This window comes from Pleurodeles waltl, chromosome 2_2 (assembly GCF_031143425.1).
Source record: "Pleurodeles waltl isolate 20211129_DDA chromosome 2_2, aPleWal1.hap1.20221129, whole genome shotgun sequence".
NCBI lineage: Eukaryota > Metazoa > Chordata > Amphibia > Caudata > Salamandridae > Pleurodeles > Pleurodeles waltl.
The window spans coordinates 655,032,922-655,177,100 of NC_090439.1; positions in this window are offsets into that span (position 1 = coordinate 655,032,922).

Sequence of the window (144,179 nt, forward strand, 5' to 3'; positions counted from 1 at the left end):
CCACTACTGGTCAGGGCTGTGTGGGTCGCAGGTGTGCTGGATTTGCCGGTGTGTGCCCCTCCCCATGCCTTTGTGGCTAGCAATATCACAGTTAGTGCAAATAATTTTGCGTAGGGCTGTTCCTTGTGTGTGAGGCTGCTGTGTACGTCAACAGTGGTGATGACCAAGTGTTTCCTTTGTCTCCCCCCCCTTCTTCTTTTGCCACCCTGTCTTTATGTGCATTAGCATCATCTGGCAGAGGAGCAGAGGCACCAGCGACAGAGGGTGCTGCATCCCACAGGACCCAGGAGGCAGAGTCCACCGACACTGAGGGCATCCGTGGGACGGAGGGCGAGGGGAGTTCCATGGCGGAGACTGAAGGGGACAGTTCTAACACAGATACCTACTCCGATGGAAGCTCCCTGGTGGTGGCTGACACCTCTGTGACCAACCCAGCTACAGGTACAGCTGCCACCCCTCGTGCCAGCACCACCCTCCCAGCAGCCCCTCATCAAGTTGCCCGTGCCCGCTCACCCAGGAGGGTGGACATCTCCTTTGCCCCAGGCACCTCAGGCCCTGCCCCAGTCAGCCCAGATGCCCTGAGTGAGGAGGCTATTGACCTCCTGAGATCCATATCTGTAGGGCAGTCAACCATTGTGAATGCCATCCAGGGGCTGGCAACAGACTAATACATTCCTGGAGGGCATTCATACTGGCTTGACGGCCCAACAGAGATCAATCCAGGCTCTGGCCTCCTCTCTGATGGCAGCCATTGTCCCTGTTTCCACCCTCCCCCCTCCAACTTCTTCTTCCCAATCCCATTCTCCTCAACCCCAACCTATCCGAAGCACACAGGCAGACGAGCAAGCACACAAGAAAACACACAAGAGTGGTTCAGGCAAACACAAGCACCACACTTCATCCCACAGGCACAAACACCATCCAGATGCAGACATACCAACATCCACATTTTCCACTGTCTCCCCCTCCTCCTCCACCTCCCTCCCAGTTCCGTCTACACTCACACCTGCATGCACTACACCATAGTCGACTACCAGACTCACCACCACACCTAGCAGAACACACACCTCACTGGCAGACACCTCCACAACAGCCATGCACACATCCCCTGTATCCTCTCCCACTTTGTTTGTCTCCCCCTCACAAGGTACACAAATGCAAGCACTCAGACACCCAACAGCCATCCACCTCACAACAGCATCCAGCCCATGCACCTGCACCCACAATCAGCAGACAGACACCTCCTACAACCACTCCCTCTTCCTCCACTCCCAAACCTTCTCCCACCCCAGTGTCCCTAAAAAACTTTTCCTATCCACCATTGACCTCTTCCCTACCTCTACCCCCAATCCTGCACGTCTGGCCAGGGTGGAAAAAACCCAGCCAAGCACCTCAGCCACCCAGTCCATGGGCCCAGGCGTGACCATACTCACTTGTGGTGGGAAAGGATCCAGGACACTTGCCCTGAGGGTGAAGGAGCCTGCACCAGGCAGCTTCAAGGAAAATAATCCTGCCCCAGCTGCTGCCAGGAAAACAAAGGAGCCTGCCCCAGCTGCTGCAAGGAAGACTAAGGAGCCGGACTCAGCTGCTGCCAGGAAGACAAAGGAGCCTGCCCCAGCTGCTGCCAGGAAGACTAAGGAGCCTGCCCCAGCTGCCAGAAAGAGCAAGGAGCCAGCACCATCAGGCCGGAAGGGCAAGAGGCCTGGGACAGGAACTGTGATGGAGCCCCCACCACCAACCATGGTTGTGCAGCCATCAGAGGCTGCAGGGGATGGGCAGGAGCCTCCCCCTACCAGCAGCAGCAGCAACACCACCTCCAGTGGGCAGCCGTCTGAGGCTGCAGGGGATGGGCAGCAGCCTCCCCCCACCAGGAGCAGCAGCAGCACCACCTACAGTGGGCAGCCGTCCGAGGCTGCAGGGGATGGGCAGGAGCCTCCCCCCACCAGCAGCACTACCATTGAGCAGCAGTCACCGCCGGTGGATGGTATGTAATCCTGCCTCCATGGGCTGCTGTGCGGCCTGCCCCTGCAAATCCAGTGGGTATGACACCCACCTGAGAGACTGTGACCTTGCACTCCCCAGGATCAAAAGCACAGGGCACGATGCCCATCCAGAACCAGTGGGTATGACACCCACCTACCCCAATCTCCCCAGGATCAAGAGCACTGGGCACGATGTCCCCCCCCAGAACCAGTGGGTATGATACCCACCTACCCCAGCCTCCCCAGGATCAAGAGCAGCGGGTTCAATGCCCCCTCAAGAACCAGTGGGATAGACACTCACCTACCCAGCCATCCCAGGATCAAGAGCACCAGGCACAATACCCCCTGTAGAACCAGTGGGTATGACATCCACCAACCTCAGCCTCCCCAGGATCAAGCGCACCGGGCATGAGGCCCCCTCCGGAACTAGTAGGTAAGACACCCACCTACACTAGCCTCCCCAGGATCAAGAGCACCGGACACGATGCCCCCTCCAGAACCAGTGGGTAAGACACCCACTTGAGAGACTGTGGCATTGCACTCCCCAGGATCAAGCACAGGGCGTGTTGCCCCCTCCAGAGCATGTGGGCAAATAACCCACTTGAGAGACTGTGGACTTGCACTCCCCAGGACCAAGCACAGGGCATGTTGCCCCCTCAGAACCAGTGTTGTAGTTCCATCTGCTCTCTGAGGTGCCCCCCGTCTTCCATCCCCCTGGGTTGCCTGCCTATTTGCCAACTGATGCCCCTGCAGTGTTCTCTCCGTGTTGATGCAGGTGACAAGTGGGGTACTTTGGCCTGTGGCCATGTGGCCCATGCGTACTGAGGACAGGACAGTATCCCTTGTTCTGTACATTTGTAAATATCTGTTACATTGGCTAAATTTCTATTTATACTCTGTTGATATTATTACACTCACTTTATTAAATTTGTTTTGTCCTTGCATTATTCAGTCGATGTAGGGGGATTAACTTATTTTCTTGTGCATCTGGTTGTGTCTATGGGGTGTGTGTTGTGCGTGTGTGTGTCATTCTCGTTTTCCTTCCCCCCTCCCTTGTGTGCTAGGTGGCTGTGCTCACCATCGTCGTCTTCGCCGTCGTTGGTGTTCGTGGTGGAGCAGCAGGTAGAAGACCATGGGGAAGACATGCAGCTCGTGCTCCTTAGCAGCATGGTTGTTCCCTGTGTCTCCAAAGGTGAGTCCTTTCACTTCTGAGGTCTGTTTTCGCCAGGCTTTTGATATTGTTTGTACCGCCCCGGAAAAAGTGGTGGATGGGCATGTCAAAATATGGTGGGCGGAACATTGTCTTCCGCCTGGCTGTAGGCGACTTCCGCTGTGGTTCCTGTTGTTTCCGCTCTGCCGATCAGTGTGGTAAAGTGGCTGTCTATCAGAGATCTTTCCGCCATGGTCATAATTTGACGGTAATTACTGCCAGCCTGTTGGCGGTATTACCACCACTTTTACACCAACTGCCAGGGTTGTAATGAGGGCCTGTGTGTACTAGGTAATAATATATGTAAGTTTGCTAGTTTTGCTAGAAAAGAAGCGCTATGTGTAAAGTTTTCACAACAATATGAAGGGTGCAGGTAGTATGTTCTTTAGCACCTTCACAATGTGTTTATTTTTTAGCTGTTTATTTTAACAACTGTTGCATAGAGTGTATACTGGCTATGCTAAATGGCCACTGGCATATGGCAAGCAAGGAAGGAGATTCTGAGAACAATGAATATGATTTTCCTATCATGTCTAGAACACTCCTCCCTCACAAAAAAACTTGTAGCATTGCAAGGAAAGAATTACACACAGATATTTCATTTACCTAAAATATGTCTCGGCCAACACACAAGACTGCTGTTTACCCGCTGCATGTAAAGCAGCAATGTCAGAAAAAAATAAAAATGAATTTCAAAAATTACCCACCCAAAAACATCAATTAAAACTATTTTCAAAACTTTCAGAAAAAAGTAAAAAACAATATCACCCACGTCACACATACACAATTTCACAAAAAATGGTGGGTACGCACACAGGGAAGAAGGTAACTGAGGACACAGGAACATGACTGGCTACATTGACCCAAACTCTAGTAGCCATGATGAACCTATCCACCAACAGGCACATGCAGACAAAAAAATTAGATTAGCATTTAATACAAGGCCATCCACAATTCCATAGAATGATTAAAATACAATTTAGCACAAAAAATGAAAAAAGATTGTGGTGACTGCCCTCCCTCGAGCAATAACCTTTTTGTGAAGTGATGCTTTGAACTTGCTTGATTTTTCCAAAAATTTAAAATTTCAGATGCAGTAGCGATTGCACTAGAGAAGAGAGTGTTGCTTTCCTTCTAAAATCCACATACAAAATGAGCAAAGACTGAACAAAGCAGAGGAGGGAATCTTCAGGAAAGGAAAAGGAAGTTGGTTCTGTATGTACAGTAGCCTCCCAGTCTCTATGCAACTTTCTACCCGTTAAAAAAAAAACATTTATATTTTACTCACAGACTTACTGATACGTTCTGATAGAGTGAAAATTCAAAATCAAAAATGTAATTTCAAGTTGCTTTTCTAGTCACTCATGTAAGAATTGTAGTTTTTTGCTAAAAATATACCTAACTTATTAGCTGTGTTAAATAATGAACCAGAAATATGTGTTCACTGCTTGGGCTAAAGAACTACCGCATGCGTTGGTAAGACGTTGCTCACATTTGTGCTGATGGTTTTGTTTTTCCATGCAACTCACATTATGTTTTCTGCCTGAACTGGAGTCTTGTTACACAATCTGGCATAATGCTGTAATCTTGGTAATTGCACATACATTTCATTATGAGAAACTGGCAAATTAAGTCAATTTCAAGGCACAATTACAATTTCACCCTGACCTAATCAAAACAATGGAAAAATTATCTTAACTTGTGCACACTAGCTTAATCTACAGAAAATTGAATGGAGGGGAACGTGCATTCCCGGACTGAGACTTACATAGCAGGAGCTCAAAACTATTCAACAGACAGTCTAATTAGAATCTTTGGGGCTCATTATGGACCCTGGCGGTTCAGACCGTCATGCCAGCCGAAGCGGCAAAGACCGCCACCGGCACGGCGGTCTGAACCGCCATATAATGTTCACAGGGAGGGCCGCAACCTTCACCGCCAGTCTACCGCCGACAGGCAGCCTAACGGAGGAGGAAATCATTATCTGATAGCTTCCTCCAGAGGCTGGCGGAAGGGGTGTTCCGGGGCACCCCTAAGGGCCCCTTTACTGCCCATGCACTTATCATGGGCAGTGCAGGGGCCCTCGTGCAGTGCCCCATCACGCAGGTCACCGCCCGATTTACGGGCAGTGATCTGCGCGACAGGTGCTGCGGCACCCGCCGCACACCAACGTTGGCGGCTGCTCCATTTGGAGCCGCTGTCAATGCTACGTCCCTTTTCCCTGCTGGGCCGGTAGGCGGAATCACTGTTCTCCACCCGCCGGCCCAGCACGGAAAACATTATGCGGCTGGCGGGGAGGTCATTGCGCTGATCTCGCCAGTAATGAGGGCCTTTCTCTCAACAATATCCCTTAACCTTCATGGGATATGTTTCAGATCATAACAAAGAAAATGAGAATGCTGTGGTTAGACCTATTCCCAAATGAAGGGAACACTCTCACTTCCTTACTGTGTTCAGGGAACAGATGCAAGGGAACAAGGAAGATAGACGCTCAATAATTCCCCTCTCCTCCAGGTCTCCTTTATCCATTTCTCCATACCTCTTCTCACCAATGTACAAAACATACATAGGGGTGTGATGGATGTATCACTGTATCAAGAAGCCAATTGCTTTCTTTCATTCATGATATATTGTAGAGATCAACCTTTCATGTCCCAGTTTCTCCAGCTCACTTCTACGGTCTGAAATTTCACATCATTCTCTTTTACGTCTTCTACTGATGGCATGGCTGTTGAAAGTGTAGACGTACAACATCTGAGGTGGCCTGAGAAGGTAGCTTATGATATACACCAGTGTTGCAAAGCTTCAATCAGAAATTCACATGCCAGACATTGGTTAAATAAAAAAATTGTGTCAAGATAAAAATCTAGATCAAATATAATGTAACCCCTTATAAGCACTGGACATTTTTTAAAGCTGGTGTTCAGAAAAGTCTTTCATAGTCTATCCTAAAGGTCCAGTGTGCTTCTATTGAAGCTATTAGAGAATGGAAAAGCTCAGGATCAGAAGTGAAATCTTTGGCAGGGAGAGTTCCTAAATCTTTTTCTCAATAAAAGACCCATCATTCACTATCCTGTTCCAATATGGGACCTTCCAACAGTCTTTGAACGGTTATAACTTCCTCCATTTGAACCTTTGCAAGCAGCCCAACTGATATTTTTACCTTCTAAGGTGGCTTTTCCTATAGCCAGAACATCACTTAGACTTCTCGGGGAGAAAGGAACTCTAGTAAAGGATTTTCCATATGTAAACATACAACACTACCCCTAAATTCATTCTGAATGTTAATTTAAATTTTCATCTAGAGCAGGAAAACATTCCTATAAGTGTTTATGACAAATTCATCTTCTTGTAAAAAAGAGAAATTACATAACTTTTGATGTAAAAAGTTCTATTCTACTTGATCTAAAAAGAACTGAATCTTTTCATTTGAATTTCGTCCTTATGGAAAAAAATATTAGTAAAATACCAGCCACTCTCACTCTAAATAGAAAGATGATGGGTGCTATTTTGATTATAAACAATGATTCAGGATGTTCCTTCTGATATTCATGCTTCTTCTAAAAGGAGTTTTGCAGCCTCTGGGACTAAAGCAAAACTGATTTAATTACAGCAAATATGTGTAGTTGCTACATGGTCCTCTTCTATTACTTTTATTAATCTTTATCATTTGCTAATTACAAATAAAAAATAAAAAAATGTTTATCAGAATGTGTATCATCATTTATTTGAGTTGACAGAAAGAGAATATGAGCAGTAAGTTAAAAATCTATTCATTTTGTAAAAACAATATTTTTTGAGTCCTTTATTGGAGGAAACTAAAACTTGTAGTCAATGGCGTAACAAATGCACCCGCAACCAACGCGGTGCCGTGTGGGTCCTGAGGTACAGGGATCCCCCTCAGCACTGTACCCTGGCCCAAGAGCTCCTGCGTAGGTTTGAAGGGGGGCCCCTTCATGTATTTTCCAGAGGGGGGGCACTGCTCATAATTAAACATGCAGAGCCCAAAGCTATTAACTTGAGATCACCTGGTAGATCCTCAATGGGTTAGGACTGTTATGAAGAAGACATGACATGGAGGTAATGACCTGATTACTTACTGACAATCTGCATTACTCTGAATTTAAGTCTTTGTTGTCCCACTCCAAATATCCCTCTTCATCCTACTTATTAAAGCTCTATGATGAGTCTTTTGTCTTGGTATTTCCAGACGTGCATGGATGGGAGTAGTACTTTTTTCTCTGCCATCATCGATGTCACCATCGTCAATTCGACCCAGCTACACTGGACCGATCACCACTGCATTCATTTTTTAATCTCCATGCCCTCAACGCACACTCACTGAATGCACTCCGCCTACTGGAAATGGAACCAGATCTCAGAGGAGCAACTCATCAACACCCTCAGCAACTTAGCACCCCCGAAACAACTGATGCCAAGACCTCTGCTCGCAACTTCTACAAATGGATCACCGACTGAGCCAGCACCCTAGCCCCTCTCTGGATGACCAAAAGGACGCACTCCTCCAAGAAAGCCAGTTGGTTTACCCCTGCATTTCAGGAATCAAAGCATTCATGCAGGAGGTTAGAGAAAAAGTGGAGAAACAGAAAATCCCCCCAAGACCTTGCAACTTTCAAATCCTCCACAAGATCCCACCACAGCCTCATCAGGACCACCATAAAATCCGCCCTGCAGCACTGCATCAACTCAACCACCCACAACACAAAAAACTTTTCAACGTCATCAAAGAATTCTCCAAACCACAAGCCGAGACCACAAACATCCTCAATCCCAGGATCTTTGCGACAGGCTGGTGACCTTCTTTCACTGGAAGATCAAATACATCTACAACAGTTTCGAACCCCCTGACGATCTGAGCTCACCAGCAACACCCCTACTGGGATATGACGAACCCCCACTACTCCTGCATGCCTGGACCCACCTCCCAACGGATGAGGCCCTCTCCATCATGAGCAGCATCCACTCTGGAGCCCGGACCAACCCCTGCCCACACTAGGTCTTCAACAAGGCCATCGCCTTGATTGCACCTGAACTCTGCAAGGCCGTCAACTGCTCCCTAGAATCAGCAACCTACCCCGAGGACTGGAAGCACGACGAGGTCCCCTCACTTCTGAAAAAACCCGCAGCCGACCCAACGGACCTAAAGAACTACCACCCCATCTCACTGCTGTCCTTTCCAATCAAGGTCGCAGAAGAAGCAGTCAAAACTCAGCTACGCCAAAACATCGAGGGCAATAACATCCTGGATGTCTCCCAATTAGGATTCAGAAACAACCACAATACCGAAACTGCCCAGCTCGCCGCCATAGATGGCATCCGCTCCCTCCTTGACTGCGGAGAAACAGCAGCCCCCATCCTACTTGATCTATCAGCTGCCTTCGATACAGTGTCTCACCGCACACTATGTGCCAGACTCCACGCAGCAGGCATACGCAGCAAGGCCCCCCGATGGATACATTCCTTCCTGACAGGAAGAACACAGAAAGTCAGGCTTCCCCCACACCTGTCAAAACCCAGTAACATCAGCTGTGGAGTACCCCAAGGATTATCACTGAGCCCCTCACTGTTCAACATCTACATAATCCCACTTGCCACCATCGTCAGGAACCACAGTATGAATATTGTCTCCTACACTGATGACACCCAGCTGATCATCTCCCTGACCGAGAACCAGCAGTTGCCACCTGGATGAGGGAGAGCTGCCTCAAGCTGAACTCCAACAAAACCAAGATCCTCATCCTGGGACCCTCTCCGTCACCCTGGGATGACTCATGGTGGCAGTCAACACTCGGCAGGCCCTCCCACCCCTACTGACCATGCAAGAAACCTCAGCATCATCCCCGACTCAACACTCACCATGACCAGACAGATCAGCTCCATCGCCTCCACCTGCTTCCACCTTACCTCATCACCTCAGACAGTCACCATCGCTGCCTCAATTCAGGAAGGATCTCAAGACCTGGCTCTTCAACTGATCTCTGAGGACAAATCCCTCATCTTCTTGAGACCCTAAGGGTGAGTAGTGCACTTTAAACTACATGATTGATTGATTGATTGATTGATACTTTAATGAAAATAGTAAAAGTCATGTAGTAGCATCCTATTGAAATGTAACTATTGACATAAAATAAACTTGCTCTGGACATGGGAGAAGGCTATATCACACTCATAAGGTGAGTAATGCGATGAGGAAGATTTAGGGGCTGATTAGAAGATTTGGCAGACAGAAACACCTGTCCGCCAAACTCCTGACTGGATGGTCGTGGCCATGCTGGCGACCTGCCCGCCAGCCCCATTACAACTTTCCCTCTGGCCTAGCTGGTGGAAACCAAGGTTTCCAATGGTCAGCCCAGTGGGAGAGGTGCAGCAGCATTTCTGGTGGCTCATACTGCTGTTGCATGCAGGGGGCACAAACACTCTTGAAAGATCCACTGTCTCCACAGCAGACAGTGCGCATTTTGAGGGTGCTGGGCAGGAGGACCCCTGACATGAGCATGAGCAGTGCAAGGGCCCCCCCTGTGGCCCCCTGCACTTGCTCTCCACCAACCTTTTCATAGCGGTTGAGCCACCACAAAAAGGCTGACTGAGAACAAGGTTGTAATCAGAGCTGCCCTGGCTGATTCCAACCTGCACTGCCATCAGCCCATCAGGGTCTGAGATCCTCACAATAGGTTGGTGAGTCTTCCCACCAACATCGTAATGTGGCGGTCTGAAAGCCACCATGAGGCTGGCAGTCTTTGGACTGCCTCCTTCGTAATTAGGCCCTTAGACTAGGAGTACTAAAGATTACTGGTAAGTAACTAGGGGCCTGATTTTGAGTTTGGCAAAAGGGATTTACTCCATCCAGTAAGGTACTGTGTCGCCTTGAGGGAGCATCTGCCTGCCAAATGTAAAGATGTCCATTGGCCCAGGGGTGGTCTCTTTAAATGCATTGAAAGATAGTGTGTGGCTCTGTCACCAAGGCATAGCTGTTTTTGGAAAAAAAAAAAGTATTGACCTCCCCCTGCAATGGGAGTTTTCTTCCATGGCATGGTGATCATTTTAAAGTGGGTGGGAGGACAAATGGTAAAATCTCCAATGGCCCTTACTTTGTCTGGCTGCCAGAGGTGTATGTAGGTGGCAGGGATGATCTAGTCTTCGCTGTCTCCATAATGAAGTTCTGCCCGACTCCAAACGGTACTACCCTTCTGCCAAACTCTAAATCGAGTCCTAGGTAATTGCAGGACATAGGATTGATTTTGCGTGGGAGACATAAATGTTCTTCCTCTTGTGATGTTCTCTTGAAAGTAATTTGGGGAGGGATCAATGCCCACAATTTTATTTGCTTCTGTTTTTAATACAAATCCATCTTTCTTCATGGAATTATCCATATATATCAGCTTTCAATAACAGCATATGTGCAACCGTTTCTTTTAGAAATCGGGCTTCCTTTAGTGAATATGGTATGCAAAATACTGAAACAAGAACTTAGTTTAACAAAGTGTCACATTCAAAACTATGCTAGTGCTCTTTTAGAAAAATGACACTCGTAATGGTGAAAACCACATATCACTTTAAGTAGTATGCAAGCTAAGGGCTAGATGTATCAAACTCACATTTTGCATTACCTAAACAGCGAATTTTAAGAAATCACTATTTAGGGAATATAAAATGCTATGTAACAAAGTAGCGATTCCTTGATAGAGATTTCTTTAAATTTGCAGTTGCTACTTGGGAATCGCTATTAGGGATTGCGACTCCATTTGTTCCGAGGGGCCTAAAGGCCTTTCAGGAATTAGCAAATTAGGAAATGCAAAACTAAGGGCCAGATGTAGCAAAGGGTTTGTGCCTCGCAAACGGCGAAAAACGCCGTTTGCGAGGCGCAAAAGCCTCTCTGCTATGCAGAAAAGCATTTTGCGAGTCGGATCCGACTCGCAAAATGCATTTCCGACTCGCAAATAGGAAGGGGTGTTCCCTTCCTATTTGCGACTAGCAATGCTTTGCAATTTCATTTGCGCCTGCGAAAGCGGTCGCAAATGAAATCGCTGTTACCATCCACTTGAAGTGGATGGTAACCCATTCGCAAACGGGAAGGGGTCCCCATGGGACCCCTTCCCCTTTGTGAATGATCACAAAAACAATTTTTCAGAGCAGGTAGTGGTCCTATGGACCACTGCCTGCTCTGAAAAATACCGAAACAAAAGGTTTCGGTTTTTTTTCTAAGTGCAGCTCGTTTTCCTTTAAGGAAAACGGGCTGCAGATAGAAAAAAAAAAAACTGCTTTATTAAAAAGCAGTCACGGACATGGTGGTCTGCTGTCTCCAGCAGGCCACCATCCCCGTGAGTGCCCATACTCGCAATGGGGTCACAAACTGCGACCCACCTCATAAATATTTATGAGGTGGGTCTTTGCGACCCCATTGCGAGTTGCAGAAGGTGTCTGAGACACCTTTCTGCATAGCAAATTGCGACTTGCAATTTGCGAGTCGCACTGACTCGCAAATTGCAAGTCGCAATTTGCTTTCTTCCTACATCTGGCCCTAAGAGTGCTGAGGGTCTAAGGCCCCTTTTGATGCACCCGCCCAAAAACATTGTGCACGTGTAAAGTGCACACATGCCCCTGGGGCATGTGTGCGCAATATGGCACTTTAAAAGATGCATTTTTAGTCCAATTTAAAAGATGCATTTTTAGTGCATTTTTTGAATGGTGATAGCATTTCCTAAATGCCCAGTTTGCATTTAGGAAGTGCTTGTTATATTTCTACAGGGAATCACAAATAGGAATTCCCTATTTGCGATTTCCTATTTATAGAATTGCAAATTGTGATTTGCTATTTGGAGTCTCAATTTTAGGGAATCGCAAAAAAATGTGATTCCATAAAATGGGACTGCAATTCCTTTCATACTTTGTGAAAGGCTATTTTGCATTCGCAAACGGTGTAATTTACCGATTTGCACGGTTTGCGAACGCAAAATCCTTTGCTGCGTCTGGCCCTAGGATTCTACGAAAGATATATCAGAGTCCCAAGCAAAAGTCGGGTCTTTGTTGTTGCATGAAACAAAGTCCAATACAAAAATACTAAGGCCATGCATGTGTTAAATCCTTGTATTACCTTAAACACATTTAAATTTCAGGAGGCGGTGAAGATAACTCACGAAACACAAAATATCTAAAATTTAACAGGTATACTTTATCGTTTCTATTCGCACGTGTTAGAATTGCAAAAAAAACATGTTTTCTTCTCATTTTATGCTCCTAAATCTCTTGCTGGTTCTGATAAAGCCAATTCCAATTGGGAGTTTGCTCCATAATCTCGTACAAAGAATTGGCGCGACCTGCTGTCAGATGTCAAACAAGAGATTATGATCTCCAGCTGAGACCTTTCTAAAAATAACAAGGTAAACTCTGAGGACTGTATGATACATTTGCTATCAGAATATATACCTTATAGCAAAGTTTATTTTTTGTGTACCGAGTATTAGTATGTAAAATGAATTATTCTCCCAATCCGAGCGCTTGCTTGTTGTTTTCATACCGTAAATACTGTTCAATTGGTGAGGAAAGCCATTTGGCAAAATGTGAAAGCCAATGGTTGCAATGAAAAGTGAAATGTTCAAGTTCTACCCACACCAAAATTCAGCTGGCACAGTTATACTCCTAGATTTCCTTTTCTTAAGAAACTACAACTCGTGCCCTATAGTTACACAGCGGCACAAGTTATAGTTTCTTCAGATACATATAACTAGAAGCACAACTATAACTGCTGAATGTCTATGGTTTTGTGTGGGTAGAATGTGAACCAAACTATAATGTTTCTGTAACCTTTGGGTTTTTCAGTGAATTTCTTTTTTTTATGTAAATTAATTTATAATTACCAAATGTTAAGAAAACCACCGACCTTAAGCCATATGCGATGAGGGTTTGGTATGTGATTGGGTGCATGTTTCTGTTTATTCATTGGCCAACAGATCTGCGGATCCTTTGCCATTTTTTCACTGGGGGCAGGCTGAGTGCTGCAGTAGACCTGCGGATCCGTGGGTCAGACAAAAAAAACTTATTTGGGATTTTTTTTTTACCATGAGGGGTCACTCTAAGGCCCCTTTATGTTTCCTATGGGGTCAGGATACCACTATCATGACCCTTTATGTGATTTTAATTTCATAATTTCTCTCCTCGGCCCAATAGAGAAACAAAATGGCAGCTACAACTTTCCTTTCTGGTTGTGGCCAGTCAATCAGGGCCTTGCTTTTGGGTTTGAATTCGGGGATATCCGTGGATCCCCTAAGGATCTGCATCCCTAGATGTCTATAGATTTTTCTTTAATAACTCTGAAACTACTGAACCGATTTATACCAAGTTACAAAAAGGACTCTTTCTGGACCAAGATCTAAGTTTCTGCTAAATCTGGTGCAATTCTGTTTGGCAGTTTGGATGGTAGCTGTGTCTAAAAATTGCAAAATCCCAATAAGCATTGCATGGGGAAAAAGTGTTTTAGGACCCTCCACCCCTTTTTTTCTGATCTCCACTTGCCAAATCAGCCTGAAGCTTTTCATACAGCACCTAAACTAATTGGCAAACTAGTTTGGAAAATTTTGTGAAGATTCGTCAAACGGCACCAAAGTTATTAGCAAAACAAAAAATGCTTAGGCCCATATTTATACTTTTTTAGCGCCGCATTAGTGTCATTTTTTGACGAAAAATCAGAGTAAGCTTACAAAATACAATTGTATTTTGTAAGTTTCCACTGCTTTTGCATAAAAAAATGAGGCAAATGCGGAGCTAAAAAAGCATAAATATGGGCCTTAGTCTATGGGAAAAGTTGGTCCTAGCTATAACTACCTACTGGACATATATATATATCACAACTACATCTTTGAAAGAAACAAAGATAAGAAATGCACTCCCATCAACAGCATGTGTTTAATTAACTTAGATGCAAATCCAGTGAAAGAAAAGTGTATGAAAAATCCCTGAAGCGTTTTGGTCCATCTGTACCGTGTTCACAGGTAAAGTTATGCAATTACATTTTGGCAGTTCCATTTTGGCAATATGAGATCACAAATTTATATTTTGTAGTTGTGGTATGTGAGAGTCTTGGTCCTGCCCTCGAGGCTGCACCAGGAGACATGCCCCTAACGCCACCTAACAACACCATGGCTAAGCCATATTTACAATACGGTGCACTATGACAGTCGTTAGGCCGATAGCATTAAAAAATGTTATGCTATAGTGGCACTTTGCAGGATTAGCGCCAAAAAGTATGGCTCTAATCCTGCAAAGTAAAGGGAGGCCCACTGAAAACATTGGGAGCGTCACTTTAACACCTGCCTTAAGCAGGCGTTACAAAATGATGCTAAAAATGGTGCAGTGAAAGCTTATAAATTTCACTTCACCATTTTTATGGGGCTCCTAACGGGTGAATGTCCCCCTTGCATACATTATGCCAGGTGCAAGCATAATGTGGTGCAAGGGGTTACAAAGTGGTGCATGCATGCATTGCTCCACTTAGTAAGTATAGCACAATGAAAAGGCCACCTCAACACCACATTAGCGTAAAAAATTATGCTAATGTGACGCAAGGTGGAGCAAGGGTCTTGTAAATATTTCCCCTAAGTTTGGCATTGGCATTTCCTAAATAGTAAACTTTGCTATTTAGGAAATGCAAAATTCTATGTACCAAGATACCAATTTACTAATAGCAATTAATAAAATGTATGAATCGCTATTAGGAAATCACAATAGAAAATCCCTTTTGTGACAATGGGCTGGTTTTGCATTTCCCAAATAGTGGTTTCCTATTTAGGGAAATGCAAAACCAAAGATGGCTAAGGGCAAAAGGTCATCCAAAATGCACTCCAAAAATAGTGGTGCACATGTAGAGCACACATATGCCCAAGGTACATCTGTGTGCTCTATTGCACTTAAAAAAAAACTTTTTGTGGTGCTTTTTTAAAAATTGCACATGGCTACCATTGACTTGAAGTCAATGGTAATTGCATTTCCTAAATGCCCAATTTGCATTTAGGAAATGCTTAGTACATATGAATAGGAATCGCATATAGGTAATTCTTTTTTGCGATTTCCTATTCAGAGGATTGCAAATTGCGATTTCTACTGGGTAGAAATCGCAGTTTGAGATTCCCTAAAGGGCTTGGTACATCTGAACAGCCCATTTTGCATTTCTTAGTGTGCCAAAATAACGATTTGGACCGTGAAGAAATTCAAAATGGCTTTGTACATCTGGCCCATAGTTTCTTAACATAACTAGGGGCTAGATGTATCAAAGGATTTTGCATTCGCAAAAGGTGCGAACCCGTAAAATCCACTGTTTGCAAATGCAAAATCGCCTTTCACAATGTAGGAAAGGCGTTCGCAGAACAATTGTAAGGAATCGCCAAAACAGTGATTCCTTAAAATTGAGAGTTGATTTTGCGAATCGCACACTGGGATTCGCAAATACCGAATAGCAATTCAATGTATCAAGCATTCGCAAATTGTGATTAGTCATAAAATGGGTTTTTGCATGTGCAATTTACCACAAATTGAAATCAGGTGGTAAATAGGTGCAACCTATATAAAGAGGCCCAGAATGCATCAGCTCTTTTCAACAATGGCTGCACTCTACTTCATGGCGAGGAGGGTGAAGATCCTGGCAGGTTTGAGGAGAGGGAGGAGGAGACAGGAGCACATTTGTAGAGTGTGCATTACCCTATTTGAACAGACAGAGGAGGAGATTTTGGACAAGTACAGGTTGAACTCTGCCATAATACTTGACTTGATAGCTGATTTGGAACCCCTACTGCAGTATTATGCTTCCTGCACCTCTTAGCCTCAGGAAGCTATCAAGGGGTCATAGCAGCAGCTTGAGGTGTATCTCAAAGTGTGCTTTCAAGCTTCTTTAATGCATTCCTAAATACCATGTTAACCAAAATCAATCTGCACATAACATTCCCCAGCACCCCACAGGATTTGCAACAAACCAAATATGATTTCTACCAGGTAGCCCAATTTCCACGTCATTGGCTGCATTGACAGGACACATGTAGCAATCTGTCCACCATCTGCCACAGAGTATATTTATCGGAATAGGAAGAGTATACATTCCATGAGCATACAGGTCATATACAATGCCTCCAGCATAATAACTGATCATGTGGCCAGATACCCAAGTAGCACACATGATTCCTGCATCTTCAGGCACAGAGGAATACACACAAGATTTCTTGCTGGGGAGTTTGGTGAAGGATACCTACTTGGTAACAGTGAACAATGTTGCATAACATCCATGTGATGTCACAGATAAAAATAACTCATTCTACTCTCCTCTCATTCTAGGAGACAGTGTATATGCAGTGCAGTCCTTCAACTTACCACTCTATCTCAATCCTGCCACGCCAAGTGAAAGGAAATACAATGTAGCACACAGGAGGACATGTAGCATGACTGAGAGGACCTTCGGCCTGCTTAAGAGTTGTTTCCGATGCCTGCACAAGAGTGGGGGCGCACTGCAATACAGTCCGGAAACCACCTGCAAAATCGTGGCCACATGTGCAATGTTGCACATGAGCGCAACAACAAGAGGCATACCAGTGGAACCCACAGAGCCAGACTCTGATGAGAAGGATGGCCCCTTGCCATCCCTTCACCCACAAGACAGAACCAATACAGCAGAGTGCAGACAAAGACGTGCTGAGATTATGCGCAACTATTTCTGATGTAAGTAATGACAACACCACGTCTTCTTTCATTTATTGCTGTAGAAATCACATTTAATGCCTTGACTTCAGGTAATATATGTGTGAAGAGGACATAGGTATACAGAATACACAATCAGGTCCCAGTTACAGTGTGACACTATTGACATCATAGTATCAATGCATTGCTACATGATATGCAAGTACCCTGTACTTCTCCACATTACTTTTTACGTCCACACACTCCAATTGGATGCTCAGTGTTCTCAGTGGCACCTCTTGCTGCCGGTTCAGAGGCAGTACTGTGTCTGGAACTGCGACGCCTACGATCCATCACAGGGGCTGTGACACTGCTGAGGCTAGAGAGTTCCTCACTATGCCCATCACCCAGTAAGCTGTTTGTAGCACTCCAGACTGTCTGTATTATCTCCAATAGATTGGTAATTTGCACCAATCCTCGTGCAATGTCCCGACTGCAATGTGCCATCTCCACTTGCATGCCCACAGCATGTCATGACACCAAAGCAGTTGTGGTAGTGAGCTGATTGACAGATCTGCTGAACCGATCCAACCTGCCCCTCAATTGGTGATGGCATCTACTGTGGGTGACATGCTCCTTCTGCATTACAATGCATAGCTCCATAATGGCATTTGTCATCTCCCTTACATGTTCTGCTGTAGCTTGCTGTCCCTCAAACAGCTTGCACATGTTGTTATTGAGAGACACCAACTGCCTGTGCATTGATCCCATGTTGTGAATGGTAGACCCCAACTGCCGGTGCATTGATCCCATGTTGTGATTGATAGACACCAACTGCCTGTGCATTGATCTCATGTGTTTACATTGTAGGCATTGCACTTTCAGCATGGATGCCTCAAGGCCACCAAACAGTGATGGGCCCTCACCTTCCTCTGTGCAGTGTCTGCCTTCTTCTCGCTGCCTCCTGAGGAGAGTAGATTGACACTGGAACAGCGGTCCTTCTAATCTCTGGGGTGGTGTGGGTACTTCTTCCTGCAATTCATCAGACTCCAGTGTAAACTCAGGGAGGGGTAGCACTCTTGCCCTGCATCTAGTTGCTGATTGTATGATGGACTCACTGATGTTTGAATCGGACTGTGGCTGACTTTCGTTATTCCCCTCATTTCCACTTTCTGCTGTGTTAGGGCCAGAAACATCTGAAAAAACAATGCGCAGCATGTCATTCATGATGTTCACCTTGAATTTGTAATCTCACAATTACATTAATGATAAATATTTCCCCCAGCATAGTGTCTTTAATTGTCTATTGTGTTATTTATCTGTTTGGTTTTACACTATCTTGCTATTTATGTAGTAGAGGCACTTTTGGGGTATGGACTGCCACTCCCAAAAGGCATTGTTGTGTTGAATTGAATATGTGACATGGACTACTTATCACTGTGCATAGTGCCATTGCAATTTTCTAATGGGCATTTGTACATGCACATATGGTGATTCAAATCATTACTGCTTTACCTTTGCTGGTGTTGGGTGGGCCTGAGATGTCAATGTCAGTGACTCCACTAACAGCTTCAGGCAGCAGTGTTGACTCCATCATGTCTTCCATGGGGGTGGATGGTGTTTAGGTGGGTGGTCCTCCTCCAGTGCTCCTTGCCTCCTTCAGCCTGCTTGCTACCCTCTCTTTGGCACGTGATCACAAGTCATACCAGTGCTTGCGTATCTCCTCGATGGAACGCTGCACGACACCCATTGCGAATATTTTGGCACGGATGTCAGTCCACATTTTCCTCTTCTCACTTTCTTGGACCTGTGGTAAATGTTTGCCAAATAACTGGTCATGGGTTTTGACCACCTCTTCTGTGAGCGCCTCCGATTCCTGCTCACTGAATTTAAGTTTACACTTTCTCTCTCCTTTGTCCTTCCCATTCCCATCAGTGGCCATAGTGTTTTATGGTCCTGGCTGACTCTCCTGGGTGCCTCCCTGGTGCTGTGCTGGGTCTCTCTGCCTGATCCTGTGGTTCAGGCCTCTGGAAACAGCATGCACTGACTCACTTCCTTGTTGTGATGTCATCAAGCTGCTCCAGAATCCAAAAATGCGATTTCCAAATACCGATTCGCTATTTTACCTAATCACTATTTTCTACTCGCTATTTGCGATTGCGAATTCTAAGAAATTGAAATACATTTTGCGATGGTGTTGTTACATCATATTTTGCGAATCCCAGTTAGCGATTCAGCAAAAATCGCTATGTTGTATTCGCAAGTGCGAACCTTGGTACAGCTGGTCCTAGAAGTATATCTGTAACTGCTGAATTTCTATGGTTTTGTACAGGTAAAACGTCCCTGTAACCTTTGGTTGTTTTTTTTCTGTAAATAAAAACAGATGCATATATATATATATACACGCACACACACACACACACATATATATTCCCCAAAAAAAGAAGGTTACAGGCATGTTATAATTAGGTTCTGAATTTACTTGTGCAAAACCATAGAAATTCAGCAGTTAGAGTTAGAGGTCTTTCAAGTTACTTAAGCTCACACCCTAAGGTAACTATAACTCGCACCCTCGTCATGCACAGTTGTCTCATCAATAATATTATTGCAAATGTTTGAGTGAGAATATGAAAGAAGGTGTAGAATATGTCATCAATGACATGACATGTTGAATAATTAGCTGTGCATGGTGAAAGCGTGAGTTATAGTTACCTTAGGGTGTGAGTTTTGGTTACTTAAAAGAAGGGAGAAGGAGATTGAAAGAAAGAGAGAAGAAAGGGAGTGAGATAGAGAGTTTTTTAGGTTTTGATGGATGATATACGTAGTTATTTCTGGACAAATTGAAAAGAAAAAGTATCAGTATGAACCTTAAACTTTTCATGTTTAAAAGAAATTAAGAAAGCAAATGACCACAGGAACACCTGGAGTAGAACCCTCAACTTTCAGTGTGAGGGTCTGTGACTGTAACTTTTAGGCCATAGGTAACTACTTACTGTGATGCTTTCAGACACCAATGACAGTCAAACCCACACATGTGATTGGAAAGAAATCTAAATGTTCCATCACTAGGAAGGTTTAACAGTCAAAACACCAGTAAATAAATAAACACACTGCCAAGTAATACTAGGATTTGAACCATCAGCCTACTGAGTGATAGTACAAGACCTTGACCATTAGCCCAGAAGTGACTCTGTTCTGCTCTCCATCCAAACATAATGATAATATTCATCCCAAACATATTCCCAGTCTTACTCTTTGAAGTCATTGCATGGAGAGACCATTGTAATGACAATCTCTCCCACCCTCTTCCATCCCGCTATGTGATAGGACTGCAGAGGGAGCCTGAAGGCCCATGCAGTCCTAGCTGGCTTCCCATGTCCTGGGGGAACCGGCATTGCTTCCCCAAACACGGGACTGCTTTTAGTAGCAGCTCCCTGATGGCAGGAGCAAAGTTTTTATCTGTCTGGGAAGACAGATGAAAACTCTGCTTTCTGCAAGTGAGAGCTGTTTGACAGCTCTCACTTGCAGAAAGTGGACTTTGTTTGCTTTTGCTTGGTGGGAACTATCAGCATCCACTAAGCAAAAGCAAACAGCTATGTCCCTGGAGTAGGCACCCTGGGACACAGCAGGAGCCACCATTGGGGGTGGTCCACAGGGCCATCATTGGCAGCCCCCCTCCTACGTGTATTACCTCATGGAGGTAGTGGTTCCCAGGGCCTCTGGGTCTGAAACTAACCCCCTTTATTATTTTTCATGTTTGCCCTGGGGAGGTGTTGGTCCCTGGGGTTGCCTGGGGGCCCGTGCCACCCCACATTTGAATAAAAAGAAGGACCATTGAAGTTGTGGTCCCTGGGGCTGCAGGGTGGCTGCACCTCCCCTCCGAATTCAAATACAAATTAGCCCCTGGGAGGTGGTGGTTCCAGGGGCTGCAGGCCCCCCTGTGTTAGATTAAACTAGAGCCCTGGGGAGGTGGTGGTAGCTGGGTCACTGAAAAGACGAGGAGGGGGGCCCTGTGCACCACCTCCTTATTTTCACTTTGCCCTTGGGAGCTGGCCCACCGGAAGGACCTTAAAAAAAGCACGCGCTGGAGCCTGCATTTAAAAAAAAGAAATTGCTGTAAATTTGTAAATTTCACACATTTTTGGTGATTTTCTTTTTTTGTAAAACTTTTTTTTGCCCTGGCGGGCCCCTCTGGTATCCCAGGGTCAAACCTAAGGGGTCAGGGTGTCTCTACCTTGGACCCTTTTCTTTTCTTCACATTTTTTTTTATGGACTCGGCTGAAGCCGAGTCCCAAGATGCTGCCAACACTTCCTAGATAAAGTGTTGGCAGCCAATCAGACCTGTGTATTGCCCTGCACAAGCTCGTCATTGTTTCCAAAGGCTTCATGGCCAGAGATATACAAATTTGGATTTGTTTAGATTTTTCAAAAACTACTGAACAGATTTACACCAAATAAGCAAAAGTATAATCTGTATAATGAAAGCTAGCGTTGTTGTAATTCTATCCAGTGGTTCTGGCTGTAGTTGTGTGTAAATGTCCCATGGGAATTGGCATGGGAAATGTGTCTTTTTGACCCCCCCTTTTTCTCGGCCCCTGCTTTGATCACCTCGAAACTTTCCTTGTGCAACAAGAACCACTGGGGCACTTTTTTTTTTAAAATTACGGGAAGATTCGTCAAATGGTGACATTGATATAGGCAAGTCAAAAAAGTTTTTCTCCAGGAAGACATGGTCATAACTGTAACTACCTAGTGGAGAACACTGGCTGCCTGAACACTGGGGGTGCTCGTAAACAAGCTGTCATTCGAGAATATGCTTATCACAAAATCCTGTTCTCTGACAATGGAAAACTGCAAGAACCGCACTCCAGGAAGGTGTAAACCAAATTAATCATCATCCATATCTAGTCAGTGGTTTAACAGAATGGCAATGCTTTTTGGCTGTCATAGCCTTGTTCACAATGTTGACTTCATTCCTTTACTCCTTATTTAACATGTGATTGAAACAAACAAAGGACAAGGCACATTTGGGAAATTGAGCGCCTTGTTTGAATGGTATACATTATACAACATTGTTATCTCACAATAGCACTAGGATTAAGTCAAACCAGCTTCATAAAACTGTTATTCAGCTCCTATTAACAAACAATATATTATAATCAATCAACATGAAATGAAACAATATAAATGTTCATAAGGACATTAATTGATAATGTTGTGGTTTGCATTAAGCCCCAGTGGACATTCTGAATATTATAATTTTCATCCTTAATACAAAGAACATGATAACTAATTGCTCAATCAAGCATGGCACTGTCATCCAGTCCCGACGTTAGGCAGCAGCTCTTTACATGGTGTCGTTTTTCAGCCAATACAGCGATAATAGCGAAACCACAACTCTCAGAATGCAACTGAAGGTTGGCTAAAAAACAAGAGTTGCTTAATGTCACTGAGGATACAGAGATACTTGGGAGATATGCCGTCTGTGCTTAAAAGGGCACAAGCAGACAAGGGCAAGTTGTGAGCAAAGACGATAGACATCTTAAGAGTTCACACCAGGTACACAAAGTAAGGAGAGGAACCTATGTCTCATCTCTGCAGACATGCACAAGTACTATCCCTCTGCCCACTGCTCGCTCCCTTGGCACCTTTCTCCCTTGGGTATATCGCTCTTGGCTTTAAGACAAATTAGTTACCCCGCCAGGAACTCTCCCGGCATCTCTGCCGGAAATTCCTATGGTGTCCTGTGGCCTACTTTTGTCTTTCTGCACAGGGTTACCTGCGTTTTTCCTCTTGAGTCATAACGTTCTTGCCGGCATTTGACAAAGGTTTCCTGCTGTCCGCCTCACAGATTTCTGTGGACTCTTTCCAGAACCTCTCCCAGGCCTCCTCGACATGCAAGTAGTCTTCTTCTTTACTCTGAAAAGCAGCCAGCATTGACATAAAAGCAAACTTGAAACAAAAGATATCCTGAAGTAGGGGACGGCAGCACACTGCACATTCTCGTGGAGTTTTTATTTAATGCCACAGAATTCCATGGAGTATAACTCTGTGAGTTTTGCCAACTCCTACTCATTTGTAGGGTAGGAGGGTACTCACTTCTCATGTCAGACTTCACTATTCCGTACTATGTATAACAAGTACTAGCCACCCCACTGGCACCTCTCCCCAGGGAAATAACCATATTTAGCAATGTGTAGGAATGGATTTCTCTGTCTACACACCACTCTTCCCAGACTGACAAATATACACAGTAGTATATACGGAAAAATAGGTCCTCATTTTGTCGGTGGCAGTAAAACTCGCCTACCGCCGCAGTGACGGCCGCCAAAATACCGTCACTACGGCTACCATCCGTCCGCCATATCATGATCACTGCCGGACTTCCGCCACAAGAAGGGCGGAAATCCGGCAGTGATCATACTGGCGGACGGTGGTAAGCTAGCACTGCTACCACCAGCACCGCCACACCAGTTGAACTCCTCCAGCCATATCATGATCTGTGATATGGCCTGGCAGTGTTCTGCTGCGGGTGCTGCTGGCGGTAACAGCGCCCCTTTCTGTTACCTGCCGGGAGACCTCATAGTAAGTCGGGCTTTCGACAGGGGAGGTGGGTGGGGGGTGTTGTGTGTGTGTGGGTCTGGTTGTGTCCACCAATATGTGAGTGTGTGTGTGAATGTGTCTTTGTGTGTTGTGTTGTTTGCGTGGGTGTATGCGTGTGAGTGAATGTGTGTAAGAATGGTGAAGTGAGTGCGTGTCTACATGTCAGTGTGATTGTGTGTAAGAATGTGTGAAAGTATGCGTGTATGAATGCGCATATACCAGTGTGAGTGATTGGGTGTATGCGTGGTGCGTGTCTCCGGGTATGTGCGTGTATGGGGGTGGGGAGGTGAAAGGATCGGAGGGAGTGGGGGGTTTGGATGGGGGCGGGGGTGCAAGGTGTGTATTGGGGAGGTGGGGGAGCCACCTACCAGTGACAGGGAAGGAATTTCTTGTCACAGGTAGGGCCGACCACCATGGTTTTCGTGGCGTTAAACCATGTTGGTAGGTAGGCTCAAAATGCCGCTGGCGGTACTATGCCAGCCACTGGGCTGGAGATTGATATCTGAGGCCCGGCGGTTGATACCGCCATGGCGGTATGAGTGGAGAAGTAGCAGGTTGGCTGCAGCCAACCCACCATTCTCATAATGTGGCGGTATGTACCTCCTGCCTGTTGGCAGTACTACCGCCACATAAACATCGCCGCCAGGATCATAATGACCCACATTGTCTTCTGCAGTAACAGCTATCCCCACAACAACTTGGATATACAGTACATTGTAGTGAACCAGTGGCATCCATCCTCATACCTCTCCTTAGAACAACAGCAATTTGTAGTGCTGTCTGGGAAGTACATCAATTCTCTGCTAATACATTTTACTGCTATAAACGGCGTCACAAGTCGGGTTTGAGAGAAATGTATGTCTCTAATCATACCTCTTCTCGTAGTGACAGGTATGCATAGTAGGCTATGGGGAGAAATTGCCCTGTTTCCTGAGACTCTTGTATCATAATTGTGTAATATAGTGTGTAGAGAGAATGGCCTCTCTCCTGTGATGTGTCTTTTGGATAATGCTTGCGCAAATTAGGGTCTAAAGAGTGACTTACCTTTGTGGTCACATGTCTTCCAATTGAGAAACAAGTACAAGTAAAGAATGCAGTTGAAATTACCTTTATACTCTGTTGTGAGGTTATTGTAGTGCTTATGTAGGCACATTTTTTTATCTTGGGTCTGAGACTCTGCCCTCTCACCTAACCACTTGCCATTTTATTCCTCCTATTATTTTAGCAAGGCTTCATTTTAGTGATTATGTTTTAATATTTTGTATCAGTTGCCCTTCCATGCAAAATTGTTATTGATTTTGATTTTTCGATATGAAATTTTGTCCTTTTCTCACTTCAAGGCTATACGTTATAGTTTACCTGATATTGCTGGTCCAGAGAGTACAATGTCTACCCTACACAGAATAATATGTGTTGTCACTTCAGAGCAGTTCTCAGAACAACAACAAGATGTTTCATTATAAAACAACATGCTGCCCCCACCAACGTAGAGGGGACATTCCAGCCAGCTTGCCATCTCATGCTGCACCTTGTTGCAGTTTCTGCTGAAACCTCATGCTTCATCTTTGTCTACCTGGCAGAACTGCCAGCAGACTAACAGACCTCTTTGTTACCTCTAACACAGGTATGGGGATTGGACTTCCTTCCCGGTACTAGGAGGGCAGTTTAGGGCTACAACTTCTATTTGCTCACATGTAGAAACTTACTGGTATAGATGGGAATATTAGGGGCACTATTGTGACAATATGGTGAGACCCTTCCTGTGTTTCACTTTCCTGGTCACAGCTGTAATAGTGTTGTGAATCATTATCCTCATAATCATAATTCATGATTTTTTACATAGAATGCAGTTGCTTCAATTAAAACTATCGAACTAAGGTTTCGCTTCTGTTTGTCTTTGCATGCAAGAGACTTGTATTACTGAGAGGAACAGGTATGATTTGTTCTACCATGACTTACCTGAGGAGTCATGCGATAGGCTGCCACAAATCACTTCTACCTTTGGTATAGGTGAGGTGCTGCTAGCTAGCCAGAAGAGTTAGGTTGACAGCTATCACACACTGTGGGACCAGACTCAGTGTCCCATACTCAGTGATCCTGCCATCCAAAATCCAGCAGTCTCATTACTACTGTATAATGGGAGTCTACCAAAGTATATCTTACATAACAACTGTAGAGACTATGATATGCAATCACACTGCCCTCTCAGCTGAGACATCTACCCAGAGTAACACTTGTGCAAAATACAATGGGGGTTGAGATTGCCGTCTCTGCTCAAACCTCTTTTCATGATAAAGAATGTCAGTAGTAGAGTGTAAAATGGAGTATCCTTTCTGTTGACAACTGTGTCATGGACAAACCAGTGTGCGATTTGAGTGTAAAAGTACACTCACTACTCTCTCAGACAACTCCATATGGGGACATGCATGTGTAGTACGGTGTACACAAAGGCAGATATCTGCTTTGGAACTTCTCTCCAGAGTGACAACCACATATACTAAGGTGTACAAAAGGACTGCTGACATCAGTGCGAAGTATACCATGAGAACGCATTTGCCTCTGTACCAAAACCTGCCTCTTGTATACAAATATTTATTCTACAGTGGGAAGAAGCACTTATCTCCCTATAGTTCCTTAAACATACATATACATGAAAAAGAACAGTTACAGTTTGTGAAGAATGTACTGCCACTTTTAGTGAACATTAGAAGACTGTATTCATTTCCAAATCATTGAAAGCTTTTAAGTAAAGAACACAGTAGAAAACATTGTACCTAAAAACCAATTTAATAACATAACAAACAATAACAACATTGATAAACTGCAACAACAACAGTGAAAACAGCAAACTTCACACATTGATATGCTCATTAGTAAAATATAGAAAAAGGAGTTCTGCAGGGGCAGCTAGAACAAGGAATACACCATGAGTACTACTGGTATGTGGTGAGATTTGAGAGCTTTGCACCCTCAACAACTTGCTCGGGCTGACTTACCCGTGCTGCAGAGCTTGATAACTTCTTGGTGTGTTCTTATCTGATGAACCTGGTGACACTGTGCCTGCCCAGGTACTCAATGCTCAAGCTTGTAATAACCCACCTTGTTAGAAATGGGGTCTCTAGTTGGCAGAGGTATTCACCTTTGTCCAAATAGGGACCACAATCATAGGATAAATCACACACAATCCAAATTATCCTGTGCCCACCCTTTGGTAGCTTGCACTGAGAAGCCAGGCTTAACTTAGAAGGCAATGTGCAATAAATCATACAGTAACACAGTGAGAAAACCACAAAAATATGCCACACAGGTTTAGAAAAATATAAGATATTTATCTGGTTAAATTAAGGTAAAAAACAATAAAGATTCAATAAACACAAGTTGAGATATCACTTTTGCAAGATTAAGGCCCTCACTATGATAATGGTGGTAAAAACCACTACCGCCGTGGTGATGGCGCCAAAAGACTGTCGCCCCAGCTCCCATCCGTCTGCCATAATATGACCCCAGCTGAATTTCTGCCACGAGAAGGGCGGAAATCCGGCTGTTGCCATACTGGCAGATGGTGGTAAGGTGGCACTGCTACCACCAGCAGCGTCACACCAGTAGACCACCACCATCCATATTATGACAAATAATACAGCCTGGCGGTGTTCTGCTGGTGGGCGCTGCTGGCGGTAGCAGCGCCCCGTCCCCTGCCGGAAGACCCCCTGGATACAGGTGAGTCGGGTTTCCGACAGGGGCAGGGGGTGGGGGGTGTTGTGTGTGTGGGGGTGTGTGTGCATGTATGTGTGAGTGTGTGTGTGAATGCGAGTGTGTGTTTAGTGTTGTGTGCATGCGTGTATGAATGTGTGTGAGTGCGTGCATGACTGGAAATGTGAATACGTGTCTGCATGTAAGTGTGAATGTGTGCATGAATGAATGAATGCATGTGTGTGTGTATGCATGTATGTCTGTGTGAATGAGTGTGTATCTGCTTGTGTGTGTGTATGGGGGAGGTTGGAAGGGAGGGGGCGTGTAGAAAGAGAGGGAGTGGGGGGTGTCTGGGGAGTGTTGGGGGGAGGGGGCCTCCTATCAGTGACAGCAAAGGAATTCCCTGTCACGGATAGGGCCTACTGCCATGGTTTTCATGGCATTATGAATGCCAAGAAAACCATGGTGGTAGGCAGGGTCATGATACTGCCGGTGGCCCAATAGCAGCCGCCCGGCTGGAGATTGTTATCTCCAGCCCAGCAGCTGCTACTGACATGGCGGTTGGAGTACTACGTTGGCAGATTGGCTTCAGCCAACCTGTCAATGTCATAATGTGGCAGTAAGTACCACCAGCCTGTTGGCAGTACTACCGCCACATTGTCTCTGACCGCCGTGGTCATAATGAACCCCTAAGTCTGAAATCTTGGAAATCAACAATCAACAATTGTCTCTTGGTTTCACAAAGTACCTGGTTTGCATAAAAAATACACGCACTGAGACCGCAAAGGAGGCGATGCAAGGCAAAATAGGGTGTGCATCGTAATTTACAGCGTGGCACAGACGTCGTTTCTTTCCATGCTGCAAGGGGCTTTGCATCTATTTCCGGCACGCAGTCTTGGTTCCGCACTATGATGCGGGGATCTTTTTGATGCCCAGAGATGATGCGTGCAAATCCTGGGCATGAGGGACAAAGTCACTGGTATTGCGTTGATCCGGTAGGCGATGCGTCAAATTGTCTGTCACAAGGCAGGTGCTGCGTCGATTCTTTCCTCTGGAAGTCAGGCTGCGTCATTCCAGTTCAGTGGTGCGTCATTTCCAGTAGGCTATGCATTGCATTTCTAGCCGCAAGGCCAGTGACGCGTCTATTCTTCAATCGGGAAGTCGGGCTGCGTCATTCTGGTTCGGCTGTGCGGCAATTTTCTCATCGTAAGGCAGAGTGTGCGTCTTTTCTGCAAGCTGTGCATTGATTTTCGGAGCATATGGAGTTCCTTGAAGAGATGAAATCTTTTTGGCCCTGAGACTTCGGAAAAAAGGAGGCAAGCTCAATCCAAGCCTTTAGAGAGCACTTCTCAGCAAAGTCAGAGGGCAGCAGGGCAGCACGGCAGCAGGGCAACAGCAGGGCAGCAGTCCATCTCAACAAAGCAGTCCAGATGAGTCCTTTGGGCAGCCAGGCAGTTCCTCTTGACAGGTTGCAGCTTCAGGTCCAGATGTGTCTAAGTTGGTGGGGCCAGGGACCCTGTTTATACACCCAAAAATACCTTTGAAGTGGGGGAGACATCAAAGAGTGATTTTGAAGTGCACACGTTCTCCTTTCAGTACAGTTCCGTTTGTCAGGGTCCTAGTAGGGGGTTTGGAAGTCCATTGTGTGGGGGCAGGCAACTAGCCTTTGAAATGTAAGTGTCAGGCCATCCACCCTTCTAGCCCAGGAAGACACTTTCAGTATGCAGATGAGTGCAGGTGTGACTGAATGTCCTGTGTTTGTGGTTGTCTGGGTGGAATGCACAAGGGAGCTGTCAATTAGCCCAGCCCAGACGTGGAATGGAGACAGGCTGTAAGGCATAGATGGATTTTAGGTGCAGAGAAATGCTTACTTTCTAAAAGTGGCATTTCTAAAACAGTAATATAAAATCCAACTTCACCAATAAGCAGGATTTTCTATAAACATTCTGGCCGTACTAAACATGACCTCTTTATCCCTTTCTGAACAGAATCTACCACTCAAGCAGTAAATGAGGGTAGGCCTATTGCTGTCCTATGAAATGAGCAGGCCTCACAGTATTGAAAAAAAACAATTTAGGAGTTTTCCACTACAAGGACATATAGTATACACAGGTACATGTCCTGCCCTCTCCTTACGTACCACCCTGCCCTATGGGTTAGCTAGATCCTATCTTAGGGGTGACTTATATGTAGAAAAAGGGAAGTTTAAGGCTTGGCAAGTACTTTTAAATGCCAATTCGAAGTGAAACTGTACACACAGGCCTTGCAATTGCGGGCCTGAGTCATGGTTAAGGGGCGACGTATGTGGGTGGCACATCCAGTGCTGCAGCCCCCTAGTAGCATTCAATTTACAGGCCATGGGCACATGTAGTGCACTTTACGAGGTACTTACAAGTAAATCAAATATGCCAATTGGGTATGGGCCAATGTTACCATGTTTTTAGGGAGAGAGCACATGCACTTTAGCACTGGTTAGCACTGGTAAAGTGTCCAGAGTCCTAAATCCAGCAAAAATGAGGTAAAAGAAGAGGAGGAAGGCAGAAAGTTTTGGGGTGACCCTGCAGAGAGGCCATTTCCAACACACCTTCTTTCAATAAAGCTCTTATTTGCTGTTTACATAAGCAGATCATTTTGTCATTGAAAACAAGTAGAGTAGAGGTAGTGCTACCCTGGGGTCATGGTGGTGCTCACCTTAACACACGGAAGGAAAGCCCTACGGGGGCAGAGAATCAAATGTTCTGGATATCAGCATATCAAGAATACATAGGAAAATCGTCCAACTCCATGGTTACACATCGCCTGCAGAGATCAGCCTGGAGTTTGGCCTAGTAAAGTAGACATTCTCTAGGCATACACAGTTTGCCAGCTCCTGCTACAAACTTAAATCCTTTGAGGAGAACACCATTTATCACAATGTATGGCTGGAAATATCTAATAGATCTCACTCACCGGCGAGTGTAAATTTAAATGTAACAATGGACTTGTTCAATTTAGCCGAAGTATGGTCTGCGGGTAGCAAGGTGTGAAACCTTTAAAAGAGCGGTCAGCAAAATGTCTAATATTTTATCATCTTGAGATGAAAGAGGGACCCTAGAGAGATGGTAGTAAACAGCTATACGTCCCTGCAACCGCAGCAACAGAAAATTTTCAACAGCAGGATAAAAGGCCAATATTTGAAATACTGAATAGGGATTTTGCCTTCAAACACATACGCTATCCCCTGGGTGAGGTCAGGAGGTAAAGGGGAAAGCTGGCTGTGTGGTCAACCAAAACAGGATATAATTCACATCATGTGCCTTCATAAATCTACTCTCAGACTCCGTCAATGTTGTCCGCACCCTCTCTGGAATCAGTCCAGGGTACGCGTCTGCAGACAAGTACTACTGGTCTTCCTCAATTCAGTTGAGCCCCAACTTATCTCTCGGACAGTGAAATTTCTCCAAGAGTTTGAAAGGGTTCGAAAGAAGGCATTTTATCAGAATGCTCTAAAACTCTGCCTCATCAAGGAAAGGGAAAGCACACTAGTGTCCAGATCAAATTCGCCTATCAGTTGACATTCTGGTATTCCGGGGTCTCAGTCTTGCATTTCAATCAACCTCTTTGGACCTCTTTTCTTCACTTTCTTTCTGTTCTTACTTCATCTTAATTCAGCCTGGGTGTAATCATACCACTCTAACTCACTTAATACACTTTAGGGGTGAACAAGCAGTCTTGTATGACATGGTCAAATCGGCATTGTAAAGCAGGCCTTGTGAGGCAGTTTGTTGACTATACTAGCACCTTTTTACTTCACTGCATATCAATCAATCAATCAAGGATTTATAGAGCGCACTAATCACCCGTTAGGGTCTCAAGGCGGTGGGGGGGGGAGCTACTGGTCATACAGCCATGTCTTGAGGCGTTTCCTGAATGTCAAGAGGTCTTGGGTCTGGCGAAGGTGGAGCGGTAGGGAGTTCCAGGTCTTGGCGGCTAGGTGAGAGAAGGATCTTCCTCCGGCGGTGGTGCGGCGGATGCGGGGGATGGAGGCGAGGGCGAGGCTGGCGGAGCGAAGATTGCGGGTGGAGGTATGGAAGATGAGTCTGTTGTTAAGGTAGGCTGGGCCTGTGTCGTGGAGGGCCTTGTGTGCGTGGATGAGGAGTTTGAAGGTGATCCTCTTTGATACTGGTAGCCAGTGAAGGTCTCTGAGGTGGGGGGAAATGTGATTGTGGCGTGGGATGTCCAGAATGAGGCGGGCGGATGCGTTCTGGATTCTTTGCAGCTTTGTTAGGAGTTTGGTTGTTAATCCTGCATATAGGGTGTTTCCGTAGTCCAATCGGCTGCTGACCAGGGCGTTGGTGACAGTTTTCCTGGTTTCGACGGGAATCCACTTGAAGATTTTGCGGAGCATGCGGAGAGTGTTGTAGCAGGAAGAGGAGATGGCAATGACCTGCTGAGTCATGCTGAGTGTGGAGTCCAAGATGAAGCCTAGGTTGCGTGCGTGGGTGGTGGGTGAGGGCGCGGTTCCTAGTGAGGTGGGCCACCAGGAGTCATTCCAAGTTGAGGGGTTGGTGCCAAAGATGAGGATTTCTGTCTTGTCTGTGTTTAACTTGAGGTGGCTTGATTCCATCCAGCTGGCGATGGCGTGAAGTCGGTTGTGGAGGTGTATAGAACAGTCACAATCAGCATTTCTGAAATAGACCAGTTCTCAAACTGACCATAAAGGCTAAAACCTTTGTACACACTCCTGCTAGCATCCTAGTTTTTTGGATGGGATTGAAACCACATCTTGACTGGGAGAGGGAGGATACCTCCATGCCCAGGATAAGCACCTGATTTATATTTCAGCAGATGGCTTACTCTATCACAAGGGTGACAGATATCCCGTCCGCTGAAATATAAATTCCATAGGAAATAATGGGATTTTATTTTGACAGGATGTCCATCACTTTTGTGATGGATTAACCCATCCCCTGATATCTAAATCAGGCCCTTTGTTTGTTAGACTGGTCAATCCAACCGGCTCAAAGAGGGTCACATTCTTTAATCTTCCCTTCACACGAACTCCCTCATTAGTTATTTCCCACTATGTCCCTTGGTTGGCTCACCAAAGCACTTTAATGTTTTTAAAATACTCAACAGCAGAATGCCAGACCAGTCAACCAACTGGCATGGAGAGGGTTGCGTCCTTTAATCTTTATTCACTCCTTGCATCTTCTCTCTTTGATTGTCCTCAGCCCCAATGTTCATTAGAGGTGTTAACCAAATCATTTTTATGCCTTTAATACTGCACAAAAATGAGACACTGTTTTTATGTTGTTTAAAAATGTTTTCATTGATATTATTGTTGTGCCTGTATATGCAAAGGTTTTAATTAATCATGCATAGTAAAACTAAGAAAGCACAAGCTGAAATCTAGTGAGCAAGAGCTGGAGGTGCTGACAGAGGAGGTGGTCAGGAGCCATGACCGGTTGTTTGGCAAAAGCTCACTCCAGGTGCCTGAGAGTGAAAAATGGAGACTCTAGGCAGAAATCCAGACAAAGATCTGCACTGTTGGAATGGCACAGCGCTCAGTAGAAGAAATCAAGGAGAGGTGGTACGACCTGCGGTCCCGTGCCAAGGGGAGGGTGGCAAGACGACTGCAGGAGGCCAGGAGCACAGGAGGCAGACCACTCACAGAGACACCCTCCACCCCGATAGAGGACCTAGTGGAGTCCACAATCCTCCCGGAAGCAGTCAGTGGGGTCACTGAGATTGACACCTTCGGCACACCAAGTACCAGTTTATGCACAAAAGCCCCTTAGGAATTAGCAAGTAATGTAAAACATTGTGAGAAGTAGTCCATTCCACATCTTAGAAGCAGCACAACAATGCCTTTTGGGAGTGGTAGTCCGCAACCCAGAGCTGAAAGTAGCACATACAATGTAAGAGGCAGAGCAACACACAGAAGAACACAACACCCACAACACAGTGAAGAGAAGTACCTGTACCTTTATTACCATTGTGTGACCTTAATTGTAACAAACATAACTGACATGCTTCATATTGTCGTTGCAGGTGGGCCAGGCCCAGCAGCCACAGCATGTGCCAGTGTAGGGGAGACAGACACCCATCCTGCTTCAGACTCCAATACGAGTGGATCTCAGAACATTGCGCCATTCCGACGCAGGCCTAGGGCACTTCCAGAACTGAGTCAGGACTCTGATGAGCAGCAGGAAGGCCCACAAACACCATCCCCAGCTGGCAGATGCACCCAGATGCAGGAGCCCCGTTCGCAGCAGACCACAGCACCCCGCAGGATGCCTACATATGCAGGTGCACAGGCTTATGAGGCAGGTGAGGGAACCTCCTTATTTGGTGGCCTGGAATTGGCTATGTTGCAGCAGCAGCGCCAGCAAAATAAAAAGATCATGGCATTACAAAGGCAGATGCAGCAACATAATGCTAACATGGGGGGCCTGCATCACCAGCTGGAGTGCCAGAATGCCAACATTGAACAGCTGCATGAGGGACAGGTCCAGGCATCGCAGGACACAAGGGAGCTCACTACTGCTGTGAGGGAACTATGTCAGGAGCTGTGCCATGACAGGGTAAGCCAGCGCAGGCAGGAGCGACGCTTCATGACCATGTTTGGAGGATTTTGTCGCTCTGTGATTAGGCTGGCTAATTCCACCTTCCTAATTTCACGTCGTGCAGTGGCTGCATAGGTTGAGGCAGCACACAGCAGCAGGGATGTGGCTCAAGGACTAGTACAAATCACCAATGTGATTGACAATATAATGGGAAACAGGTCAGCCACACCTAGCGAGCTTGGACTGGGGGACACGGAGGACACATCCAACCTCAGCAGCCTAGCTGTGCCCCCAGTGGACACCAGATGGCGCAGTGCCAGGCACAGCACTGCCACAGAGGCAGACAATCGAGGTGCCAGTGAGGCAACTGGGCACTCGAGTGGCGTGCGTGGCCGAAAGAAGTGACTCTAGTGGCCACAGGGGACTGTATGTGTGTCTGGAATGAGTACACTATGAAGGAATAGTGCTTTACTGTGAACTGCTATTGTTTTTCTTCACAATCACTTTTGTTGGTATTCGTTGGACTAACATTACCTGACATTAAGGTAATAATTTACTCACTACAGGTACATTTGTCAGTGGATTTGTGTTTTCATACTTACATCTGAAATGGTTGTGTGTGATGTCAGCACACCTTTGCCTTCCCTCTGCTGCACTGGTCCTGTCTGCTGGCTGTAGGGGTGGTATGGGATCATCATCCTCAACTGAGTCTGGCTCCGATATTTCCACAGGTATGCCCCTGGTGGTAGCTATATTGTGCAAGATTGCACAAGTAGCCACTATTCTACATGTTGTCTCTGGGCTGTACTGTAATGCCCCTCCACTTTTGTGGAGGCACCGGAAGCGACTCTTCGGCAGGCCAAAGGTGCGCTCCACCACGTTGCGGGTCGCCCTGTGTGCTGCATTGTATATCCGTTCTGCTGGTGTTGCAGGATTGAGGTAAGGTGTCATCATGTAGGTGCACACTGTGTAGGCACTGTCTCCTGGAAGGGACAGAGGGTATATTGAGTAACTGAGCCATCTGACATCAGCACGCCATCAATGCGCCAGTGTACAGAGGGACAATATGTAGTAGATATCCTTCACCAAACTCACCAGCTAGCAGTCTTGTGTGAATGCCGCTGTGGCCAAAGATGTATGAATCATGGGTGCTCCCTGGGTACCTGGCCACGAGATCAGTTATGATGTATGAGGCATTGCATATCACCTGTATATTCATTGAATGTTGGTATTTACGGTTGCGGTACACATACTCTGTGGCCGATGGTGGACAGATTGCAACATGTGTCCCATCTATGGCACCTAGGACATGGGGGAACTGTAGTATCTGGTAAAAATCTATTTTTGTCTGCTGTATTTCCTGTGGGGTGTGGGGGAATCTGATGTACTGGTGTATTCTGCTCAGCATGGCGTTAATAAATGCATTGAAAAATCTAGAGAGGGTACTCTGTGAGACCCCTCCAGCTGCTGCTATGACCCCTTGATAGCTCCCTGAGGCAAGTAGGTGGAGGGAGCATAATACCTGTTTATGGGTGGGTATGCTATGAGTCCTGTGTGTTGTGCGCTGCAGTATGGGTTGTAGCTCAGCTATCAGATCAAGTATCATGGCTGAGTTCAACCTATACCTCTCAAATATTTCCTCCTCTGTCTGGTCAAAAAGTGTAATGCGCACTCTGAAAATGCGCTCCTATCTCCTCCTCCCTCTCCTTAAACCTGCCAAGATCCTCATCCTCCTCGCCATTACGTAGAGTGCAGCCTTTGTGGAAAAGAGTCTGAGGCATTCTGGGCCTCTTTATATAGGTTACACCTGGTTACCACCTGGTTTCACTTAGTGGTATTTTGCATGTGAAAAATGCCATTCTGCGAAAAATCGCAATTTGCGATTTTTTGATGGATTGAATTGCGACTTGGATTTTGCGAATCACATTTTGCACCTTGCAATTTCCTACTTGAAATACCGAATCACAAAATGCGACTCGCAAAAACAGGTCGCAAGGCAAAAAAACGCAATTTTTGCGATTTCTTATTTTTGGTCTGCGAATGTCTTTCATGCATCACAGACCACGTTTTTGCATTCGCAAATGGACGAATGTTGCGATTCGCACCGCTTGCAAATGCAAAAAAAGTTTCATACATCTGGCCCTAAGTTCTCTGAGGATTTCTCCATCCCCCTCCCCACAATCACATATTTTTTACATACTGCAGCATTAACTTCAGGTTCTTTTCTATTAAAAAGTTCCACAGCCTCAAACACTGCATTTTGTTTTCTCCGCAATTAAGTTATGACATGCCTTCAAACATAATTCCATAACAATTTGTAAAGTAACACATTCTTCTTTACACAACTTTCCTAATAGGGAGTGCAGTATTTTACTCTAGAAATGCCAATATCTCTTCTCAAGCATCTCATAAGGATACAATATGTGCACGGTAAGCGACCCGATAACCATGGACCGTGTACTAACAGATAGCAGATGCTTTGTTGCATAATTTCAAAAACACTGCCTATTTTACTTACAACTACATACAGATTGAATATTTCATTTTTTAACACAGCATCCAATACTTGGTGATATCGCACCACAATCTAAATTCTACCTCTCAAAACCTATATTAATAAACATGTACCTCCACAAACAGCTTTTCATTCACTAAACCCCATATAGAATACATTTACAAATAGTAATGCTCTTACTCATACTTCTCAACAAATTTCAGAAAGTACATTATTAACTACCTGAACTTAGAGCAGTTTCTTATATACAGCTGAGGACGCCAGTCTGTCTCAGTTCCAAATTCAGTCACTTCTACTGAGCACAACTCCAACAGGCTTTCTTCTCCTCCAAATCACCAAGAGCAATCTGAGTTATCCCTGGTTCTGCACCCAATCACATCACAGCATTTCTTCAACCATCCGCTAAGAACGGTAGCTATTGGTTCAATCTTGGCCCTTTTTTTCACTTCACCCCATATAATCTCATGAGACTCTGTGGGATCGTAAAACACCTCATGGCAGGCCCAGTAATTATCCATGCAGGTCTTGAAAGAGGCTCTTGGGGTGAATAAAACACATCACAGCAGCCTCAGTAATTTCCTCTCAAGTGTTGCAAGCCTCTCACAACATCGCATGTGTCCATGGAGAAATTTTCACTCCTTGAAGCTTGAGAGGTACTCTTGTGAGAGTCTTTCAGAATCGCAATACAGTTGTAGGGACATAGTGGTATGTAGGATATAGTATCCTCTCCACTGAGACCTATCTCTTACATGACAGGTGTGGTTAGTAGCTGTGGGTGGAGACTGGCCTCTCCACACAGACCTCTGTCTCAGATGATAGGTGTAAGTAGTAATGTTTATGGAGGGACTGGCCTCTCCAGGGCGACCCCCTTTCCTGGATGATGGATGTGCTCAGCAGGATGTGAGGAGAGACTAGCCTATTTTCTCAGATCTCTCTCTCTCTTACATAAAAGATATGCATAGTAGGGTACCTGCTTGGATTGCATTCTCTTTCCACACCTCTTTCTCAGATAACACAAGTGTGTAGAAAGGTGAATACATGGACTGCCCTCTCCTTCCAGACCTTTCTCTCAGATGGCGGGTTTGCATAGTTGGGTGAATGGAGAGAGACTGCCTATCCACAAAGTCCTCTCTCTCAGATCATGGGTGTGTATATTTAGGGTGTGCACATGGACTGCCCTCTTCTATCAGACCTCTGTCTTAAATGATAGCTGTGCATAGTAGGGTGCTTTCACTGACTGCCCTTTCCTTCCAGACCTCTCTCTCAGATGATGGTTGTGTGTAGTAAGCTGTATGGAGAAGATCTGGTCCCTCTAGGGACACCTCTGTCTCAGATGACTAGTTTGGTTAGCAGGGTGTATACATTGACTAGCCTCTTCAGTCAGACCTCTGTCTCAGATGATGGCTGTGCATAGTAGGGCATGCACATGGACTTTCTTCTCCTGTCAGACTTCTCTCTCAGATGACAGGTGTACATATTAGGCTGTGTACACGAACTGGCCACTTCTGTCACAACTCTGTCTCAGGTGAGGTGTGCTTATTAGGGTGTGTGGTGAGAGAGTAGCCTCTCTGCTGAGACCTCTCTCTTGGACACCAGGTAAATGTAGTTTGTTTTGTCCAGGGACTTTCCTCCCTGATAACACCCCTGTCTCTGATAATGGATATGCATAATAGGCTGTGAGAATAAACTATACCCTTCTTGCAACTCCTACGATCCCAGAGGGCATAAAAAGTACACTCTAACAAACACCACCTCCAGTAATACTCCTTCCCAGAGTAGCAATGTGCACACTACAGTCTATTCAGTGATCATCTAGTCCTTTCTACAGTTCACAATCCATCAAGTCACATAAGAGAGTCATTTTTTAGAAACCACCTACTAATGTCAGTATTTATCTCTTAAACACTTCCTCTCAAAAAGAAGGTCCACAATATCCATTCTATCTAGTAGAGTGTATTCAGAACTAATCTATATATTTTTACTATTCAGAATCTTGCGAAAGTCTAGAGAATAGTACATAACAGTTAAAAATGATATATATTTATTTTCTTCACAGTAGTTATTCCTTAGACACCTCCTCTCTAAATCCAAGGGGACAGCCTTTCTGCTGCTCCCTTATTTAGCTTTTTAATTTCATTTCCACAACACTTAAATTTTTCATAGTAAAAAGTAATGGCTGCCATTACATTTCTAACATACCAACAGCCAGCCAATGAGTCCGCTTGTTGTTGTGAGACTCATGGGAGCTTCTCGCTCCAAGAAAGCATGAAAGCTCACAGGAACAATTGTCCTCTTGACCAATCACAGGTTCCTTTTTCAACTTTTTAGTCCTGCAGGACCTCGCAGTACTCTTGCAAGCCCAACCGTCCAAATATACAAATAGTTTTTACCCTAAATTTCCCTGAAACTTCGGAACAGATTTACACCAAAGCACAAAAAGCAGACAAAGATCTAGAGACCTGCTGAAATTGGTGCAATTCCATTCAGCAGTTTTTGCTGTAGCTATGTCTGGAGACATCTATGAAAAGTGCATGTGGATTTTATGTTTTGGGACCCCCCTTTTTCTCAGTATGCGCTTGATGGATCACACTAAAACTTCCCAGGAATTAGCTGAGGTGGATGAACATTTTTAGAAAGTTTTATGAAGATTCCTCAAACACGGCCAAGTAGTTAGCAAAATAAAAGACACTCCGTATATATTTTATTTTCACTTAAAAAAACAAAGGTTACAGAAACGTTATAGTCACGCTCACATTTCAAACGTAAAAAACCATAGAAATTCAGCAGCTATAGGTCGAGTTTTTTCAAATAACTATAACTCATGCCCTAAGGTAACCATAACTCGTGCCCCGCCAAGCACATTTTCTCATCAATTAATTTACTGCAAATATTGCAGTGATATTATCAACTATGTCATAGATGATGTTATGAATAATGAAGTATATGGGTAGTTAGCATTGCGTGGCAAGGGCATGAGTAATAGTTACTTTAGGGCATGAGTCCCTGTCACCTTTGTTTTTTTAAGTGAATTTCTATTCATTTTTTAATTGTATTTCTTAACATTAACTTCTCTGTAACTGTTGTTTTTTTCAGTGAATTTCTATGTTTTTTAAATATTAAATGTGACTGAATGGTCAGAGGTGGAAAGAAGGGTCCATGCACAGATGCTGAACCTCCCTGAATGGGCGTATGCTGTGACCAGGTCACTGGCAGCACAACACGTATGTGCTAGACACTTGTACCCTGGAACAATGGGCCAGGCCTCCAAGAACAAGAGAAAGGGCAGAGGGTCTGGCCTGCCAGCCACAAAGAGGGCAGAGGTACAGGAGGAATCCGATCCTGAGGGGGAGGATCTGGCCTCTGAGGGAGAACTCTTCCCCTGCAAACTCTGCCTGATTTGACAAAATTGCAAGGTGCTGGTGGGTCCACCAGAGAAGACTTGTGCCAGGGGCAAAGAGAGTGTCCCACTCTTATGGGCCTGAGGAATACTGCCTCCAGGCAAGAACATGGGGATTTCAGTGGGTCCCACAAGGTTTATTGGGAGGATGGAGTTCTCTATACTGAGAAAAAGGACCACAAACCAGGGGCAACCAGGAGAGTGGTGGTCCCCCAGATGTATAGGGAATTCCTCCTCACATTAATACATGATATCCCCAAAGCAGGATATTTGGGGCAGACCAAGACCTGAAACAGGCTGGTCAATCATTTTCAGTGGCCCCGTATCTCAGAAAAAGTAAAGGAATTTTGCAGCCCCTGTGTCACCTGTCAGGTCAGTGGCAAGGCAGGGGGCAAGCCAAAGGCTCCCTTAATACCACTGTCAGTAGTTGGGACTCTCTTTGAGGGGGTGGGGATTGACATTGTTGGTCCCCTAGACACACCAACTGCCTCAGTTAACAGATACATTGTGGTGTGAGTGGACCATGCCACCAGGTATCCAAAAGGACTAACCCTCAGGACAGTCACTGCTCCCACCGTGGCTAGGTCCCTACTTGGTGTGTTCACAAGAGTAGGCTTTCCCAAGGAGGTGGTCTCAGATATGGGCACAAAGTTTATGTCTGCCTATCTGAAGGCGATGTGGTATTAATGTGGTATTACTTACAAGTTCACCACCAAATATCATCCCAAGACAAATGGTCTGGTGGCGAGATTTAACAAGGCCCTGAAGGGCATGATCATGGGTATGTCTGTCAACCTCAGGAGGAGATGAGATGTTCTCCTGCCATGCCTGCTTTTTGCTTAGAGGGAGATACCCCAAAAAGGATTTGGATTCAGTCCCTTTGAGTTACTGTTTGGGCACCCTGTAAGAGGCCATTGTGTTTGGTGAGAGAGTCTTAGGAAAAACCTCTCCAAGAGTCCAAACAAAATGTGCTTGATTATGTGCTGGGTCTGCAGTTACATATGGCTGAGTACATGAAGAAGGCAAGCAGCAACCTGGAAGCCAGCCAGGACCTCATGAAGCTCTGGCATGATCAGAAGGCTACCATGCCTAAGTACTACTCATGTCAGTTGGTGTGGGTTCTTGAGCTCTTGGCCCCTAGGGCACTCCAAGCCAAGTGGAATGAGCCCTAACCCATTCTGGAGAGAAAAGGTAAGGTCACCTACCTGGTGGACCTTGACACCCCCATGAATCCCCATAGAATCCTGCATGTAAACAGACTGAAACCCCACCAAGACAGGGCGACATGACTATGATGATGGTCACAGATGAGTGAAAGGAGGAGTAGAGTGAACTTCTGCCAGACATCCTCTTGAATAATGTGCAAGATGGGTCAGTGTAGGGAGTGTTACTCTCTCCCAGGTTGACAGCACAGCAGCAGAAAGACTGCAGACAAGTGTTGGAGCAGTTTGTTGAGTTTTTCTCCCTAACCCCTGGACTCACCAATTAGTGTGTCTATGACATTGACACTAGTGACAGCTTATCTGTCAGAAATAAGTTATACAGGTTGTCAGAGTAGGTCAGAGCCAATATCAAAGCTGAGGTAGCTAAGATGATGGAGTTGAAGGTAATTGAGCCTTCTAACAGTCCTTGGGCCAGTCCAGTGGTGCTATGTCCCAAACCTAATCCCAAAGGTGGGAAGAAAGAACTAAAATTCTGTGTAGACTACAGAGGTTTAAATGCAGTCACTAAGACTGATGCTCATACCTACAGCTGGTGAGCTGTTTGATAGGTTGGGGGCTGATAGGATCCTGGGCACCTTTGATTTGACCTCAGGAAACAGGCAGATTTCCCTAAATCCAGGAGCTATGGAGAGGATTAGCATTTTCTACCACAGAGGGCCACTTTCAGTTCAAGATGATGTCCTTTGGTATGAAAAATGCCCCTGCCACTTCCAAAGGTTGGAGAACAGAGTCATGTCTGGGTTGGAGTCTTTCAGTGCAGCTTATCTGGATGATATAGCTGCATTCAGTTCCACCTGGGAGGTTCACCTGGTTCCCCGGAGGGAAGTTCTTCAGGCCCTGCTCCAGGCAGGCCTGGCTATCAAGGCAAGCAAATGCCACATAGGGCCGAGTTCAGTGGTGTACCTGGACCTCCTTGTAGGTGGTGCCCATATACTACCTCTCCAGCCCAAAATCCAGACCATCCTGGATTGGGAGGATCCTAAAACCCAGACTAGGGTCACAGTCTTTCTTGGCCTGACTGGGTATTACAGGAGACTTGTCCCGAATTATGGGACCATTGTGGCCCCTCTGACAGAACTCACCTTAAAGAAGCAGCCCGAAAAGGTCATCAGGACCCCAGAGTATCAGACAGCCTTCTACACTCTGAAGAAGGCTATGTGTTCTGCACCAGTATTTCTGGCCCCTGATTACAGCAAAGAGTTTGTAGTGCACACAGATGCTTCAGAGACATAGATTGGGGGTAGTGCTAGCAGAAGTCAATGAAAAGGGCCAGAATCAGCCAGTTGCCTTCATCAGCAGGTGACTACTCCCAAAGAGCAAAGATGAAGTGCCATTGAAAGAGAGGCTTTTTCTGTGGTCTGCTCCCTGTAGAAGTTGAGACCATACCTGTTTGTCACTAACTTCTGTGTTCAAACTGACCACAGACCTCTCAGATAGCTCATGCAGATGGGGGGGGAGGAATCCAAAACTGTTGAGGTGGTCCATTTCCCTTCAGGGGATGGACTTTACAATGGGGCATAGACCTGGGACTGCCCATGCTATTGCAGATGGCCTTTCCAGGTTTTTTCACTTAGCTGATGAGGACTACCAGGGTGTAGGATAGTACCCAACACCTTTCATCTGGGGGGAGGGGAGGAGTGAAGAAAAATCCTCCTTTTTACCCAAGTAACCCCCAAAGGTTTCTGGACAGATACTGGTGGTTACTGACTCTAACTGTGCCCTGAGTACTGCTAACCAATCTCAGAGAAGTGCTCTATGTAAAATGGATTATGCAAATTAGGCTAATTGTAATTGGCTTTATCAACCTACCTATGAGTCCCTAGCATAATGTAGTGCATGTAGGTTTAGGAACCCCAGCATAGGTAGGGCACCCATAGGTACACTGCTGTGGTGCCCATTGTCATTTTAAAGGCAGGCCTGACTTTCTGGCTACTTTTAAATTAAAGCTAATCCCAAATTTGACTTTGGAATTAAAAGTACTTCCAAAGTCCTAAGCTGCCTTATGTTTACATATAAGTGTGCCCTAATTTCCCCCAGGGTTGGGTGCAGTGTAACTATAAGCAGGGGCATAATAAAACATGTTTTATAAGCCCGGGTGATAGAAAAATATCTACATTTGTTTTCTCCCTTTGTAGTGAATGGGCACCATAGGCTAACACGGGGAGACTTAGGCCCTCATAATGAACACGTCAGCAAACACCGCACCGGCGGCGGTGGCGGTAACAACAGCCAACAGACGTGCTGTCTGAACCGCCAAAAAATAAAGCACCTTAAACACAGGCAGCCTGAAAACCACTCACCCCCCAGCAGAGGAGTGCCGACAACGATGGCAGAGCCCGCCCACAGGCCAATGGAAAGGCCCTACCCACCCACCAAATAATGAAGCTCTAGACTGCCATCAGTTCCAGGGCGGGAACCACCGACACACAAAGCCGGGCAGAAACTAATCAAATAAAAGGAAACACTCACCGGAGGCACACACAACACACCAAAGCATACATGGATAGAGAGTTGCAGATCATGCCAGCCCTGCTCCTTGCCACATACCTCCAAGACCGAGACCACCGACGAAGACGACGACGGTAAGTACCACAACCTACTAAACAAGGGAAGAAAGGGCACAGTTACATACCCACACACTCCACCCACCCCGCAACGCTCCCACAACCCTTCACAGCAGCACAAGCCATACACCCCACAGCAATAGGTACTTACCCAACACAAGGCAAATACAACCTGGCCAAAGTACACACATGTGCCCAACACCCCAGCCAATGAAACGATGAATCACGGATCCTGAGTGTGCCATAAACAACACTGGCCACACATGAATTTTTATTCAGCTCAATGAGCAATATAAGTGCAACATAAGGCCAATGGACAGTCCAGTGTACGTAGTCCGATAGGCCACATTGGCCCCAACTTGACTCCCACAAGTGCAAAAGTACTCCACCTCATAGGGGCAACAATAGGGCATCCAGGCACCTCAGGGAATTGGGGCAGGGGTGGTAGGGGGTGGGGACTTACGACTGGTATGGGTGGGCTTTGATTTACATTTGGAGGGTGGCGGGGGCTTGGGTTTTGTGCTTGCAGCTGGTGGAGCAGACTTGGCCTTGGGTGCGGCAGATGTTCCTGGGCCAGCACGGGGTCACTTTCTCAAAGGGGAGGTAGCACGGGACTGGGAAGGGCAGACATCGGCGGGCTGTGATGTGGGAGGAGTGGACAGGGCAAGGAGGTGTGCATGTTTAAGGACGAGACGGAGTGGGCCAGTGGGTTCAAATAGGTCTACATGGGATAGGAAACGTTTCTTCGGGGCATTTGGGGTAGACCTGGAGGAAGGCAGGAGTGGAGGTAGAGGGACTGGACGTGACAGGTGTAGGTGTGTGTGAAGTGGGTGCAGGTGACTGGAAAGTATGCTGAGGTGTGGTGGATGTGTGATAGGTGGGTATTTTGGTGGATTTCAGTGTCTTGTGAGGAGGTGGGGTGGACACAGTGGGACAAGACAGGCTGCCAGTGTAAATGTATGTTGTCTGGGTGTCTGCAAGTCTGGTGAGTGTGCTGTATGTGTCAACTAAAGCCGTTGTGGTGAGTGCAGGTGTGGTGTCTGGGGTGCATGAATGGATGTCTGATGTTGTGGTGACTGCAAGAATAGGGTCTGCAACATTGAATGAGGGTGCAGTGCCTGTGGGTGTGCATGTAGAGGGGACAGAGAGGGAGGCAGAAGAGGTGGGCACACTGGGGGAAGTGGATGTTGGTGTGTGTGCCTGTGTATGTTGGCTGTGTGTATGCCTGTGGAGGGAGGTGTGATGCTTGTGTTTTGAAGTGTTCTTCTTGTTTGTTGAAGTGTGTGCCAGCGTGTCAGATTGTGTGCTTTGGACAGGTGAAGCGAGTGGGGTGCTGGAAGGGTTAGAGGTGGTTGGAGGGGCTACGGAATGACCAGAGACACTGGCTGCCATCAAAGAGGAGGCCAGAGCCTGAAAAGATCTCTATAGGCCAGACACGGCACCATGAATGCCATACAGATAGGCATTGGTCTGCTGCACCTCTGATGCTAGCCCCTGGATGACATTGACAATGGTTGTCTGCCCTACAGAGATCGTTCTCAGGAGGTCAATAGCCTCCTCCATGAGGGAAGCAGGGCTGACTGGGGCAGGGGAGGAGGTGCCTGGGACAAAGGAGACGCCTACCCTTCTGGGTGAGCGGGCACGGGCAACTCGGTGGGGAGCAAATGGGAGGGCGGTGATGGTATGGGAGTGGCGGAAGATGACACAGAATAGGTGGGCCCACTAGGGTCCGCCACCGCCAGGGAGCTCCCATCGGAGGAGGTATCAGGGGCACTGCCTCCAGTGGTAGTTGCCTCACCCATGGTACTCCCCTCGCCCTCCAACCCACTGGTCCCCTTGGTGTTGGACGACTCTGCCTCCTTGGAACCGTGGGCCACTGCATCCCCATTTGCCGGTGCCTCACCTCCCTCGCCAGATGATGCTGATGTACACAGACAACACAAGAGAACAGGGATGGGGAGACAAAACAAGAGAGACACTTGTAAATAGATGAATGGAGGTACATAACTGGTTCACACATACACCCACCCTGAAAATATTCCACCAGGCGGCACCTAGCGCTATACACAGGGCTATGCCTCAGACGAGTGGCCACAACCCTGCTCTACAGCCATTCCCTACATCACTGAAGGACCTGACGTACTGCAGACTTGACCCTTACAACCCTACTCCCCACAGGGGCCATTATGTAGATGGACATCAGTCAGAGTCCCTGCCACTAGACAGCATACATATGACCACACACATACACATCCATCAAGGAGCCAAAGTATGGGATTTGTACTCACCCCCTTGTGACTGCTGTGCAGCCTCCAAGCGCCCTTCCAGGTCCGAGTATGCCACAGCCAAAATGCGTCGCATAAGGTGGGTGAGTGCACGACGGGCACCCCTTCCTCGTTGAGAGGACTTTCCCACCTGGGCCTCGCAGATCTTCCTCGCCCTGCGCCACAGGTCCTCCCACCACTTCCTGCAATGGGCGCTTCCCCGGTTGTAGACCCCCAGGGTCCACACCGCCCTGATGATAGCCTGCTAAAGTCCCCTCTTCTGATGAGCGCTTACCTATAAGGGACACACAGAAAAAGTAACACAGAGGTCAGACAATGGCCATTATATACAGCTGGCTATACATCCACTATGGGACGGACATTTTAAACAGCTTAACAGCACACACACACGCAGCATGTCAGGAACCTTGGACTATACAGTGTCACACTTGCACACATGTATATATCCATCTACCACCATTACACCCATGCACGCACCCCAATCCTCCTACTCGCCTGTACCTCTGGCCGACCGTAGAGCTTGGTGTACAGGGGCACGACCCCATCCACGAGCTTCTCCAATTCCTCGCTGGTGAAGGCCAGGGCCTTGTCCCCTGCCACACATGCCATTTCCATGACCAGAGAAAGGACACAGCAGTACACTCAGTGGAGCACCTGCATGCACGAGATCCGGGAGTCAAGTGAAGTTGGGGTGACGAGTTTGCGTACGCACCGCGGCAGTGCGATTAAGATACGCTAAGAATGGCCATTGACAACCATGTTACCCAATGAATTTGCGCATGGAGGTAAACACCGCCTTACGCTATGACGTCTACCGCTAGCAGTATGAGGTCACTTCCACCACAACACTTCTGGATTACAGGGGGCAGACATTTTGGCTTTAACTACACAGTTGTAAAATCCTCATCTGCACCATGCAGGCTCTATTGTCCTCAAACACCCATAGGCATGAAACAATATACATTAGCTCACCTGAACAGTCCTGATATATCATTGTAGTCATGTTGCTATAATGTCACACATACTATGCATTTGTGTCATCGACAATCATGCCAGTAGTGCTGAATAGGAAACATTGTGCAGATGTATATGTGTTCCTCACATGTGTTCTATACTCCTCCTAGGTACAGACCCTTGTAGTGAGGGAGGGCCCCATCAGTGTACAGATGACTTGTTGATTTGCAGACCATGGTGGAGCATCACATCATTATCGATTCCAGACTCAATTGTGCTACTATTCATGAACTTTGTGCATTACTGGATCCAGCACTAAGAGTGGCCAATCGTAATCAGCATGCTATCCCTACTGAAGTGCAGGTGCTCTCTGCACTCCATTTCCTGGCCAAGGGCTCATTTCAAGTGACAGTGGTCATGGGTGCCGGTTTTTCACAGCCAATGTATAACATGATGCTGTCAAGATTCCTGAATGCATTTGTACGACACCTGCAGTCCTATGTGAGGTTTCCCCAAAGTGCTGACCTCCCTGCCATCAAGTCGGACTTCTATGCCTTTGCCAACTTACCCCATGTGATAGGTGCCATCGATGGCACCCACATAGTTCTCATCTCCCCAAGAGTCAGTGAACAGGTGTACAGAAACAGGAAGAACTTTCATTCCATGAAAATTTAATTGGTGTGTACTGCAGACCAGTACATCTCACATCATTCCATGATTCCTTTGTGGTAAGGAACAGTAGTGTGCCACACAAGATGGAACAACTACAAGGGGACAGAGGATGGATCATTGGTAGGTTTGTCTGACACTTATTAAAACATAGCAGACAGCCAGACTGTCTATCACTGAGGGTTGTCATTTACAGTCCTGTTTTGCCCCCTTTTTTAGGTGATTCTGGCTACCCCAACATGTGTTGATTCCTGACACCAGTGAGTAATCCTGGGACAGATGCAGAGAGGAATTACAATGAGGTCCATGTGCGGACTAGGAGGGTGATAGAGCGCTACAATAGGTCTCCTGAAGGCTAGATTTCGTTGCCTACATATCTCTGATGGTTCCCTGGCCTATGGGCCTGAAAAGGTCTGTAGAATAGTGGTGGCCTGCTGCAAGCTGCACAACGTGGTTGTGAGTCATTCTATCCCCCTCTTGGAGGAGAAGGGTGCTGTATATCCAGACCTGCTTCCTCAGAGAGGGGATGTGAGTGATGGTGATGATGTGGAGGGGGAAGATGTACATTCCAGGACCCGACTGATTAAACTCTACTTCCAGTAACTATGTGGGACTAATCAATGAGATTGCTGTCTGTGCAGCATACTGTCAGTGTGCCTTTTCATCTAGGGGGGTGTTGGGTCAATGGACATTGCCACTGTGACCAGGTCTGTATAGGACATGTAACATTATAGTATAATAGTTCGACAATTCTGTAGGCACAACAGTATGTTCTGCGTGGGGTGCAATTCCTGCTACTCAGATAAGAATAAATGATTTATAATACAGTTGCATCGATACTTCAATTTGTTTCGACATAATGACAGGGGACATTGAAATTGGTGAACTGGTATTTTATTTGGTGCAGGGATTACATCATGCAGTTTACAGTGATAGGAGTGGGCTAATGGTGATTGTAAAATATGGCAACATGGCCACAGCATTTGTTGGCAGTAGTGGTATGTCCATCTATGTTTTCCAGTGTTTAGTGTTGTTTTTACACGGTTTGGTTGTTAGCTCAGTGGGACACTTGGAGGACAGTTCCTGCCAGAGTCACTTCTTTGAGGGGGGCTTGGTCTTGGCAGGTGTTCCTGTGGCATATCTGGGCCTGAGGGACCATTTGGGTGCCTGGTGTCGGCCTGTACTGGTTGAGATGCATGTCTTCTGTGTGTCCTGGGATAGTGGAATATGTCCAGTTGCTGCTGCTGATATTGTTGTCCGGTCTGTATCCTGGCCTGTAGAAGGGGGCTCCTGGTTTGTGTGGGCCTCAGGCTGTGTTGGGACAAGGTGCAGCAGCACACCTGCTATGGTGGCCATTGTGATTGTGCAGTTGCCACTGCTCCATGGCCTCTTGGTGGGGTGCTACCTGCATCCTTTGACTCTGCCCCAGGGTGGACACTATCTGGGCCAATCTGTCCTGGTTATGGTGATATGCTCCCAGGACCTCAGAGATCACATCCTGGGCTGCAGCATTAATCCTGTAGCCTCCCTCCCTGGGCCAGTGATGCCCTCCCACTGGGCCTAGCCCCCTGTGCCTGCGTCCTCTGCCCAGGTCTGGCGGTACCACTTGTACTGGGGCCATCGTTTTCCTGCCTGTTGGTAGGGGGTGACTGTGGCCTCTGTGCATGTGTTCAACCAGTCTGTGGCCTGGATACACAGGTGTGGGGACGGTAGCCCTGGGCTGATGGTGTTGGCTAGGTGGTAGGGGTGTCAGTGGTGTCCTGGGTGGGGCTGCTGGATGATGACAGTCCAGTACTGTGTGAGGGCCCAGGGTGTTCGTCAATGTCCAGGGTTCCATCTCCAGTGTTCTGGGAGGTGCCTCTGTCTCCCTGTGGGGCACTGACACTCCTTGTCCTGTCTGTCAGGGTGGCATGGGTGGTGGTGCCTGTTGGGGGGAATGGACATGTCTGTTACAGTTGCATGATCGGATGGGGTACACAGGACTGAGCTGTTTTGTGCAGGTTTTCACACTTTGGGGTCATGCAGGGTGCCTTTGTGAGGTTTGCATTGCATTTTGCCTTGGTTGCGGAGGTGCATAGTGGGTGGTGTAGTGATTTTGTGATTCCTTGCAGGGGTAGGTGGCTGTGCACGGGGGAGGGATGTGAACCTGTTAGTGGGTTTGTGGGCATGCAAGGTGACTGGATGTTGTGAACATGGGCTGGGTGGGGTAGTGGTCCTGGTGGACGTTGGAGGGTGGGCTGGTGCATGCATTACAGGTGTGATGGATATGGGGTAATTGTGGATGACTTACCTGAGTCCATTCCTCCAGTGAGTCCAGTGAGTCCCACAGGGTGCAGGATGGCCAGTACCTTTTCCTTCCAGTCAGTGTATTCGGTGGTGTTGGTGGAGGTCCTCCCCCAGTCTTCTGGACTGCAATGTTGTGCCAGGATGCCTTGGACCTGACCTTCCCACGCAGGTCGTTCCATCTCTTGCAGATGTCGTCCCTGGTGCGTGGATGGTGTCCCACTGCATTGACCTTGTTCACTATTGTCTACCGTAGCTCCATCTTCCTATCGATGGGTGTGTGCTGGACCTATGCCCCAAATAATTGTGGCTCCAACTTCAGTATTTCGTCCACCATGGTCCTTGGCTCCCTTACAGTGAAGCGTGGGTGTTTGGGGGGTTCCATGGTGTGTTGTGAATGGTGTCTTGTGTTGATCTAGGTGAGGGTGCTCTTGTGTGGTTGGGTGTATGTATCGTATATTGTGGCGTTCGGTGGCTGCTTCTGGGGTTCTCTGTAACAGGTGTCCTAATTTTGTTGCAAAGGATTGTGGGGTGTGTCTGAGTGCTTATAGTGTTGTGTGTCAGGTGTGTGGGTTTCAAACTTGCCAATGTGTGCATTTCTTACTACTGGGTCCACTAGCCACCGGTGGTGGTCTGTACCGCCAGTGATTGTTCAGCTTCCACTGATTCCTTATTTGGAGGGTGGGGTGCTTGTGTGCTCAGCGGTGGGGGGTGGGAGGTCCAGCATTTCTGGTGACAAGGTCCTGGTGGTAACTGGTGGCAGGGAGATTTTTGTTGGTTTCTGATTTTTGCATCATTATATGGCAGGTTTCTGTTCACCGCCATTGGCAGTCTTCTGTTCACTGTAGCCATGGCGGTCGACGGAGTTTACCACCGTGTTCATAATGAGGGTCTTAATCTTAAAATAATAATGTCTTATTTTCAATACAAAGGAGTTAAATATGGCACGTTTAATATCAAATTAAGGGGGTCATTACGACCCTGGCGGTCTGAGACCACCAGGGCTAAAGTGGCGTCCGTACCGCCAACAGGCTGGCGGTACGGATACCCGTATTTCGACCGCGGCGGTAGCGCCGCGGTCGCACCGCCGGGGCCGGCGGTTTCCCGCCGTTTTAGCCCCAGCGGTGATAATCCACCAGGGCTTACCGCCAGCCTGTTTCTGGCGGTTTGCACCGCCAGGAAGAGGCTGGCGGTAAGGGGAGTCCTGGGGCACCTGGGGGCCCCTGCACTGCCCATGCCACTGGCATGGGCAGTGCAGGGGCCCCCTAACAGGGCCCCGTCCAGCTTTTCACTGTCTGCATAGCAGACAGTGAAAAGCGCGACGGTTGCAACTGCACCCGTCGCACGGCCGCAACACCGCCGGCTCCTATGTTGCGGCCGCATCCCCGCTGGGCCGGCGGGCGTAAACTAGGTTTGGCCCAGCGGGGATGTTGTAATGGGCACCGCGGGAGTGCGGCCGCATGGCGGTTACAGCTTGGCGGGCGGCTAAATGTTATAATAAATCTAACAACGTGCCACTGTTGAATTTAATATAACTTGCACCTGGAAAGTTTTAGAACTCTTTCTAAAAGTTACCAGTTTCAGCTCTGTAGTGCCCTTTTCTGATTGGTCAGCCTCCACCAGCCTGAGCCAGGCTGCCTTGATGAGTTATGAAGTGGCCTGGGCTGACACAAAGGCAGCATGTGGTAGAGGAGATCTGCCTCAGGAGATAGCGAAACAAGATGGGGGGAGAACAGCCAAACTGGTCTTTAAAGGAGGAAAGGACATTTAGGACAACAACTGTACATCTCCCATTTCCTGCAAACCCAGAAAGCCAGGTGCCACCTGATTAGGGTTGTAAAATGGTGTGCCAAGGGAAACGTAGCCACACTAGTGGATGGGCTCAGCCAGACCTAACCTCTAAGATTGAACTTTTGCCATTTTGGATTTTTGGAGAATGTTCCTCCCTGGGATTCATTTTTGCCACACTTCCCAGGAATGGGTCACCCAAGAGGGTGGTGGCCTGTACATGATTGGACAGAGCCCCCGCTGCTTTCTGTCCCAGGAGCAAGAATAAAACTGGCAGAGCTGCACCCCACTTTAGATCCTTACAAGGAACAAGACAAGAAGAAGAAGGACTGCCCTGCTGGACCCATGACCTACACCTGGACACTGCACTCTGAATGAATGCATCAGCTGCAGCCTTGGGCTTCACCACAAAAAGGACTTTGCCTGTTTTCTACTGTTTCAAGAAGGGGCTGCCTGTTTGCTGCAGGGAGAAAATAGCTGCCCTGGTGTGTGGTGAGTACCTATGGTACTTACTCCTTATATCAGGTCCAGGGTTCCCCTATTAGTGAAGTGTAGGTAGTGTCTAGAAGCCAGGCTCTCTAGAGGTAGCTGTGGATGAGCAACCAAGGTTTATCTAGGAGACATGCAAAACTCATGCAATACCACTGTGGTCATACAGAATTTACACATGAAAGAACCACACAGTGTTACAAAAATAAAGGTACTTTATATTAGTGGCACAATTACCAAAAGTACTAGATATGCATCTCTCCAATAGGAGGTAGGTAAAACACACTGAATATGTACCCTACTAAACAGAAATCGGCATAAAAATCAATAGAAACAGTACAGTAGCAATAGGCAACGGTGACCCGAGGGAGAGCCCAAACCGTATACAAAACAATGGAATGCAAATGCAGGACCCTCACCCAGGTAAGTGGAATCTGTATAGGAGAGCTGGAAGAACTAGGAATCCCAAAAGGCAAGTACCACAGTGCTCCCCGCGACCAGGAAGAAAGGGGCAAGTTACTCTATTTTCTCCAAACCACCAAAGGACCGAAAAGAAGAATAATACACCACCCAGACAAGACTGCAAGAAACCAGTGGTGGATTCCTGAAGAGGCAGACCTGAAAAGGAAGGGGACCAAGTCCAGAGCTCATGAAAGTGTCCGGTAGTAGCAGGGGCCACTACCCATCCATCTGTGGTTGCATGAGCTGGTCAGCTGTAGGATGAAGATGGTCAGCAAAGCAGCCCTGCAGCTGGTGAAGAGTTCCTGGAGGATGCAGTTGATGTCCCACGCCAGATGGAAGATTGCAGTCTGGCTGTGGCATGAAAAAGCCACCAACAAGTCTTGGCAAAGGCAAGAATCGTAGTAGATGAAATGTGGAGCTGCAGGGGACCAGCAAGGTCCAGTGGGACTCAGCCCACAGACGGGAGTCCTAGGGACCCTCAGCAAGGCAGAGAGTCCACACAAGAGAAGGCAGCCCCTACAGAGGACCCAGGAATCTCAGAGGAGCCCACACAGCACAAGTGAAGAAGGATCCCAATCCGCAGAAGAAGCAGGCAGAGGGCTGTGTGTCACAGGGAAGAGTGCTGGGGATTGGGGCTGCACGGAGCCCATGGGGGTCTAGGTGTTATTTTAGTCAATTTCCTACTTTCATTTATTTTGTTCGTAATAAAAGGTGATCTCACTCTATAATTGACAAATAGATTTTTATTTTCAATATTTCCAGAAATGTATCACTCTAAATACATCATTCACCAAAGCTTAAAAAACTATCACTCTCCCTACCTTGCTCTCGCTCTCTCTCTCTCAATTTCTCTTTTCAAGTTTCTTTCTCCCACTCACAGACCCATTCCGACCCTTACACACCCACCAACAGACCCAATCATGTACCCGCTCACACCCTTGTGCACCCACTCACAGCCTGACTCACACTCTCACGCACCCACTCACAGACCCAGTCAGATATTCACACATGTACTCACAGACCAACACACACTCTCCCACACCCATTCACAGACCCACTGTAATCCTCACGCACCCACTCACAGATCCACACAGACACTGACACACCCACTAAAACATTGATGCACCCACTCTCATACCCAGACAGGCAGTCTCACAGCTACTCTCACCCCAAGATAACCCTCTCATGCCTATTCTCACACCCAGAAAGGTCACGGTCAACTCCCACCACGCATGGCCAAAGGGCCCGAAACAGTATGGGTTTGAGTGGTCAGGGGAGTTGGCCACAGGCAGTGGTTGGATCACTTAAAAAAGCAAAGGTTACAGGGATGTTATAGTTAGGCTTACATTTCAAGCGCACAAAGCCATAGAAATTCACCAGTTAAAGTTGGAATTATCTCAGGTAACTATAACTCGTGCTCTAAGGTAACTATAAATTGCGCCCTCAGTGCACTGCTAATTAAGCCACAAATTAAGGCAGTCATGATATTTTTGATATCATCACTGATAATATCAATGTAATATTTGCAGTAAACTTTTTTACAGAAAACTGTGCGGGGTGCAAATTATAGTTACCTTAGGGCACGAGTTATAGTTACTTGAGATAACTCTAACTTTAACAGGTGAATTTTTATGGTTTTGTACATCTAAAATGTGAGTCTAACTATAAGGTCCCCTGTAAGCTTTGCCTTTTTTAAGTGAATAAATTTGTGTGTGTGTATAAATATGTGTGTGTGTATATATATGTGTGAGTGTGTGAGTTTGTGTGGGTGTATGTATATGTGTGTGTATATATATATATATATATATATATATATAATAAAACAAAACGGTCCTCATTATGGCACGCATTTAATAAACAAAAAAAGTATACCATATGGAGAATTCATTAGGATAAAACGAAACTGCTCCACCGAACAAGAAATAGAACAAAAGTTTTGTGAAACTAGGCAAAGATTCACCCAGAGAAAATACATACATAAAGACATAAGATCAGGGGAACTAAAAGTGAGATCTCAGACACAAGAGGAACTACTAAATAAAAGAATGACTAATTCACCAAAGAATGAATCCAATATAAGACTGGTAATGACATATAGGGCCTGATTCTAACTTTGGAGGACGGTGTTAAACCGTCCCAAAAGTGGCGGATATACCACCTACCGTATTACGAGTTCCATAGGATATAATGGACTCGTAATACGGTAGGTGGTATATCCGCCACTTTTGGGACGGTTTAACACCGTCCTCCAAAGTTAGAATCAGGCCCATAGTAAGGAAAATCATCTAATTTTGAACATCCTTAATAGATACTGGGATGTGATAAGAAATGATCCGGAGGATGGCAAAATGGTTGGAGATAGACCAATGGTAATGTATAAAAAAGTACCGTCCTTACAGGATTTACTGGTCAATAGCCACTTTCAGATGAAACAACAGCCAAATTGGCTAACAGCCCAAACAACTGGCTTTGTATGCTGTGGCAAATGCAAAGCATGTCGTGTAGGGACTAACATGAAATAATTCCTTGATTATCAAGGTAAAAAGTTGATGATCAACAAAAGGATCACTTGCAATACCAGCTATGTGGTCTATATAATTGAATGTCCCTGTGTATTACTCTACGTGAGGAGTACAATCTGCCCCCTTAAAAAATGGATCCTAGAACATATTAGAGCTGTGCAAAATAAAGATTTGACCTATGCCTTGGCTAAACATCTGATGACAGATGATAAAGTTAGCTGGACAGATATGAAATTCTTTGGAATTGGAAGTATTAACAGTAAAGAGAGGGGAGGAGACAGAGAAATGAAATGAAGACGGTTGAAATCACGATTTATAGTACAGCTAAGAACCAAAAGCCCAAGGGGTCTCAATGGGGATGAGGAACTTCACTATCATTTATAAACTAGGATGTAACATTATGGGGGTTATTCCAACTTTGGAGGAGGTGTTAATCCGTCCCAAAAGTGACGGAAAAGTGACGGATTTACCACCAGCCGTATTACGAGTCCATTATATCCTATGGAACTCGTAATACGGCTGGTGGTATATCCGTCACTTTACCGTCACTTTAGGGACGGATTAACACTCCTCCTTGGATATATATATCCAAAAACAAACAGTTGCAAGCAACTTCACCAACGCACTCCAGGAGGAAGTTATTTATTTTTATTGCAGTCAAGATTAAATCACCATCCTTCACCACCGACGCGTTTCGACCTACTGGTCTTGATCACAGTAAATTAGTCCTATCTCCATGTCCCCTATTTATAGTGTCTCTCCTATGACCCCTATTAGTGAATTGTGGGACATGTAGTCTATTAAAAATAAATTAAATGTTGTGCATTAAAAACCAAGCTCCCCACCACCACAGAACGTGCCCAACGCTACACAAATTGTCTAAATCAATATGTACAAGGAATATCACTATTCACAACAATCATTATGTCCATTTCTATTCTGTTGGAACTATTAACCTAGCTTAATGCAATTATCTCTGTGATTGCTATATATACCTGATAATAGATTGGTGCACTTATCTATTATTGTTTTCATACTTTCTCATATACATCCTAAATTTACCTCATTTTCTCCTTGATATTTATCTATAAATGTCCTCTATCCACACATCCACAGGTAATCTTATCTAATAACTGTTAGCAAGAGCGTTATATATCCTCAACCTACAGATGATAATGCAATTCTTCATCCCCATTCAGACCCCTTGGGCTTTTGGTTTTGAGCTGTATTATGAAGCGTGACTCCAAACGTCTTAGTTGTAACTCTCTATCTCCTCCCCTTTCATTGCTATCTACGCTCACAATACCATAAAATCTCATGTCTGTCCATTTAGCTCCATCATGAGTCATAAGGTGTTTTGCAATAGCATAGGTTGTATCCTTATTTTGCACGGCTCTAATGTGTTCCAAAATGCGTTTTATTAAAGGACAAATTGTACTGCCCACATACCACAGACCACATGTGCATTGCATCACATATACCACATGATTGGAATTACGTGTGATATTTTTGTTGATAGTCATCTTGTTACCACCAGAGTCCTCAAATTCATTCACATTAATCCCAATGCGGCATGATTTGCACTTCTTACAGCAAACAAAACCATTTGTTTGGCTCGAGAGCCAGTTTGACTGTTCTTTGATCTGAAAGTGACTATTAACCAAAAGGACCTGTAGAGATGGTACTTTTTTATAGGTAACCATAGGATTTTCTCCAACCAACTTTCCCACCTCTGGGTCCTTCCTTATAATGTACCAATATTTCCTCAGAATTTTCGAGATTAAATGGCTCTCCTTGGTGTATGTCATTACAAATCTGATAGTTGTATCTTCCTGAGGTTTTTTCATCATTGTTTTGTTCAATATATTATATCTGGTTCGAGCTCTTGCTTTTAGTTCCCCAGCTCTAATATCTTTGTATTTGAATTTTCTTTGAAGAAATCTCTGTCTCGTTTCAGTGAATGTTTGTTCCATCTCACTTTCCGTGAAACAGTTACGTTTTATTCTGAGAAATTCTCCATAAGATATTCTCTTTTTCAATGACATTGGATGGAAGCTCTCTCCACGCAAGATGCTGTTAGTCGACGTTTCCTTACGAAATAGAGCCGGAAAAGTTCGAAGCCTGAGATACAATCTATAAGTGTTGTTTTAATATGCACCTCAGCAGAACGTGGTGACATTTGTTTTTCATAAATACAAGCTTGAAAAAAGACCAGCCATTTTAAGGAAACAACAAGAGTGTGGAGTTTCCTATTTTGATATATGGGTGAATTAAAAGGTGGTTTTGAGTAATGTAAGAACATTCCCTGGCTAATTTTAAGACAGACTCATCCTTGCCTCTTGATACATACAGCAACAACAATAATATATACTAGGACAGATAAATTGAGGATTAATGTTTGAAATTAACATCATTGTTGAATATTCCTGGCACAGTGGATTCGTTCTGGGGCAATGATAGGCAATTTATAATAGGAATACAACCGGAAGGATTGTCTATTTTGTGCCCGTACAAAAATACACAAAAAATACACACGGTATATGTCTGTGTGATCCAAGAAGGGGTATCCTATATATATATGGAGTGCTGTTTCCCCTTTGATGGATTGGGAGGAAAATCTTTAAAATCAATAAGAAGCAAGTCATTTTAGGAAGTAATGGTAGCCAATTCGTTCACCTTGGAGTAGTCTAGACAAGACCTACCACATCACAAATCACTAATCTTGGTTTGGGAATTGACTTTATTACACAACAATATGGAAGCAAGAGCAGCCAAAAGGGCATTAAGAGCGGAATGCGTATTTGGTAAAGGTAAAGCCTGCGGTGCAACTACTGAAAACCCAATGGGAAATACACATATGGAGGATAATCTGAAGTGGCTGTATGTCAATTTAGAACGATTATTGTAAAAAGAGATCTCCAAAAGTTGGGAATGTCTCACATTGGAAAAGTATATAGAGGTGGGAAGAGTGCCTAGGGGCCTGAGGATTTTCACGCTGCCAAACCAACCAGATACGAAATCAGAGATGCTGGAGGAATGGGGTGCCAATATCATGGAATGTTCGAAGAATATGATGCATATTATTATTAAATATGCGAAGAAGGACATTGAGGAGATTGTAAAAAGTATATAGGAAATAGAAGAAAAAATTATAGCGTTGAATAAAGAAGAGGAAAGTAAAAAATTGAGAATCATGATGGAAAATAATCTGGAGAAATATGAAAGCATAATAGAGGAACGAAAACAGCGAAAGTTTAGGAGGGATTAAATTGATTATGAAACTGGCAGAATTCTAACATTTGTTAAGAGGTTTGATGTATTGAAACAACAAACGAATATGGGAACTGAGAAATCCACTGTTTCCCCGGAGACATCGCAAAGTGAATCGGATGTGGAATTGAGTGAAGGAGAAGGCACTTCTACAAATGTGAAGAAAGTAACTTTTTTAGACGAAATGAAACTGATCTACATGGACCAGAGAACACCAAAAGGCAGAGGCTGAGGCCAAACACGAGGAAGAGGGAAGAAATTCGGAACAGAATGAAGAATCATCGGAAAACAAGGAGGGGACCTAGAAAAAATAGGAGGATACCCACTGAGAAGCAAACAAAAGAATTGAGCAGTCCAATGAAATTGGAACAGGATGTAAACTTCATAGTTAATCTCTCCAATCATGAATTGACACAAGATGAGAGAACCCTATTAAATAGGGGATTAACGTTCTGTCCCGAAAAACATTATGACTATGTAGAAACTAGAGTGGATTTATATAAATATGTACACAAACTAAAATTGGCGAAATTCTTTGCAAAGAGTGCACCTAAAAAAGTGGCCAATAATGATGGGGGTGTAAATAACCCCAGTCTGACCATTCAAAAAAAATCGGATATTAAAACTGCATTTGATTTGATGCATAATCTTGAGGACGATCAGCTCACAGAGACACAGATATTGGAGGAGCTGCGGATTGAAACATCTAAACACTGTCGTACAGACTTTAAGTCTACATCTAAATTCTGTCCAGCTTTATCACCAGGTAATAGAATGGATACATTCCATGATTTGGTAATCGAGGATCTTGATAAGATGGGTACGATCAAGAATAAGAAAAGTGAAAATATCACTATACGAGAACGACAGGCACTGAAGGCACTTATGGAGAATAACAACTTGGAAATCAAACCAGCAGACAAAGGTGGGAACATAGTGATTATGGAAAAGCAGCAGTACATGCAGGAGGCATACCATCAATTAAATGATAAAAATCACTATCTGAAACTGCAAAGAAATCCCATAAATGATTTGATCTTTGAGTTGAATAGATATCTGGACTCGTGGTATGAGGCTGGTTTGTTAAATGATGATGAAAAAACATTCCTTAGAAATGAAAATCCGACACTTCCTACAATATACTTCCTCCCGAAGATACACAAGAGCTTAAAAAAAAACAGGGCGTCCAATTGTCTCGAGTTGTGGAGCACTGTATGAAAGTATTTCTACTTATGTGGATTACTTTCTGGCACCGTTAGTACACAATTTGAGTTCTTATATTGAGGATACTGGTGATTTCCTGAGGATTCTTGCTGACATTGGATGGGAAGAAGGCTATAAATTGGTCACTATTGATGTTGTATCTCTCTATACATCTATTGACCACAAGATTGGATTGAAAGCAGTGCAATACTTTTTACAACAACGTGACATCAGTCTGTTAAAACACTCTCAAATGCTGTTAAAGATGATAGAATTGTGTCTGAACAATAATATATTCCTATTCAATCATCAAATCTTTGCCCAAATCAGCGGGACAGCAATGGGCGTTCCCTTCTCGCCGAGTTACGCCAACTTGACCATGGGCTGGTGGGAGAAACAGATAGCCTGGGAGGTGAGAATGAGAAACTAGCGGAGAAAGCTGTGATCTGGTTAAGATTTATAGATGATCTTTTCATCATTTGGAACGGGACAGAAAATGAATTATTGCAATACTTTGTAAAACTAAATCAAAATGAAATGGGCCTCCAATTCACATATAATATAAGTAAAGAACGGGTCCAGTTTTTAGATGTGATGGTATATGTAGAGAACAATCGGATTCAGACAACTCTATTTTGGAAGGGAACGTCGACTAACAGCATCTTGCATGGAGAGAGCTTCCATCCAATGTCATTGAAAAAGAGTATACCTTATGGAGAATTTGTCAGAATAAAACGTAACTGTTCCACGGAAAGTGAGATGGAACAAACATTCACTGAAACGAGACAGAGATTTCTTCAAAGAAAATACAAATACAAAGATATTAGAGCTGGGGAACTAAAAGCAAGAGCTCGAACCAGAGATAATATATTGAACAAAACAATGATGAAAAAACCTCAGGAAGATACAACTATCAGATTTGTAATGACATACACCAAGGAGAGCCATTTAATCTCGAAGATTCTGAGGAAATATTGGTACATTATAAGGAAGGACCCAGAGGTGGGAAAGTTGGTTGGGGAAAAACCTATGGTTACCTATAAAAAAGTACCATCTCTACAGGACCTTTTGGTTAATAGTCACTTTCAGATCAAAGAACAGGCAAACTGGCTCTCGAGACAAACAAATGGTTTTGTTTGCTGTAAGAAGTGCAAATCATGCCGCATTGGGATTAACGTGAATGAATTTGAGGACTCTGGTGGTAACAAGATGACTATCAACAAAAATATCACATGTAATTCCAATTATGTGGTATATGTGATTCAATGCACATGTGGTCTGTGGTATGTGGGCAGTACAATTTGTCCTTTAAAAAAACGCATTTTGGAACACATTAGAGCCGTGCAAAATAAGGATGCAACCTATGCTATTGCAAAACACCTTATGACTCATGATGGAGCTAAATGGACAGACATGAGATTTTTTGGTATTGCGAGTGTAGATAGCAATGAAAGGGGAGGAGATAGAGAGTTACAACTAAGACGTTTGGAGTCACGCTTCATAATACAGCTCAAAACCAAAAGCCCAAGGGGTCTGAATGGGGATGAAGAATTGCATTATCATCTGTAGGTTGAGGATATATAACGCTCTTGCTAACAGTTATTATATAAGATTACCTGTGGATGTGTGGATAGAGGACATTTATAGATAAATATCAAGGAGAAAATGAGGTAAATTTAGGATGTATATGAGAAAGTATGATAAAAATAATAGATAAGTGCACCAATCTATTATCAGGTATATAAAAAGCAATCATAGAGGTAATTGCATTAAGCAAGGTTAATAGTTCCAACAGAATAGAAATGGACATAATGATTGTTGTGAATAGTGATATTCCTTGTACATATTGATTTAGACAATTTGTATAGCGTTGGGCACGTTCTGTGGTGGTGGGGAGCTTGGTTTTTAATGCACAACATTAAATTTATTTTTAATAGACTACATGTCCCACAATGCACTAATAGGGGTCATAGGAGAGACACTATAAATAGGGGACATGGAGATAGGACTAATTTACTGTGATCAAGACCAGTAGGTCGAAACGCGTCAGTGGTGAAGGATGGTGATTTAATCTTGACTGCAATAAAAATAAATAACTTCCTCCTGGAGTGCGGTGGTGAAGTTGCTTGTAACTGTTTGTTTTTGGATTTATGAGAGGAAATGGTCCATTCCTCACACCTGCACCAACATGAAAGAGCGCGCCAGAAGCAGGGCCATTTTGTTTTCTCATATATATATATATATATATATATATATATATATATTTCACTTCAAAATGAAAGGTTACAGGGACATTATAGTTAGGGTCTGAATTTACTTGCACAAAACCAGAGAAATTCAGCAGTTATAGTTAGAGTTATTTCAAATAATTCTAACTTGCGCCCCGCCATGTATAGTTATCTGATCAATAATTTTACTGCAGATGTTACAGTGACATTATCAATTATGCTATCAAAGATGTCATGAGTGCTGTAATTTGTGGGGTAATGAGGGTGCAAGTTATAATTACCTTAGTGTGTGAGTTATAGTTACTTGAAATAACCCTAACTGCTGAATTTCTCTGGTTTTGTGCAAGTAAATTCAGAATCTAACTATAACGTCCCTGTAACCTCTGGTGTTTAAGTGAATTTCTAAAGATTTTTTTATTCTGTTTTGTAACTATAATGTCCCTGTGATCTTTGTTTTTTTAAGTTAATTTCTATGGCTTTTTAACATAAAGTAATTTTTATTCTTATATGTTAATCTAACCACCACACTGCATGACCTATAGTTGAGCGTGGTGGCAGTTGGCCACAAGGCCTGCGGCCAACCCCTATAACAACCCAACCACCGCAGGGCATGGCCTTCCGGTGAGTGTGGTGGCAGTTGGCCGCAGGGCCTGCAGCCAAGCCCTATAACCACCCAACCCTGCACTGTCCATGACTTTTGGCCAGGCCCAGCAGGATTTGGCCGCAGGAGGAAGGAAGAAAAAAAGGGGGTCAAAAAAGTTGCATTTCCCAAAACATAAAACTCAATGCATTTTCCATAAACTTCTTTAGACACAGCTATAGCAAAAAGTACTGAACAGAATTACACAAAATTCAGCAGGTCGCTAAATCTGGCCTGCTTTTTGTGATTTGGTGTAAACCTGTTCTGTAGTTTTTGAGAAACTGAGGGTAAAAAAGAATTGTATATTTGGACGGTTGGGCTCGTGAGAGTACCCCGGGGTCTTGGGGGACTCAAAATTTTAAAAAGGAAGCCTGTGATTGGTCAAGAGGTCAATTTTTCCCGTGAGCTTTCATGCTCTCGCGGATCGAGCAGCTCCCAAGAGTTTCACAAGAACACGCATTCTGATTGGCTGGCTGTTGGAATGTTAGAAATGTAATGGCGGCCATAACTGTTTCTGTCAGGAATTTAATCAGCACATACTTCCTGAGAGGAGTGACTGCAGGCAACCCCTCCTCAGCACACAACCACCTAAGCCTGACTACTGTGAGTGTGGGTAGACTAGCCAGATCAAGCTCCATGGAATCCCTTAGGTTTTGTGTCACACAAAAAAACCTTTGCAAAAATTAGATTCGGAAAATTAGGAATATCACAAAAATAAAAAAAACGAAATTAGTCCAAATTAAAATTTACAAATGATTATTGTAATAAGACAATTAGGCGGTCATTCTGACCCTGGCGGTCAAAGACCGCCAGGGCGGAGGACCGCGGGAGCACCGCCGACAGGCCGGCGGTGCTCCAATGGGGATTCCGACCGCGGCGGTAAAGCCGCGGTCGGACCGGCAACACTGGCGGGCTCCCGCCAGTGTACCGCCGCCCCATAGAATCCTCCAAGGCGGCGCAGCTTGTTGCGCCGCCGAGGGGATTCCGACCCCCCCTACCGCCATCCAGATCCCGGCGGTCCGACCGCCGGGATCCGGATGGCGGTAGGGGGGGTCGCGGGGCCCCTGGGGGCCCCTGCAGTGCCCATGCCACTGGCATGGGCATTGCAGGGGCCCCCGTAAGAGGGCCCCTAAATGTATATCACTGTCTGCTGCGCAGACAGTGAAATACGCGACGGGTGCAACTGCACCCGTCGCACAGCTTCCACTCCGCCGGCTCGATTCCGAGCCGGCTTCATCGTGGAAGCCTCTTTCCCGCTGGGCTGGCGGGCGGCCTGAAGGCGACCGCCCGCCAGCCCAGCGGGAAAGTCAGAATTACCGCCGCGGTCTTTCGACCGCGGAACGGTAACCTGACGGCGGGACTTTGGCGGGCGGCCTCCGCCGCCCGCCAAGGTCAGAATGAGGGCCTTAATTTGCTTCACTTAAAAATGTAAAGTGATAATGAACACAAATACTGGATCCCACCACTGCACACCAAAAATGTCAGAAAGTGGATTATTGGTAAGGTCAGGTAAGTACCTACACTTAGCACTGGGCCACAAACCCTACTAGGTCCAGTCAGGTCATAATAAATGAATTCCAGCTCAACCCTTGGTTGCTTGGCAACGAGCAGTTAGGCTTAACCTAGGAGACAGGTATGTAAAGTATTAAAAAAATCACAAAACAGTAAAGAAGTAAAATAAAAAACAAAATAAAAGTGCAACACCAGTTTATATAAATAGACTATATTTTTATCTTTCCAATTACACTGATACAATAAAAATCCAATAAAGGGAACCCGATAAATGAATTTTTAAAGAATATATGTTTTTAGCGCATAGAAACTAAAAGCGCCAATTTGGACATCTGGTCCACTCAATCGGGCAAAGTCAAAATGTGAGGTCAACTGCAGTGGAGCCGTGCTCGGTTACAGTGAGCAGGAGGTCGTGGTCATAGTTTTACCTTGGGACTTAGGGCTAAGGACTTAGGGCCTCATTATCAGTGTGATGGTCTTCAGACCGCCACACTCATGGTGGCGGTCAGACTTCCTGGGAGCTGCCAGCACCACCAGGATCCATGATCCTGGCGACCTGGCGGTGGTTGCATGCAGTGTTTCCCTGCGGATTATGACCTTGTTCTCCAACAGCCTTTTCATGGTGGGACCACCACCATGAAAAGGCTGGCGGTTAACCGGTACAGAGGGCCACAAGGGGGCCCCTGCACTGCTCATTCTCTGGGCATGGGTGGTGCAGGAGCCCCATTGCCCATCACCGTCACAATGTTAACTATCTACTTTGAAGACAGTGCACATTGCGAGGGTGCTAGCACACCCTGCGGGCTACAGAATTGCCACCGGAGACAATGCTGTATCATCTTTCTCAGTAGGCTGGCAGTTAGAATCTGAGGTTTCCGCGTACAAACCTAGCAGGAAACTCATAATTACTCCGGCAGAGTGGTCACCACAAAGGCAGCACCCACCCTGTTGGGAGTTTGGTGGATGGGTTTCCCGTCCACCAAACTCGAAATGAGGCCCTCAGTCTTTTTCTTCAAGATTTTCTTCACCTGGACAAAGTCACCAGTCGAATCTGACCTCCTGGCAGCCCTCTTCAGATATGTGTCACAGGAGACCTCGGTCAGGGTTCTACAGTGGGACTTAGATGATTTTTTGTGATGGAAATCTTTGTTTTGGATGAACTTGAAATTGAAGCTGACCTCCCTGAAGCCCTCTTTGGATACACTATGTGGGAAACCTCGTTCAACTTTTTACATTTGGAGTTAAAGACTTTTTGGGGAGTTTTTTCGCTCTGACGTCGGGCGACCCTCCACAGCAAGCTGATTTCAGGTCGACATCGTCAGATTGCCTTTCCACGAGCCCCAGTTGAAATCCTGGAAGTCTGGGGCTCTGGAGCTTTTCAGCATGATGAACCTGAAAGTCAGGCCGGGTCATGGTCGACGTAAGGTGGCTTGACTCACAACGCTGGGTGGGTCCACTTATGGAGCTTTTTTCCAAACTGCTCCAAACTTCTGGATCTTCTTCCAGAAGGTCTTTGAAGGTCTTTTAAGAGTCCACAACTCACCGCAAGGTTTCAGAAGCTCTGAGTTGTTCTGTGAGGGTTAGGACTCCAACTCCCAGAATGCACCGGGCTCAAATTCACTTGTCACTGGTCAGCTGGTCAGTTTCTTCTGGGCTTAGTTAAGCCACTTAAAAATATATATACATTTAAATAAATGCAAAAATATATATTTGTAAACATTTTCATAACCTTTTTGATTTTAAAAATTAAAGTAACATTAATTTGAATTAAAAGTTAATGAAATTACTTATAATTTATTCTACACATTTATTCTATATATCGCTTTTAATAATTCGTAACACATAATAAACACTTTTGTTTACTTTATCTGGGATTATTTTAATCTAAATGTCACATAAATAAACTTAATTTAATTTTATATATTTACATTAATTAGGTTAATATTGCTGTATTTGTTTTAATTTTTTACATATTTGAAATAAAAATTAACTTTTTCTTACATTAATTATGAACATCATTTTTTTTAAATGTGCTTTCAAATGTAATAAACTGTTTTACTTTTCCCTAGATTTATCATAGGGAGATCTTCACGATCATAAACATGTAATTCTACACCTTTGAGTAACTTTGCACTTCTAAATAGTCAATAGCCAAAATTAATAATGTAAATCGAAAGTGCACTCATAAATGTAAAATACCTTTGTTCATAGCCCTGTGAGTCTAAAAGACAAGGCGTAACTGAATACACAGGGGAGCACTGGTTATTATAACGAACCACATAGGCATCCTAAAACATGTTTCCACTGTGGTTATGCTTTAGCAAGTGGTCTTCAAAATGACCCTGCACTTTTTTGCTTGCATTAGATTGTGGAACATTGCCGTTCAATATTCAATACTCTAAGAAGATTAGCTTGATGATGATGACAACATTCAGGTTTATATTTGCACTAACTGTAGGATACAGCCTACAAATAATATTAGAACAGAGGTTTTTCCTCATCTATTCTTCCATACTAGAGATGCAAGGTCTGTCTGCAAAGGAACATATTATTACTCCTCTAGTGTGGTAGTTCTGCCTGGGCTCATTACTTCTCAAAGAGTGGCAGTGAGGGTTGGCATGATGGTAATATTCTACAGGAAATAAAACATGCACACATTTTACTCTAGTAACTAATGCACTATGGTTAACAAGCAACACATCAGTTGTAAAGTAACTCCATCTTGATAGAGTCAAAAGAATCATTGAAGGACTGGACTTGTTCCACTGTCCTATAGCAGATGTTAATGCTTTACAACTTGAGGCACAGATCAGCTACAAAGGTTCACTTGGGATCTGCATACAAACTGTGGAGGTTGAAAAGATTGTTGATGTAGCGCAACCTTTATGCATCCCAGTGACAGAATCCCAGTACTTAGGTGCAGGGGACAGTACCGGGATATAACAGTATGCCACAATCAAAACAAGTAATATCTAACTCTCCAAAGCTGCCACTGACCTGAGGTTTCTGAAGACAGCACTGGAAGGGGGAAAATAATACCAATAAAGCAATCCAATTCAGCGAGATGACTTTGCAGAAAGAATTTCAAAAGTATGCTAAACAGAAAGCATCTAGGAAGATGTTTCAATTGGATTGAATATATTCTCAACTGCAGAGAAAGGGGCACAGGTGAAAAGCCGAGGCCAAGAAGAGGAATGCAGGTGAAGAATAGAGGAGAAGCAGATATTTCCTTTCATCAACAGGGAGGAAAGCCAAACACCTGGGCACACCCTGAGTGTGGTTGAATCCTGAAGCAGATCCCCAAAACCTAGACTCTTGAAAACCTGTGGTATATCTTCAGTCTCAAGATCCTTGAATTCAACAGTATTCCTTGAGGCATGTCTCTTACTTAGGACATATCTCACAGCTTTTGGGGGGAACACATGTGAACAGGATTGAGTGTGCTGGTGATGGTGGGGTAGGAACTGGGAAAACATGTAACAGCCACAATCCAGGGTGGCATCAATCTTGCCACACTCACAGCTTGGGCCTCATGCTAGTTTGCAATGCCCTGAGCAATGAGTGGATGGAGTGACAAATCATTCCCAGAACCAGAGATGTATAGTTGTGGGGGGTAGCACATGTTACAAGCCTTGACACCTGTTTCTTTGTGCACAAGGAATATGTGTTAGCAGGAAAGTAATTTTTGGAGGCCAGACAGTGTGATAGATAGTTGGAGGAATGCTGAATAGCATAAGATGAGAAGAGAAAGTGTTGACAGGAAAATGATCAGGGGAGTGAAAGGGCTGAGGGGTTGGAGGCACGTGTTGAAAGAAGAATGATTTAGAAGGGAATAGTTCAAAATAGATGCATGAGGGCCAAGGAAGGCTTGAGGGAGAAAACAGGTTGTGTGCAAGCCGGTGAAGGAATAAGTAAAGTAATAAGCCATATAACTAAGTAATTGTATCACAATATCTCAGAAAGGTAGGACGTCATAGTCCACAATGTGGCTCATCTGAGCCTGTTCAAAGCATTGGGAAACTGAAGAGGCAGGAAATAATTGTAAAACATAACTAAATATTGGTAGATGCCTTCTTCCATCCCTTTAAAAAGCACTACTTGACTCTCTTCCAGGAACAAGGACTGCCTGACTCCTAGTTGCACTCAAAACTTCAGTGCATTCCCATCGAAGGAGGACATCCAGAACCCGGGTCTTAATCTTCAGCTGTAGTGATCCACATATAGTTCCTGGATGTAAGTTTACCAGAAAGGCTTTTTTAGATCCAACCTGTTAAAAGATTAATCTCTTTCCTTCATGATCCACCTTCAGGTTATATATAAACTCTCTGAAACTATAAGCCCTCTTGCATCTATACCTTGATTGATATCTAGCAGAAACCCTTCTGCATGGCCAGTACACTGCAATTTAAGTCCTGGCATAACAGAATACACTTGACTTTTTTAGGGATTTTCTCCTCTACCCCGGATATATTTTCGTGGTTTGGAAGAAAGTCAGTTCGCCTTCCTATCCCCCCCATGAATCTCGGTAGTTGAGAAGTCCAACAAATCCAGTATCACGGTCTACATTTCTACAAGGGGGCCTCTGCCACAATCTCAACTGAGATTCCTAGCACCATCAAGGGTGTGCCATTCTGAAGGTTTTCCAGAATCTTCACATTCTCTTCCATTTTCATCAAGACTTCCACTGTACTTATTCTGAAGCACTTCATTTCTCGCAGTTCATGTTAGGCTCCTGTTTTTTGCCTCTCAAACATTTTCAATTTTCTGTCTTCTCTTTTTTCTGTTACACAGAAAACACTTTTCAGTCAGGCCTTTCATTTTTTCCCCTATGACCCTCAGAATGGTATCTATTGAGTTAGTTTCATCTGGCAGCTCAGGGTGTGAGGCACTAATGAACCTTAACTAAGAACATTCACTGATTGCCATTTCAGAGTATTCAAGTGACTGATCAGATTGATTCGCCCTCCAACCTTTAGGCGGAGTATTCACTGGAGTAAAGAATATCCCTTTCCCTTTTTTCAGCCACTCTATCTAGTGCGGTAACAGGAAAGAGCAGGAAAATAACTGCAGAACTCCGGGCCAAACTTCTTAAAGGAATCTGCTTTCTCTTTCATTATACACATATAAGTGCTAGAGTCAAATATACACTAATTTCGGGGACTGCAGATAAGGCAGTGCTATTCATGAAAGTAAATGGAACTTTAAGGTGCAGACCCTGAATGCATGAAGATGTGAAAGGCTGCTCTACAATCACATTACACTAAGAGAGAGTATATGGGAGAAAAGGGGATAGAGGAAGAACACAACCGTACTCGACTCCCAAAACAATACTAAATCACAAATTAGAGTACGGGGTTCTTGTAACGAAGGTAGGTCAATAGTGTACCAATTGTGACACTAGACCACCCGTAACCCTCAACTGGAGGTGAAATGTGGGTGCGCTATGGTGTGGTGTGTGGTCTGGGAGGGGGATTTCCTTTACGGACTAGGTGGTCTCACACACTATATAGTGTCATGCTTCATCATATGACCACCTAGCCCCACCCAGGTAGGACAGTGCCACCTGGGCAGACTCAACCTCACTGTTAAAGGAACAGGAGGGAGTGCGTAAATTAATTTTATTTCTGGAAAGGGGATCCAGCTATGCTAGGGAAATAAAAACACCTACTCAGATACCCGGGTGAATTTTTAATAGAGGGTTCCGTGTGGTGTGATTAAAAAGAACTGGGGAACCGGTGTGAGAGCAATGACTCACAAGGTCACCTATCTAAAAGAAGTAGCCGACATGTTTCTGCCCTTGAAATTGAGCTATGGAGGGTCTCTGGGCATTCACCAGGGCATTGGATCCCTGTTGCATATGCTTATTGGGCGCTGCATAAAGAAATCACATTAGAAAAGGGGTGAAAGAAGGGCCTACCTTTACCAAGGGAATACCTGGGGAGGACCTACAATAAATGGGATAAAAACAGACCAACAAAGTGATAAGATAAAACACGGCAAACCACAGCACACGTGACATGATTCATGTTAGAACAGGGGTACTGGTTGCATTTTATGAATAACAATCGCATCAATACTCGCTGTGTGCGCAGAGACGTGGAGGACAATAGGAAGGGGAAGGCAATTTCTTACCATAACATACGAGGCTAGTGGCCTCTGGTATCCTGGAGAGGGAGCGTCCCCTTATAGTCAGACTCTAAGGTTTGAGGAAAAAAGGCAGAAGGGAAGAACCCATATGAAGGTAGGTGGAGACATACAAAATGGGGGAGAAAGAAATCTCGAGGGAGTAGAGTGAAAAAAGGAAGGGAAGGCAAGAGAGACTGAAGGCGGAGGGAGACAGAAACATGCAGCCCACACAGAAAAGGTGAAGCTGGAACAAAAGAAACTGAGAGGATAGAGCAGTAGAGGGAAAGGCTTGGGGACAATAGAGGGTAACCTATAATGGAAGCAAGGAAAGGTGGAAGACAGAGGAAGAAAAAGTAAGGATGAAAAAGGTTAAGAACAAGGGGAGAAGAAAATGCCAAGGGAGAAAGGGAAGCAAATGGGAAAAGGAGAAAAGAGGAAAGAAAGGAATTAGAGGAAGCAAGAAAAACGGAGAGAGATCTCTTATCTGTGACTCCAACACTGGCTGACTCACTGCATCAAAGGTGGGCGCTCTCTGTGCGCCTATACCGACCTCTCCTCAGGACCGCTTGAATGAAGTGGCCTGGTTGTGGTTGGTAGATATAGTGGTCTTAATTAGGTTGTATCGGACCCAGCTGCTGGCAATCACCTTCGCGACCCGGGTGCAGGCATGAACCGGAAGTGCTGACGATGTTCCTTCGTTGTGGGTATTGATAAAATGTGGACCGGTCTTGACCTGGTATGGCCGGGGACTGGAAGTGGCCATGCACGAAGAGGGAGCGACCTGTGATTACGCTGCCCTCGCGTGTGCAGGTCGAGTGACGTGGAATCCACGCTCGGCAAAAGCGCTGCAATGGGAGGCAGGGGATCTCCTGCGTGCGGGGACGGCGCTAAGGGGTGACGCCCCTCCCGCACGTACCGCCGGGAAATGTAGTTTCCCGGCGGCATGGTAGGGTGAGCCCGAGGCTCAAATGAGAGCCGGCTGCATATTGCTCGGCGATGGCGTGGAGGGGGGAAAAAGAAGGAAAGGAAAAAACAAGGGGGGTGAGGAGGGACGGGAAAGCGAAGGGTGATGGAGGCGGGGGGGGGAACGGGGGAGGGGAAAATTTTAAAGAGGAGGAGAGAGTGAATGAAAGAAGATGAAGGAAGATAGAGGAGGGGGTGAGAAAGGGATGCAGGGGATATATGAACAGGGGCCAGGGATAACAAGGAGGCGCTAGAGGGGTGGGAAAAAAAGAAGAAAGACCAAAAGGGGGAGAGGGAAGAAAAAAGTGCAGAAAGGAGAAAGGAGGAGACGGGGAGAGGAAAAAGACAAGAAAGAGGCAAAGGGGTGAAAAAGGGGAAGAGGGGAAACAGAAACGAAAAAATGAGATCTCTCTCCGTTTTTCTTGCTAAGCATATGCAACAGGGATCCAATGCCCTGATGAATGCTCAGAGACCCTCCATAGCTCAATTTCAAGGGCAGAAACATGTCGGCTACTTCTTTTAGATAGGTGACCTTGTGAGTCATTGCTCTCACACCGGTTCCCCAGTTCTTTTTAATCACACCACACGGAACCCTCTATTAAAAATTCACCCGGGTATCTGAGTAGGTGTTTTTATTTCCCTAGCATAGCTGGATCCCCTTTCCAGAAATAAAATTAATTTACGCACTCCCTCCTGTTCCTTTAACAGTGAGGTTGAGTCCGCCCAGGTGGCACTGTCCTACCTGGGTGGGGCTAGGTGGTCAAATGATGAAGCATGACACTATATAGTGTGTGAGACCACCTAGTCCGTAAAGGAAATCCCCCTCCCAGACCACACACCACACCATAGCGCACCCACATTTCACCTCCAGTTGAGGGTTACGGGTGGTCTAGTGTCACAATTGGTACACTATTGACCTACCTTCGTTACAAGAACCCCGTACTCTAATTTGTGATTTTGCATGAAGATGTGGTCACAGGCCTTGGAGGAAACAGTGTCAACTCTTGCTTCTGTTCTTCTGACCTGCCCACCTGGAGTGCCTCAAGAGTAAGCCATAGTCTTAGTTAGACAGCAACCCCAATGTAGTCTGCACTCTCCCGAAACACGCTTTGGCTGCATCTGACATTAATACTTCCTTAGTTGCACCCAGTTCTCTGCAAAGGAATAGTTTGACATTGATTGCCAACACTGTTACTGATTCAGCCTGTGTAAATGCGCAGTTCAATTGTCAGGCTGGTAGGTCTGGGACGGTACACTGTGTGATACCACTGGAAATGCTAGGAGAACAGTAGCTATCCAGCTTCTTGGCTGGCCCCACCGCTTATAGTTGCTTGATTTTGTATAAATAATTTTGCAGGAGGCATAACAGTAGTAGTAAATGTACTTTATTTTGTCTTTGTCACTTCAGTGGCTGCATATTATTCTATGTGCAGAATACATGGTGTAGTAACAGAAATGTTTTGCACTGGAAAATGTATACAGTTAAGAATCTGTTTGACTCCCATGATCACAGATCCAAATTCCTGTGGGTCAAATTAGACGTTCATCCTTCCAAGGAAACTACTGAATGAAGTAATAGTTAACATCAGCTATCTATCACTAGCACACACTGACCTATGCAGGCATGAAAATACACTTGATAAATATGTGCGTTATGTTAACACAAAAAATAAAGGCCCTCATTATGTGTTAGGCAGGAAACACCACCGACCGCCGTACTGGCAGCCGCCAAAAGACTGGCAGTGTCAGCAGAATGCACTCCACCATATTATGAGTACAAAAAGCCAAACGGCAAAAAATCTGCCAGTCCTCACACACAGCCAGGGCCAGCGACGGTGGAAAGGCGGGACTTAGCAACCCGTCACCACCACGCCATCAAAATTCCACCCACCAAATTATGATCCACAAATCAGCCCGAGGTCATTCAATGGTGGTACGGACCGCTGCAGACAGTAATGGCACCCACAAACAATAACCAGGTGCATTGGGTTCTGTAAAAGCCCCTCACCTGAGACACATATACACAAATTACACCCACACACAAATATAAAACACACACACACATCCCACAATCCTTTGCAATGCCAATTGCAGCATAGCTATTGCCACAGACACCTTTTACACAAGTCGCACACACACACAAAATAACACGCACTACACAACCACCACACACCCCCACTAACTCACCCTCACAACAACACACACATCACACACCATGGCACCCCCTAAGTACCCCCGCTTCACTGACAGGGAACTAAGGACCATGGTGGACGAAATACTCAGGGTCGAGCCACATCTGTTTGGGCATGGGTACAGCAGACATCGATCGCCAGAGAGATGGTGCTATGGCAGAGGATAGTCAACAAGGTAAACACAGTGAGAAACCATCCACGCTCAAGGGATGACATCAGGAAGAGGTGGAACGGCCTGGTGGGGAAGGTACATTTCATGGCATCACAACACCAAATTGCAGTACAGAAGACTGGCGGTGCCTCCCCCCCTCCACCCCTGAATACACAGACTGGAAGAAGAAGGTCTTGGCTATCCTGCACCTGGAGGGCCTCACTGGAGGACTGGACTCTGGTAAGTCATACATACTCCCCTACCATGTATCCCTTCTGTAATGCATGTCTCACCCTACCCCTCTCACCACCACTAAACACCCTATCCCATACACATCCGACATCCCCAATACAACCGTACCCAGATTCCTTGCATGCCCACAACCCCATTCAGACTCACAACTCATCCGTGTGAGCACAATCATCAACCCCTGCATGTAATGTATGCTGCACTACATCACCTACAATGCACCACAAATGCTTTAACTAAAAATTCATCACACCTATCCCGAGGGGCCTCTGCATGCAAGTGACTGGTAATGGAAGCATACCAAAGATGTGGCTAGTGATGCAAGGGATATGGCAATGACAGCATAGGGGCAGAAGACAGAAGAAAAACATGACAATGGCAAAAACTACGAAACTAACACATATAATACCACGAAAATTCTCAGGCACAGTGCTGTCAATGCCATATCCCCTCTAGCACTGCCACTGCACTATCACCCACTAACCACAATGCATAACACACTGCAGGAAACCAAATTCTCATTTATGTGACACACAGGTACCACAGCCCATGCCACCCACCCGGAGATGGCAAGAAGTGCAAGTCCCCCACCAGAAGAAGAATGCCCCAGTGAGGAGAATGCAGCTGGATGTCTGGACCAAGAGGAATACCCTGGCGCATCCCACAGCCCTGTGCAGTAAGTCTCCAGAAGCCCCACCCAGGACAACACTGACACCCCCACCACTCAGCCACCACCATCACCTTGGCCCAACGTCCCCAAACCAGTGTCTCCAGGCCACGGACTGTCTGCCCACCTGGACAGGGACCAGAGTCACCACCCACCACCAGGCAGATGAAGGCCCCAGTGCAAGTGGGACTGGGTGAGCTGTGGTGGGGACACACAATGTAACTCTGCATGTGGTGTAAGAAGCCAACCAAGAAATTAGTTACAATGTTGCTGAACATTTGCTGTGACACACCGGATGCCATGCCCACTGTCCCCTGAAATTATCCTGTCGCAAAGAAATGTAGGACTGATAGTACCTGCAATGCTGGAGGGATAGCATAGGGGTTTCTTATTGCAGGCATGACATCAGGCTCCAATTGAGCACACAGCTCACAGATTGTGTAACAGTTCAGGCGATAATTGACGATGATGTGGTGCTCCTCCATGGTAGCCAGATCAACCAGGGGTCTGTAGACAGATGGAGCCCTTCCTCTCCACATGGGTCAAAATCTATGGGGAAAAAAGGTAGATACATGTTGTGTAGGACTAATTGCTCTCCATTCACCTCTCACAACCATTGCATATGTAATCCACACACATTATACAGTATTAGATACGAAGCAGGACCAAACAATGTGTTGTGATCGATGTGGAAGGGCCATTTTACAGTGTAGGCATACTTGGAACAATGATATGGGTTTAGGCATTTGTTATGTCACCTCTAGGTCCCTGACGGTAGATGAGATGGTGCCATATACACTGCCCCTGTCCTGTTGGGTTACACGTTTTGTTCATAAAATGGCAGCCTCCAGTCATACAGGTTGTGGAGGGCAGGAAGTGACATCATACTGCTGACGTGTGTAGTCATGACTGTAGGCGGTGTACACCACCATGCAACTGTTCATTGGTTAACATTGGTGTCTATGGGAAACAGGGCCCAATCAATATCAGCGCCAGTGGTGATGGTGCACACCACCGTGGTCTACACCACCATTTTAGGTTGCCTATGCCACTTGACTCCTGCACCTCGAGATGGCCACTACTCCACTGCGTGTGCTGCTGTGTCCTGATTCTGGTCCTGGAATTGCATCGGGCTACAGGGGAACAGGCCCCTGCCTTCATATTGGAGGAGTTGGAGAAGGCGGTGGATGGGGCCCTACCCCTGTACGCAAAGCTGTATGGGCGACCAGAGGACCAGGTGAGTGGTATTCATGCGTCCTAGGAATGTGTGCAAATGCATCCGATGGTTATGCACATGACTATAGAATGTGTAAATGGATAGGTGCAGTGTGCCAGGGCGTATGTGTGTTGGCTCATGGATGACGGTCATTTTGAATTATACATTTGCAGGTGCTGTTGTATCCCATGTGTTAATGGTGCATATCCATTCACAGCTACATGCTCGTCTGTGTGTTACATGCAGGTTAGCGCCCATCAGAACAAGGGATTCTGGCGAACCATCGCCAAAGAAGTGCAGACCCTGAGGGTCTACAGCAGGTGGAGCACCCACTGCGTTAGACCTCAGACACTGGGCCCGGAAAACCGCAGAGGCCCAGCTGGGGACGGCCTCCCAACCAGGAAGGGATGACCATCGGACCCTGACCCTACTAATGGCCTGCATTCTGACGGTGGCCAATGGATGGACGCTTGAAGGGAGCAAGCAGCCACAAGGGAGTGAGTACCACCACTGTTCAGATTGTTTTTTATAAAGTATAGCTGAGTGCAAAAAGGTCGTTGGCAAGTAGTGGCTGGGTCGTACGGAGGTGTGTCCATGCAGGCATCCCTCTCTCCGTCAGTGGGATTGTGAAGTCTGCTAGGAAGGGGTGGGTATTTTGCCCTGTAATAGGTCCCATGGGTGGACTAGTGGGTCTGATGTATGTCCTCTGAGACTAGACATACTGTAGTGGAACAGCATCCCTCTCCGTTGGGCCAACTCAACCTATTTGGAGATGTAGCGAATAGATGGTGATGTAGTTGGCCAGTAAAGTGTAGGTAGGTCAGTGTAGTGTGGGAGCTAGACCACCAATCTGAGGTACCTACCTTTATGTAGTGGGTGATGGTGAGGGATACTGTCTGGGATGGGTGGGAGTGCATTTGTGCCAACATGCCATTCAATCAGGAATTGACAGCCTACTTCCTTTTTCTTCCAACCCTCCGCCCTCTGTGTTCTTGTGTCCTTGTGGGCTTTAGCATCATCTAGCATGCTAAAGCATGCGAGTGAGAATGCCGCTGCCCACGGGACCCAGGAGGCTGAGACCACCAACGCAGAGGGGACCAGTGGGATGGAGGGCGAGGGGAGCACCATGGGGGTTGGCAACTACCACTGCAGGTAGTGACTCTGACAGCTCCTCTAATGGCAGCTCCCTGGTGGTGGCGGACCCTTCTGGGACCTACAGATCTACAACATCTTCCGCCACTCCCGTACCAACACTGCCCTCCCAGTAGCTATCCCTGAGTTGCCCGTGCCCACTCACCCAGGAGGGTGGTTGTCTCCTTTGCCGCAGGCACCTCTACCTCCTGCTGCCCTCAATGAGGAGGCTTTTGACCTTCTGAGAACCATCTCTGTAGGGCAGACAACCATTGTGAATGCCATGCAGGGGCTGGCATCTCAGATGCAGCAATGCAATGCCTACCTGGAAGGCATTCACGGTGCCATGTCTGGCCTACAGAGATCTTTTCAGGCTCTGGGCTCCTCTTTGACTGCCCCTTCCAGCACCCCACTCCCTTCACCCATCCCAAGCACACATACAGACAAACATGCACCCAAGAATACACACACAATACACAAAGAGGAAAACAGGCACCACACATCCCACCACACGTAGGCACATACCCAACATCCAAGTGCACACACAACAACATCCATTTCCCCCACTGTGTCACCCACGCCTCCTCCCTGTCTGCCACCTCACCATGCACACCCACATGCTCTGCCCCCTCAGTCACTGCTCCTGCCCACACTCTCACTGTCACCACAACTGCTGACATCCACTCATTCACCCCAGACACCACACCTGCACTCACCACAACAACTTTCACAGACACTTGCTGCACACTCACCAAACCTGCAGACACCCACACAACATCCACCCACACTAGGTGCCTGTCTTCTCCCCCTGTTTCCACCCCTCCTCCCAGTAAACACAAATGCACCCACTCATCCACGCAACAGCCATCCACCAAACATCAGCAGACGAAGCATGCACCTGCATCCACTGAGCACATATTTCCACTCACTCAACCTCCACTCCAAAACCTGTCTACAAAACCCCTCCATCTGCCCCTAAGAAGCTTTTCCTTTCCCATGCCAACCTTTTTGAACCCACTGGCCCATCCTGTCTTGCCTCTAAATGCTGTCTTGGCCTCCTCAAATCCACTCCTTCCTCATCAGAATTCTCCTCAGTCCTCCCTTCACAGTCCTGTGCCCTTTCCCCTGGCCTGAGACCTCTCCCACCCCCGTTCCAATCCCACTCCTACTCCTTCCCAGGGTAAGCCCAAAACCCCACACACTACAAAACCTAAGCCAAAGTACCCCTTCCAAGCCTAAGTCCCCACCCCTGCCACCCCCTGCCCCAGCTCCGTGAGGTGCCTGCCTGCCCCATTAACTCCCCTTCCTTGTGGAGGCCATGGTCGTGATGGGAGTCAAGTGGGGACCTTGTGGGCCCCGGTGGGACAATTTGAAAAGACTGGTCGATGGCCTTATCTGTACATATTTTTCTGCCTCCAGTTTCTGGTTCAATATATCTGCCTAACAGGCATGTTGGTGCGAGGTTCTTCCATAGTCCTGTGTTTTAATGTGGGAGGGTCGTGGACATAGGTAAATGATTCATATTTTCTTTCTGTGCATGTGTCAGGTAATTGTCTTCCTGTTCAGATTGTGTACCTAGTTTGTGGGGGGGGGGGTGCGTTGGGTTGTTGGTGGTTAGGGTGTGTGTATAAGGGTGTCAGTGTGCGTGTGTGTGTGTGTGGGCGTGGTGGTGTGTGAGTGTGCTGCCTGTGGCATGTGGGTGTGTAATTGTCCCCTTCCCTCCCTTGTGTACTAGGCGGCTGTACTCCCCATTGTCGTCTTCATCGTCGATCACGGTCCTGGAGGAATATCGCAAGGATTAGCACTGGGAAGATTTCCAGTTCACGCTCCAGGTCGGTGTCGTCTGTGTCCCTATAGTGAGTGTTTCCTTATGTATGGCTCCCTTCTGCCAGGCTTTGTGTGGTGGAGTTTCCGCCCCGGAAATCGTGGTGGTGTGGTGTGTTGTAATATGGTGGGCGGGAAGGACCTTTCTGGTGGCACAAAGATGGCCACTGCCTAGTGGTAGCAGCAGTAAAATGGCTGGTCTACTCACATTTTCCCACCAGACTCATAATACGGCAGTCCGGACACCTGTCGGCAGTCGCAGCCTCCACTGCCGGCGGGGTGGGGCAGTCCAACACTACCAAATTCATGATGACCACCAAAGTGTCTGAAAGAAACTGAAACACGTTTCCTTCATATACAACATGTGATATGTAAATGTATAAGTGGTGCTATCTTCCTTTTCACAAGTAGAATAAACAAACCAAACAGCATCACAACAGGAAAAGCATTGCTATCGATGTTTCTACTCCTCTGGGTGGGACTTTGGGCTGACATTGGGGTTTGTGACACATACTGTCAGTGTGCTCAGTCATATGGGGGGGTTGATAATGATATGTGAAATGTGTTTCAGTTCTGCATGGTATGGATTGATATTTTCTGCATTTACTTAGGGCCCACATTTAGGCACACAGGACTCCCTTCATGCAACGATTTGACAATAAAGTGGTTATCAGCCAGTTGCATCCATACTTCACTTTGTTCACATTTTAACATTTTAACACAGGGGATGTGTTTTATTGGTTGCAGGAGTGAATAGTGCTATTTACAGTGATGGAAAGTCATAAGGGGTGGGTGTCCTCAAAGCCAACATGGTGCCAGCCTTGTTGGCAGTATTGATGGGTCCATCATTTCTTGCATTAGTTCATATTGCCTCTTAGCAATGTGTGGTGGTTGATTGAGTGGGATGGTTGCTGTGCAGATTGTTGCTGAGTTACTTCTTGAAGGGGGCCTCTTTGCTGGGGTTCCAGTGCCATATCTTGGCCTGAGGGTCTGTTTGGGCACCTGCTGTTGATCTTCAGGGGATGACATGGTAGGCCCTTGGGTTTCCTGTGAGGGAAGTTCCTGGGATGTTTCTGCTGATGGTGTAATCTCATGTTGGGTGTCCGGTGCTGTAGTGGGGGCCTCCTGTCTGGTGTGGGTCTCAGACTTGGTTTGTAACAGGTGCAGCAGTGCTCCTGCCATGGTGGCCATTGTGGCGTTGTGCTGATTCCACTGCTCCATGGCCTGTTGGTGGTGTTCCTGCTGCATCCTCTGACTGTGCTCCAGGGTGGATACTATCTGTGCCAACCTATCATGGGTATGCTGGTAGGCCCATAATACCTCTGATATCACATCCTGGACTGCTGCATCCATCCTGTGGCCTCCCCCCTGGCCCACTGAGACCGTTTGCACTTGCCCTACCCCCCTGTGCCTGTGTCCCCTGCACAGTTCTAGAAGTACCACTTGTACTGGGGCCCTCGCCTTCTTGCATGTTGGGAGTGGGAGACCGTGGCCTCTGTACCTGTGTTCCACCAGTCTGTGGCCTGGATACACTGGTGTGAGGACGCTTGCCCTGGGCTGCTGGTCTTGACTGGGCGGTAGGGGTGACAGTGGTTTCCAGGGTGGGGCTTCTGCATGGTGACAGTCCAGGACTGTGTGAGGGGCCTGCCTGCTCATCAGTGTGCAGGGATCCTTCACCAGTGTCCTGTGAGGTGCCTCTGTCTCCCTGGGGGACAGTGGCACTCCTTGTCTCGTCCGTTAGGGTGCCATGGGTGGTGGTGCCTGTTTGGGGACATAGACATGTCTGTTACAGATGCATGAACGTTTGGGGTGCACAGGACTGGGCTATTTTGTGCTGGGGTTACTTTCAGTGGCCTTACAGGGTGCCTTTGTGAGGTTTACACTGCATTTTGCTTCAGCTGTGGGGTTGCATTGTGGTGGGGGGTGTCGTTCCATTGTGGGTACTTGCAGGGGTTGGTGGCTGTGCACAGGGGGAGGGATGTGGGCCTGTTAGTGGGTTTGTGGTCATGCAAGGGGGGTGGATTTAATGGCTGCTGCCTGGGTGGGGTGTTGGTCCTGGTGGGTGTGGGTGGGGTGGGGTGGTGCATGAATTACAGGTATGGTGTATATGGGGTAAATGTTGATGACTTACCCAAGTCCATTCCTCCAGTGAGTTCAGTGAGTCCCTCAGGGTGCAGGATGGCCAGTATCTTTTCCTCCCAGTCTGTGCATTCTGGTGGTGTTGGAGGCGGTCCTCCCTCAGTCTTCTGGACTGCAATGTGGTGCCTTGATGCCATGCCATGCCCCTGACCTTCCCCTGCAGGTCGTTCTGTCTCTTCTGGATGTCGTCCCTGGTGCATGGATGGTGTCCCACTGCATTGACCCTGTTCACAATGGTCTGCCATAGCTCCATCTTAATTGCGATGGGTGTGTGCTGTACCTCGGCCCGAATATTTTTTGCTCCACCTTCAGGTTCTCGTCCACCATGGTCCTTAATTCCCTTTCTGTGAAGCGTGGATGTTTGGGGGGTGATATGGTGAGTATGGTGAATGGTGTCAGGGCTGGGAATGCGGGAATGCAGTGAGGGTGCTCTTCTGTGGGTCGGTGTGTGTCTTGTGTATTGTGGTGTTCGGTGTCTGCCTTGGTGCTCTCCGTCTTCTTGGCCTGGTTTCATTGCAAAGGATTGTGGGGTATGCCTAGGTTTGTTTTATGGGGTTATGGATGTGTGTCAGGTGTGTGGGTTGCACACTTATCCAATGTGTGCAATTCTTGCTGTTAAGTCCACTTGCCACCAGTGGCGGTCGGCACCACTAATGGTCGTCCAGCCTCCACTGTCCGCCAAGGTGATTTGTGCATCATTATTTGGATGGCGGGATGTAGGTGTGCTCAGCGGTGGCGGGGTGAGGAGGTCCGGCATTCCCGCCGACAGGGTCATGCCGGGGTGTGGTGGTCTGGTGGTTTTTGGTAGGGTCAGATTTTTCGTGCATTATATGGCAGGTTTCCATTTACTGCCAATGTCGGCCTTCTGTTCACCGCCGCCATGGCGGTCGGTGGAGTTTCCCGCCGTGTTCATAACCACCGCCTATATCCCATTTACTCCCTGTTTGTGGGAGCTTCAAAAGTCCAAGCAGACAATGGAGGACAGTTCTGTCCAGCCAGACAACTCTGACCTCACTGGGGACATGCAGCACCCCAACTCAGTATTCATCCAGCGGGTGGACAACTTCATGTCATGTGTAGAAAACCTGCCAGGAATATTGCGTACCTAAGGCATGCAGCGGGGCAACAAGGGAAAATCCTGTTCAGCTGCTGCAGCATGAGATATACCCAATGAAAATAATAAAACTGGGAGCTTTAAGCGCGTGTTACTTGCAGTGTCCTTCACCTGGGCATGGGCTCACTTCCATTTGGCGTCTGTGAGAGGGTCCCCCATATCTGCTAACCAGCCTACTCAAACGTGTCCCACTTCTATGCTTCTGTCAGCCTTCAGCATAGCTCATAGTTGGGAAAAGTTAACCAGATCCCTCTGCTGTGCGGGAACTGCAACTGCAAACTGAAGGAACTGCCCCAGAGCCACACTAAACAGAGTGGTAGCATCTGCCAAACTAATGAAGGAGCCATTCAAATACAGGCCCCCTCACTGTCGAGCAGCTGTCCTCCAGCCACTGCATCATATCCATCAAGGACTGAACTTGTTGGAATGGTTTCAACTACCACAGTGGGAGCAATCACATGTGTGGGGCCTTACATAAAACCGTCCAAACCACCTGCTCCCACACTGCTGCCACGTGCCTCACTATGTGAGGGCAGTCCTCCAGCTCCCTGGTGCCTCTCATCACTATCTTGGGGAAGGTCATCTACCAAGCTAGCCAGCAGATGTTTATCCCAATTAGGTCCTTCAGCACCCCACAGAGCAGCGTACTGCAGCAGTCCCACAAGGTGATTTAACTGTAAATCCGGGAGACCCACCCGTCCTTGTCAGGGTCCAGTTTCAAGATATCCAGCTTGACCAGGCTTCTCTTGGTGGTCCACACTGTCACCAAAAAGCTACCCTACCCATCACTGACACCAGAAGTGTGTTCCAAAATTGGACCGATGTACGTAAACCAGCTAGCACCCTTCCCCTATTTAAGTCATGTTGGGGTCCCACCTCATGAGCAATTTGCATGCCCAAGTACTGGATCCTCACAATCTCCCAGGGCAGTCCAACCTCAGGGAGGTGCACCCTTGGGCACCCCACCAGGCACACCAATAGGATCAGCACTGTCTTGGTTTGGTAAACTCGCAGTCTGCAAGCCCTACTAAAATCCTCCAGCACTTTTATCAGTGCCAGAATCGAGTCCCCTGGTCTACATAATTATAGGAGGGTACCATCAGCGTAAATGGATACGGTGTGCAGAGTGTCCCCCCTTTGAGCCCCTCCATTATGGCAGGTTGTGTCTGAGGCACTCTTCTAGGGGCTCCTTTGCCAAGGCAGAAAGGAGCCACTACTCACCCGTGAGGGTCTCAAGGCACTGAGGAGGGAGGGGGGAGAAGGGGGGGAGGTGCTGCTACTGCTCGAACAGCCAGGTTTTTAGAAGTTTCCTGAAGGTAAGGAGGTCCTTGGTCTGGCACAGGTGTTCCACATTTTGGCGGCAAGCTGCGAGAATTATATACCACCAGTTGTAGTTCTGCGGACGTGTGTGGACGACGGCGAGGTCGGCGGAGCTAAGATGCCGGGTCGGGGTGTAGAGGTATTCTGGTCTGGTGTTCTGCAGTGCTTTGTGAGCGTGGGGGAGGAGTTTGAAAGTGATTCTCTTGTTGACTGGGAACCAGTGCAGATTTTTCTGGTGGTCTGTGATGTGGCAGTGTCGGGGGATGTCCAGGATGAGGCGTGCAGAGGCGTTCTGGATGCATTGCAGCCTCTTCTGGAGTTTGGCCGTGGTTCCTGCGTAGAGGGCATTGCTGTAGTCCAGCTTGCTGCTTGCAAGGGTTTAGGTGACTATTCTTTTGGTTTCAGTGGGTATCCATTTGTAGATCTTTTAGATCATGTACAGGGTGTTGAAGCAGGAGGAGTAGATGGTGTTGACTTGCTGGATCATGGATAATGAGGGGTCCAAGATGAATCCTAGGTTGGGTGTGTGGTCGGTGGGAGTGGTTCTGAGAGTGGCAGGCCACCAGGAGTCATCCCATGCGGAGGGGGTGGAGCCGAAGATGAGGACTTCCATCCTGTCAGAATTGAGTTTGAGGCAGCTGCTCTTCATCCATTCGGTGATGGCCTTCATTCCTTCATGGAGGTAGGTCTGGCGGAGTCCTTGGTGAGGGAGAGGATCAGCTGGGTGTCGTCAGCATATGAGATGATGTTGAGGTTGTGGGATCGGGCGATGTTAGTGAGCGGGGCCATGTAGACGTTGAAAAGGGTGGGGCTGAGGGACGAACCATGGGGTATGCCGCAGATTATTTCAGTGGCCTCCAAGCGTAATGGGGGGAGGCGGACTCTCTGGGTTCTTCCGGTGAGAAAGTAGGTGACCCAGTCCAGGGCTCTGTCGTAGATTCCAGCATTGCTGAGGCATGAGCATAGGGTGTGGTGGCAGACGGTGTCAAACGCGTCCGAGAGGTCCAGGATGATGAGGGCCGTGGTTTCGCTGCTGTCCTGTATGGTTCTGATGTCATCAGTGGCGGCGATGAGGGTGGTTTCGGTGCTGTGGTTGCTGCAGAATCCGGATTGGGAAGGGTTTAGGGTGCGGTTCTCCTCGAGGAAGCAGGTTAGTGTTCTGTTGACAGCCTTCTCAAAGACTTTTGCCGAGAAGGGGAGCAGGGAGATAGGCCGGAAGTTCTTGAGGTCCTTTGGGTCCTCCTTGGGTTTTTTGAGGAGGGCATTGATCTCTGTGTGTTTCCAGCTCTCTGTGAAGGTGGCGGACTCGAAGGAGGTTGTACCTCTCTCCACATGAAAGTCCCCAGACACTACTCCACCCATTCACACCCACACAGTAGGCTCGGTATATAGGAGATGCACCAAGGACAGAAATTCCAGATGCTGTAGGACCTCCCATAAATACTCCCAACCCAGTGTCTTTCCCTTGTTGAGTGCATCACATGTGACAGACAATGGAGATTCATGTGCGTGCGCCTGCCAGGTATAAACCCACACTGATCATCTGCCAACAGGCTCGACACTATCATCCGTAGCCTTGTGGCCAATACCTTGAAGGGAACCTTGACATCCACATTTAACATGGAAAGCAGTCTATGAGAGCTTATGTCCATCAGGTGTTTGTCAGGCTCAGGGATAAAACTATGAGCGTCTCGCTCATAGGTGCTGATAGCAAGCCCTGTCATTTAGTCTCCAGGAGCATCTCCTTGAGTTTCCGAGCCAGTAGAGTGGAGTAGGTTTGGTAGAATTCCACTGGTAAACCATCAGAACCGGGGCATTTACCAAAGGCCATGCCACCTATCGCTGAGCTTTCCCTCTGCTCATTCATAAGTCAAAGCAGTGCTACTTTGTCCAATAAGGCACCCACTGCTCAGTTCATGTCACGTGCTGAAGCTGCATGCACCCCTCCCAGATGGTTATGCAGGAGAGCATTGATGCCCAAGTGGCTGGCCACAGATGTGTTGTCCATCCATAACAAGGATAAAATCAGCAGGGGAGGGTTGCTCCTACTTAAGAAGCTATGCTAACAAGTGCCATGAGTGGTCCACCTCCCGATGTAACTGTTGCCTATATTCCCACATGGTGAAACACTCTAGTCTTTCCCAAATGTCATATACTTTGTGCCAATCCTCTAGCTGCACCTCCAGCCACCCAGGTCATAATGCAGGTCAGCCAGCACACCCTCCATCTGCACTAGGTCCCTTTCCAGGCATCACCAAGTGCCACACGCTCAGAAAAGGCTCCTCCCCTCACCACTACTTTCAAGGCTTCCCTCTCTGTGTTCCTCTGCTAGGAAGAATGCCAGTTGTCCTCAAAATATCCTAGAAGGATCAGATGTATCTCCTTCTCAGGGTTTAGTCACTATAGGGGGATCCTGCGGTACCACCACCCGGCTCCATATACTAATAACAGAGGTGTATGATCTGACAGGAGCCACCCATGTAGCCGACTCCCAGCACATTAGCCGTGCAATCACTCAGCACCAGAAATCTATCCAATCGGCTATTTGCACAATGGACAGGAGTAAAACAGGAGAACTCCTCCACACCCAGGTAAATTTCCCACCATATTACCTTACAGGATAATCAGTCCATCGACTCCCTGAGTCCTGCCATCCATCGGGGTTTCCCCCTGTGGCAGCGTGACATGCTGCTCCATCTCCAGCGACTTCTCAGCCACCTTACGCAGGTCAACATGCAGTAGATTCACATCCATTAAAACAAAGACTATCTTGGCCTGTATGTTGGTGCTGAAGGCTTCAATTGCCGCCAAATCTGTGCACCTGTTGGGCCCTGCAAGACCTCCAGGCCTCCTCCATCCATTGGAGGTAGGCCTCCCCTGTACCTGTGGCCATGTATTGATCCATTTTTGTTTGCTGGGCCCCCAAGTTGCACGGTCTTTACTGATCTTTAGTCCAAAGGTGGGCTTCGGTTCACTCTGTACCATGGAGCACTCTCTCACAGGTCCATCCCTCCGGTTCTGGGGCAGATGTCAGCTGTGTATTACTTCCTCTCTGTCCCCAGAGTGTTGTGCACCACAGTCCCAGTGGACAGTCCAAAATCACCAGATCACAGGTACCCAGCCCTGCCTAGGTGTGTTACACCTTTGTGTGACCAGTAATATCAAGGGTGGACAACTCTAGTCTTCAATGGTGGGCAGTAGGCCTGAAGCTGCAGGGCAGTGGGCCACCACACAGGTGCTAGGGGCAGGGAACACCATGCTGAAATGAGCAAGACAACTTTGCTCCCCCAAGTACATCATATACCACTCACTATGGAACCCCTGCCAGGGGTGGGTACCACTACGTGCAGGGCTGTCAGCAGGGGGACCAAGCTCAAGAAATCACATGTTGGACCCACTCTATGAGCCCCATCTTCATCCATGGTGGCTCAATTGCATGGCCCCTGCCCAGTACACTCAATCTTGTTAGGGCCCCCAGCATCAGCCACAGGTCACCACTGCAGCAAGCCCAGCCAGCAGCTTCAAATATTTCATGGCCCCACTTTGCAGACATGCCTCCCCAATGCAGGAGTGGCCAGGACAGAGTCAGGTGCCAGAGAGGGGGGTCGCCCACTGTGCTTCAAGCCACTCACTAACACAGACAGCAGTTCAGGGTCATTCACAATGGGTAGAGTGAGTGAAGCAGGGCGACTCCCCACTCATAGGCCCTCACCCCAAATTGTTATAGCTATGGAGTAGTGAGCAGAGGGGAGAGAATCAGATGAGCAGAGTCCATAGTGTGTGGGCAATCTTGCATCAGGCAGCCTGCCGCCCTCTTTCCTGCAAACTGCGCTCCCTGGAAGGCAAAGCAGACATCAGCTGTTGACTGCCAGCCCTTGGAGTGCACTACATGCAGGCAGCCATGCCGTGCAGCGGTCTCCTCAGTGCCCCCACCCTCATTCTTCCTCACCTCTCACTGCAGTCTCTTTGGCAGATGCCCCACTGTCAGGAGCCAGCAGCAATGGGGGCCGCCATGAGCCCCTCGATGTAGCCACCACTCATGGGTCACTGGCAGCCTCAGGAACATGCCACCTTCACAGGTCTCAGCAGACCAGGCCCCTTTCACCCACAGAGCCCCAACAGCATCACGGACCCCCGCAAGAGGCCAGGGGGTGGATGCTGGGTGCAGGAAGATTTGGCACCACATCTCTACTGGGGTAAATGACGTCTGTGGTAGGCGGCCTCAGGAAATTAGCATTGGGCTGAGAGATTACTCCTAAAGCTGTTGGTCGGCCATCTGCAGTAAGAGTGAAAAGTTTGTGATTATGTTGGCTGGGCCTGCTTTGTTACTATGGACAATATTGCAACACTGCTGCAAAACCATCTCCCAGTAAAAAAAAAAGAACTACCTCCACCCCTCCAGGTACCCGGTACAGACAATCTGGCCTTGGTAACTCTCTGCTGTTACATCAAGTAAAAACAAATACATTTTTTTTTTCATTTCCAATGATTTTGCATAAATAGTAACATTCTACAGGAAGTGATACACAAAACATGTACTTGATGCTTTAATTTAAGGCCTGAATCACAGAACACTTTGCAAAGGTAAGTAAAACACTGAAAATATTTGCAGTCAAATAATAAGGATCTGTGCAATCATACTTGCAAGATGGTGCTTAAAACTGCAGCCATAAATTTAGAGAATGGATTGAAAAATTAAATTTCCCTAGTTAGGGCCAACAGGATGGTCACCGAGAATATCAAGAATACTCACATTGTAATAACAGTGTGAGCATTCAGGAACATCCACAATGTCTTTTTGCATCGTAATGCATACCAAACTGTAGCTCGAAAAGGTTTTTTATGTACCTCTAAAAGGAATTACTGAACTCCCTAAGGGCAACCCATTATGATCGTCTTAATGCTGTATAATGAGCATTTTTAGCAGCAAGGCTGAATAATCTGGGCTATGTAAACAGAGTAGTCTGCAAGGACAGATTCCATGTTCCTCAATATGGGTGATCCCAGTTTTGCTCAAGTGAAGTTGGGGGGCAACACCATGGACAACACATAGAAATAGGAGGTTCACTGCTGCTTGAATGCCTGCTTACAACAATGAACTGGCTAATATCGGATTTATTGGTCTGTCCAGCAGCTGTTCAGATCAACTTGTGAAGCATGGCCTACCACTTCCCAATCCACATTTTGATGACCATGTGTTGGTACATCCTCTGTTCAGTGTAGAAAGTCTGTGAATATGTGCATGCAACTGCTTCTTGCTCTAATTGGCTGCGAGTATGATTTTTGAAGGTGATAAAACATTTTATTTGGACCCTACCTTTCTGCCCATAACTAAAGTTTGCCATAAGCACTGTCCCTCGGGGGCCAGTATACTATTTGTACCATGAAATTAACCATCCCTGATGAGGATTCCATCTGCTATTTTTCCAAAAAGTTTAGTTTGGACTTACCAACAAAGCTACAGTGGAAATACTGACCCCCTCCATTGCGGAAATCTTAGATTTAAGTTATTTCATTGAAGTAAATGCAGTATATAGAGTTATTTTAAAATCACCTGCTGGAAAGGTGCCAGGCCCAAATGGAGTCCCTATCGATGTTTACTTCTTTTTGGGATTTCCTAATAACAAATGTTTTTCAAGCAGTAGCAAGAGGTGACATCCTTAAATCCTGGAACTAGTCTATTATCGTTCCCATATTTAAAGAAGGGAATAGAAGCCAACCTTCATGCTATTGATCCATTTCCCTTCTCCACTCTTGTGTAAAGATCCTAGGGTGGGTTTCCCTACAAATCTTGGAAGGTTCGGCTCATGAGAACACATTTTTCTCTGAGGTACAATAAGGCTTTCGCCCGGGGTCTGTAGAGCTGAGCAAGCACTATGTGCCTGATTCAAATCTTGCAGTCACTAGACCACCAGACTGGCAAGCTCCACATTACTATCCTGGCTTTCAGACCGCAGGGTACTGCCATCTCTGCCGGGATAAATGATCCCGACAAGTTTACGGTGGGTACAGCACCGCCCTGCTGATTACGACATGATTCTCTGCCAGCCTTTTCATGGCGGATTCACTGCCATGAAAAGGCTGGCGGAGAACAGGTGCAGGAGTAGATAGGGGGACCCCTGACTGCCCATTCACTTGGTACCCCTGCCCAGAACCTTCACAATGCTCACTGTCTCCTGTGTGAGCATTGTAAGGGTGCTGGTGCCACCGCGGGCGGCAGCATTGCTGCCGGATTGATCACGAGCCGGCGACAATGCTGCTGCTACTTTCCCACTGGGCTGATGGGGGAAAACCTTGGTTTCCGCCCGTTACCCAGCAGGAAAGTCGTAATGGGCCCTGCGGGGAGGAAGCCAGTATGGTCGCAACCTTTCTCAGGAGAAGTTCGGCGGACAGGTCATCCCGTCCGCCAAACTCATAATCAGACCCTAAATCTTCTTTTGCTATCAGGGAAATACATCCAAACCAGTGTAGGGGCCCTCCATATGGTATTCACGGACCTCTTTAGTTCATTTGAACTGGTGGACAGGAGTAAGCTATGGTCCATGATCAGTAAAGCAGGGCTTGATCCTGCCTTAATAGACCTTTTAGTACGTTTGCATAGTGGTATGAAAGCTCAGATTCGCTGTAACACAAATGGTGACTGTACCCCGTCCTTTTATTTCAGCAAGGGTGTGAAACAAGGTTGCATTTCAACCTCCTGTTTATTACATTTTTATATAAGTGCTCTTGAGTTGGAGCTGGTGATCAAAGGCAATGGCCTTCCCAGAGTTGGTAAACGCCCAGTACCTGTTTTACTTTACATGGATGATGCTGTTTTAATAGCTCACACTGCCAATGGCCTGCAGATGCTCCTTGACATTTTCAATAATGTAATGGGGGAGCTAGATCTAAAAATAAACCATCTGAAGTAACACATAATGATACGCGGCCCTGAAAAGATTTGCTCACAGCCAAACAATGTAGACGGAATCCCTCTCTCCCAACTCAAGAGTTTTAATTATTTTGGTATTTTACTGCCCGATAACTTGTGTTGGGGCAAGCTTTTAAACTACAAAGTCTGCAAATTTGCAAGGACTTCAGACAAAAGCCCACTTAGGAACTAAGGGGCATATTTATACTCTGTTTACGCTGAATTCGCGTTATTTTTTTTTTTACCTTAATTGAGCACAAACTCAACGCCATATTTATATTTCGACGCTAGACCCGTCTAGCGTCAAAATATTGCTGTTAACATCATTTTTCGGATGCGTGAAACCTCCTTGCATTAATGAGATGGAAGGTAGGCGTTCCTGTCCAAAACATTACTCTAACTCCCTAGCACCATATTTATCCACTCGGGCAAAAATGACGCACGGGTGGGAGGCGGACCCAAAAAATTATGTTAACTCGGATTTGCATCAAAATTTAACACCTGGGTCAGGGCAGGTGTTAAAACGAGGCAAACTAATCACTACTTAAGGAGAACACACAGAAGCAACATTACCAACCCACAAGAGAAGATGGAGGTGATACTGACCCAGCTTGCCAGACTACGCAGAGGACAGCAACAACTACAGCAATCACCACCACCACCACAACGCGGCCCACAAAGGCAACTCAGAAGGCAGGAGAGGGTCTTCCAAACCAGGACAACCCTCCTTGGCCTCAGGGACCAGGACATCATTAGGACCTATAGACTGAACCCGCAAGACATACTACACCTGCTGCACCACACTGAGCCACAAATCACAACTAGCCTGCAGACCCCACACAACATACCACCTGTGACAATGCTGCTAGCTGTCATGCACATGCTGGGAAGCGGCTCATTCCAAACAACGGGTGCCCTGGTTGCTGGTGTCTCACAACCGTCATTCTCTGCATTCCTGTCAAAGGTGTTAGACCCTATAATCTCCCTGACACCCCACCACATCAGCTTCCCCAAAACCCAGCAAAAGCAGCAGGAGACCAAACAGGGGTTCTATCAAATCTATGGCCTCCTGCATATGCTCGGTGCAATTGACTGCACCCAGGTCCAGCTCATACCACCTGCAGCAACAGAGTGCTTATACCGGAATCGCAAACACATGCCTCCCATTAGTGGACCACTGGGAACTATTCATAAGCATTTTGGCCAAGTATCCTGGGAGGGTCCATGACACCTTCATATTCCAGCACAGCAGGACCAATGAACAATTCCAGGATGCACAATATGGAAGTGACCTACTTGTGGGAAAGTCAACAAATCCAGCAATATACACACAACACACCTGCCCTGTAGGACACACAAGACATACACCACTACATTAATACATGGCCAGAGTAACACAGATGTGCAGGTAACAACACATATGCACCATCCGGGAGTACAGCACAATCAGTGCACACTACAAACACATACACCCACATGTACGGAACACACCCACTACTTGACAGGCACACCACGTGAAGGACAGGTGCAGACATGTACCCTTTGCTAATAGAAGAACTACACAGACCACTACAAGTGCCCACAGGTTGCCTACTATGTACACTTCACACACAGTACACCAAACAAAGAATAGCACAGCCATGTCAATGGCATACATCATGCCCATGTCAAGTATGTTCCATATAGGCACAGATCTCAAGTCATTAAATGCAAATCACTGCCATAACAAACATCAAATACCAGACAACTGCTGCCTATGCTAACTACATCTCATCAACACATACCTTACGTACATGTAGTGTGCAGAGACATCTGCCTGATGCTTTGGCTCACATACATAGGAATACAAGATCAATGCCACTCACATACCATGTGCCAGATGTGTGATGAGTGGTACCACACCTACTGTAGTGCCACCTCACATACACCACTTACTGACCCATAACACCATCATGTCTGTACCAGATACAAAAAATGGCCCACCATGGGGCAGAGTCACTGTCAAACAGTGCAGGACATGGATGCCATAGTGGGATCCTATAGGAGAATACAGGACATCACTGACCTCACATGTACTGTGCCAAGGGATACATTTGCTAAGTAGCTGAGCTCCATCTCATAGCCTGCACTGTGCATGTGTTGACAGTTTAAATGCTGATTCATGTGTTTGAAGATAGGAGAGACACTGGTAGTTATGTTGATCATCCTGTAACAATGGGATACACACCCTTGGACACCTCTTGGCTGCCACACACATTAGCTGCCATTCCGGATCACCAAGAGACCTATGTAAAATCCCACAGTGCCATTGTCATGGCCTGCACTGTATGTACAACTTTGCAGATTACCATTTTTTAATGACTTGAAGCCACATTGTAAATCGGCCATCCTCCCATGCAGTATGTAGCATGGAAGGGACTTGCAATGTGTGTGGCTGCAGCTCTGTCACCCCAAGATGCATAGCATGATGATGCTGATTCAGATGTAGGTGTCACCTAAAACCTGAGGCAGTGCCAACAATAAATACCACCCTAGGGGTGCCATTTTCAGGTTGTAATAATGAAGTAGACTGTGCTTTGCACTTAGATGATTGTGCCACCAATGCATGCTGCATACTGCTGCACACACAGAAAGAGTCAATTGGCCATCAAAACAGCATATCTATAAGGTGGTGTCCCTTCCTGCACACTGCACAGATACATCTGCCTCCACAGGGCAGCTAGCCAAGTACCCTGCTGCAAGGTAGGTAGTGTAGGTGCACGGCTGCATGTGAGCAACTGGTGCAGGGGACAACAAAGGGTTGCCTAGAAACATGTCCCACATGGGGCATTCTTGCATAATCTAAATGTTGCAGGACAGTGCAGCTAATTTTGGAGACGTGTTGTGCATTGTCACTTATCCATTTCAAAGGCCCTAGGTGTTGCACATCATCTGCAATGACACATGTGAAAATTGATGGGATGTCCAGGCTCTGTAGTGCTACCATGTTGCCACCACATCTGACCCCAATGTGTTGTGAGGATGTGTCATGTCCCTTCTAGTGATAGCACACTGATACAAAGGTTGTGCCAACGCATGGTACATACATACTGACCATCAGTCAGGAATCTAAATCATACGTACCAGGTCCTTGAGCCAAACACAAGATTGTCATGTCCAACAACCCAGTGCTGAGAAGACCTTACACAAGGCCAGGAACTCACACTATACCACAAACACATGTGAGTCACAACCAACTCAAAATATCAACTGCCATGCAACATGACAAGCCTGTTGCAAGCCTTAACACCAACTTACTCCTTTAATCTTTAGCAGCAGATCAGGGTTATGGCATACACCATGGATAATGACCCCATTTCCCAACCCAAGCAGAGCAGCAGAGTTTGCATATAATGAGGGACATTGGAGGACACAGACTATTGTGGAGAGGACATTTGGCATCCTAAAGTCCAGATTCAGGTGCCTGGACATCACAGGAGGCAGCCTTCTATGTGCCCCACACATCGTCTGCAAGATCATAATAACATGTGCTATCCTGCACAACATATGTGTATGGATGAACTTCCCCTTTTATGAGCAGGTTGATGACCTGCCTGAGGAGGAGGAGCATGGTGGTAAAGAAAATGAGGGGGAACAGCACAACACAGCTGCTGGGATGTGCTGCAGACTGCACATAGTTGAGAACATCTTCACTTAATAATCACATAATTCACCTTGTACATTTTGTCAATAAACGCCTCACTTATTCACACAGTCTGGCTTTGGTCTCTTCAATCTCCACAACATATACCTCAGGATTGTGAGTCTAAACTAAAGGAGCATGTTACAAACACTAATATGAAAAGTACTATAGCTACATCACCTGAGATGTGTAAGATTGTACTGCTACCATAACACAGATCACAAATAGCCTCTTCACTTGAATGTGACAACTGAAGGACACAATCTATGGACCACAACATATGAAATGCACCCACTCTGGCAAATTGTACAACAATAGCTCATCACACACAACTGCAACATGTCCAAATAGGAGGTAAACAAGGGCCTCACACATGAGGCAGTGGATGTCAAAATTTGGTAAGACAGTAATGTTTGAACAGACTACTTTCACAACTCAGTGTGAGAGTTGCAATGGCTGCATGGAGCATCTGTGAAAAGGGGGGGACATAATTGGTGACAAAGATCATCATGATTAGCCCTGGTATGATAAGCAATGGAAGAAATTGGACCTTTGCAGTACATCCATGGTAATCAGTCCTGCCACTGCCATGGGGTCCAGTCTTGACACAAGGTACACATGATCTCACACTTTGCACGGACACATCTATGGAATGCACATCAGAATGGATGAGAACATATGTAGCTAGGGCTGTAGGTCTACCACGCAAAAACAACCATTGCTAAATGTAATGAGTTTAATCAAAGATTTATGGACAAAACATAATATGGGTGGAATGTAAGCAGAGTGTGTGAATCACAGTATGTACCAAATATGTACACATGTCAGACATATGTGTAGTCCACACACAATTCACGATAAACTCAAGATCTACATATGGAGACGGTTGTCGGGTAACATTTCCTAGGTAGCGTTCATCAGCCATCATTAACAATGCCTGAGCTGTGTATGTCGTCTTAAAAGTTATGCTGTGTAGGACAACTACACACATTACATACGTAAACACAATTAACAATCACATACCAGAACTGTTGCATAGTACTGACTACCATGCATATGTGGATACACTGTTGTCACACAGGCATACATATGAACGACGTGCACATATTTGCATGCTGTTGACTCTGTAACACACACATCGGTGTAACAGACCAATAACACCCAAATCACATTCTTGCATGGACTACATGTGGCCATACACAATATGCTACACTGCAGCACAGCCCATTCCATCTGTATGTTGATACAGGGTGCACCCATAGACAATGGAACAAAATCACGCAATCAGGAACAGAGTCAAAAGAATTTACGCAAATGCATCGAAAACATCCTCAAACGCAAAGTATATGACCCATGGCCCCATAGCATGAATTCCACAATCGCACTCATCTCAATGTTGATTTTATTTTAATTCGACAAAAAAAGGTAATGCATAAAAAAAAGGATGCACGTAGGTCATGTGTCTAAAATACTCATGCAAATATCACATGCGTCAAATAAATACACGCATAACAGAAAACGTGACACACAGGGAAGCGATATAATGGGAAATCCTGTTTACAGGCACAGTACACTGGGTGTACTTTCACTTTCTCTTTACAGTCTGTGCCTCTTTTTTCCTTGTGGTTGTATCCTGGAGTTAGTGGTGTGTTTTTTGCTCGGTATTGTATCTTGTGGTGTCCCTCCTGTAGTGTTTTTCATATTTTTGACTGTCCCAGTGTCACTAAATTTGTGTGTTTTTTGTGTCTATCATTGTACTGTACTGTGGGGTGTCCGTCCAGGATAGTTGATAAGTTGGGTTAGTTGGGATTAATTTTTGGGCCTTTAGTTTCCTTTATAGTCATTTATTATTTTTTTGTCATCAACCTGTACCTGGTAAATATGTCTGGTAGGGGGAGGTTGACAAGGATGGGCGAGGAGGAGCTGGGAGGCTTTGTGTGGCTGGTGGCCCACTATCTGCCATTAATGTTGGAGATAGGAGACCTTGTAATCCAAGGTTACTGGATGGAGGCGAGGTGGCTGTGGTGGGGCAAGGTGCTCCACCACCTACAGAGGGTGTTTTGCAGCACCCACTACGAGCACCAGCTCAAGCATCGCTGGGCAGATCTGGTGGCCAGGGAGCGGGATCTACTTGACCATCTTGGTGTGGTGATCGGTGGCCCTGTTGCTGAGTCTCCCATTAGCATACTATTTACTGTTCGGCCCTCTTGAATGACAGTAGCAGATGTGTTGGAGTGCTTCATGCAATGCTTGTGGACAGGTTGCATGCAACCAGAATTAAGTGTAACTGCGCCAGTCTAGACATGGAGTTCACATGTCCTACAATTTTACCACTGCAGGTCAGAAGTTTGGTGAGTAATGCACAACCATCACTAAGTCACACATTTCAGGTGCCTTGGCAACACCTTTGCCCTGGCATAGTGTCAAGTATGATATGCCAAAACACCGCCAGCATACCATATTTAACTGGATTGTGTAAACCGCGGTTGAAAGTCCGCCGCGTGGATTCGTGGGTCGTGATAGTGTGGGCATATTCCTGTTGGCTTGACGGTGGAGGTTTTGTTATCGCCAGTTTATCACTGACCTTTGGTGTGGCGGACTTGTGTGGGTGTCTAGATTTTGGTGGATTCCGGGATGTGGGCCGTAATAGCTGTAGCGGAATTCCGCCGCCGCAGCGGTGTGTTGGCGGTCTTCTGCACGGCGGTAAGTGGCATTTACCGCCAAAGTTGTAATGAGGGCCATAATGTCTAAAACTAAAAAAACTGACATTAAGCATCTATTGTTACTTTTAGTAACTGTAACTTGTGCCCTAAGGTAACTATAACTCACGCCCTTGACATGCACAGCTAATTCCCCCTTTTATTACATCACTCATGACATGTTCTATAACATCATTGATAACATGCCTGCAACATTTGAAATTACATCTTTGATGACAAAACTGTGCACAGTGTGGGAGTGAGGGGTTATCTTAGGGCACAATCCATTGGCCACAATCTCTGCCAATGGATTTTATTGAGATCATTTTTTCCTCCTGAGTCACAAAACTTGAGGGGATCATTATGCTTACTTTAGCAAATAAATCTAAATGACATTACTAATTGGTGTTTTATCACGATGGTTTCTGTCTTTGATTTTCCACTCAGCCTGGTGTTTCTTCTAGTCTAGTTGCCTGTGATGTAGAATGAGAATCCTTTGTCTGGTTCACCAACATTATTCAGAATAAGACAAACCTTGTTTTTCCTGTGATATCTTCCCTGTTAGTGTCAGGACACCAACCACCACCATTAAGGAGGCTCTCTGGAAAATCCTGATTTTAGCTATTGGGCCAATTGGGGGAGTTATCAGGCATCACCTTTTCTACTTAGGCAAGAAAAGACCTTCTAAGGATGGGAAGGAGGGACTGTTGATCTTTGACTCTGTGTTGGCAGACACCATTAGTGATCAGTAATTACAGAGTGTATGGCAAGGGCAGTAAGAAAACAACTATTACAAATTGGAGTATGGGTGCTGCTCAGCCTGATCAAGATATTAAAGAGGGTGTGGTTATGATCACAGTCAGTTTCCCATACTGATTGCAGGGGAGTGAAATGGAGATGAAGAGATAAGTAACCTACCTAAAGTGGCATGGGACCTCAGGTAGGGAGAGACTAAAGAGAGGACAAAGGAGATGGTCACAGTTTCACAATTCTTTTGTGAGGGGTCAGGTGAAGGGTTTAGTCTCTACACTATGCTGGTGATGTTCCCTGGTTAGTTAGCAGGGATGCTACACTAACCACTAATGCCTAATAGTAAAAAAAGAAATAGAAAGGCACATTTCAAAGAAATAAATACACAGCTTTAATAGCAAAACATTGTGATGCCCTACCTTCACCTCACATAGCAGGCCCATATCCCTCCCCTTAAACCCTAAGAAACCTTGTCCCCAATAATCCTTCCCACCTTCACCTCCTACACCCTAAAAGCCTTTCCCCAACTGCCATTCCCACACTCTCTCCTCATAGCAGGCCAGCCCCTCCAAATAAATGCACAATAATCACATCCAGACTCCTTAAAATGTCTTTCTATAGTCAGAACTGGCCCTCCAGGCCTTTAATCAGTTGCTGGAGGAGGGCATCTGTTGTTGTGGAAATGGTCTAGGATATCATCTGCCTGCAGTGATAGCGATGGTGGTGGTGTGGCTGATGACCGAAGGTAGTAGTGGCAGCCTCCTCCTCTTCTTCCTCCAGGACCACTAACTGGAAGTAATCCACCTCAATGGCCTCCATCTTGTAAAGGGAAAGGCGAGAGGTGATCTCCCAGAGGGACTCCAGAGCATGGCCTGTAACAGTAGTAGCTGGATCATCCAAGGAAAAAAGAAAATAACATGAATTGCAGTATTCAATGCACACTCTTTATAAAGAGTGAGTATAACCTTGCTTGCAGGTGTCCTGGGGCTACTGGAATAGGTTGATGCTTTTAAAGTGATTCTTTATCACATGGCCTTTTATGCTGTATATAATTCTCATTACGGAGTATGTAGTATGAATTACTCCAGTAGCACCACCATAATCAAAGATATATTGATGGTGGATAAAAAATTACAATGAATTCATGGGGTGACAAGTCATTTTCACTGTCACTGTACACTTAAGAGCCTTTAAGAGCCCCTAGTGCCTCCTTAAGCCACATTAGCATCATTTGTTTATGCTAATGTGGCCCAATAAGGCCAAAATCACTGCGATAAATTTACAAAGTGGTGCAATGCATGCATTTCGTCACTTTGTAACCCTTTGCTCAACATTATGCCTGCACCAGGTATAATGAATGCTAAGGGGGCGTTCCCCCGTCGGTGGGAGGGGGTAGGGGGCGGAATGGCAGAAAGAAATCTAAGAGCTTTCTTTGCAACATTTTTGTCAGCACTTATAACATCTGCTCAGAGAAGGCGTAGAAAGGAGGCACACTAATATTTACAATGGGCCTCAATGGGCTTTGCAGGATTAGCATCAACATTTTTTGCAATGCTCTGAAAAAATGTCAAAAATGTTGACACTAGTTCGCTAACTACCACCATGGTGCACCATATCTTAGATATGGCACACACGTGGTGGTATTAGGTGATGTTAAGGGGCGCAAGAAAAGTGGTGCTGCACTAAGTGCAGTGCCATTTGTCTTGAATCTGGCCCTTAATGTTTTAATGAAAAATGAATGAGCTGCACAATGTAAATATATATTGCCCTTGAAAAATATGGTAAATTAAATTCATGCTGCGCAATTTAATTGACTATAATTATATATATGTTGTGCAAAATTAATTAAGCCAATTTGACAGGGCAGCATGTTTTGGGGGCCAACATATGGAATGTTGTAAGAAAAATGCTTCTTTTTGCATCTATTGTCCTCCTCTTTTCTTTTTGGACTTATGAGGCTCTTTTTTTATTAATATTTGCACTAGGACGCTAGTCCATATGCTCTGACCCCTAATAACATGTTGAGATTGGCTATACTCCTGATTGGCTTTTTTTAACTTTCCTATAAGTCTCTATCATATGGTAGAAAGGGTACCCAGAGCTTGTAAATTAAATGTCAATAGTGGACTGCAGCACCTATTATGCCACCGCTAAACTGACAATGGAAAATATGCCTGCAGCTCTGTCACTAATAATATGGTTGTGAATGTTTGGACTGCAAATTTGACCTGTTAGCATAACCTCTTTGACAGGCCTAAACTCTCCTTTAAATATTAATAGGTCATCCCTAATTACGCCTTAAGTAAGGCAGGATGCATGATATTTAGGAGTCATTGAAATCTGTGATTGCTCTACAATGATTGACTTACATGTTTATGACACCCAGTATGCCAGTGAGCTGCACAGTGTTGTTGGTAATCATTAGAGGTGTATTGGTCAAATCCAGACTGAACTTGAGAGTGTTTCTCATTTGCTTACCAGACGTGTGTAGACAACAATATCCACACTCCATCTTATACATGCCTTGATAATTTACATGTATTACAGGCACTTGTTCATATGATTAAGCTCATTCTTTGTTCAACTTTCTTTTGTTCTTGTTTGATCATTTCCTTTTGCTTTCATTTTTCTCTACTTCAGTCATATTACCATCTGTTACTGACTGTGATTGTTTTGAAATCTGATTCAGTGGGCCTGACCAACCAGCATCCGATGATGTCTAACTCTCTTTGGCTACAGCCTGCAGTCCGGAAAAATGTCCTAATATGAAGAAAAATCATCATTGGGCCCAACGCTGACCAGCATTTGATCGAACAATTCCTGTGCGCGAAGACCAGACTTTTCCTGCTTAGCCTCTTTCGCTACACCGTCATCAAGACTTCGTCCTTTGTCAACCCATTGTTGACGAGCCTGTCTTTGGACCCAGCCAGCAGCACTGGCCCACTGAAAATTCTACCTCCTTGAAAATTCTCTAAGTGTGAACATTACTTTTTATTCGACATCAATCCAACCAGGATATTCAACCCATTCTCCATGGCAGTCTGCCTTAAACCTCACCTTTGTTCAGGTCCAGTGCAACCAGTTGCCCACCATTGGCACTTTGTGCTTTTTGCTGCTATTTTTATTTATCTATTTTTATAAATTGCAGTGAGATTTTTATTGTGTTGTGTTTTCAATTTTTTATTTGTTTTGGAACTTCTAAATTCTTTACACATTTACGAAAATTCCACCCGTCCGCTCTGTGCTACAGCTGCTAACGATTAAGCGCAGGTTTAAATTTCTGAAACCTTTCTGGATCTAAGCAACATATCGAAATTGTGACTTGTGGTGGACTAAAATTATCTGTAACTAATAATCCTCTTTCTCACACATGTCATACATCCCTTGCTCTAATCATACTCCCTCATGAGACCTGCCCTGGGAGACTGAATACAATCCTGTACACCTTATTCTAAATTATTTAAATATACAAGATATATTTTATCACTGGGCTATTTCAAAAGTACGTGTTGGGCAAGGTAAGTTCTAATAAAATGTCAAGGCTTGGGATAGGTTTAGGTTTGGCTATGGACAGGTTGCATGATCAGTCATGTTGTAGGGTCAATTATGTGGATAATGAAAGGTAGAAGATGGAATAGTAAGGGAAACCAACACATATGCAGTAAATGTGCTAGAAAGGTGGCATGTGCTTAGATGGGATTGTTACTTTGTGAGTTGGTAAAACAGCATGGAGTTTGTGGTAGGAGACAGTAGGGAATGTACTTTTTCTGCTACTGATTGCTTTCAATGCTAGGCTCAGACAGAAACATAGGAGGCTGGATAATTTGTGGAAAGATGGGTTTCTGTGCTTGGAAACAACAAAGGAATACCTTAACAAATGTAGCAGTTATCATTGGGAATGGAAAGTGACTTACTGTTAGACCTGGCATCCTTGGTGTGGTCTACCATGTCTTTTTTGCCTCTGCTTTCCATGTTTTGACTATGTGCTGGATTTTGTTTTTGCTGGTTTTGGTACTCTGAGCACTTTACCACTGCTGTCCAGTGCTAAAGTGCAAGTGCAAGTGCTCCCTGTGTAAATTGCATGTGTAATTGGGGTTTTCCATGACTGGCATGTAATTGGTTTACTAGTAAATCCCTAGTAAAATGCACTATAGGTGCCCAGGGCCTGTAAATCAAATGCTACTAGTGGGCCTGCAGCACTGATTGGCCACCCATGTGAGTAGTCCTGTAAACATGGTCAGGCCTGCCACTGCAGTGTCTGTGTGTGCAGTTGTAACCTTACAATTCAACCTGGTAAGTATATCTACTTGCCATGCCCAAACCTTCTCTTTTTATACATGTAAGGCACCCCGTAAGGTAGGCCCTAGGTACCCCCATGGGCAGTGTGCAACATATGTCAAATGTGGGGCATGTACTGATGAGTTTTACATGTCCTAACAGTGAAATACTACCCAATATGGTTTTCACTGTTGCAAGGCCTATCTCTCTCATAGGTTAACATGGATCTGCCTTTAAATATTTTTGAAGTGCAGTTTCCCTTTGGGAGCAGATAGAAATGTGGAGTTTGGGGTCTCTGAGCTTTTGGTAAAGTTGGTTTCTAGATTGTCAGTTTTGAAAATACCACGTTTAGAAAATGGGGATTTTGTTGCTTAAACCATTCTGTGACTCTGCCAGCTTGTATATTCCCCATCTGGATCAGACTGACAGTTGGGCTGTTGTGAATTCCCTCTAGGCAGTAACACAAAGGGAGCTGGGGGGCCATCTGCGCTAGAGTGGAGCGAGGAGTGGTCACTTACACCTGAATGGGCTGTGCCTGCCCTCACACAATGCAGTCTACAACATTCTGGTGTGTGTCTGGGGCCAGGCCTGGGCAAGTCAGCATCTTGTGAACAAGAGAGGCTTTCCGTTGAAGTTTGCCAACTTCAAAGGCAAAAAGGGGTATAAGTAGTGGACCCAAAACCCCATATTTATGGATTACTTCTGGAACCAAGATAACCCTCTGCCATGGAGAAGAGCTGAAGAGCTGGAGGAGAATTACCACCCTTTTACCTGTGACTGTGCTTTGCTGGGTTGACCTGTGGTTGCTGCTTCTGCCTGAAATAGGACAAAGACTGGACTTTGTGGTATGTTCCTGCCTGTGAAGTGTCTCCAAGGTCCTGGACTGAGCTTGCCTCCTGTTTGAAGTCTCAGGGCTATCAAAGACTTCCTCTGCCAGCACTTGGACTCTCTGCTGAGCCTCCTTCCCTGCCAAGTGGTACCCTATCCAGTCTATGTGCCCTTGAAAGGTGAAGCTGGTAGAACAAGGACTAAAATCCACGAACAGGAAGCTGTGCAGGGAAAATTTAGATGCACCACCTGCAACGTGGCTGGAAAAATGATGCACCACCCACCTCATAGCTGAAATTGACGGACCACCTGCATTGCAGCTGGGAAATTGACGCAACAACTGCTTGCAGCTGCTGAAAACAATGTAAACCCCATGCAGCATGATTTTCCATCACCATGAGGCCGGATTTCACACGCATGATCGCTAAGCGTCAAAATCAATGTGAACCTGCATGCCCCATCTGGAAATCAACATATCGCTCATTTGCAGGAGAGAAAAATAATGCATTGCCTACCTGACCGGAGAAGAAACAACACACAGCCTCACTTGTGAGATAGTAATTGATGCTTCGATAATTTGTCCGATGCACGCTCAACCGTGTGGCTCTATTTTTGATGCAAACCAGGTACTTTGCGTAACAAAGGAGTTTCCATTGTTTTCTATGGAGTAAGAATTTATTATTTTGAAAATTCATTACTCTACTTGTGTATGTGTAAGTTTTGTTGTTTTCATCTAGTTTGATTTAGATAAATATTGCATATTTTTCTAAACTGATGTGGTGTCCATTTTGTGGTGTTTTCACTGTCTTACTGTGTGTGTTGGTACAAATACTTTACACATTGCCTTTGAGACAAGCCTGACTGCTTGTGCCCAGCTACCAAGGGGGTGAGCAGGGGTTATCTTAAGTGAGTATCTCCCTTGCCCTGATTGAGTGAGGTCCCTGCTTGGACAGAGTGCAAACTGACTGCCAACCAGAGACCCCATTTCTAACACTTACTATTCATCGCAGTAGCCGCAACTTTCCCTCTCTCAACAGGATAGTCTGCTTCCTCCTCTGTAACTGCTCTGCTTGGAGTACTTGAGAAACTAGATAAAACTTAATGCACATATTTAGAATAGCAATACCAACTAATATTTTGCTCTCTTACTTGACATTATAAAATGTCATTTCAGATGTGTTAGACATGACAGCTTTACGGTAGTCTTCTCCCCAACTGTTTGCCTGCCTCACTCCATCTTCTGACCTTATTTTTGTTGGTTTTAGGACTCTGTGCACTTTACTACTAACCAATGCTAAAGTGCTCCTGTTCTCTCCTCTAAATCCTGGTAACATTAGCCTAACCATAATTGGCATATTGATTTTGTATAGGTCCCTAGTAAAAGTGCACTACACGTGCCTAGGGCCTGTAAAGTAAATGTTACTAGTGGGCCTGCAGCACTCACTGTGCCACCCACTCACCATGGCTCAAGCCTGCCATTTCCACTTGGCATTTAAAACCCTTTGTCAAGCCTTCAACTCCTCCTTTGTTTACACATACTTCACCCATAAGGTAGGCCCTAGGCTGTCCATAGAACGGGGTGCTCTGCAAATAAAAGGTAGGACATAGATTTTTTAAGTTTTGCGTGTCCTGGTAATGAAAAACACTTAGGTTCATTTTCACTACTGTGAGGCTTAGGCCTCTCATTGGCTAACTTTGGAAATACACTTTTAAGCTGTATTTGCTGATTAGAAAGGACCAGCAGTGTCATGTTTTATAATCTCGAATGGTCATCATAAATCATCTTTACTGGTAAATTTGGGTTTAACATTACTTTTTAAGAAATACCAATTTTGTGTGGTGTTTTCACTGTTTTACTGTTTCAAGTTTGGCACAAATACTTTACACATAGCCTTGTAAATTAAGCCTGACTGCTCTGTGCTAAACTGCCATGAGACTGAGCACAGATTAACTTCTAGTGTGTATCTGGTTTACCGGGACTGGGATTGTGGTTCCTGCTTGGACAGGGTGCATACCTCTGCCAACTAGAAACCCCATTTTTAAGAAGATGTCATCAGTGATGTGATTAATGATGTGAAAATGTCAAAGTGATGTAATATGTAAAGTTATTAGCAGTACCGGGCAGGGGAGCATGTTATATTTAGTTTACAGAACTATAATTAGCACTGTTTTGTTGGTTTAAAATGTAAAACTATAGCTGCCATTGCCACCTTACTATACCATCCCTATACCCTTTGTTTTTCTTTAATGCATTTCTAAGGCTTTTTCAATGTAAGTTAATGTCATTTTTCAATACCTAATTCTAAAGTCACTTTAACCTTTGGTTTGTTTTTTTCAGTAACTTTTTTTGTTTTTTTTACTGTAAGGTAAGAGGCAAGAAATTCCAAGCACCTCTATGGGTGGAAACCTCCAGAACCTTCTCCAACTTCAAAATGGCCACCAGGTATAAATATTGGACACTCAGACCCAACTCTTCTGTACACTTCTGGACCTGTGAAAGAATCAGACCGGCGATTGTGCTGCTCTGCAAGTCAGACTGCCCCTCTGTCGTCCTACTGCCATGCTGCTCTGCTGCCTGCGTGAAGGACTGGATCTGTGTATTGAACCCAGGACTACCAGAGTGTGGCCAGAACCAACATAGGGTGACACATCTCCTTGCAGTTACTTCAGAACCACTGCAGCCCAACACATCGCCAATTCCAAGCCTCACCTCACAGCCCACAGTCTCCTTGGAACCAATGCTGTGCGATGCATCCTCAGAGAGGCCTAAGCAACGCAAGCACATGGTCAATGCCATCCTCAATGACACAGGACTATGCATCACAGCCCCACAGCTTCTTCAGAACAGCTGGACTTCACAAAACAAGTCCCTTATTAATGGCAATGTCAAAGACAATGCACACTTCAGATCACATCCTCACAGCTCCGTGGAACCGTAGCTACATGACACATCTTTGACACAGGACTGCACAACGCTCCATGGACAGAATTTAGGGATTGTGGTTCCTGCTTGGACAGGGTGCATACCTCTGCCAACTAGAAACCCAATTTTTAACAAGATGTCATCAGTGATTAATGATGTGAAAATGTCATAAGTGATGTAATATGTAAAGTTATTAGCAGGACCAGGTAGGGGAGCATGTTATAGTTAGTTTACAGAACTATAATTAGCACTTTTCACTGTTTTTTTTGTTTAAAATGTAAAACTATGGCTGCCATTGGCACCTTACTATACCATCCCTATAACCTTTGTTTTTCTTTAATGAGTTTCTAAGGTTTATTCAATGTAAGTTAATGTCATTTTTCAATACCTAATCTATAGTCACTTTCACTTTTGGTTTGTTTTTTTCAGTAACTTTTGGGATTTTTTACTGTAAGGTAAGATCTTATTACAAGCAATAAGTCTACAGTTGTCTCCTTTTGAGAACCAAATACACCATCGCATCATTTCCCTCTCTCAGGATACCGAATTAGAAGAGTCCTAGGCCTACTCGGGTTAGGTGGTGTGAAATCCTAATTCAGTGGCAAGCACCAATAACACTCAATAAATTGTTATTGACTCAATGCTCTTTCTTTTGGAAAAAAAGTACATTTATTACAGACATTACTTAATACTACACATTAAGGGCCATATTTATACTTTTTGACGCACAACTGCACCAACGCAGTTGTGCGTCAAAAATGTTAACGCCGGCTAACGCCATTCCAAAGCGCCATGTGGGCACCTTATTTATGGAATGACGTTAGCCGGCGGAGCTGACTGGTGTGCGTAAAAAAAAATGACCCACACCAGGCAGCACCGGCGTAGGGGGAAATGGAGCTTGGGCGTCCAAAAATGGGGCAAGTCGGTCTGAGGCAAAAAATCTGCCTCAACCCGATTTGCGCCATTTTTTTTGACTCCCACCCTCCATTGACATGACTCCTGTCTTAGCAAAGACAGGAGTCATGCCCCCTTGCCCAATGGCCATGCCCAGGGGACTTATGTCCCCTGGGCATGGTCATTGGGCATAGTGGCATGTAGGGGGGCACAAATCAGGCCCCCCTATGCCACAAAAAAATATATATATATATACTTACCTGAACTTACCTTAAGTTCCCTGGGATGGGTCCCTCCATCCTTGGGCATCCTCCTGGGGTGGGCAAGGGTGGCAGGGGGTGTCCCTGGGGGCATGGTAGGGCACCTCTGGGCTCCTTCCGAGCCCACAGGTCCCTTAACGCCTGCCCTGACCAGGCGTTAAAAAATGACGCAAAAGCGGCTGGACGTCATTTTTTTTGACCCGCCCACTCCCGTCCGTCATTTTTGCACGGGAGTTTAAATAAGGCGCACATGCCTTGGAGTCATTTTTTAGACGGGAACGCCTACCTTGCATATCATTAACGCAAGGTAGGTGTCCACGCTAAAAAAATGACGCAAACTCCAAGATCTTTGGCGCTAGACGGGTCTAATGCCAAAGTATAAATATGGAGTTAGCTTTGCGTCGGATTTGGGTAAAAAAAAACAATGCAATTTTGGCGCAAACAGAGTATAAATATGCCCCTAAATGGATGGCATTCCTTTTGTGATACCCTCAAATCAAATTTTACAACCATAATAACAATCCCCCTTCTCTATCAGATGCAACATCACAACATAAGGGTTTGTCATTTTAAATAGGTCACATCTACAGGGTTTGTCAAGTGGTCAAGAAATCAATATATAAAAGGCATGCCTAATAACTTTACCATGAGGTCAAAACACTAATAAGTCAGTCTCATTTCATGATCAATAACCATAACCCAGTGCATTCATTATTATTAAGAAGATTTAACTATTTTAAATAAAGCACTCTGGATCAAAACAACCATAAACAGATGTTGAGTCTTCATTTAACACTTGCTCAGGCCATACAATGAAGCCAGAGGACAAGGGATCCCCACACCCCAGCTGAAAAGCATATAGAATGTGTTAAACATTATGAAAATCTCTTGTGGGGTCATATTGGACCTGACACTCTTGTTGTAGTTTTCCCCCAATGTTTTGCCTCCCAATCACTTGTTTTTGCTCATTTTATTTTGCTGGCTTTAAATCTCTGCGCACTTTACCACTGCTAATCAGTGCGAAAGTGCTTATGCTGTCTTCTTTAAACATGGTAACATTGGCTTACACGCAACTGGCATATATAAGTTGCTTATAAGTTACTTATAAGTACAATGTGCATCCAGGGCCTGTAAATGTAATGTTAACAGTGTGTCTGCAGCACTCATTGTGCCATCTACTTCAATAGCCCTTTACACAGTCTTAGGCCTGCCACTGCAGCCTGTGTGTGCAGTTTTTAAACTGCCATTTCGACCTGGCAAAATAAAACTTTTGCCAGGCCTAAACCATCCTTTTTGATAATTAGAAGTCACACCTAGGGCAGACCCTAAACAGCTATAAGCTCTTAAATAAATTTTTCACTAATGCAAGGCCAATATGTTCTATCTTTCAAGTGGGAGAAAGTTGGATTGTCGAGTTTGGTGTCTAAAGAATTGTAATTTAAAACCGTCTTTAAGAGTAAAGCCGGATTTCAGTCACAATACTGAAAATACCACTTTTAGAAAGTTGGTGTTTTCATCTCCTTTTAGTGACTGCAGCTTGTTCCGGTGTCACATGTCTAGGTGTAGCTGGCTGTTGGTCTCTGTATATTTCACCAGACAGTGAGAAAAAGAAGCACAGGTATTGGCAGGATGGTCATCTCTGACGTGATGAGGGGAAAAGCTGTCACCTACCATGCTTGCACCTCACAAACACTCTGCCTGAGCACACTCACAAAGGATTTGACACTAGTCTATTGTAAACCCAGACAATCAGAGGCCAGGGCAGGGAGGCAAGAAATTCCAAGCACCTCTAGGGGTGGAAACCTCCAGAACCTTCTCCAACTTCAAAATGGCCACCAGGTATAAATATTGGACACTCAGACCCAACTCATCAGTACACTTCTGGACCTGTGAAAGAATCAGAAGGACTATTGTGCTGCTCTGCAAGTCAGACTGCCCCTCTGTCGTCCCACTGCCATGCTGCTCTGCTGCCAGCGTGAAGGACTGGATCTGCGTATTAAACCCAGGACTACCAGAGTGACTCCAAGGGCTAGTTGCCTGGCTTCCTGATCAAAGCCTCAGGGACAGAAAAGGCTCCAACCACCTTGAACCCAGCACTTGGACACAGTTTGCTGTGTGTCTTACCTCCCAAGTGGTGCCACCTAATCCTGGACCATTGGAAATGGGTCTGAAGGTGCTCTGCTATCCCAGCTATGGTCAGAACCAACATAGGGTGACACATCTTGCAGTTACTTCAGAACCACTGCAGCCCAACACATCGCCAGTTCCAAGCCTCACCTCACAGCCCACAGTCTCCTTGGAACCAATGCTGTGCGATGCATCCCCAGGGAGGCCTAAGCAATGCAAGTGCATGGTCAATGCCATCCTCGATGACACAGGACTATGCATCACAGACCCACAGCTTCTTCAGAACCGCCGGACTTCACAAAACAAGTCCCTCATTAATGGCAACGTCAACAACAATGCAGACTTCACATCACATCCTCACAGCTCCGTGGAACCGTAGCTACATGACACATCTTTGACACAGGATTGCACAACGCTCCATGGACAGAATTTCAGGTACTTTGTTTAGAGGGCCTTCCCCTGTATTCAGCCTGTGCTCCATTGTGGTCAGCCTGAACTTGTGACTTTGTCCTTGGGTGGCACAAACAGATGCTTTGTGCTTCTAGACACTATTTTCACTCAAAACTTTAAAATTGTGAATTGTTGGGGGCACTGTAGGAGGCCCAAGGCCCCCATGACAATACCGGCTTACCAGCCAGTGAGCATTCAAGGGTGCCACACAAGAACCTAACCGATTTATTTTTTATTTAATTATTTGGAGGTTCTTAAGTCCCCCCAGAGGAAGCCACAACTCTAGGTCCTGTTGAGTGGTGCATGGATAGGCCAAAGGTCCCCAAAGCCGTACTTGCTCCCCAACCAGCACCCATCCTCTGGGCCAGAATGGGAGCTGCTATTGTTGTCTGCTCTCCAACTGGAGAAGAGAAATCTTCTTTTATGCTTCTGCTGGACTGGAGTAATCCAGTATCGTCTGCCTGCATTGTCATGGGGAACAAGGAAGAGGGCCACAGACACATCCTACTCCCCTACTCCCTAGTATAGTTAAATAATTAATAGGCTTGCATGGGCCCAAGGGAATCAGGTCCCAGGGGACAAAAGTTGGCTCAAGGTGGGGGCTGACACACATCCATTCAATATTAGAAAATAAAAAATGCAGTGACTCCCGAGGCTCTGGCCCCCCAAGAGAATTTTATGGCAATGGGCATAACACATTTCTTTTTAAAAAATCAGACATTCCTGTGGTACTCCTGTGAGACCCCAAAACAAACATTTTGTCCCCTTGGTTCCATATGTGATCCCCATAAGGCCTAAGGGTCAGGGCATCCCAACTCTGTCCCCTATAGGTCATTGTATTTTTTCAGGATACAGAGACTGAGTCCTAAGAGTCCTAAAATGCCCACCCAACATCTCAGTTGATGTTGATGGCAGTAAATCAGATGTTGCTATGTTATGTTATTTATAAAGCGGACTATCACCAGCATGGGTATCCTGCCACTGAGCGTGGGTGTGTGCCTTGACCTGTCTATGGTTGGTTAGTTACTTGAACACCTAGGTGTTCAGCTTCTTGTGGAATTCACCAAGAGAGGAGGTACTGATGGGGAGTAGGAGGTCATTCCATGCTTTAGGAGCAATGTAAGAGAATGCCCGTCCTTTAGACCTAGTTCTGTATGTGCATAAGGTGTGTGTGTGAGTACGAGTTCTGCAGAGCAGAGGAGTCTATCTGATTGAATGAAGGAGATATGACTGTTCAGGTAGTTCCCTGAGGTGTGGTGTGATGTGAGTTCTGTGTGGGAGGCTAAAGATGAGTTTGACTACCAAGTTCTGGATGGTTCGTAGTCTCCTAGTGAGTTGCTTTGTGAACTCAGCATAGACGGTGTTCCCATTGTCCAACTTACTGGTGACTATGGCATGAGTGAATGTTTTTCTACTGCCTTTTTCTAGTGCTTCTAGTTTGCTTGGGAGCCATTTCAAAATCTTCCTCAGCATCCTCAGGGTTTGGAAGTAGAATGTAGTGACTTGTGCTGTCATGTCTAGTTTGCTGTTGAGCATTATTCTGAGGATCGTGGCATAGGTTCTGGCTCTAGATATGTCTGAGTTTGACCAGCCACCAGTTGGAGTCCCATGGTGAGGTGTTCTTCCCAAAAGTCACTACTTTGTCTTGTCACTGTTGAGCTTGAGACAATTGGCGTTCAGTTACTGACTTCGGTCATGCAGGTGGTGAACTTGGTTCTTGTGCTAGGAGTCTTTTGCGATAGGGAGAATATGAGCTGTGTGTCATCTGTACAGGAGAAGATGTTGATATCATGTGTACAAATGACATTATGCTGAAGAATTATGTATGTGTTGAAAAGGGTGGGGCTGAGCAAAGAGCCTTGAGACACTCCACAAATGAGTTTATGGGCTTCAAATGAGGAAGGTGCCAGACTGACAGCTTATGTTCTGCCCGTTCAGAAGGAGCAGATCCAGCAAAGAATGGGTCTTTGGATGCCAAGCTCATGCAAATGTCTGAAGAGGATGGAGTAGTTTGCAGAGATTTCCAGGAGAATATGGGATACTGTGTCTCCACTTTCAAGGATCATGTAGATGTTGTCTTGTTGCATAGGCTCTCATTATTCTAATGAGACTACTGGATTTTGAGCAGCAGGATCGTCCCTGGTGTGGGAGACTGAGTCTAACCCACTGCGGGTAACACCTGTCGCTCTAAATCCGGGTTTTGCTCTGGCTAACAAGCAGTACCTCATACCTACCAGAGGATAGTGATGATTGGGCAGCCGAGCGCATGACATATTAGGCTTCCCAGGGAAGTCATGGTCACTCAGGTCGCATCCGGTTCTCTCATTTACAATTCAGTCTCATATATAAATGACAAGCAGAAGCAGTATATGTTTCAATAATGAGTTTAATAAAACAACTGCATCTTAGATAGCAAAGTGTGAGCTGCAATAACCAGGACAACACAACATGACAGTATTAAAATTGTGACGAGAAGAGTGAAGCATAAAAACAATGCTATCATATTGTCACTATGATCAATGGACTATTTCCTATCTAGGTTGTAATTTGAGCACAGCATGTTAAGCTCTAATTCTGCCTTTCAGGTTCCCCTGGGAAGACATCAACCCCCATACCTGAGCAAAGGCCTGTAGTCTGCTTTAGCATCTGAAGTGAATCATTCAGCAATCAGCATACAGTTGTGGTTCCGTGGCTAGATTCTCCCTCCAACATGTAAGGGACAAGGAAGTGTTTATATAACAACACAGCTGATGTTCTGAGAAAATGTCTCTACGTAAGGATGTGTATTTTCTACAAATGTTGGAAACTAAACTTCTACCACGTTCACTGGCAATGTACCGAACTGTAGCCTTGAATGAAGCACAGAGTGATCAAAGATGTCTTGTTTGAGAACAGAGTGCTAGGCTATGCAAAAACAGTTAGATAGATGAAAATAAAACAAGACCATAAAAATGGTTATTGTAATAACAATGCGAAGCCGAATAAAATATATCTAGGTTAAAGTGCAAAGCGGCCTAGTGTGTTTAAATAACGTGCATGGAGCTATAACTAAAATGGCTACACCACAGTCTGTGGTGGCAATGAGTGCTGTTTCTGTACTGTGGTTGGGCCTAAATCAGGACTATGTGGCATGAAATGGCTGATGGCTGCTGAGGTGGTCTCTGAGGTATCGGTTGATTTGTTTCTCTATGACCTTTTGCCGGATATGGTATCATCGAGATGGGTCTGTAGAAAGTGTGGCTGAGTCAGATGATGATTTCTTGAGCAGGGACATGATGTTGGAATGTTTACTGGTGATTTAAAAAAGATGTTGTACTATTGGTTGTATCTGCACTTTTAGTATTACTACAGTCATAGTGGCTAACATATGACCTTGTACTATCAAAGATTCCTTTGCTGATGCAAGGCATTTTGTTAAAGGATTTGTAATCTGGATTGAAATGTCTGCACTCTTTCTTTCTGAACTGAAATTATACTCTTCCCATTTGTATCTAAACTAGTCCTCCCTGTGCTGGGATCAAATCTGACTTTGCCATGCTCCAGAGGAATCGAAATCCCTTAAGTTCTTGGCATACTAATGTTCTATGGAGCAAAGACCAGTAGGTCATCTAGGTAAGGAACTAACTGAACTTCCATTAATTGAAGATGTGCAATTACTGAAGAAAATACCCTTGTAAATACTCCTAGAGCACTGGTTATTCCAAATTGGAGAACTCTTAATTGATAGTGAATCTCACTCAAATCAACTCTCAGGAACCCTTGGGACCACAGATAGATGGGAACACTAAAGCATGCACCCAGAAGATCTGTTGTATTGATGAAGTCCCCTTGAGACATTAGAGAAATTATTGTCTTCAAAAACACCTTCTCAGATCCACAATTGATCCTTCTTCTCCAGAAGGCACTTTCCACAGAGAATTGGATTGAATAAAATCTGCATTTTCTTTTTTTTTCTGGTGGGTCTTTACTAATTACTCCTTTCTTCATCAATATGTGTACTGCTTCTAATAATGATTCTCTTTTATTCAAATCTAATGGAAAAGGTGTTTTTTAGGTGTTCTCTGATGTTGGGTACTTGTATTCAATTTGGTAACCTTCTCTTTTTCCATCAAATGATTTAATCATGCACACACTGGAAGTGTTTCTTTCTTGGCATAGTCATACTTTAGGTGTTTGGGATGCTCCAACTGAGTTCATGGGTCAGTGTTTGTCTCCAAAGGTGGCTTCCCAACCACAAGCCCTCTAATGAAGGTGCTTTCTCATCTGTCGTTCTCTCCAATGTGATAAAAAGGATCTTGATCTTTGAGATTTAAACTATAGTAAATGTTTCTTTTTGTCAGCTGACTTTTAAAGAATATTACATAATTTTTCTCTAAATAATTACTGACTTTTGAAGAGTAAAGTGTGTTATCAATAATCTTTGAGCCACTTGTATCTTCAACTGCCTTAATCTTAAATCACTTCTGCCTGTCGTAATCACTCGAGTAGTTGCGATAATGACACATAAAATATCAAAATTAGGTCTGTAAAAAAAGTCTAATTAGTTCCCTATGTACAAGCACTTCTGAGCAACAGCACAATTATCTCCAGTCTCTACAATCTCAAAGAGGTGCTGCAAATGAATTGCACATCGAAAACAAACATGAATTGCTGCATATGCTTGTTTCAAAGAATCTTCTATTTGCTCATCAATTGGACCTGAAGGCATAATCCTTTGTAGTCTGTACCATATAGTGTGATACGCTTCTAATAAATAGTTAAACTTCACATTCTGTGGAAAGCCTCTTTCAAAGTCTATTAAAGGGTATCTCATTGATAAAAGGTGTGTTAACAAAGTTTTTATATATGTTTTGATTCTCTTATTAAAATGTCTTTGATGACATTATGTGGAGGTAGTGCATCATTAGGAGCCGAGCTATAGATCTACTCATCTGCGCTTTATGAAGACTTGTAAGAGCAAAATAAATTTTGTCATTAATATGCTTGTTGGAAATGGCCCTTTCTGCATGGTCATCCCTAGACTTTTTGACTTCTCGCTCCCCTTTTTGCCCAGTTCGTTTTTGCTGGCTTTAGGACTCCCGGCACTTTACCACCGCTAAACAGTGCTAAATTGCTTGTGCTCTCTCCTTAATACATGGTAGAATTGGCATATAGCCAAATGGCATATTTAATTTACATGTAAGTCCCTAGTAAAGTTCACTACCTGTGCTTAGGGCCAGAAAATTAAGTGCTACTAGTGGGCCTGGGCCTGCAGCACTTATTGTACCACTCACTTAAGTATCCCTTTAAACAGTGGTGGATTCTTCATGAGGGCAGTTGAGCATAGCCCCCATGCTGGCTGAGAGCCACACCAGAAAAAATAAAATGGCTGTGCAGCAGCCAGCCTACCTCGACCCCTCAGACTTGCGGGTAGTGTCCTCTGCTGCTGGTTGGCAGCATGGAGGACTGAAGAATGGCTGACCTGACCTGACAAAGTACACATGTCACTTTGGCCGGCAGTCTTGTGCCGGTCAAAGTGACATGCACACTTTGAAGCTCCGCTCCATCCAATCCAGGCAATTCTCTCATGCTGGTTAACAGTATGAGAGCAGCTTCTGGATTAGTTAGGGGCACTCTTCGTGCCTTAGACAGCAGAAGAACACCAAGAAGGGTGTGCAGCCCATAGGTAAGTACCATTTTATTTTATTTATTAGAAATGTGTTTATTTTGTAGTGAGTGGTGATGGTTTGATTTGGGCTTTTGGAGGGAGGAGTGATTTATTTTGCAATTTTAGAGGGAGGGGTGGTTTACTTTGGGCTTTTGGAGGGAGAGGGTGTTTTATTTTGTTTTTTGGGATTGGTGGAGCACTTCACTCGCTGCACCACTTTCAAAGTACACCAGCCTCCACTGCCTTTAAACATGTCTCAGGCCTGCCACTGGAGTGCCTGTGTGCACAGTTGTGAACTGCTGTGTCAACCTGGCAAAGTAAACCTTTTGCCAGGCCCAAACCTTCCTTTTTAATATACATCCCTCAGCCCTTAGGTAGTCCCTAGACAGCCCCAAGGGCAGGGTCCAGTGTGCCTAAAAAGTTAGACACGTACTTTCAAGTTTTATATGTTCTTTTAGTGAAAAACTCTTAAATTCACTTTTCACTACTACAAGGCCCATCTCTCTGATAGGTTAATATTGGGATTAGCTTATTGCATTTTATGAGTGCATATCATGATCTAGAAGAGATAAGACTTTTTGAGTTTGGTGTCTCTGAAATCACAATTTGAAATGCTAATTTATAGTGAAGTCAGATTTTAAAATGCAGGTCCACAAACACTACTTTTAGATAGTTGTCATTTTCTTCCTTTTGCCATTTGGTGCCTGCTGCCTGTTTCTGCTCACATGTCTGGGGTGGGGCAACAGCTGGGCTTTGTGTATTCCCCCTAGACAGCCTTACTTAATGGGAGCTTAAGGTGACCTGATGGGCCTTGAATTACCATCCTGGGCAGGGTTGGAGGGAGGAGCTGGCACAGCCTCACTAACACCTGAATAGGATATGACCTGTCTGTGCACAAAGGGCTGCATAACTCCCTGTAGTGAGTTTGGAGCCAGGGCAGGGACTCTGTGCACTTTGAAAGGAGGTCTTTAAAGTCTCCCATTTTTCAAAGGCCGAACTGGGTATGAGTACTAGACTCCTGACACCATCACTTGAGTACACTTCTGGACCTGTGGATACACCTGGCCCTCTGTGAGTCTGTTCTGCCAAGTGGTGCCACCCCAGTCCTGGGACCTAAGGTGACACATCCTCTGCTTCTGGAGCAGAATCGATTCATCCTTGCTGGTGTATGGAGAAAATTAATGCATAACCGCTCCTGCGTGGCTTGGAACCCGCCAACCAGAATCCCATAGCTGCTGTACCTCATATCTCGAAACCAATGCATCGCCTTCAGAACCGACACTGCGTAGTTTTACTAGGTGCAAGGTCCTTGCATCTCCATTGATGGCAGCCTCAAAGATGAAACCTGAACTCTGCATCACAGTCCCAACACTCATTAGAACTGACGTAATGCCTTGACTGAACAACTTATCCTCGACGTTGAAACATTGGGAACTAACAACACATCCTCACCACATCTCAGAACTGACACATCGCTACTGTTGAATGGAGAAATGTGATGTATCCTTTTTAGTGCATGGTACGGAACCGACGCATTGCTCTGCAACCCAGGTTAAAGCTATTTTGGTTCAGCAGGCCCAGCTGGAACCCTCTAGGTGGCCCGCGTCCCATCGCTGTTGACCTGAACTTTTGACTTTGTCCTGGTCCGGAGCAACCAGATATCCCCAGTTGGCATCACTGTTCTACAGTTTATTATTTTAAAATTCATAGCTCATGTTCTACTGATTGGATTTTTGTCATTTTAATCTTGTTTTATTTATTATTTTGAATTCTATTTTCTTAACCTGTTGTGGGATCCTTTTGTGTGGTGTTTTTACTGAAGTGTTACACAAATACTTTACACATTGCCTTCAACTTAAGCCTGACTGCTCTGTGCCAAGCTACCAGAGGGTAAGCACAGGTTAATTTGGGGTGTGCTTGTGCCTTAACATGACAAGAACTGTGGTTGCTGCTTGACCAGGGCTCTTACCTCACTAAACCAGCAACCCAACTTCTCACAATGCTATATTACATCCAGCCATTGGGTTCCTCGAATTTATATACCCCCATAGTGCTCAGTATTCATGATCTCTGCATCATTTAATGTAAAATTTGTTTTCTATGTGACCTCTTGCAATACACCAGTAATGGCTTTATGTAACATTTGCTGTAGATCATTTCACTTTGCATGTCACTTTTAAGTCTCTACTGCTAATTTGAAATGACGTATTGACTCCTGCTTGTGGTCTCCTTTACTTTTAGGGCTATTAACACTCTTGTTGTCTGTGAGAACTGCTTTGCCTGCCCCTAAGACAGTGCTCAATGCTTTCAAACACTCTTCCTGCCCAGAAGTCAGAAAAAAATTTATTTAGATAGGGTCCCTGGATTAGCACAGCTTCCCTCCACCACATTTACTACACCATTTAAGTCTCTGTCGGCGCTAAGAAACCGAAACAGGACATTTGAAGTCTGAGAAGTGGCAAATAAGTGCTCACTCTTGGTTAGTATTAAATCTTAATGATATGATATATGTAAGAAATCGAGTGATTGGTTGGGGGGGTGGAAGCCCCACTCGGAAACAACCACAATTCTTGTCAGGGTGAACCACAAAAGTTGTTAAATTACCCTGTACTTAACCCTGGCAGCTTAAAGCAAAGCATTCAGACTTAACTTAGAGATAATGGCCCTCATTACAACCCTGGCGGTCGGTGTTAAAGCGGCGGTAATACCGCCAACAGGCGGGCGGAAAAAAAATGGAATCACAACCATGGCGGAAACCGGCAACACAGACAGCCACTTTAACACTCCGACCGCCACTGCGGTAGAAACAAACACTGCGGCGGTAACCGCCAACAGACAGGCGGAAGACAATGTACCGCCCACTGTATTACAAGGCACCAATCCGCCAGCTTTTCCGGGGTGGTACCAACGCCATCAAAAGCATGGCGGAAACAGTCTTTGGAACGGAAACCACTCACCTTTCGACACCCAACGAGGAACCAGGACACCATGGAGCCCGAACTTCAGGTGTTACCAATGTTGGTTTACCTCCTCTTCTACCAGGAACATCAAAGACGGCGGGGACGACCACGGTGAGTACTGCACCTAGCAGACATGGGAGGGGGGAGGAAAAAGAGAGTGACTCACACACGCAACACGCAAGACCCCCACCCTCACCCACAACACCATACAAACAAATACATGCAACAACATTACATATACAGCCTGTAACCCTCTGGAAGAACGCAAGGACCAAATGAAATGATTGTAACGAGTGTAATCACCGAAAATCCAGATAGAGCAACATGTCTGTAAGAGATCAATATATACAAATATGTACAGCAACTACCCAAGTCCGGAAAGTGTTCCATTCAATGTCCGTGGACCAGTGGTCCCAAAATGCATGGGCGAAGCCCACACATGACACCTGCCTCAAAACGGCGAGAACACTGCTGGGGCATCAGTTTGAAAAATAAACAGGCACCTCAGGGGGAAGGGGAGGGGGGGCACCTAAGCCGGATAATGGGACGATGCCACTGCTCCACGAGGGGGCTCCATGCCCACTGCTTGCTCCTGGGGAGTGCAAAGCCACAGTCTGTCAAGTGGGTGGTTTGCCCACTGCTTGGTCCTGGGGAGTGCAAAGCCACAGTCTCTCAAGTGGGTGGTTTGCCCACTGCTTGGTCGTGGGTAGTGCAACAACACAGTCTCTCAAGTCTCTCAAGGGGGTGGTTTGCCCACTGCTTGCTCCTGGGGAGTACAAAGCCACATTCTCTCTAGTGGGTGGTTTGCCCACTGCTTGGTCCTGGGGAGTACAAAGCCACAGTCTCTCAAGTGGGTGACATGTTCCACTGGTTCTGGAGGGGGCTTCATCCTGCCAAGGACTGGGGTAGTGGATGCTTTTTTCCACTGGTTCTGAAAGGTGCTTAGTGCCCAGAGTGCTTCATACTGTCAAGGACTGGAGCAGTGGATGTTTTTCTCCACTGGTTCTGGAGGGGGCTTTGTGCCCAGAGTGCTTTATCCTGCCAAGGACTGGGGTAGTAGATGCTTTTCTCCACTGGTTCTGGAGGGGGCTTAGTGCCCAGAGTGCTTCATCCTGCCAAGGACTGGGGTAGTGGATGTCTTTCTCCACTGGTTCTGGAGGGGGCATTGTGCCCAGAGTGCTTCATCCTGCCAAGGACTGGGATAGTGGATGCTTTTCTCCACTGGTTCTGGCGGGGGCTTAGTGCCCAGAGTGCTTCATCCTGCCAAGGACTGGGGTAGTGGATGTCTTTCTCCACTGGTTCTGGAGGGGGCTTTGTGCCCAGAGTGCTTTATCCTGCGAAGGACTGTGGTAGTGGTTGCTTTTCTCCACTGGTTACGGAAGGGGCTTAGTGCCCAGAGTGCTTCATCCTGCCAAGGACTGGGGTAGTGGATGTCTTTCTCCACTGGTTATGGAGGGGGGTTTGTGCCCAGAGCGCTTCATCCTGCCAATTACTGGGGTAATGGATGCTTTTCTTCACTGGCTCTGGAGGGGCCATGGTGGCCAGAGTGCTGCACATGGTGTGTGGCAGTTCCCATTCCCTCGTCTGGGTGTCAGAGCCACGAGATTTTCTGTGAACAGGTATCATGATGCTCCATAGGAGCAGAGACACACTCCACCCTGCGGCGACTTTGCCTGCCAACTACTGGTACTGCTAGTGCTGGTTGTGGTGCCTCATTTAGTGTTTGTAGGGTCCAGGACATCTCCTGCAGCCTCGGATGAACTGCACACTGCGGATGATGTTGATCTCGGCTGTGATGGCACTGTCTGAGCACGTCGCGGGGCAGGTGGCGGTGGGTGCAGCGGTGTCTGCGGCAGAGATGCTGCCGCTGATGCTGGTGTCCGCACCTGTGGAGGGAGACAGCAGGACGTCTCCTGCAGCCTTGGACAGCTGCCCACTGGGGAGTATGCTGGGAACTGTAGCAGAGGCAGCAGACGTGCAGATGGCGGTGAAGGTGGTGGTGCAGGTGGCAGTGCAGGTGGCGGTGGTTGCAGCTGTGGCCACCGCCGTACAGGTTGCTGTTCTGTCTTGCAGAAGGGGTGATACCAGTCCCTCACCCGGAGGCTCCGTGCCCTGAGCTGAATTCCCTTTAGCCTTGTGTCCCTTCCCGACTTTCCCAACCTTGGAAGTCGCTGCTGGGACCTTGGCACTGTCCTCTTTTGTCTTGGAGGAGGCCTTTCTGGGTGGTTGGTGCGGCTTTTCCCTATGGCATGTGGGCCCCTTCTTCACCTTGGCAGGTGGCAGAATAGGGTGATCCGTGGCCTCACTAGGTGGCACACTGGCAGCTCTGATGGGTGCCGCCCGCGATATTACTGTACTTGCAGGGACCACAGTGCTCGATAATTTCGTGTCTGAGGTGATGGGCTGGGATCTGGACATCCTGGCCCTAGGGGAAGGATGGAGGGAGGTGTAGGGAAGAGGTCAATGTTAGCCAGGAAAAGTTTTTTAGACACACTGGGATGGGAAGATGGAGGGGGTTTGGGAGTGGAGGAAGAGGTAGTGGTTGTAGGAGGTGTATGTCTGCTGAATTTGGGTGACAGTGCATGGGGTGGGGGCTGTTGTGATGTGGATGGCTGTTGAGTGGGTGTGTGCCTGCGTTTGTGTAATTTGGGAGGAGGGCTCACAGACACACTGGGAGAGGACACAGGGGACGTGTGCATGGTAGTGGGGGTGGTGATTGCACGTGAACGGTTTGTAGTGATGGGCGTGCTGGTGATAGAGGTAGTGGCTGAGGATGTAGTGCATGCAGGTGTGAGTGGAGATGGGACTGTGAGGGAGGAGGAGGATGTGGAGGAGGGAGACACAGTGGAGGCAGTGGATGTTGGTGTGTCTGCATGGGTATGGTGCTTGTGTGAGTGCCTGTGGGATGTGTGGTGCTTATGTTTGCCATGTCTACTCTTGTGTGTTGATGTGTCTGCATGCTGGTCTGATGGTGTGCTTGGGATAGGCTGAGGTAGAGGGGATTGGGTCTGGGTAGTGAAAGTTGGAGGGGGGAGGCTGGACACCGGGACAATAGCTGCCATCAATACTGAGGCCAGAGCCTGAAATGCTCTCTGTTGGGCTGCCACACCAGAATGAATGCCCTCCAGGTATGCATTTGTTTGCCGCAAATGCCTCTCGACACCCTGGATGCATTCAAAACGGTTGATTGCCCAACAGTGAGGGATCTCAGGAGGTCAATAGCCTCCTCGCTGAGGGCAGCAGGGCTAACTGAGGCAGGGCCTGAGGTGCATGGGGCGAAGGAGATGCCCACCCTACCGGGTGAGCCGGCACGGGAAACACAATGAGGGGCTGCTGGGAGGTCGGTGCTGGTAGGGGGGTGGCGACTGTACCTGGTGATGTGGTGGGCACAGAGGTGCCCGCCACCGCAAGGGTGCTCCCATCAGAGGAGGAGTCCATGTCACTGGTGTCTCCTCCTGTCCCCGTCATGGAGCTCCCCTCGCCCTCCATCCACCAGTGGATGCCTTCAGAGTCCGTAAATTCACCCTCCTGGGCCATGTGGTTTACAGCTCCCTCCTGCTCCGGTGCCACTGCTCCTCCGCCAAATGATGCTAATGCACACAAGGACAGGGTGACAAAACAAAAAGGGGAGGAAAGACAGAAGAGACACATGGTCAATGCCTGCAAGAACACCACCGTTGGCAGAAACAACACACAGTGAGCAGTCCTCTGCACTAGGCCATGAACTAACAGTTCAGGGGAAAATCACATGCCCATGGGGGACTGTGGCTAGACCCATTTATTGCACACCTGGAACCCACAGGAGCCTGACTAGGTGTAGATGGCCACTACCACTTTTGGGGTTGTAGTGCCACAGAGCCTGCCTAACAATGGACCTAGGGGAACCCACAGCCCACTTCCCCTACCCAGACATCTCATACAGCATGCACAGTCAGCTGAATGAGACTGTACTCACCCCCTTGTGGCTGCTGAGATGCCCTCAAGCACCCATCCAACTCAGGAGATGCAACTGCCAGGATCCAGAACATCAGGGGGTTCATGGTGCGACGGGCACCCCTTCCACGTTGGGAGGCCATCCCCAGCTGGAGTCTTCTTGCTCCATCGGCGCAGGTCCTCCCATCTTTTGCGGCAGTGGGTGCTCCGTCTATGGTAGACCCCAGGGTCCTCATTTCCTTGGCGATGGCACGCCAAATACCCTTCTTCTGCTGGGCACTGACCTATAGGAAAAATGAAGTAAGGATGGATTTTACTCCCGCGTCCGGGTCTTCTTAATCATTGGCCACAACTGCCCACCCTGGCCCAGAAACACATACACTGACCATCCTCAAATGCTGTCCTCTGCCCACCTCCCCTGTATCTTCCATCCACGCCACTCCATACATTCATGTCCCATCCATCATGCTCACAGTGTACTCACCTGTTTGTCTGGAGGACCATAGAGTAGCGTGTACTGGGGGAGGACCCCAGCCATCAGGTTGTCCAACTCCTCCGTGGTGAAGGCAGGGGCCCTTTCCACAGACACTGTAGCCATTGTCGCTTCCAGACTCAGGTCACAGCAGCACTTGCAGTGTAGGTCCTCTCCTGTTGAAGGTCAGGTATCAAGTGAGTGAACAGATAGAAAATGGCGGTCACGTCCGCGACGGTGCGTACCGTCAACGCCGGCGTACATCATCAATGGCTCCTGGCACCCATAGGGGCCAATGATAACCAATGCTGAATTGCGCTGTGGTTTCCGCACGCCTACCGCAACGCTGCACAATGCCAGAGCAGTTACCTCATTTCCCCTTGTCCCTCCTTACAGGTCAGACGGCCACCATTTCAGGGGGCCACATGGCAGGCCAACTAACTGCGTCACATCACTTTTGTGCAGGAATACGGACAGACAGCGCCACACACCGATTACATCACAATTGTTCTAGACACCCTTGTGAAACCTATGTGGTGTATGACCCTCTGATCACCCTTCTCCTCCATAAGGCACGTCCGCTGGGGCAGCTGATGAGATGGCGTCATCCTCTGGTGTACAGACCCCTGGTGGACCTGTCGACAATGGAAGACAGACACATCATTATCACCTACAGGCTTGATTGTGCCACAATCCATGAACTGTGTGCCAGTTGGAGCCAGACCTGATGTCAGCTATCTGCCATCCCACAGGAATTCCCCCTCTAGCGCAGGTGCTGTCAGTACTCCATTTCCTGGCATTTCCTGGCAAGTGGGTCTTTTCAAACTACAGTGGCCATAGCATCAGGGATGTCCCAGCCTATGTCGAAGACCGCGGCGCAATCCTGCAATGGTTAACATTGGACCCTATGAGTCCCAAGAGCCAATGACGATGTACGCAGGCGGTGACGGTACGCACCTCTGCGGACGTCACCGCCATTTTCTCTCTGTTCACTCACTTAATATCTGATCTTCGACAGAAGAAGACCTACACTACAAGTGCTGCTGTGACCTCAGTCTGGAAGAGACAATGGCTCATGTGTCTGGGGAAGGGCCCCTGACTTCAGCACTGAGGAGTTGGAGAAACTAGTGGATGGGGTCCCCCCAGTACAGGCTACTCTACGGTCCTCCAGACAAACAGGTAAGTACACTGTGAGCATGCCGAATGGGCAATGCCTGTGTGGAGTGGTGTGGATGTAAGATGGGGGGGAGAATGAGGCGTGCATGAAACGACGGTGAGTGCATGTGCGTCATGGCAAGGCTAGGGATGCGAGCCAATGACTGTGACGGTGCAGACAGTTATATCTTCTCCTTTTTCCCTGTACTATTCCTGTAGGTCAGCGCCCACCAGAAGAAGGATATTTGGCGTGCCATCACCAAGGAAGTCCGCTCTTCCACAGACGAAGCACCCACTGCCGGAAACGATGGGAAGACATTCGCCGCTGGAGCAAGAAGACGGCAGAGGGGTGCCCGTCGCACCATGACCCTCCTGATGTTCCGGATCCTGGTGGTGGCGTATCCGTAGTTGGATGGGCACTTGAGGGCATCACAGCAGCCACAAGGGGGTGAGTACACTCTCATTCAGCTGATTCTGCACGCATTGGAGGTGTCTCGGTGGGGGAGGTGAGCTGTGGGTTCCACTAGGCCAGGGCGAGTTTAGTAGGCAAGGTCCCTTCGTAAGGCAGGCCATGTGGCACCCCACCCCACCTGTGTTCAGAGCAAACTACACCTAGTCAGGCTCCTGTGACTTCCATGTGCAGCAATCGGGCATAGGCCTTGTACCCCATGTCCCTGTGATTAATTAGGGAACTCAAAGTGCACGGCTTCTGTGTCTGTAGTGTCCGCCAGCTGTAGCGTTATTGCATGCACTCAACATGTCTTTCTTCTGTCTTCCCCCCCTTTATGTGGTCTCCCTGTTCTTGTGTGCATTAGCATCATCAGGCGTAGGAGCAGTGGCACCGGAGCAGGAGGGAGCTGCATCCCACATGGCCCTGGAGGGCAACACAACGGAGTCTGAAGCCACCAGTGGGACGGAGAGTGAGGGGAGCTCCACGGCAGGGACAGGAGCTGAGACCAGCGACACGGACTCCACCTCTGATGGGAACTCCCTTGCGATGGTGGGCCCCTCTGTGCCCACCGCATCTACAGGTACAGCCGCCACCCCCCTACCAGCACCGCCCTCCCAGCAGCCTCTCAGCGTGTGCCCCGTGGCCGCTCACCCAGGAGGGTGGGCATCTCCTTCGCCCCAGGCACCTCAGGCCCTGCCCCAGTCAGCCCTGCTGCCCTCAGTGAGGAGGCCATTGACCTCCTTAGGTCCCTCACTGTTGGGCAGTCTACCATTTTGAATGCCATCCAGGGTGTAGAGAGGCAGTTGCAACAGACCAATGCATACCTGGTGGGCATTCATTCTGGTCAGGCAGCCCAGCAGCGAGCTTTTCAGACTCTGGCCTCAGCACTGATGGCAGTAATTGTCCCTGTTTCCAGCCTCCCCCCTCCAACTTCCTCCACCCAGACCCAAACCCCTGTACCTCAGCCTATCCCAAGTACACCATCAGACCAGCATGCACACACCTCAACACACAAGGGAAGCTCAGGCAAATATAAGCACCACACATCCCACAGGCACTCACACAAGCATCATACCCATGTACACATAGCAACATCCACTGCCTCCACTGTGTCCCCCTCCTCCTCGTCTCCCTCCTCCCTCCCTGTCTTGTCTCCACTCACACCTGCATGCACTACATCTTCAGCCACTACGTCCATCACCAGCACACCCATCAGCACACCCCGCTCACTTGCACTCACCACCCCCACTACCATTCACACATCCCCTGTGTCCTCTCCCAGTGTGTCTGTGAGCCAACCTCCCAAGGTACACAAACGCAGCCACACACCCACCCAACAGCCATCCACCTCACGACAGCCTCCAGCCCATGCACCTTCACCCAAAGTCAGAAAACGTACACCTCCTACAACCACTACCTCTTCCTCCATTCCCGAACCCCCTCCATCTACCCATCCCAGTGTGTCCCAAAAACTTTTCCTGTCCAACCTTGACCTCTTACCCTCACCTGCCCCACCCCTTCAGTCCTCTAGGGCCCTCCTTTCCAGGTCCCAACCCAGCACTTCAGCCACAACATCAGCGGGAACAGTGGTGCCAGCAGTAACCGGCTTCTGGAGTGCGCCAAGCAGCAGGGCAGCCAGTGTGCCAAGGAGCCAGACCACGGACAGTCCCCCACCTCAAAAGCATAAAAAGTTGGCCAGTGCCCGGCGGGTGAAAGGCAAAACATCTACCACCAAAGCCTCTCCCATGAGTACAGTTGGGAGTGGGAGAAATGCTGCGCCAACATCCAAGGTGGGGAAGGGGCACAGAAAGACAGGTAATTCGCCGAAAACCTGCACGGCGGACAAGACCGCCATAAGCACCACTGACAAGGACCCCGCTGCCAAGGACACCGCCGCCACAAGCACCACTTCACAGGACACCGCCGCCATCCGCACCGCTGCCAAGGACACAGCCGCCACAAGCACTGCTCTCAAGGACACCGCCGCCACAAGCACCTCTTCACAGGACAACGCTGCCACCAGCACCGCTGCCAAGGACACCGCCGCCACAAGCACCGCTGCCAAGGACACCGCCGCCACAAGCACCTCTTCACAGGACACCGCACCGCTGCCAAGGACACCACCACCAGAAGCACCACTTCACAGGACACCGCCACCACAAGCACCGCTGCCAAGGACACCGCCGCCACAAGCATCACTTCACAGGACACCGCCACCACCAGCACCGTTGCCGAGGGCACTGACGCCACAAGCACCTCTTCACAGGACACAGCCGCCACCAGCACCACTGCCAAGGACACCGCCGCCACAAGCACCACTTCACAGGACACCACCGCCACCAGCACAGCAGGCCAATGAGTGCCAAAAACCGCAAGGGCTACTGAGGCCGCCACGGGCAGGATGAAGCACTCCGGGCACCAAGCCCTCTCCAGAACCAGTGGAGTATCACATCCACTACCTCAGTCCTTGGCAGGATGAAGCACTCTGGGCACAAAGCCCCCTCCAGAACCAGTGGAGTATACCATCCACTACCTCAATCCTTGGCAGGACGAAGCACTCTGGGCACAAAGCCCCCTCCAGAACCAGTGGAGTATCACATCCACTACCTCAGTCCTTGGCAGGATGAAGCACTCTGGGCACAAAGCCCCCTCCAGAGCCAGAGGAGTATCACATCCACTACCTCAGTCATTGGCAGGATGAAGCACTCTGGGCATAAAGCCCCCTCCAGAACCAGTGGAGACTGTTATCCACTTGAGAGACTGTGGCTTAGCACTCCCCAGGATAAAGCAGTGGGCAAACCGTCCACTTGAGAGACTTGTGAGACTGTGGCTTAGCACTCCCCAGGATACAGCAGTGGGCAAACCACCCACTTGAGAGACTTGTGAGACTGTGGCTTAGCAGTCCCCAGGATACAGCAGTGGGCAAACCACCCACTTGAGAGACTTGTGAGACTGTGGCTTAGCACTCCCCAGGATACAGCAGTGGGCAAACCACCCACTTGAGAGACTTGTGAGAGTGTGGCTTAGCACTCCCCAGGATACAGCAGTGGGCAAACCACCCACTTGAGAGACTTGTGAGACTGTTGCTTTGCACTCCCCAGGATACAGCAGTGGGCAAACCACCCACTTGAGAGACTTGTGAGACTGTGGCTTTGCACTCCCCAGGATACAGCAGTGGGCATTGAGCCCCCTCGTGGATCTGGCGTTGTGCACTCATCCTGCTGTGGTGCCCCTCCTTCCCTTCCCCCTGAGGTGCCTGTTGTATTTCTATCTGATGGCCCAGCAGTGTTCTCTCCGTTTTGATCGGGTATCTTGTGTGGGCCTCGCCCATGCATTTTGGGCCCAGTGGTCCACGGACTTTAATGGTGGAATACCTTGGACTTGTATTCTTGGTGTATATCTTTGTTTATAGTGTATATATATATATTTTTGAGTAAGTTCAAATCATTTCCTTTTGTCTTTGCATTCTTCCGGGGTGGGGGGTGTAACTGTAATGTATCAATATGTATTGGTGTGTGTGTTGTAGTGGGTGAGGGTGGGGGTGGGGGTGTTGCGTGTTGCGTGTGTGTGTCACTCTTTTTTCCCTTCCCCCTCCCCTGTGTCGTAGGTGCAGTACTCACCGTGGTCGTCGCCGCCGGCGTTCGTGCTCCTGGTAGAGGAGCAGGAAGACAAAGGCAGGGAGAATCTGGAGTTCCGGTTCCATGGCATCCTGGTTCCTTGTGGGGTGTGTAGAGGTGAGCGTTTTCCATTCCAAGTCCTGTTTCCGCCGTGTTTTTGTTCGCGGTGAATCCGCCCCGGAAAAAGTGGCGGATTGGACTGTTGTAATACTGTGGGCGGTACATTGTGTTCCGCCTGTCTGTTGGCGGTTACCGCCGCGGTGTTTGTTTGTACCGCTGTGGCGGTCAGAGTGTTAAAGTGGCTGTCTATGTTGGTGGTTTCTGCCACAGTCGTGATTCCATTTTTTTTTACCACCGGCCTGTTGGCAGTTTTACCGCCGCTTTAACACCGACCGCCAGGTTTGTAATGACCACCTTTGTCTTCCATCTTCATTTTTACAGATCTTGTTTTTGCAGGTCTCAGGACTCTAGCACTTTACCACTGCTAACCAGTGCTAAAGTGCATGTGTCTAGTCCTTTAAACAATGTAACATTGGTCTCTATCTGATTGGCATTTTTAATTTACTTGTAAGGCTCTAGTAAAGTGGCATTCTGTGTGCCCAGGGTCTGATAACTAAACAGCACTAGTGAGTCTCTAGCAGTGATTGTGACACTCACTTAAGTAGCCTTTTAAACATGCCTCAGGACTGCCATTGCAGCCTGCGTGTGCAGTTTTTGAACTGCCATTTTGACCTGGCAAAATAAAGCTTTTGCCAGGCCCAAACTTTATTTTTTTACACGTATGAATCGCCCCTAAGGTCCATCCTGGATAGCCCAGAGGGCAGGGTGCAGTGTATTTAAACATTAGCATGTCCTGGTAGTGAAAAAATCTTCACTTACTTTTTCACTACTGCAATAGATTAAAATTGGAGTTACCTTATTACATTTAACAAGCTGTATTTTCCACATGGGAACAGCTAACCAGTTCATGTTTGGTGCCCTTGGAAGTGTAATGGAAAATCCTACCTTGTGGTGAAGTTGGGTTATTAATTAAAATTTTGCAATGCCACATTTAGGAAGTTTGTTTTTTCCTGCCTTGGCCATTTAGTGCTTATAGTATGTACCTAGGTTACATGACTGGGTGCAGCTCACAGCTGAGCTTTGTGTATTCTTTCTAGACAGCCAAACGCAATGGGGAGCTTAAATGTGCCTCGACTGGCCATCACTGGCGGGATGGAAGGGAGAAGCTGGGCACAGCCACACTTGAATAAGCTGCATCCTGCCTCCAAACAATGGGCTGCATACCCCCTGTAGTTAGTCTGGAGCCAGGGCTGGGAGGGATGGATGACTTGGGACATCAAATGGGAACCTCCAGAAGCTTCTCCCCCACTTCAAAGGCACAACTGGTTATAAATACTGGACCTCAGACATCACCACTTCAGTAAACTTCCAGACCTGAGGATAGTCTGCCAGGAAGAAGACTGCTGAGCTGCTGAATAACTGCTACTCTGCCAGACTGCTGCCCTGCTGGACTTCCACCTTGCTGTGCTGCTGCCTTTCAGCACTGACCTCCTGTGCTCCTGGGTGATAAGGACTAGACCTGCATATTATGAGCCCAGAACCCCAGTGTGCCTACAAGGGCTAGTTTACTGCCCCCCTGACTTGAGCCCCAGGGACAGAAGGCTCCACCAACCTTGCTTCTGCACACAGGCTATGCTATCTGTGACTCTTCATGCTCAAGAGGTGCCACCACAGTCTTGAACCCTTGGAAGTGGCCTAAAGGTGTTTTGCAGCCCCTGTGGATCAATCGGTGCGTTTCCTCTGTTGCAAGGCCGAACCAAGAGTAGAACTGATGCAACATCACTGTTGCATGGATCAGAACTGCTGCCACTCCCTGCATTGCATTTCAGCCCATCACTACATCAGAACCAACAAGGAGCAGTGCATCCTTAGTGCAGGTCCTCGCATCTCTTTTCGATGGCAGCTTCAACAAAAGTGCTGGACATCGCAGCCTCCCAGCTCCTCGGAACCAATGCACTGCCCTGATTGCGCGATGCATCCTCAACTCTGGACTTCGCAATGCAAACCCTTGTTGACGGGATCTTGGGCGTCAACACAGTAGGACCTTGCACTCCAGGACGTTGCTGGAGCTTCACATTGGCAGTCAGTGGAGGGTGTTGTAGCTGTAGCTCAAAGTGCAGGCCTATCGTTGCCAGTCACTGCAGTCTGTCATTGTGGGCGCAAAGAGCAAGTTTCACTGGAAGTTCGTGTTGGTGGTCATTGTGGGCAGCAGGGTCCTGGCGTGAAAGGGCCCGTTCACCATTGCTAGGAGCTCAGCCTTCAGGATTTTCAAATTCCCTTGAGGAGAAGTTCTCCCTGATGTCAGCCAAGGGCACCGGATCTGGGGAGACACCTTTTAGGGGTTCAGGAATCCACTTCAGCAGAGGCCAGCAGGGCTCAGCCAGATCCAGTTTCAAGTCCAGGCAGGTCAGGTTGCAGCAGGTTAATTGGGTAGCTGAAGGGAAGCCACTGAAGCATGATGTGTCCCTGTAGCTCATCCAGGATGTCAGTCAACTGACCATTAGAGTTACTCAGGTTAGCATGGGATGAAGACAAGCAGGTCCAGTCTTCCTTCTTAGACTGCAAGACAGTTCTTTGACCAGCTGGGCAATCCTCTGACAGCGCGGCAATCTTCATAGGTCCAGGAGTGCTCTGAAGAGTGATACTAGAAGGTCCAGTATTTATACCTGGTGCCATTCATTGTGTGGGGCAGCTCCCTGTCCTACCCCCACATCTGGGTCTGGAAGGTTTATCCTTTCCCATGAAAGGCTCCAAGCTGTCTGGGGTTACAAAAGACAGAGCAAACCAGTGTCAGATTTCTTTGTGTGTGCAGGAGGCAAATCACTTTGATGTTTAACTTATACTGGGTACAGCCCATCCCTAGTCATCCTGCCAGGATAGCCCACTGTCCACATCTAAAACCCCTTTCTGTCACTGGAAGGTATACACAAATCCAAATAGCAGAGGTATTCACAGTCATGTGACCCAGGACACTGCCAGAAGGCACAAATGGTTTGGAGAAGAAAATGGCAACTCTCAAAAAGTGGCATTTTCTGAATTCTAACTTAACATCCGACTTCATCACTGAGAAGGATTGTAAATTACAATTCATTTGAGTGCAAACAGCATATTTCTATCTGCTCCCAATCCAAAGTTCCCATTCATTAAATGTAATAAGCTAACCCTGTGTTTGTCAATGGGAGAGCTAGGCTTATTACAGTGAAAAACAACTTTAGGAGTTTTTCACTGCCAAGACATGTAAAACCTATACACAAATGTCCTTTTCAAATACAGTGCATCCTGTCGTAAGAGCCTTTAGAGCCCACATTATGGGCGAAATTCCTATTCGCCTTCAGGGGACAGAAAGACTGTATTGTCTGTGTGTGGCCTAATGTCAGGCTGGGATGCCCTATCCAGTTTCTTTATCCAGGTGTAAAATCCCTGGTTTTTAGAGGCCTCATTTCCACTTTTGGGAGCAGTGTAAAATCCTTGATGTGTAGGTGTGTGTTTCTACTCCTTTGGGGGAGTTAGAGAGCAGAACTCCAATCTGCCACTTGGGGGGAGGGCAGAAAGACTGTATTGTCCCCTTTGAGGTGGAGGTGCGAACCTATGCCAGGGTGGGTTGTCCCCATCCCTTTCCTTTAAAAAAGAAAACCTGGTGTCTTCTAGTCTTCTCTTTTTGGAAAAATGAAATAATGGTTTAATTATGAAGTACCCCAAACAATAAAGAAAAAAGGGCATACATGGGTGGGGGCATGTGGAGAGTGAAGGCTTAGTGGCCAATTGGTTTGGTTCGACAGGTGTGTACTCAGCTTATTACTAAAATTATTTGATGTAAATCAACTATACTACCTACTTGGCATTCACAGTAAGGAAAGCCAAACATCAACGAAGCAAAGTATCCATCATGTCTTCAGTATAAATGACTAGAAACTAAGGCGGTCATTCTGACCGCGGCGGGCGGCGGTCGGCGCCCGCCATGCAGTTACCGCCGAATGACCGCACCGCGGTCATTCCAACTTTCGCGCTGGGCCGGCGGGCGACCGCCAAAAGGCCGTCTGCCGGCCCAGCGGGAAAGCCCCTGCAACGAGGAAGCCGGCTCCGAATGGAGCCGGCGGAGTTGCAGGTGTGCGACGGGTGCAGTGGCACCCGTCGTGATTTTCACTGTCTGCAAAGCAGACAGTGAAAATCTTTGTGGGGCCCTGTTAGGGGGCCCCTGCACTGCCCATGCCAGTGGCATGGGCAGTGCGGGGGCCCCCAGAGGCCCCAAGGCACCCATTCCCGCCATTCTGGTTCTGACGGTGGACACCGCCAGAAACAGGCTGGCGGGAAGGGGGTCGGAATCCCCATGGCGGTGCTGCAAGCAGCGCCGCCATGGCGGATTCCCTGGGCCGCGGTCAGAATAGCCCAGGAAGCACCGCCAGCCTGTTGGCGGTGCTTCCGCCACCCTCCGCCATGGCGGTCATGGACCGCCAGGGTTGGAATGACCCCCTAAATGCTAGCTTGAACAATCTGAAGATGTAATAAAGACATTGTAATCAAGTCTTCCCACTATGTGCGACAAACCAACTAGCTTCCCTTAGCACTCACACTATACCTCAAACACCAACTATTAAGAAAAGCGCTGAAGCCACCTCCTCAGGAAAAAATCTGAGAAACAATAAATTCTTACACCTTTTTTACTCTTTTACTGTGTCCTAATGCTGTCTGCTTGCAGCAGTACTCCCAGCTGATGATAAAATGCCTGCTCTTTTCGTATTGTATCCGTACTGCATCCGTATGTTATGTTACTTTTCCGTGAGCTATGTAGTATCAAGCACTGACCAATCAGAATCTCAGAGGAAAGCTCTCGTTTGAGTGATTCATATACTGAAAGTCTTGTTTTAAGACGCAGTGGAGCATACTGGCAATAATGTTTTAAACAAGTGTATCTCAAATACGCTGTTGTATTCATGGAAGAGTACAACACGACGGGGGCGATTAAGTGGGAGTCTGCCTTGAAGCTCCCCTGGTCTCTCCACATGTACCTTGCAAATAGGAGGACACACCCTACCTCACACGTAGTCGAGAATGGAGTTGACAGTGTTTTGCCTTCTCACTGCTCCATGTACTCTGAACAATTTCTCATCCTTTTATAGCTTTTCATCTCCTATCCTGTCAAGTCTGAGAAATCTACTTCTTGGGTGAAAAACAAAAGTAGGAGTCATTAGCTGTTCTTTGTCTTCAATAAATTGCATGAACATTAGACTGAAGATGGAACATCAGAAGTTCTGTCAGTAATAAAAAGGTCCCGGCTTGTGAAAGTGAAGCATTGTTCCCTGATTCTAGAATAATCCGCCCTCTTTTTGAACGAATAGTGAAATATTGACGGCTAAACGCGACTCTCAGACGAAAGACAATGTACACTATGGAAATATGAGAACATTAATAGACATATAATCATATCTCTTTATGATGGTTTGTCATTCTGTGTGCACATCAGAATCTTGTAAAAATGAATGCTTACTGTGAAACTAGAAACAATAGATGCCTTCTTATAGAACAAATTACTATTTCTAAAGGCTATATGATAAATCATTGCCTAATATATACAAATTATACACAATATGCGGCAAACAAAAGTGTTACTCATTGCATCCGACGTACAGTGTCACAATATATACAATGATGCAAGTTTCTCAGGCAATCCAATTATTAACAAATTGAACCGACTATATGAAAATAAGATCTTTCCAACTCTTAAGAGCAACTTATACTTTTCACCAATGAGAACCCTTGCTACAACTACCCTGGATGGCGGCAGCGTACTCTTGTCACTGCTGTGAATACTGACGAAGATACCGTCCCAGTTAGAACGAGGTATCGAAAGGTCGATGGATTTCCCTAGATAGATAAACTAATTTGGTGTTAACGTAACAGATGAGGGTGAAACCTGGTAATTATCAGTGATTTTTTAGAATTTTTTTAATAGCACACACTTGTACCACTGACCACTGCACCACCTGCTCTGATTTACACTTTCGTTTTCCACCATAGTGATTATAACTTGTATGCATTTGCACAGTTAAGGATCATATATTCTTTAAAAATAAAGCGACATTTAGCATTCAAAAAACCTTCTAAAGTTATGAGAGTCATACAGAGGTCAGTAGAAGTGGGTATCTAACAACAATCAACATATGACACTTCCAACCACTTTGCAATTCCTCTACTCTATTTAGGGGCATGAGAACAGCCCAGTTTCCAAAGGCGAGGTCTCTGTCAAATGTGCCATCAGAAAGACATTGCCAGTTGCCCACCCGCCAAAGGCTGATGACATCACAGCATCACAATGTGCGCCATCTTTAGAGCAGGCCTTACACTTTTATGGATCACTATGAGGTAGGGACACTTTGACCTCCTGGCACACAAAAGCGAAGGCCTCAAAGGGCCACTCCATGGATACAAAATGAAAAGAAATATTTGTACCGCTGGTGCCATGGAACTCCTGCAGGATTGGCCTTCCTGTGAGATGCCACCATGGTATTACTGCTGGAGTAGTACCACAGGATCAACACTTGAATGTGATACAGTGAGAATACTGTGGTAACACAAATAAATAAATAAACACATACATACATAAACAAATAAATAAATAAATAAGACATATACTTGTGGGGAAAGGATCCATGGTGGTATTGGTGCTCAAGGGGTTAGGGGCAGGGCCTGGTCAGAGGCCATGCTCTGCACCCAACCTGCAGCTGGTCATGGCTGAAGGCAACCTGGGGAAGATGGCTGCAGACCAAGCCCAGAAGCCAACATCCCACCTTCGGGTGGTTGATTGCTGGGACTAACCAGAGGTCAGGCTCTGTAGTTAACACCACACCGCATATGACAGCTAGCTATGGTTGGCTATCTGTGGGAGCTGGTGGGGGGGTTGGGCATAGTCACACCCCACCGAAGGCTGTGTGCGGTGGGGGATTAGGTGCTCTTGTGGGAGTTGGGCACTGGGCCTAGCCTATGCACAGGAGGTCTCCTTTTAGTGGTAAATGTATACCTTTCAACCTCTTGACTTTATATTGTGGGTAATGAGAAGTCTTTAAGTGGGTAATTCTGATAAGCTGAATGGAATATTGTCCACAAGTGTAGCATGTTAAGGCCATCACAATACAGGGTCAATATAATTGAATGATGTCATCAGGGATGTCATTTGAGATATCATCAGTAATGTTGTCAATGTTGTTATTTAATATGCTGTGAGTACTGTAATATTTGAGATCATAAGCACTTCATGGGATGCTGCAGGTTATAGTGCGATCAGTGAACTATAATTGGTAAATTAAAGAGTTTTTTTGTTTTTAAATGTTAGTTTTTGTGTTATTTTGTGCTATCGTGGGGGCACAAGCTATAGTTACCTTAGGACATGAGTTAAAATTACTTGACAGAGCTAGAACTATAACTGGTGAATTTCTGTGGGTTTTAGTGTGTAACTTTCACCTAACTATAAAGCTACTGTAACCTTTGTTTTTTCAGTGAAGTATAATATATTTATATGTATATACATATCAAATATGCATATATGCCGGTGATGGAATTTATTCTTGGATCGATTATGTACCAGTGTTCTGAGAAGAAGTGCTGGGCAGATTCCTGATACCCTATTGTTTGCAATCTATCTATCTATCTACTTTAAAAAAAAAAGAAGGTTACAGTGATGTTATAGTTAGGTTCTGAATTTACTTGTGCAAAACCATTGAAATTCAGCTGTTAGAGTTATTTCAAGTAACTATAACTCGGGTCCTAACGTAACTACACCAGGTGGGGGTTGGCCACAAGGCCTAGCCTGCAGCCAAACCCCCATAAACACCCAGCCCCATGACATGCACAGCCTATGACTGTGTGTGGCGGGGTTTGGCTGCAGGGTCTAGCCTGGGGCCAGACTCTGAGATCAAACCCCTTCAATTACCCAACACCATGTCGCACATCGCCTTTGACCATGTGCGCTGGGGGTTGCCCGAAGGGCCTGGCCTGTGGCTAGGCCTTGCCGCTAACCCCCAAACCACCCAGAAAGATTTTCTAGACTTTGATGAATGATACTTAGAATGAGATATTTGAGGTCAAATTAAAAAGATAAATGTATTTGTTAAGTAAAAAGAGATACATTTCGGTATTTATCTTAAATAATTGAATTGTGAAAGTATTTAAAACAGATATGCAACTACTGACACACTTAGACTGGATCCCTCAACTTTCAGGATGATGGCCTGAAACCTTAACCTCTAGGCCACTGGTGACTCTTTACTATGCATTTTTCGGACATACATATTACATTCAACCCAAAGATTTTGATGACAAAAAGACGTAAATGTCCCATCACTAGGAATGTTTAACAATCAAAGCACTAGTAAATAAACAGACAGACTGCATGAGATACCAGGATTTGAACCTTCAACCTACTGAGTAAAAGTCCAATAGCTTTACCAGTAAGCCAGAAGTGACTTTTTGACTTTATATATGTTCAAAATATAACTTTAACATTTGAACCAAACATCTTGCTAGTGTGACACTTTGAGGTTATTGCATGGAGAAACTATTGCAATAGCAATCTCTCTCACTTTTCTATTCCATTATGGGATGGAAGAGAGAAAGAGTGGCAGGGTCACGGGAGGAGCCTGAAGACCACTGCGGTCCTAGCTGGCTCACCACATTCCATGGGAGCTGTCAACTCCGACCAACCAAAAGCAAACAGCTGTTTGCTCTCCCTCCATCATAAAAGTTAACCCCCTGGAGGTGGTCGTCCCTGGGCCAGGGAGTCCATGACAGATTAATTCATTTCAGCCCCGGGTAGGTGGCAGTTCATGGGGATGTGGGGGGTCTGCTCTGCACCCTCATAATTTGTATGATTTGCCCTGGGTAGTTAGCAGTCCCTGAGACATGCTCATTGCCCTCAGAAGGTGGTCGTTCCCAGGGCTGCAGGGGACCGTGTGGGCCCCCGCATTAATTGAACATGGTTTGCCCCAAGGAGGTGGCAGTCCCTGGTCATACGGCCCCCCATAATTTAAATGAATTTCCTCGCAGAAGTGATGGTCCTCGGGGCATGGGTATAGAGTGCCCCAGGGAGGTGGCAGTCCCCTGGGCTGCAGGGTGGCCACTCAGGTCCCCTCCCCTCCACATTATTCTATATCTTTTACCCTCTCTATGCCCCCGGTACTTGGCCCACCCAGGGGAAAACTAAAGGTATCATGCAGCCGTGCTAAAGCCAAGTCCCAAAATGGCGGATCCTCTGTGTCTCTAGATATCTATATTGTTCAACCTTTAATTTCTCAAAAACTACTGGACAGATTTACACCAGGTTACCCGGAAACTTTCAAGACAGCAGCTCAACCGACTGTCATATTAGTTTTGAAATTTTGTGAAGATTTGTCAATTGGCACCAAAGTTACTGGCAAAACAACGCTCTTTCTATGGAAATGGAGTCTTACCTATAGCTACCTACTGCAACCGTCAGTAGGTAATGAATGTGTATATATATACTGTATATATATATATATATATATATATATATATATATATATTAGGTTGGGATAACATCAGCGATGGCAACAACAAAAAGAAAAAGAAAAAAAAATGAAGAACCCCCACCATCAAAGAGATTTTCCAAACCCAAAGACAAACCACTGAGGAAGTGAGTGAACTGTACCCACATAGTGTAATACATCTATCAGATATTGTATTAAATGAGGAGGAACAGAAGATTTTGGCACTGGGGTTAACATACTATCCACCAGCCCGTTTTGATTGTTGTCAAACACAGATTGATCTGTTTAAGTTTGTGAGCAAATTAAAGCTGAAGATATTTCATGCAATGAAATCTGTGCAGGTACAAGGAGTGCTGTGGCAGTCGCAGAGTCGAGAAACCAATTAATTGGTGCCTGACCTTCCTTTAATCAAAGAATTGGACTTAGAAAGGACCAATGAGGGAGAGGAGCCCATTTCTGAGGAGCGCTTATTTCAACAACAAGGGCTGGATGTGTATGAGAGTCCAAATACACAGTTTAAGCTGAGATCTACTTTCACTCCAACACTTCCCAAAGATGCTATTGAAGTGTTCTTCGGAGGTGGTGACACAGGAACTGAGATTTTTGCAGAATCAAGTGGACAGGTGGTGGAATAGAAGGAGATCACGTGAAGTGTTCAAGTACAGGTGATTAATGACTAAATTGGAAAGCAGGCAGGATGTGGTAATTGGGCAGGTGGACAAGGATGGAACATAGTCCTCTGGCCACTACCTATGTATGTTGATGAAGCACTAAGACAGTTGAATGATGAAAGCTGTTATTGCGTATAGGACAATGGGGTAGTGAAGAGTGTATACTTAGCTTTTCTGACTGAACTTGAGAGTTGGAGAGGCTTGGGTTTGGTCACTCAAGAAGAGTACCGGTTCATGAGAACTGATCATTCCATTTTGCAGATTTCTGCTGATTTTTTACCTCATCCCGAAAGTCCACAAAAATGTTTCCAATCCCCCAGGGCGTCTCATTGTCTCTGCTCAGGGTGGGATCTTTGAACACACTTCGAGGTGCATTGATTATTTTTTACAACCGCTAGTGAAAAGCCTGCCCGCTTATATCCGAGATACAGGGGACTTCCTGAGAGTCTATAAATCTGGTGGGAGGATGATTTTGTGTTGATGACTGTAGATGTAACTTCCTTGTATACAAGCATTAGGCACTAGGATGTGTTAAGGGCATTGAAGCACTATTTGAGCACTAGACACATCTCTCTATACAGGCATACCCAGATGGTGTTAGAAGTGGCACACTGGTGTTTAGACAGTAGCTTTTTTCTCTTTGGTAAAAAGGTTTACAAACAGCTGAAAGGCACCGAATTGGCACCTGCTTTGCAGCCAGCTATGCTAATTTGCATAGGGGCTGGTGGGAGGAGCAGGTTCTCATGGTTGAGTATGAGTGTGAGAGTGCAGACAATATTGTCTTATGGACACGCTTCAACAACAACATTTTTGTTACATGGAAGGGGACTGAACAGTCAGCTCACTTCTCTGTAGAATGAATCAGTCAGAATGGCCGAATCTCCATTTTATTGCACATGTGAGTAAAGAGATGGTATGTTTTTTAGACCTCACAGAATTTGTGAGGCAGGGTAAGATTCATACTAAAACTTACAGCAAAGCCACAGCGGGTAAAAGCCATATTACATGCAAGCCTTTTTCATCCGAACAAGTTAAAATGCAGCATTTCATATGCTGAGAACCTACGAATGCATAGGAATTGTAGTGATGCAGATCAATTCAAGACTGCTCAGTATTCACTGAGAGAGGATACAATGAAGCAGTGATCATTAGAGCAAAAGTTAGAGCCAATCAGAAACCGAGGGAGGAGCTCCTATTTGGTAGAAGGCACTTAGAGCAGACAGAGAATCGACCTCTGTGGATGATCATGGTTATGGTTTGCAACATAATCAGTTGAGAGCCATTGTCAAAATGAATTGTCATTTAATTAAGAATGACTTGGTGATTGGAGGCACTAGAACTAACAGGCCATTGATGACTTTTCACAAAGCCATGTCCATGAGACAGGACCTAGTAGTTAGTAGTCCTGAATATACTAGAGAGTGCTCTTGGTTTGCCCCTAGTCCTAGGTTTAAGAAATGTCACAAGTGTAAGGCTTGTGTGTTAGCAGTCAACACTTCATATGTGTCTTCACCATTATCAGAGTATTCCATACGCATTATTAAGAGTTTACACTGTATGACTGAACTTGCTAAATATGTCCTCAGATGCCCCTGTCTGAAGCTTTATGTAGGAAGTACGATGCTGAAAGTCCACCTCTGCATCCTACAACACATCAGAGCAATCAGCATGGTGTGGACGGCACTGTGCCAATCCTATGCTTAAAAACTTTGCTACAAAAACAGACATTTGAGGTGAGCAAATCTAGACTGTTGCGCTGGTGTTGTAGGGTGCTCCTTACTGGAGCTGCTCTCCACATAAACTTGGGAACTACCCAGAGTTCACGCTTTTCTTTTGCATAATTTATGTCACTCTAACCCTGAAAGGGTGTTGTATTCCCGTGATATGCAGGAAAGAACGTACGCAATCAATGATTGGTAATGTGTGAGGGTTTTCCTGTCATTTTGTCTTTCTTGAGATTCCAGTATCATGGGGTATACAGGTCAATTTTGGACTGATAAGGTGGAGAGTTATACAGTACAGATGAGGAGAGTGTTGTAACATCTATTGACATACACTGGACTATTGATTGGAATAAAGTCAAGTAGAGTAAAGTGTAGTAGTGTATTGTACAGTGTAGTGAAGTGTTATATATTGAAGTTGCATGGTCTCTCATATATTGGGGTCACATTTTGTAGAATGGAGCAGCGAGTTGTACAGTGGAATTGCATGTTAAACAGAAGAGTAAGGTATAGTAGGTTGTCATAGAGTGGAAGACAGTGTTCTAGGGTGTAGTAGGGTAAAATTGAGTGTTATAGAGCGGCATATTATGAAGTGGAGTGTCATAGAATACAGTGGAGGAGAGTTTAGTTGAGTGGAGTGCTGTGTCTTTTAGTGTAGTTGTGTATTGCATAGAGAAGTTGTGTTGCATGTCATACAGTGTCATAAGGTGTAGTACAGTGGCGTAGAGTGGATGGACATACAGTGGAGTAGAGTGTCATAAAATGCCATAGAGTGTAGTACAGTATTGTAGAGTGGAGTTGCGTGCAGTGGAGTAGAGTGTCAGACAGTGAAAAGACATAGAGAAGAGAATATTACAGTGGCAGAGAGTGGGATAAAGTGTAGTAGAGTGCAGTATAGAGTAGCGAACCACACTAGAATGGGGTAGTCTACCACAGCAAGGAGACAGTCCGCCTGGCAGCCACCTACGACATCCAATAGCTCCTAGACTGTGGCCACACCACAGTGCTCATACTCCTCAACCTCTCAGCAGCTTCCAACACTGTCTCCCACAACACCCTGCGTTCCAGACTCCATGACATAGGAATCCGCAGAAAAGCCCTGGAATGGATCCATTTCTTCCTCTCTGGTAGGATGCAGAGGGTCAGACTCCCACCCTATACATTCAGACCCAGAGGAGTCAACTGCAGAGTCCACCCAGGATCCTCACTGAGCCCCAAATTGTTCAACATATACATGGTCCCTCTTGCAGCCATCATCAGAAGCCACAGTATGAACATCTTGTCATATGCCAATGACACACAATTATCATTTCCCTCACTGAAGATCCAGACACTGCCAAAAGGAACTTCCACTAAGGAATGAAAGCCGTCGCCACTTGGATGAGAGAAAGCTGCCTCAAGCTCAACTCCGACAAGACTGACCTCATCATCTTTGGAAATGTCACCTCAGCATGGGATGACTCTTTGTGGCCTACATCCCTCAGCGTCCCCCCCGGCACTGACTGAGCAAGCCTGGAACCTAGGCATCATGCTCGACTCCTTCCTATCCATGACCCGCCAGGTAAACCCAGTCACCTCCTCCTTCTGGCACACACTCCACAAACTTCAGAAGATCTTTAGATGGATCCCAGAAGACTGTTGCAGAACAGTCACCCATGCCTTAGTCACAAACAAGCTTGACTACAGCAATGCCCCCATGCCGGCACCTCAATTTGAAATATCAAAAAACTACAACTCATCCGGAACGCCGCCGCCAGACTCATTCTGGCCCTCCCAGCCAAGAAAACATCTCCTAAAACCTGAGGACCCTCCACTGGCTACCAGTCAAGAAGTGAATCACCTTCAAGCTACTCACTTGCATGTACAAGGCCATACATAATGCAGGACCAGCCTACCTGAATCACTGTGTCTCCTTCCACACCCCCAACAGATCCCTCCACTCTGCCCAGATGGTCCTGGCCACCATCCCTCGAATCTGCAAAACCACCGCCTGAGGACGATCCATTGCAGCAAAGAGCTGGAACAACCTCCCCCTGCACCTCTGAAAAAGCCTGTCGCTCACCATCTTCAGGAAGAACCTCAAGACATGGCTCTTTGGATTAAGCCCTTGCCCTCCCCACACCACCTTGAGACCCTCACGGGTGAGTAGCTGTGCTTTACAAAAACTGATTGATTGATTGATTGATTGGAGTGTCGTAGAGTTGATTACTGTAAAGTGGAGTAGCATTATGTGGCATAGAGTACAGTACAGTATTGTACAGAGGAGTGTAGAAGAGTGGAGTGGCATAGTGTGGAATAGCGTAGAGTGGAATGTGTACAGAGGAGTGGCTTAGGGTAGACTGGGGTGGCAAACATTGAAGATGCATAGCGTAGAGTGAAGGAAACTGATATAAACTGGAGTGCTGTATCAGACAGTAGAGTGGAGTGCTGTGTTGTACAGTGTTGGAAACTGGCATGAAGTGTAGTAGAGTGCACATTTGGACAGTGGAGTGTCTGAGGATAGAATGGGGTACAGTCCAGTAGAGTGGGACAGAGTATAGTAGAGTTTTGTAGAGTGAAGATATATAGAGTGAATGAGAGTACAGTGAAGTGGCATAAAGTGGACTAGCATACAGTGGAGTAATTTAGACTGGAGTTGCGCACTGTCAAGTAGCGTAGACTGTAATAGTGTAGTAGTGTAGTAGTGTACAGTGGAGTGGCATACAGTGAAGTGGTTCAGAATTGAGCAGTATATTGTGGGGTAGGGTAGAATGTAATAACATACAGTAAAGTGGGTACACTGAAGTGTAGTAGATTGGAATGCATACAGTAAAGGGGCAAAGACTGAAGTTGTGTAGAATAGCATAGAGAGAATTGGGGTAGAGTACAATAGTGTAGAGTGGAGTGGCCTACACTGGAGTAGTGCAGACTGGAGTGGTGTAGAGTAGAGTGGGGTAGAGTGAAGTAGCATATAATGGAGTGGTGTTGAGTGGCGTGGTGGAGAGTGGAGTATTGTCCAATTAACTAGTGTAACATGGAGTGGCATAGAGTGAGGTGTGTACAGTGGAGTGGCATAGAATAGAGTAGCGCATAGTGAAGTGGCATACAGTGGAATAGCATATACTGGAATGCTGTACAGTAGATTGGTTCATACTGGAATAGCATATAGTGGAGAAGCATACAGTGCAGTAGCATAAAATGAAGTGGTGGAGACTGGAGTGGCATTCATTGCAATGGGGTAGAGTGTGATAGCATACAGTGGAGTGGCATACAGTGGAGTGGCATCCAATGGAATAGTGTAGAATGGAGTGAAGTAGAGTGGAGTGGCATACACCGGAGTGGCATACAGTGGAGTAGAGTATAGCCGAGTGGCATACAGTGGAGTGGCATACACCGAAGAGTGAAGAAGTATCAAGTGAATTTGCATACAGTGTAAGAGAGCAGAGTGGACTGGCCTGTAGTACAGTTGTGTATAGTGTAATAGCATACAGTGGTATGATGTAGAGCTGTTGTGCAGTGGAGTGGCATAGAGTAAGTGTGCATAGTGGAGTAGCGTACAGTGGAGTGGCATATAATGGAGCAATGTAAACTGGGGTGGCATACAGTGGCATGGGGTAGAGTGTAATAGCTTACAGTGGAGTGGCAAACATTGGAGTGGGGTCCAATCGAAGAGCATAGAATGAAGTGGCGTAGAGTGGAGAGCTATACACTGGAGTGGCTTAGAGTTGAGTAGCGTACGGTGGAGTGGCATACAGTGGAACTGCATAGAGTGGAGTGGCATAAAGTGGAATGGCAGCGAGTGGACTAGAATATACTGGATTAGCGTATACTTGAGTGGCATACAGAGAAGAGGTGTAGAGTGGAGTTGTATATAATGCAATAGTGTAGAGTGGATTGGCGGAGAGTGGAGTTGCAAACACTGAATTAGCATAGAGCGGAGTGGCGTACAATGACATTTTGTGCAGTAGAGTGGCACAGAGTGCAATTCTGTGTTGTGGAGCAGTGTACATTCGTCAAATGGATGAAAAGTTATTACAGAGCTAATATTCAAGGAATTTGTATCTTTGGGAATACTAACTGCAGCTACAGAGTGGCAATCGGATTTAAGGGTTTGTAGGTGACGCTGCTGGAGGGGGGCAACACTCCTCCACCCTTATGGAGGAGCCAACCCTGGCTTCTAGGTGTTTTTCTACAGTTTATTCTTTAAAAAGTCATAACTCAAGTTCTACTTATTGGATTTTTGTTGTTTTGGTCCTACTCTATTTATTACATTAAGTTAGTTCTATTTTGATAACTAGGCGTGGTATTTTTTTTGTGTGGTGTTTTCATTGTCTGAAGTGTTGCCCCAATACTTTACACATTGCCTCTAAATTTAAGCCTGACTGCTCTGTGCCACACTACCAGAAGGTGCGCACAGGTTAATTTAGGGTCTGTTTATGATTGACCCTGAATAGGATGCTTGGACAGGACACATACCTCTGTCAACAAGAAACCCAATTTTTAATACAGTCTAGTTTATCTTTTGGTTTGCCTTGCTACTTTCCGTAGAATTGTGCTAAATATGAATGCCAAAGTGAAGAAAAGGCAATCATTGTTATTTTATGAAAATTGAGATTAGCATTTTTTTTCCTAGTGGATGATTATCATGTCTGCCAAATAGTAATTTGTGTGGCTCACTGCTAGGTAAATGTTTAATTTTGTTCCACAGGGTTACATAAAAAATATATTTTTTATTTGGCTTGTTGGGCCAGTTTTATGTTGTGAGCCACAGAGCATGCAGAGAAAACATATTTAGATTAAAATGTATTCTATTCTTTATGTGTGTGTTTATAGATTTCCATTAGCATGTGACCATAAATGGGTTTTTCAGTTGTTCATGTAGTATATCTGAAACTTTACATCCACAGTCTAGTTTATTTTTTGTTTTTCCTTTCTACTTTTAGTATTATTGTGCTACAAGATATCACTAAGTTGAAAAGCTTTCTAACTTAGAAAATGCTCACGCTAGTTACCTGTAGCCCCCAAAAGGATCATCTGCACACCCTAAATCTAATGCTGCCAAATTTCAGCAATCTTCAACTGACTGTTTTTGCGCTCTGTGAAATATAAAACTACATTTAAAATGTACTGGATTTCAAGCCTGTTTTTGGACCCTCCTTCTTTCTTTTCACATCCTTGACCAAAAACTGCAAAACTTTCAGTACTCCCACAATGAAACTGTAGCCTGAGATCTGTAAAGTTTCTTGGACATTCATCAAACGAGTGCAATGTTATTAAGGGCCAAAAATTAAAAAATCCCTATTTCTGTTCACCCAAACTACGTGTCCACAATCAGAGTCAGACCCAAGCACACACTGACACATACAGTGATACACTCAGGCACACACAGATGTGCATACACTGAGACACCGA